Below are 144179 nucleotides of genomic sequence, written 5' to 3'. Positions count from 1 at the left end.
GGCTCATCTGCACAGATATTCTTTATACTGTCATTCTTAAGTACCTTAGGGTAGCTCTGAAAGACAGGGGGCCAAGAGGGAGCAGCCGCTTCTGCCTTCACTACCCCTCAAACATGCTGGTGGCATGAGGATGATGGGATTATAAAGTAAACATAATAAAACACAAGACCAGGGCATCCAGTGGACACAATCTATTTGCTGACCCTTCCTTCCCTGGGAAGAGCTCAAGATGAAATTCTTATTACAATTACACAGAATCCCTGCACTAAATTGGCAGTTATTAAACTATTAGACAAATGCACAAATGAGTATTATATTTGGTTCCTAGTCCAATTAACTTCCTTTCTTTTTTTTTCTTTCTTTCTCTCTGCTCTCTGTCATTATGCTCTTAAATTCCACATTTCATCTTCAAATATTTAAGTTGTCAAGGAAAAAATAAACTAGCCATCACACATTCATTATATTGTGTCAAATAAGACATGAAGGAGACAGCTTTCTCTTTTTCCTGTCCTCTGCTCTTGTCAATCAAAAGCACAGTAATTAAATGGGGATGAGGATGCTTTCGAATTAAGAACAAAGGGGGAGGCATTTAATAGGAGGAAGAGAAAAGTAATTGAAATAAATAAATAAAGGCTCCAGCTGTGTCTATTGTCCTAAGCTGAGTTGTGGTTCTACCAGCTCCCCCCACACCTCACTCCCTAATCAAGTTTCCACTGAGAAAACAAGGCAGACAATATGCATTATATACAGTGTTTGGTAGATGCTGGGAGTTCAGTATAATATTAAATACTTGAATATGTTAATGATGTGCACTACATTTTTCTCATTTTCCAGATTGGATATGATCAGGATAAGCTGAAAGACATATACATATAGCACCCATACACTTGTCAACAGAAAGACATTCCATCATCATCACGCAGGTTTTCTTGGATTAGGAATATCTCCCACACCTACATAAGGTAAAACACAATTCCTCATCCCACCAGCTGCATTCGAATTATGCTTCTTTCACTGTCAATCAGGTTATAATGGCAAATAGACAAAGGGATTCATCAATTTTCTGCCAAATTTTGAATTATCTTCACCATGTCCCTAGGACAATGAAACTTTTGTTTGTTTGTTTGTTTTGCTGTACGCGGGCCTCTCACTGTTGTGGTCTCTCCTGTTGCAGAGCACAGGCTCCGGACGCACAGGCTCAGTGGCCATGGCTCACGGGCCTAGCCGCTCCGCGGCATGTGGGATCTTCCTGGACCGGCGCACGAACCCGTGTACCCTGCATCGGCAGGCAGACTCTCAACTACTGTGCCACCAGGGAAGCCCCGACAATGAAACTTTTACTGGCAGGTTTGTTCTGTGTACTTCTTGTGGAACATTCTTTCCATGTTTGGGTATTCCTGGAAAAGAGGGGATATATAATTCTGTTTTAAAGAAAGTAGTTGTGAGGGTTATTCACTGATGGAACCCTGGTTTAGAGGATTATGTTAGAGTCTCCACTATTTAATTGTGTTCACTGGTGTGTGTATATATGCACAGCAATATATATAAAAATTTCTCTTTGTTCTAACTTCAAAATTACATTTCAGTTTTTTTCATATATTTGTATATAATCTCATATACACATGAAGATGTTTATTAAAATACATATTTTTTAATAAAAATAATTTGTATCCTAAGGGTTTGAAGTAATTACTTACATACACTCACACACTTTTCAGACTCTGAGAATCTGTAAATGCTGTTACTGTCTTTTTAGAAAAGAATTATAAACAAAGTGTTATATCTTATTTCCATTTATTTGAGAATATAGTATCACATGATAAGAAGCCCTGACAAAGGGAAAACTTACATTTAAAAATACTGTAAAACATGACACTTAATTAATAAAAAAAACTTTCTTCCATGAAATAAGTGCTAGAAAGACTTATGAGAATTAAATAACAGAAATCTTGCCTAAATATTTGCCTAAGTACATCAAATTTACATACGAATCAATGCAAAAATGTTTTCTACTACAGCAAAATACAGCACAATCTCTAAGCAATAATGCATATAGGATACTAACTTACAGAACAGTCAGCCAAACCTAAAACTATAGCTAACAGAACTTTTCATTCCTATGACACTATAATAATGCCAATTAGGAGATTGGGGATGGGGTCCAATTTTGAATTGGCTTTCTATGCTGTAGTTATGGTACTTTCATGCCTATTTATCTGGGTAGTTATTTCCCCTGACAACCATAAAATGAGTTTTTTACATAATTTTATGAGAATCATGTTATTACAATGAATTAGTTACTCCAAGATTCCAAGTGGATATTTTGCAGCTTTATTACAAGGCTTTGTGTCAGAATTCTGGCTAGCCCAGGCCTCTAGAAGAAATGGTATTTATATAGATAGATTTGCAAACCTGTCTTTATCGAGCTCACTACTAACTCCAAATTTCTCTCACTCCTAAAAGCAGACCAAGTTTGAAGTCAGCAAAAATTATGGTGAAATTTTGGTTCTTTTCACATGAAGCCCTATAATTTCCAGGAAAAAAAAGGAAATGATCACGTAAAGACATCTGTGACTAGAGTGGTTATCCCCCTAGCTTAGGGTATATTTAGAAACAACAAGAACCTGATCATCTTGAGAGTTTCTTGACTCTGCCTTAAAGGACAAAAAAAAAAAAAAAAGGATCATCTTGAGTTTTGAGCTGGACTTCACCCCTGCAGTATTAAGTATATCTCTAGAACTGGAAGGGCAGATTTGTCCACCACTGAAGTAAATGTGTCAGGTACCTGCTACAAATTTTCATCAGTTCAAAATCCAGAATCATTTTTCACAAAGGAGAAGGGTATGATGGGATACAAGTCACAATCAAGGGGGTTGAATGAAGCATTTAAGAGCATGACCAGAACCCTGATATTCTGCCTAAAGGAAAATTCTTACTGGCTTAATGTACCACAGAGATATTCATTTCTAAGCTGAGCACAAAAATGCTGAACACAGAAGTTAAACAAAAACTTACAGTTGATTTTCATTATTCATGGTACTTTTGTCCCATAAAGGTACTGCAAACAATGAATTAGCAAATACTAAACCATATGTGGTTAGGCTCCTGTGAGCCTCTGGTCACAACATTTTCATCAATAAATCAAAACATAAGTTTGTTTTGTGTGTGTAGAGATACTTTATTTAATAAATATTGTTAATTCATTAACATTGAATTCACAGACAACTGCACTAAAACTCATGTCTAAATGAAGCTTATCTGACACATATATTTTCTCTGTAAGGCAGGCACATCACAACCTTCTCACACTTCAGAACTCTAGACAACACTTCAGTTCTACACTTAGGTGCTGTTTTAAACAGAGAAATCACAAACAAAAGATACAAAAATGTAAAAAATCAAAATGTGGCACTAAATACACCGTGAAAAAGACTCTTGTTTAAAACATGACAGCTGAAAAAGAAAGCAAAGCGTTGCTTTGTTCACCCTCACCTGGGGATGTACTGATGAATGACCCACATTTTTTGTCACTCTGTGCATGCCCACAAATGACCACAAACATTCAGTAAGTACTGGTTCGGGGGTTAGAAACAAATTTTAGTGAGTAGGTGAATTCATGAACACAGAATCTTCAAATACAGAATCCATAAATAATTAGGATTGACTGTATGTTCACCAACCTTGCCCTCAATCCAGCCTCTATCTAGATCCCCATTTAACCTTGGACTTTGCACAAGTGGATCATCTCATAATTAACAAACATAATAAACAATAATTCTCTCACACAGTCTCTGTCTCAGTCATGCAGCTCCCAACAGCCTCAAATCTCATTTTCATTTATTTGTGTCTACACCTCCCAAAACAAACAATGCTTTCCTGGCCTCTCACCAGGCAACACCACAGCATAGCTTTTGAAATAACAGCTTTATTGTGGTCCCATTGTCAATGAGGGAAGATAAATAAGCTGGAGTCTGGCACCTCCAGTGAATCATCTTCTCTTTTAGAACTAGATCTGGTAAAAATATTAGTGAATTGAAGTAGAGGAAATGTAGGAGTGCTGGTTTTTGTGGCTACACGGGCTTGGGGTGTAGTTCTGGTGCAATGAAAGCTAGGCCAGGTTGCCAGCCATGGTCTTTGGGAGCACAAGGAACTCAGTGACTGGTTAGACCATAGTTTCATGCTCTGTATTCTAACATGATTTCATTCAAATATGGAGAATGTAAATAGACCCAATTTGGGGGAGCTGAGGAAGAATAAGGTAGGAGAAAGGAGGAAGATTCTAACTTTCAGGACCTCATTATTGTATGTGAAACAAAATTAAATGAATATGATTAACGAGGGATTTCTTATAGTCTCTTATTTCCTATGGTTACTTCTTAAATCTTAACTCACCCATGAAATCAAATGCATATTGGAGAACTTTTATGATCTTATCCCATTAGACAATTTGGGGAAATTTCCAGATTCACAAAAGGCCCCAAAGAAAGAATTATATTTTCTATTTTCTACTCCAGGTCTTTTACAGGAGTGCTTTGTGGATGATCACTCATTATATATAGTGTGAGAAGCCCAGTTCCTCTAAAGTTAAATGTCCTCTTCAAAGGAAATTGTGTACTTTATGATCAGTCTTCCTCCCCACCCTTCAGCTATAGCCTGCTCAGGTGACTCGCAGGTATTGACGAAGAACTAACTTTCCAGAGGGCTTCTACCATCTACTGTAGTTTAGCAACTCTCATATATACCAAAGCAAGGAGGATCTATCTCAATTATCTGGTATGATAAAGTACGTAGGTTCTATTTAATAACATAGGAACAAACAAAGAATTATCAGGGTTCCTAATGTAGGTTAACCTTGAGGACATTGTTACTGATTGAAGATAATGTATTATGCCAGAAGCTCTCATAAGGAGTTACAGGGTGAACGTAAACCACACATTTAGACAGGGAAAAATTCAAATACTCTAAGGATCACTAATTTATGGGAACAGTCTTCAGGCTAATAGGCATTATTTGAACATTTCTTGTGAGACTCTTTACTCCCAGAACATAGTATCCACAACTTTAGAATAAAGATCAAATCTCTTAGTTTTGAGAACAAAACTGTTATACCCCCATGACTTCATGACAAAACAAAACAGTGGCTACTGTGTTTCCTTCTCTCTTCTTTTCTAATCACTTGCTTTCAAAAGTGGAGCAAGTGTCAGGAAGAAAATATTCAGTCATTATTTAAAAAAAAAATAGTTTGGCCTCTTCTGACCTCTTCCAAAATAATGATAAAATTGACTGGCTTTAACCTGTCCTAAAAGAACTTTGCAATCAATTGTTCTCCATAGAATGTCCTGTTTGTTTTTAGATGATAGTAATGTCCTTGGGATGTAGGATGAGATCACAGGAACTTAGAGAGTCTTTCCCTTTGTTTAGAGGCTAATGTTTAGAGGAGGTAGTGACAGAAGTGGGAAAAAGGAAATAGAAATAAAATGTTTGTGGGTCCATTAGATATGAAATATGGTTGAAGCAACAGACATGAAGGAATAGATGCAACAACAGACAGACCTTGGGATTTAGTGCTGGTATATTTCAGGGCATTCCATTACATGCATAGAAGTACCACAAACCGAAAGATTTCACTGAAAACAATTCTTCCCCATATGAATCTTTATATAAATTAGATACAAGCAATATGCAGTTAAACTAGGTATTAAATAGAGTATGTCAAATAGCAGACCAAAGCCTGAGTTTTCTTGTAACAAAGCAGTTTAATTTGAGTGTGCTTTATTTGATATTCTCTATTTGTTATCCTCTCCATTATTACTGTATTCCTGTATGATTGTACCACCATTCTCTTTTCCATTGACTGGCTACTTTGTCCGTCTGTACACTTGAAGCATTTGTACTTAAAAACCATGGATTAACACTATAAGGCAGGTAGATAGGAGTCGGAATTAATCTTTACAAAAGCATATAATAAAGTAAGAATACATTTTCCTCTCTGGTGTCCATCTTCTGCCATTATGTTAAAAATTCTAGAAAAGCTTTTTGGATAATTCTTAACCAAATGATTTACAAAGGTCAAAGTAATGATACTATTCAAGTAATATTATCCAGAGTCATGATTTCTGATGAGTAGGATACATTGGTGCAAAGGAAAAGCAGAATAACAAAACTTCACAGTACTCAGTTTTTAAGACCAAAGTTCAATGAAGAAAGAGAAAGCACATCATCTGGAGAAACTTAAGAACAAAAGAGTTCCTAAGCTCCAAAATGAGTTTTTCTGGGTTTGTTTTTCAGTTACTTTACAATTCTTGCTGTTTTATTTTCAGTAGTGGTTGGGGTTGGGGGCACATTATAGCATTTTGGATGGATGAGTTTTGCAAAGTGCTAAGCAATAAAACATCTGTTATGAAACATGTGCTATGGCTTTGGGGTATGTACTGAAACCAGTCAGTATTATTTTGAAGTGAGAGAATGAATGGCCAAAAAATGAGCACAACCTCTTTTATTAATATTATTTTTATTTGAAAGGACCATTTTAATCCAAATAAGTTATTTTTCTCCTGTAAATTGAACCTTTCACAAATACATTACCATTGTTGTTCAACATACGTTTTTAATATTCTATGGAATAGAAAAAAAATATATGCATTATACTCTAATGTTTCTAGCATTTCACTGGTTGAACTCATTCTTGGAGATGGTATAAAGAAGTGACAACATTTATCCTTTCATTATAAAGCATTTTTTTGTTTTGTTTTGTTTGTTTGTTTTTTTGCAGTACGCGGGCCTCTCACTGTTGTGGCACACAGGCTCCGGACACGCAGGCTCAGCGGCCATGGCTCATGGACCTAGCCGCTCTGCGGCATGTGGGATCTTCCCGGACTGGGGCACAAACTTGTGTCCCCTGCATCAGCAGGCGGACTCTCAACCACTGCACCACCAGGGAAGCCCTAAAGCATGTTTTTATTTACTAATAATTATTGAAAATAGACTTCATATACCAAATTGGGCTGGGTGACTTAGTGAAATAAAAGTATTTGAATACATTATCAATATTCCCAAGAATTTATAAATTATATAGTAAGAAAAGTCAAGTCTTCCTTTTTCATATAAAGTAAATACAATTTTTAAAAAGTGTTCAAAAAACCCTTGGATCCAAGGATACATTATTTAATTAGAGAGGAATAAGTAGAGTATACAAATCAGTAGAATAATGCAGCAAATATTTAAAAAATGTAGAAACTAACTTATCATGAGCATAAATCATAGCAAAAAAAAAAAAAGAAAAAATGCCTGTATCAGTCAGGTTAGGCTATATTATGCAGATATCTATATATCTATACCTTTCTATTTATCTTTCTATCTCTATCTCTCTCAGTAACTTTCAATTATAAAAGTTTATTTCTTACTCTTCCAGTATTCACTGAGGGACTAAGCAATTCTCAAAGACAGATGTCTTTCTTGTGATAGGTCTACATTCTAGGTTGTTTCAATCTTGTGGAATCTTCATGTTAACATATGTTTCCAGATTTAGGGAAGAAAACATAGATAATGGCACACTGCCTCTGACATACTTTTATCCAGAAATGACACATGTCATTAATGTTCATATTCATTGATGAAAGGAATTATGAAGCCATTACTAAAGCCAAGTAAAGATACACTGGGAAGAAGAGGAGACCTAGAATTTTGTTAATCACAAGTTGTGTCCACCACACCATTTTACTATGGTTTGGCAAATTTTATTCTCACATTATTATTGGATTATGATATTATCCAATATACTAATTTAAAATCAATGCTAGTAGTAGTAACTATCAATTACATAATGTTGATCTAAGCAATTTACACATGCCATTTAAATGAACAATTGTTAACAATGTGGCAAAATAGGTGTAGAATAAAACTTGCTCAAACAAACTCCCAAAATTTGGGGAAAAAGTTTTTAAAGCTATGTGTTTAACTGTATTCCTGAACCTGCTGGAAAATAAAATAAATTATTTGAAACCATGTTGACTGAAAATAATGCACAACATAAAATTGAGAATTGTGTTTTGTTTGGACTTACTGAGGACTTAAACCCAGGAGACAGCCTCTCAAATAGTTCTGAGGGACTGTTCTGAAGAGCTAGGAGAGGAGCCAGTATATATAGGAGATTTTTGGGAGGAAAATAAGGTATTCAAACATCAGAAGTTTACCACTAATTAAAGAAAAAAACAGACATCTCAAGTTAATGAATTTGCTATGTATGGAAGATGCAAGAGTCTGGGATTAAAAAATTATTCCTTTGATATGCACCTTAACTATCTAAGACCAGTATCCTGTTTTTCTCCATTCTGAATCCCCTCCAGAGTGCACCTTTGTGGATGGCTGAAGTGGTTGATGGCTTTACCATCCTTTGTTTACTGATATGACAGGTGACATTTTTGTCCACAATTAAAACAGAGAATAGTTATCATTGGAGTGATAACAAGTGCTGGTTAATTCACTGGGGGTCATTTACAAATTTCTATGGCCGAGAAATAAGTTTTACCAAGATATGGGGAATAACTGAGAAATCATATATATTCAAAACTCTGAAAAATTAGAACTGCAAACTAAAATGACAGCCATTGAAATTATCAAATAAAAATATAATATACATATGTGAAATATGAGGGAATCAAAAATGGCTAAAGAACAGGAGATCATCAAAAATGGTAATGTGGGAGGAGGCAGTTCAAGGTGGTGGTGTAGGAAGAACCTGCACACATCTCCCCCCACTAACACAACAAATCTACAGCTACATATTGATTGCTTCCTTCTGAAAAATAACTGGTAACTAGCTGAACAGTCCCTGCATAACAAAGGATAAAACAGCCACATCAAGATGAACAGGAGAGGCAGAGACTTGGTCTCACCCAAAACCTCACAGCTGATTCAGCGACCCACAATCAGAAGCAATATCACAAGTACAAATATTCTCCCTGAGGAATGAGGGTTCCATGTCATACAGCAGGCAACCCAACCCTTGAGACCTGCACCAAAGAGATGAGTCTGTAAAAGTCTGGCTTTGAAAACCAATGGGGTTTATGTCCAGAAGAACCACATCAGTGTAGAGAATGGAGATTCCACTCTTAAAGAGCTTGCATGTAGACTCCCTCACCCCAGGAGCCAGAGAAAAAGCAACAGTTTGAAAAGTGTCCAGACCAATGTGAAGGAGACTCATTTGTAAATCTTAAAACATCTGCCAAAGGAGCAGGAGACTGTAGGCACTCTCTTCAGAAACAGGGATAGAGGCACTCTCTCCAGAGGTCACGGCATCAATTTCTCACTCTCTCCCTAATCTGTTAGTGCCAGTGGGTGTGCCCCATCCCCTTACCAATCCTGTGGCCCCACAAAAGCTGGGCAGACTTGTGCAGCACACACAGGGAATGGTCCTTGAGAACCTGGTTTTGGTGACCAGGAGTAGTTTGTTTCTGAATCCCAGGGTTCTGAAACAATTGAAAGGACAGTCCTTGGCAGGCTGCCAATCTCAGGACTCCACACGGATAGTATACTGAAACAAACTCCAGTCTCCCTGTGAAAAAGGCCTAATTACTCATCCTGGAGCGTCAACCTGAGGGGCGTGCTTCAGTTTTACCACACATCTAAACCCTACAGAAGCACTCTCAGGGTAGGCTGGGGGATGCCATCTCTACACTCTCCCTTGGCCTCACTACAGCTTGCTGGTACCTCCCAAAAAGGAACTCACTCACTCAGCTGGAGTCCTGATTTTTCCAACATCAACAAGAGGACACCTGGATTGCCTGGTCTGGAGGCTAACAGGTTTTACAATTGCAATCCCACAGGATGGTATATAGGTACATATTTGCATATTTTAAAAGCTGCTGCCTGAGGGTCTAGCTTCTAATCAGACTGAAGCTAGGTGCTGACTGAGACCTCTCCTTTTGGAAAACTCCCAGGCCTTGACATACTCTCAACAACTGGGACATATCAAGAATCAATCAGCCTGCTTAGACAATCACAAAGGTTCAAGTGACAATGAAGAGGTAGAAGGTTAAACAGTAAAGTTCATTTCCTACACAAGGGCACTCATTCATGACTGAGAGAGATAACAGTTCTGCCTGACACATAGAAACAAACAGAGTGAAGCAAAATGAGGAGACAGAAGAAGATGTTCCACCCAAAAGAACAAGGTAAAACCCTAGGAAAAAATCCTTAATAAAATGTAGATAAGTAATTTACCTGATAAAAAGATCAAAGTAATTACCCATAAAGATCCCACCAAACCCTGGAGATGAATGAACACTGTGAGAACTTCAACAAAGAGATAAACAGTATAAGAAAGTATCAAACAGAACTCACAGTGTGGAAGAATACAATAACTGAAAAAATAATAATAATAGAGGGGTTTAAAAGCAGACTAGATGAAGCAGCAGAAAGAATCAGTGATCTGGAAGACAGGACAGTGAAACCTAAACAGAGCACCAAAAAAAAAAAAAAAAAATTACAAAGTGAAGATAGCTTAAGGGATCTATGGGGTAACATCAAGAAATGTAATATTCACATTATAGGAGTCCCAGAAGGAGAAGAGAGAGAGAAAAAACAGAAAATTTGTTTGAAGAAATAATGACTGAACACTTCTCTAACTTGAAGAAGGAAACAGAAATCCAGATTCAGGAAGCCCAGAGAGTTCCAAAGAAGATGAATGTAAAGAGACCCACACTAAAACATATTATAATTTCAATGACATTTAAAGAAAAAAATCTTAAAAACAGAAAAGAAAAACAACTTTCTATGTACAAGGGGACCCCCATATTCTCAGCAGAAATTCTGCAGGCCAGAAGGATTGGCATGATGTATTCAAAGTAATGAAAGGAAAAAACAAAACAAAACAAAAATACTTCCAACTAAGAATACTGTACTCAGAAAAGCTATTATTCAGAATTGAAAGAGAGAGAAAGCTTTCCAGACAAACAAAAATGGAAAGAATTCATCACCACTACCCTGGCCTTACATTAAATGTTAAAGGAAATTTTAAGCTGAAAATAAAGGGTACTAATTAGTATCAAAAAAACATATGAATGTAAAAATCTCACCACAACAAAATATTGGAACAATGAGTAGGGAGAGTGAAGTAGCAATTGAAAACTTCTCAACATAGAAAAGTCTAGGACCAGAGGGTTTCACTAGCTTATTCTATCAAATATTCAAAGAAACTTTAATATCTATCTTTCTCAAACTCTTCCATAAAACTGAAGAGGAGGAAATGCTCCTAAACTCTTATTACAAGGACAGCAAAACCAGACAAGAAAGAAAAAAAAAAAAAAAAATTAAAGGCCCATATCTCTGATGAACATGTGAAAATATTCTAAAGAAAATATTAGCAAACTGAATTCAACAATACATTAAAAACATCATACACAATGATCAAGTGGGATTTATTCCAGGGATCATTCAACATTCACACATCAATCAACATGATATACCAAAGTAAGAAAATGAAGGATAAAAATAATATAATCATCTCAATATATGTAGAAAAAACATTTGACAACATTCAACACCTATTTTTGATAAAAATTCTTAACAAAGTGGGTATAGACAGAATGTACCTCAACATAATAAAAACCATATGTGACTAGCCTATAGTTAACATTATACTTAATGGTGAAAAGCTGAAACTTTTCTTCTAAAATCAGGAACAAGACAAGAGGGCCCACCCTCATCACTTTTATTCAACACAGCATTAGAAAACCTAACCAGAGCAAATAGAAGAAAAAGAAATAAAAGACATCCAAATTGGAAACAAAGAAGTAAGATTGTCACTATTTGTATATGACATAATTTTTAGAGAAAACCTTAAAGATTCTTCCCCCAAACTAACAAACTAACTGAAAGGACAACTAATAAACAAATTCAGTAAATTTGTAGGGTACATAATCAATATACAAAAATCTGCTGTTTAATACACTAACATTGAAATATTAGAAAAGAAATTAATAAAACAGTCCAATATTCAATTACATGAAAAATAATAAAATAGTTAGGAATAAATTTAACCAAGGAAGTGAAAGACTTATATACAGAAAACTAGAAGATATCAATGAAAGAAACTGAAGAAGACAAACAAACGAAAAAACATTCCATAATAATGAATTGGAAGAATGAACATTATTAGAAGGCCCATATTACTCAAAACAATCTACAGATTCAATGCAATTCCCATAAATATTCCAATGACATTTTTCTTAGAAATAAGACACAGAATCCTAAAATTGGTATGGAAGCACAAAACATCCTGAAACTCCAAAGCAATCTTGAGAAATAAGAACAAACCTGGAAGCATCATGTTCTAAGATTTCAAACTATATTATGAAGCTACAGTAATCAAAACAGTATGGTATTGACCAAAAACTGAAACATAGATCAATGGAATAGAGAGCCCAGAAATAACTCACACTTATATGTCCAATTAATATATGACAAAAGAGGCTAGGCTATACACTGGGAAAAGGACTGTCTCTTCAGTAAGTGATGTTGGGAAAACTGGACAGTCACAGCAGAAGAAAAGAACACTGTCTTACACCATACACAAAAATTAACTCAAACTGAGTTTAAGAATTGAAGGTAAGACCAGAAACAGTAAATCTCCTGGAAAACACGTGGGCATAAATATCCTTGACTTGGTCTTTGCAACATTTTCAGGATCTGACTCCAAAGGCAATGGGAACAAAAAACAAAAATGAACAAATAAGTCCACATCAAATTTAAATGTTCTGAACAGCAAAGGAAACCATCAACAAAATAAAAAAAAATCAATCTATTGAATGAGAGAAAATATTTGCAAATCATTAAAAAAATGGCATAGTATTTGAATAAACATTTTTCTAAATATGACATACAGATGGCCAACAGGAATATGAAAAGATGCACAACATTACTAATCATCAAGGAAATACAATCAAAACCACTATGACAGAGATTTGAGAAGATGACGGAACAGTAAGACATGGAGATCAACTTCCACCCCACAGATACATCAGAAATACATCTATATGTGGAACTGCTCCTGTAGAACACCCACTGAACGCTGGCAGAAGACTCAGACCTCCCAAAAGGCAAGAAACTCCCCCACATACCTGGGTAGGGCAAAAGGAAAAAGAAAAAACAGAGACAAAAGAAGAGGGACAGGACCTGCACCAGTGGGAGGGAACTGTGAAGGAGGAAAGGTTTCCACACACTAGAAGCCCCTTTGCTGGCAGAGACTGCGGGTGGAGGAGGGGGAAGCTTCAGAGCCACAGAGGAGAGCACAGCAACAGGGCTGTGGTGGGCAAAACGGAGAGATTCCTGCACAGAGGATCCGTGCCCACCAACACTCACCAGCCCGAGAGGCTTGTCTGCTCACCCCACCGGGATGGGCGGAGGATGGGAGCTGAGGCTCAGGTTTCGGTTGGATGCAGGAAGAGGACTGGGGTTGGCGGCGAGAACACAGCCTGAAGGGGTTAGTGCTCCTCGGCTAGCCGGGAGGGAGTCCAGGAAAAGCCTGGAGCTGCCGAAGAGACAAGAGACTTTTTCTTGCCTCTTTGTTTCCTGGGACTCGAGGAGAAGGGATTAAGAGTGCTGCTTAAAGGAGCTACAGAGATGGGCGCAAGCCACAGCTATCAGCACGGACCCCAGAGACGGGTATGAGATGCTAAGGCTGCTGCTGCAGCCACCAAGAAGCCTGTGTGCAAGTACAGGTCACTATCCACACTGCCCCTCCTAGGAGCCTGTGCAGACCGCCACTGCCAGGGTCCCATGACCCAGGCACAAATTTCCCGGGAGAACGCATGGCGTGCCTCAGGTTGGTGCAACGTCACGCTGGCCTCTGCCGCTGCAGGCTTGCCCCGCATCCATATACATCCCCCGAAGGCCGGAGTGAACCAGAGCTGCCAAATCAGCTGCTCCTTTAACCCTGTCTTTTCTGAGTGAAGAACAGACGCCCTCAGGCTACCTACACGCAGAGGTGGGGCCAAATCCAAAGCTGAACCCCGGGAGCTGTGCGAACAAAGAAGAGAAAGGGAAATTTCTTCCAGCAGCCTCAGGAGCAGCAGATTAAAGCTCTACAATCAACTTGATGTACCCTTCATCTGTGGAATACCTGAATAGATAATGAATCATCCCAAATTAAGGAGGTGGACTTTGGGAGCAAGATATATTATTTTTTCCCCTTTTCCTCTTTTTGTGAGTATGTTTATGCTTCTGTGTGAGATTTTATCCGTATAGCTTTGCTTTCACCATTTGTCCTAGGGTTCTATCCATCCATTGTTTTCTTTGTTTTGTTTTTTTTAACATTAAAAAATTTTTTGTCTTAATAACTATTTCTTATTTTAATAACTTTATTTTATCTTACTTTATTTTATTCTCTTTCTCTCTTTCTTTCTATTTTTTCTCCCTTTTATTCTGAGCTGTGTGGAAGACAGTCTCTTGGTGCTCCAGCCAGGCGTCAGGGGTGTGCCACTGAGGTTGGAGAGCGAACTTCGGGACACTGGTTCACAAGAGACCTCCCAGCTCCACGTAATATCGAACGGCAAAGATCTCCCAAAGATCTCCATCTCAACACAAAGACCCAGCTTCACTCAACGACCAGCAAGCTAAAGGGTTGGACACCCTATTCCAAACAACTAGCAAGATAGGAACACAACCCCATCAATTAGCAGAGAGGCTGCCTAAAATCATAATAGGGCAACAGACACCCCAAAACACACCACCAGACATGGAGCTGCCCAACAGAAAGACAAGATCCAGCCTCATCCACCAGAACCCAGGCACTAGTCCCCTCAATCAGGAAACCTACACACCCCACTGAACCAACCTTAGCCACTGGGGACTGACACCAAAAACAACAGGTACTATGAACCTACAGCCTGTGAAAAGGAGACCCCAAACACAGTAAGATAAGCAAAATGAGAAGACAAAAAAACACACAGCAGATGAAGGAGCAAGATTAAAAACCCACCAGACCTAACAAGCGAAGAGGAAATAGGCAGTCTACCTGAAAAAGAATTCAGAATAATAAGAGAAAAGATGACCCAAATTTTGGAAATAGAGTAGAGAAAATGCAAGAAACATTTTACAAGGACCCAGAAGAACTAAAGAGGAAACAAGCAATGATGAACAACACAATAAATGAAATGAAAAATACTCTAGAAGGGATCAATAGCAGAATAACTGAGGCAGAAGAACGGATAAGTGACCTGGAAGATAAAATAGTGGAAATAACTACTGCAGAGTAGAATAAAAAAAAAAAAAAGAATGAAAAGAACTGAGGACAGTCTCAGAGACCTCTGGGTCAACATTAAATGCTCCAACATTTGATTAGTGGTCCCAGAAGAAGAAGAGAAAAAGAAAGGGACTGAGAAAATATTTGAAGAGATTATAGTTGAAAACTTTGTAATATGGGAAAGGAAATAGTTAATCAAGTCCAGGAAGCACAGAGAGTCCCATATAGGATAAATCCAAGGAGAAATACGCCAAGACACATAATAATCAAACTGTCAAAAATTAAATATAAAGAAAATATATTAAAAGCAGCAAGGGAGAAACAACAAATAACACACAAGGGAATCCCCGTAAGGTTAACAGCTGATCTTTCAGCAGAAACTCTGCAAACTCACCAAAAAAGGGAGTGACAGGACATATTTAAAGTGATGAAGGAGAAAAATCTGCAATGAAGATTACTCTACCCATCAAGGATCTCATTCAGATTTGATGGAGAAATTAAAACCTTTACAGACAAGCAAAAGCTGAGAGAGTTCAGCACCACCAAACCAGCTTTACAACAAATGCTAAAGGAACTTCTCTAGGCATGAAACACAAGAGAAGGAAAAGACCTAAAATAACAAACCCAAAACAATTAAGAAAATGGGAATAGGAACATACATATTGATAATTACATTTAATGTAAATGAATTAAATAGTCCCACCAAAAGAAACAGACTGGCTGAATGGATACAAAAACAAGACCCATATATATGCTGTCTACAAGAGACCCACTTCAGACCTAGGGACACATACAGACTGAAAGTGAGGGGATGGAAAAAGATATTCCATGTAAATGGAAATCAGAAGAAAGCTGGAGTAGCAATTCTCATATCAGACAAAATAGACTTTAAAATAAACACTATTACAACAGACAAAGAAGGACGCTACACAACGATCAAGGCATTGATCTAAGAAGAATATATAACAGTTGTAAATATTTATGCACCCAGCATAGGAGCACCTCAATACATAAGGCAAATACTAGCAGCCATAAAAGGGGAAATCGACAGTAACACATTCATAGGAGGGGACTTTAACACCCCACTTTCACCAATGGACAGATCATCCAAAATGAAAATAAATAAGGAAACACAAGCTTTAAATGATACATTAAAAAACATGGATTTGATAGATATTTATAGGCCATTCCATCCGAAAACAACAGAATACACATTTTTCTCAAGTGCTCATGGAACATTCTCCAGGATAGATCATATCTTGGGTCACAAATCAAGCCTTGGTAAATTTAAGAAAATTGAAACCGTATCAAGTGTCTTTTCTGACCACAACACTATAAGACTAGATATCAATTACAGGAAAAGATCTGTAAAAAACACAAACACATGGAGGCTAAACAATGCACTACTTTATAACACAGAGATCACTGAAGAAATCAAAGAGGAAAGCAAAATATACCTGGAAACAAATGACGATAAAAACACGATGACCTAAAACCTATGGGATGCAGCAAAAGCAGTTCTAAGAGGGAACTTTATAGCAATACAATCCTACCTTAAGAAACAGGAAACATTTCAAATAAACAACCTAACCTTGCACCTAAAGCAATTAGAGAAAGAAGAACAAAAAAGGCACCACAGTTGGCAGAAGGAAATAAATAATAAAGATCAATCAGAAATAAATGAAAAAGAAATGAAGGAAAAGATAGCAAAGATCAATAAAACTAAAAGCTGTTTCTTTGAGAAGATAAACAAAATGGAAAAACCATTAGCCAGACTCATCAAGAAAAAAAGAGAGAAGACTCAAATCAATAGAATTAGGAAATAAAAAGAAGTAACAAATGACACTGCAGAAATACAAAGGATCAGGAGAGATTACTACAAGCAACACTATACCAATAAAATGGACAACCTGGAAGAAATAGACAAACACTTAGAAATGCACAACGTGCCGAGATTGAACCAGGAAGAAATAGAAAATATGAACAGACCAATCACAAACAATGAAATTGAAACTGTGATTAAAAATCTTCAAACAGGTCTTCCCAGGTGGCACAGTGGTTGAGAATCTGCCTGCCGATGCAGGGGACAAGGGTTCATGCCCCGGTCTAGGAAGATCCCACATGCTGCGGGGTGGCTGTGCCTTGAGCCATGGCCACTGAGCCTGCACGTCTGGAGCCTGTGCTTCGCAACGGGAGAGGCCACAACGGTGAGAGGCCTGCATACGGCAAAAAAAAAAAAAAAATCTTCAAACAAACAAAGCCCAGGACCAGATGGCTTCACAGGCGTATTCTATGAAACATATAGAGAAGAGCTAACACCTATCCTTCTCAAACTCTTCCAAAATGTAGCAGAAGGAGTAAAACTCCCAAACACATTCTACGAGGCCACCAACAACCTGATACCAAAACCAGACAAAGATGTCACAAACAAAGAAAACTACAGGCCAATATCACTGATGAACATAGATGCAAAAATCCTCAACAAAATACTAGCAAACAGAATCCAACAGCACATTAAAAGGATCATACACCGTGATCAAGTGGAGTTTATTCCAGGAATGCAAGGATTTTTCAATATAAGCAAATCAATCAATGTGATACACCATATTAAAAAATTGAAGGAGGAAAAAACATATGATCATCTCAATAGATGCAGAGAACGCTTTTGAGAAAATTCAACACCGATTTATGATAAAAACCCTGCAGAAAGTAGGCATAGAGGGAACTTTCCTCAACATAATAAAAACCATATATGACAAAGCAACAGCCAACATCATCCTCAATGGTGAAAAACTGAAACCATTGCCACTAAGCTCAGGAACAAGACAAGGTTGCCCACTCTCACCACTCTTATTCAACATAGTTTTGGGAGTTTTAGCTACAGCAATCAGAGAAGAAAAAGAAATAAAAGGCATCCAAATCGGAAAAGAAGAATTAAAGCTGTCACTGTTTGCAGATGACATACTATACATAAAGAATCCTAAAGATGCTACCAGAAAATGAGTAGAGCTAATCAATGAATTTGGTAAAGTAGCAGAATACAAAATTAATGCACAGAAATCTCTGGCATTCTTATACAATAATGATGAAAAATCTGAAAGTGAAATTAAGAAAATACTCCCATTTACCACTGCAACAAAAAGAATAAAATGTCTAGGAATAAACCTACCTAAGGAGACAAAAGACCTGTATGCAGAAAGCTAGAAGACACTGATGAAAGAAATTAAAGATGATACAAATAGATGGTAAGATATACCATGTTCTTGGATTGGAAGAATCAACATTGCAATAATGACTCTCCTAACCAAAGCAATCTACAGATTCAATGCAATCTCTACCAAACTACCACTGGTATTTTTCACAGAAGTAGAACAAAAAATTTCAGACTTTGTATGGAAACACAAAAGACCCCAAAGAGCCAAAGCAATCTTGAGAGCAAAAAAATGGAGCTGCAGGAATCAGGCTCCCTGACTTCAGACTATACTACAAAGCTACAGTAATCAAGACAGTATGGTACTGGCACAAAAACAGAAAGATAGATCAATGGAACAGGATAGAAAGCCCAGAGATAAACCCACACACATATGGTCATCTTATCTTTGATAAAGGAGACAGGAATGTACAGTGGAGAAAAGACAGCCTCTTCAATAAGTGGTGCTGGGAGAACTGGACAGGTAAATGTAAAAGTATGAAGTTAGAACAATCCCTAACGCCATGCACAAAAATAAACTCAAAATGGATTAAAGACCTAAATGTAAGGTCAGACACCATAAAATTCTTAGAGGAAAACATAGGCAGAACACTCTATGACGTAAATCACAGCAATATCCTTTTTGACCTGCCTCCTAGAGAAATGGAAATAAAAACAAAAATAAACAAATGGGACATAATGAAACTTAAAAGCTTTTGCACAGCAAAGGAAACCATAAACAAGACCAGAAGACAACCCTCAGAATGGGAGAAAATATTTCCAATGAAGCAACTGACAAAGGATTAATCTCCAAAATTTACAAACAGCTCATGCAGCATAACAAAAAACAAACAATCCAATCCAAAAATGGGCAGAAGACCTAAACAGACATTTCTCCAAAGAAGATATAGAGATTGCCAACAAACACATGAAAGAATTCTCAGCATCATTAATCATTAGAGAAATGCAACTCAAAACTACAATGAGATATCATCTCACACCAGTCAGTATGGCCGTCATCAAAAAATCTAGAAACAATAAATGTTGGAGAGGGTGTGGAGAAAAGGGAACACTCTTGCACTGTTGATGGGATTGTAAATTGATACAGCCACTACGGAGAACAGCATGGAGGTTCCTTCAAAAACTACAAATAGAACTACTGTATGACCCAGCACTCCCACTACTGGGAATATACCCTGAGAAAACCATAATTCAAAAGTGTCATACCAAAATGTTCATTGCAGCTCTATTTACAATAGCCAGGACATGGAAGCAACCTAAGTGTCCATCAACAGATGAATGGATAAAGAAGATGTGGCACATATATACAATGGAATATTACTCAGCCATAAATGGAAATGAAATTGAGTTATTTTTAGTGAGGTGGATGGCCCTAGAGTCTGTCATACAGAGGGAAATAAGTCAGAAAGAGAAAAACAAATACCGTATGCTAACACATATATATGGAATCTAAGGGAAAAAAAAAACGTTCATTAAGAACCGTTTATGGGTAAGACGAGAATTAAGAGACAGACCTACTAGAGCATAGTCTTGAGGATACGGGGAGGGGGAAGTGTAAGCTGTGACAAAGTGAGAGAGTGGCATGGACATGTATACACTACCAAACGTAAAATAGATAGCTAGTGGGAAGCAGCTGCATAGCACAGGGAGATCAGCTAGGTGGTTTGTGACCACCTAGAGGGGTGGGATAGAGAGTGTGGGAGGGAGGGAGAGGCAAGAGGGAAGAGATTTGGGAACATATGTATATGTATATCTGATTCACTTTGTTATAAGGCAGAAACTAACACACCATTGTAAAGCAATTATACTACAATAAAGATTTTAAAACAAAAAACACAAAACACAATGAGATATCACCTCACACCTGTCAGAATGTTTATTATCAAAAGGACAAGTATTGGCAAAAATGTGAAGAGAAGTGAACCCTTGTGCATTGTTGATGGGATGGCTACACTGTTGTTGGGGCAGCTGCCACAAACAATGTGGAGTTTCTTCAAAAAATTAAAAATATAACTACCATATGATCCAACAATTCCACTTCATAGTATTTATCTGAAGAAAATGATAACCCTAGTTCAAAAATATATATGCAGCCCAATGTTCATAGCAGCTTATTTACAATAGCCAAGATATGGAAGCAAACTTACTATCCATTCATGGATGAAAAGATAAAAAAGATGTGATAGATATAGATATAGATATATAGACATAGATTATACACAATGGATTATTATTCAGCCATAACAAATAATGAAATCTTGCCATTTGTGACAACATGGATGGACTTTGATATTATTATTTTAAATAAGATAAGTCAGATGGAAAAAAAACAAATACCATATGATTTCACTTATATTTGGAATCTAAAAATCAAAACAAACTAAGAACTAAGAAACCAAACAAAATTCATAGATACAGAGAACAGTTTGGTGGCTGCCAGAGGGGACAGGAGTTGGAGGTAGGCAAAATAGGTGGAAAGTTTAAGAGTTACAAACTTCCAGCTATAAAATAAATGTCACAGAGATGTAATGTACAACATGGTGGCTATAGTAAATAATGCTATATTGCAAATTTGAAGGTTGTCAAGAAATTAAATATTAAAATTTCTCATCAAAAGAAAAAAATGTAATTCTATATGATGACAGATGGTAACTAGACATTGTGGTGATCATTTTACACTGTATACAAATGTCAAATCATTATGTCATATACAAGAAACTAACATAGTGTTGTGTGTCAACTATATGTCAATAAAAAATATAGTGTGTTTATTTAAGAAAGATATGGTGGATTTGACACAAAATCAATTTCACCTTCTTGTTGAATTTTATCACTGAAATTAGATGATAATGGATTATTAAATATATGACTAGACAGAGGTACAGAAATAATTGGGAAGTTGGGTGATACATTTGAAGAAATCATCTAAAATCAGCAAGTGCTGGTAATATCACACTTACAAAATAACCCCTCATTTGTAGCATTTGTCAATTCTAAATATTCTCATTATAACCATTTTCAAGCCAATGATGGTTTAAAAACTGGTTCAAAAATTTTCTGAATATTCAGCAATTGGCTCTTAGAAGCTGCTATAAGCCAGTTCCAGTATATCACAAAATACAATACAGAGAACCAACAAAAGGGAAAATATGAAGTAGAATAGAAATCAAGGACAAAGTGAGAAAGAATGGAATATATCTAATAGAAATTACAAAAGGAAAGACTAGAGAGAAAGTTGAAGAGGTTATTTTCAAAGAGAAGATGGGCAAAGATTCTTCATAATTAATAAATGATACATGGCATTTAAATTTAGAAAAATAAATAATTTCAAGTAGAATAGATTTTTTAAAAAAATCATAGTGAACCTGAAGATCAAAAAGACAATAACATATCCTAGAATTAGTCAGAGAGAAAACGTAGTTCACCTACAAAAGAATGTTAATTATACTGACAGCTGACTTCTCAAAAACACCACAAGAAGTCAGATAATAGCTGACTAATATATACAAAGTGCTTGTAAAATAATGACAATATGGCACTATCCTTTACCTTCAAACAATGCAGAGATTGTGTTGTGGAGCCCTGTTGCATGTCCCTGTCCCCTTTAGTTAAATAAATGATAGAGAGGGTGTCCTCTTCCTCCAATCTAAAGAATGAAAATAAATCATGGGTAGGAAGGATCTAGAGAAAGTGATTCTTAACATCTGTGCATTAAGTCCTAGGCAAACTCCACAGTAACGTATGTGTGAAACTGACTGTAATCAATACCATGAATGCTTTGAGGACTGAACTACAAAGTCGGCTATGACCAAGCATTCAAATTACTCTCCGTGAAGCACACAAGCAAAGCAGATCAGAATAACAGTGCAAAAACTTGGAAGACTATATTAACATCTAAACCACAGCTCACAATGGGCAAAGATGAGCATTCTGGACCTAAAAGTGTAGACGGAATACTAAAAGAGATGTTAATGGATAATAAATTATCATAACATAAGATTCAAAATGTCTAGAAAATAAATTAAAAATTGCTCATCATATCAAGAACCAGGTAAATCTCAACTACACATGAAAAGACAATTGACAGACAGAAATGCCAAGATAACACATATGTTGAAATTATCTTACAAGGACTTTAGAACACATATCATTAAAATATTACAACAGGCAAGTATGGATACTCTGGAAAAAATGCAAAAGTTTCAGCAAAGAAATAGAAGAAAAATAGATAAATAGAATAAATAGAAGATCAAAATAAGAGGCAAGTTATATTTTGGAACTAAAAAAATAGAGTAGCAATTTTTTTAAAAAACTTGCTTCATATGCTCAATTGGATAACTGATGTGACAGAAGAGTCATTATAATTAAATATAGAACCAAAAAATCATCCAATCTGAACAAAAGAGAGAAATATATTTTTTATGAGATGGAGTTGAAGAACCTGTAGGGCAGTAACAAAAGGCCTAATAATTGTATCATAGGAAACCCAGAGTAGAGAAGAGAGAGTAAGAATTGAAAAAATCATGCTGAAATTGCCTAAATTTGATGAAAGGCATAAATTTACAGGTTCAAGAAATTGAGCAAATCTCAATCAGGATAGATGTAAAGAAACCCATGACTATTATACTCAAATTTATGAAAACTAAAGGAAACAAACAAACAATTTTTTTTAAAAAAAGAACCTTGAATGCAAGCAGAGAGAAACACATTACATCGTTACTCATAAGTTAAGAAAAATTAAATAACAGTGCGTTGCTCATCAGAAATTGTGAAATCCAAAAGGACTCGGCACTGCAGTTTGTAAGTAATGAAGGAAAATAAAAACTGTCAAGTCAAAATTCTATGTCTAGCAAAATTACCTTTCAGAAAAATAAGAGTAAAAAGGCATTCTCAGATGTAGGTAAAATGAGAACTTTTATCATGGATAAACCTGCTCTAAAAGTTTTACTAGAATCTGTTTTTCAGAAAAAAATGAAAATGATAAAAGAAGGAAATTAGGAACATTTAGAATAAATAAAATCAACATAAATCATAAATATCTGGATAAATATAGTGGAGAAGAACTGTGACCAAAAAAATGATAAAATACAAGATAAATATAACAAACATAGATTGTATACAAGAGCAATTATGTCTAACTTACAGATTTAAAAAGATAGAACTAAAATACAAATAATAATAGCAAATAAATTGAGAAGGGATAGTCACACATAAGGTTCTATCTAGAAGTTGACCTCCATTAAACTTTGTAAGTTAATAAGAACATTACAATTTTTAGGGAAATAATTAAAATAATGAAAACAGACTGCATAATGCCCATATTAATGGAAGGGAGCAATGAATAGGAAAATGTCAAACAATCTAAAACCAAAACAGTGTTTTTTCAAATAAGGGCAGTTTTGCCTCCTAGGTAACATTTGGTAATGGCTGAAGACATTCTCAGTAATTTTAACTGGGGTGTATGGGTGGGGAGCTGCTACTGACAAAAGTAGGTATACACCAGGGATGCTACTAAACATCCTGCAATGCACAGGACTGCTCCCTATTCAGAAAGAATTATCTAGCCCAAAATACCAATAGTGCTGATATTGAGAAACCATAATCTAAAAGAGAGAGAAAAAGAAATGAAGAAAATAGGAACCACTAGGAAGCATGAAGTTCAATAATAGTAAAGGATCCAAACATAATATTATAAGGTGAAAATAAAATAAACAATTAAAAAAACTTCAGCTGTATAATGAATGTAAGACATAAGAACTTAGGAGGAGCAAAAAATATGAAAGATACTATAAATTTTATAGTACTGATAAATGACAAAATAGAATTTAAAGCAAAAAGTGTTAATAGAAATAGAGGGCTAATTACATTATGATTAAAGATTTAATTTTCTAAGATTACATGTAATCCTAAATTATAAGAATCTAAGAAGAGCACTTCAAAGTACATGTATATAAAGTAGATATTATCAGACTACAAGGAGAAAATAATCAGGGGAAAATCTCTTTGAGATACTTTATAGCACCTTTTTTTTTTTTTTTTAACTAGGGTATCAAGCTAAAAAGAAGAGAAAATCATAAGAACAAAGAATGTTTAAACAACACAATTCAAAATCTAGACTACATATCCATAATATATCTGGAACAGTTCACCAACAATTGGAAAATAATCTTTTAAACATATCCCTGACTAAGGTCATAGAAGTTTCAAGAAATTCCAAAAACTTGATCTCTGATTACAATAGGATGAGAAAATGATGATAGTTAAAAGCAATGTGTTGTATACTTAAAATTTCCTGAGAAAGTAGATCTTAAGTGTTTATAATCTCTCCCCCCCCACCACTACCAAGACAAAAGGTAATTGAGGTGAAAGATAAGTTAATCAACTTGATTGTGATAGTCATTTCTCAACATACAGATCTTCCTGGACTTACGATGGGGTTATGTTCTGATAAACCCATTAGAAGTTGAAAATATCATAAGTGGAAAACGTATTTAAAACACCTAACCTACTGAACATCATAGCTTAGCCTACCCTACCTTAAAGGTGCTGAGAACAATTACATTTGCCTCCATTTGCCTACACAGAGTCCATTTTATAATAGTGTTGAATATCTCATGTAATTTATTGGTTACTGTACTGAAAGTAAAAAGCAGAGTGGTTGTATGGCTACAAAATAGTTATATCTGTTATATAGTCTCCTGATTGTGTGACTGACTAGGAACTATGGCTCACATCCACTGTCCAGCATGAAGAGAGAGTATCATACCACATATCATTACACTAGGAAAAGATCAAAATTCAAAGTACAGTTTTCTACTGAACATGTATCACTTTCACACCATCCTAAAGTTGAAAAAGTGTAAACCAAACCATTGTAAGTTGGAGATAATCTGTATCTATATTAAACCATCACACTGTAAACCTTAAAATTGTGTTGTCTTACACTACTTGAAGCCAGTGCTAAAACTTAGCATGACGGATAACTGGACCACCTGGTATTATATTGAATGCAATAGGAATTACATATCATATATTGTCACATATATAGTGTTCTTGACCAAAATGTTTGACCTGAATTTAACCATGAGAATACAATGTGGCAAATCTAGAAAGTGGGACATACTATAAAACAATAGGTCAGGACTCAAAAACAAACAAACAAACAAAACAAAAAACAAAACACAGTTAATCTCTGAAAGAGTGAAAAATATGACAAGGCACTTTTCTAGACCAAAACAAAGTTGACAGATTTGGCAAACAAAAGCAATGTGTGAACATTAGTTGAATACTAGATTGTAAAAAACAGTTTTAAAGGATATGAGGATTATTGGGAAATTTGCCTATGTACTGTATGTTAGATACTGTTTTGTACCAGTGTTAAATGTGTATGATAATGGTATTTTTGTTATGTAGAATGCTCATGGTGGAATATTTAGGTTAAAAGTGTCATGAGGGCTTCCCTGGTGAGAGTCCGCCTGCCGATGTGGGGGACGCGGGTTCGTGCCCCGGTCCTGGAGGGTCCTGCGTGCCGCGGTGCGGCCGGGCGCATGAGCCGTGGCCACTGGGCCTGCACGTCCGGAGCCTGTGCTCCGCAGCGGGAGAGGCCACAGCGGTGAGGGGCCCACGTATCACACACACAAAAAAAAACCTCTAAAAAAGTGTCATGATGCCTGCAACTGTCAAATGGTTTAACAAAAATAAATTTTGTGGGTATGTGTGTGTTGAGAGAAAGAGAGAGGAAAAGCATATGAGGCAAAATATTGACAACTGATGAATCTAGATGAAGGGGATAAAGGATCTCTCTCTGTGTGTATATATATATATATATATATATAAAGAATAATATATTATTCTTTTTATATATATATAAATACATTTTTTATGTCATATAAAGCTGGTTATTTATTTAGTCCAGGGCCTAATCAAGGTTTACACATTACATATTTTTTAACATCTTTATTGGAGTATAATTGCTTTACAATGTTGTGTTAGTTGCTGCTGTATAACAACGTGAATCAGTTATATGTATACATATATCCCCATATCCACTTCCTCTTGCGTCTCCCTTCCACCCTCCCTACACCACCCCTCTAGGTGGTCACAAAGCACTAAGTTGATCTCCCTATGCTATGCGGCTGCTTCCTACTAGCTATCTATTTTACATTTAGTAGTGTACATATGTCAAGGCCACTCTCTCACTTCGTCCCAGCTTACCCTTCCCCATTCCCATGTCCTCAAGTCCATTCTCTCTGTCTGCATCTTTACTCCTGTACTGTCCCTAGGTTCTTCAGAACCTTTTTTTTTTTTTTTAAGATTCCATATACATGTGTTAGCATACAATATTTGTTTTTCTCTTTCTGAATTACTTCACCCTGTATGACAGACTCTAGGTCCATCCACCTCACTACAAATAACTCAATTTCATTTTTTTTATGTGTATATTTTTTGCCTCTGAGTCCTTGTGGGATTTTTTTTTATTCAAACAGAAAGTCACAAAAATTATAATCACCCTCATTAGTTCACTCAGTCCCATGTAATTAATTTTTTTTCATCTTGATCTTTTGTTAGCACTTTTATGAATTCATCAGTTTTCCATTAGAGTTCTGAAAATGCTTATTCATTCAGTTCAGCAGTATAGTCAGTTACCAGAAACCTGTACTTGTCAGAGTCTTTTGCATGAATTCCTTGAAGATGAAACCCTTTTATAGGAACATTTTTGCAAAAGCATCAGAGTACACCCAGAACTGTCTGTAAATGACAAAAGACTTAAAAATGACCACAGTTAAAGATTTGATGAAAGTACATAATAATGCAATTGAAATTTAGTTATTTCTGAGATATACATTTTAAAGTAATAACTAGAATTAAGACTTGTAACATTATACCAGACTATATAAGATTTTTAGAAATTTCATGTAAAGTCCGAAACATTTATATTAACATATTTCCATACAAATAACCCAAAGAAAGTTTAGTATTAGTTGTTTTTTGTTTGTTTGTTTTTTTATACTGCAGGTTCTTATTAGTCATCAATTTTATACACATCAGTGTATACATGTCAATCCCAATCGCCTAATTCAGCACACCACCATCCCCACCCCACCGCGGTTTCACCCCCTTGGTGTCCATATGTTTGTTCTCTACATCTGTGTCTCAACTTCTGACTTGCAAACCGGTTCATCTGTATCTTTTTCTAGGTTCCACATACATGCATTAATATACAATGTTTGTTTTTCTCTTTCTGACTTACTTCATTCTGTAAAACAGTCTTTAGATCCATCCACGTCTCAACAAATGATTCAATTTTGTTCATTTTTATGGCTGAGTAATATTCCATTGTATATATGTACCACAACTTCTTTATCCATTCATCTGTCCATGGGCATTTAGGTTGCTTCCATGACCTGGCTATTGTAAATAGTGCTGCAATGAACATTGGGGTGCATGTGTCTTTTGGAATTATAGTTTTCTCTGGGTATATGCCCAGTAGTGGGATTGCTGGATCATATGGTAATTCTATTTTTAGGTTTTTAAGGAACTTCCACACTGTTCTCCATAGAGGTTGCATCAATTTACATTCCCACCAAAATGCAAGAGGTTTCCCTTTCCTCTACACCCTCACAAGCATTTGTTGTTTGTAGATTTTCTGATGATACCCATTCTAACTGGTGGGAGGTGATACCTCACTGTAGTTTTGATTTGCATTTCTCTAATAATTAGTGATGTTGAGCAGGTTTTCATGTGCTTCTTGGCCATCTGTATATCTTCTTTGGAGAAATGTCTATTTAGCTCTTCTGCCCATTTTTGGATTGGGTTGTTTGTTTCTTGAATGTTGAGCTGCATGAGCTGTTTATATATTTTGGAGATTAATCCTTTGTCCATTGATTCGTTTGCAAATATTTTCTCCCATTCTGAGGGTTGTCCTTTCGCTTTGTTTATGGTTTCCTTTGCTGTGTAAAACTTTGAAGTTTTATTATGTCCCATTTGTTTATTTTTGTTTTTATTTCCATTACTCTAGGAGGTGGATCAAATAAGATCGTGCTGTGATTTATATCAAAGAGTGTTCTTCCAATGTTTTGCTCTAAGAGTTTTATAGTGTTCAGTTTTACATTTAGGTCTCAAATCTATTTTGAGTTTATTTTTGTGTATGGTGTTAAGGAGTGTTCTAATTTCATTCTTTTACATGTAGCTGTCCAGTTTTCCCAGCACCACTTACTGAAGAGACTGTCTTTTCTCCATTGTATATCTTTGCATCCTTTGTCATAGATTAATTGACCATAGGTGCATGGGTTTATCTCTGGGCTTTCTATACTGTTCCATTGATCTATATTTCTGTTTTTGTGCCGGTACCATACTGCCTTGATTACTGTAGCTTTGTACTATAGTCTGAAGTCAGGGAGTCTGATTCGGAAGGCTCCATTTTTTTCTTTCAAGACTACTTTGGCTATTCGAGGTCTTTTGTGTCTCCATACAAATTTTAAGATGATTTGTTCTAGTTCTGTAAAAAATGCCATTGGTAATTTGATAGGGATTGCATTGAATCTGTAGATTGCTTTGGGTAGTAGAGTCATTTTCCCAATATTGATTCTTCCAATACGAGAACATGTTATGTCTCTCTATCTGTTGTTATCATCTTTAATTTCTTTCATCAATGTTTTATAATTTTCTGCATACAGGTCTTCTGTCTCCCTAGGTAGGTTTATTCCTAGATATTTTATTCTTTTTATTGCAATGGTAAATGGGAGTGTTTTCTTAATTTCACATTCAGATTTTTCATCATTAGTGTACAGGAATGCAAGAGATTTCTGTGCATTAATTTTGTATCCTGCAACTTTACCAAATTCATTTATAAGCTCTAGTAGTTATCTGGTGGCATTTTTAGGTTTCTCTATGTATAGTTCCATGTAATCTGCAAACAGTGACAGCTTTACTTCTTTTCCAATATGTATTCTTTTCATTTATTTTTCTTTTCTGATTCCCGTGTCTAGGACTTCCAAAACTATGTTGAATAATAGTGGTGAGAGTGGACATCCTTGTCTTGTTCCTGATCTTAGAGGAAATGCTTTCATTTTTTCACCATTGAGAATGATGTTTGCTATGGGTTTGTCATTTATAGCCTTTATTATGTTGAGGTAGGTTCCCTCTATGCCCACTTTCTGGAGAGTTTTTATCGTAAATCGGTGTTGAATTTTGTCAAAAGCTTTTTCTGCATCTATTGAGATGATTGTATGTTTTTTATTCTTCAATTTGTTAATATGGTGTATCACATTGATTGATTTGCATATATTGAAGAATCCTTGCATCTCTGGGATAAATCCCACTTGGTCATGGTGTATGATCCTTTTAATGTGTTGTTTGATTCTGTTTGCTAGTATTTTGTTGAGGATTTTTGCATCTATATTCATTAGTGATATTGGTCTGTAATTTTCTTTTTTTTTAGTACCTTTGTCTGGTTTTGGATCAGGGTGATGGTGGCCTCATAGAATCAGTTTGGGAATGTTCCTTCCTCTGCAATTTTTTAGAAGAGTTTGAGAAGGATGGGTGTTAGCTCTTCTCTAAATGTTTGATAGAATTCACCTGTGAAGCCATCTGGTCCTTGACTTTTTGTTTGTTGGAAGATTTTTAATCACAGTTTCAATGTCATTACTTGTGATTGGTCTGTTCATATTTTCTGTTTCTTCCTGGTTCAGTCTTGGAAGATTATACCTTTCTACGAATTTGTCCATTTCTTCCAGGTTGTCCATTTATTGGCATAGAGTTGCTCGTAGTATTCTCTTTTGATGCTTTGCATTTCTGCAGTGTCTGTTGTAACTTCTCCTTTTTCATTTCTAAGTTTATTGATTTGAGTCCTCTCCCTCTTTTTCTTGATGAGTCTGACTAATGGGTTATCAATTTTGTTTATCCCCTCAAAGAACCAGCTTTTAGTTTTATTGATCTTCGCTATTGTTTTCTTTGTTTCTATTTCATTTATTTCTGTTCTGGTCTTTATGATTTCTTTCCTTCTGCTACCTTTTGGTTTTGTTTGTTCTTCTTTCTCTAGTTCCTTTAGGTGTAAGGTTAGATTGTTTATTTGAGATTTTTCTTGTTTCTTGAGGTAGGCTTGTTAGTTTTAATCTTCCCTGTTAGAACAGCTTTTGCTGCATCCCATAAGTTTTGGATCATCAGGTTTTCATTGTCATTTGTCTCTAGGTTTTTTTTTTATTTCCTCTTTGATTTCTTCAGTGATCTCTTCGTTATTTAGTAACATATTGTTTAGCCTCCATGTGTTTGTGTTTATAATGTTTTTTTTCCTTGTAATTCATTTCTAATCTCATAATGCTGTGGTCAGAAAAGATGTTTGAGATGATTTCAATTTTCTTAAATTTACTGAGACTTGATTTGTGACCCAAGATGTGATCTATCCTGGAGAATGTTCCGTGTGCACTTGAGAAGAAAGTGTAATCTGCTGTTTTTGGATGTAATGTCCTATAAATATCAATTAAATCTATCTGGTCTATTGCGTCATTTAAAGCTTCTGTTCCCTTATTTATTTTCATTTTGGATGATCTGTCCATTGATGTAAGTGAGGTGTTAATGTTCCCCACTATGGCTGTGTTACTGTTGATTTCCTCTTTGATAGTTGTTAGCAGTTGCTTATGTATTGAGGTGCTACTATGTTGGGTTCATATATATTTATAATTGTTGTATCGTCTTCTTGGATTGATCCCTTGATCATTATGTAGTGTCCTTCCTTGTCTCTTGTAACATTCTTTATTTTAAAGTCTATTTAATCTGATATGAGTATAGTTATCCGGCTTTTTTTGATTTCCAGTTGCATGGAATATCTTTTTCCATCCCCTCACTTTCAGTCTGTATGTGTCCTTAGGTCTGAAGTGGGTCTCTTGTAGAAAGCCTATATATGGGTCTTGTTTTTGTATCCATTCAGCAAGCCTGTGTCTTGGTTGGAGCATTTAATGCATTCACATAAGGTAATTATCAATATGTATGTTCCTCTGACCATTTTCTTAATTGTCTTGGGTTTATTTCTGTAGGTCCTTTTCTACTCTGTGTTTCTCATTTAGAGATGTTCCTTTAGCATTTGTTGTAGAGCTGGTTTGGTGGTGCTGAATTCCCTTAGCTTTTGCTTGTCTGTTAAGCTTTTGATTTCTCCATCGAATCTGAATGAGATCCTTGCTGGGTAGAGTAATCTTGGTTGTAGGTTCTTCCCTTTCATCACTTTCATATTATTTATTTATTTATTTATTTATTTATTTATTTATTTTTAAATTTATTTTTGCAGTATGTGGGGCTCTCACTGTTGTGGCCTCTCCTGTTGCAGAGCACAGGCTCCGGATGTGCAGGTTCAGTGGCCATGGCTCATGGGCCTTGCTGGCATGTAGGATCTTCCTGAACAGGGGCATGAATCCATGTCCCCTGCATCAGCAGGTGGACTCTCAACCACTGCACCACCAGGGAAGCCCCCTTTCATCACTTTAATTATATCATGCCACTCCCTTCTGGCTTGGAGAGTTTCTGCTGAGAAATCAGCTGTTAACTTTATGGGAGTTCCCTTTATGTTATTTGTTGTTTTTCTCTTGTTGCTTTCAAGAACTTTTCTTTAATTTTTGTCAATTTGATTACTATGTATCTCGGCATGTTTCTCGTTGGGTTTATCCTCTATGGGACACTCTGCACTTCCTGGACTTGGGTGGCTATTTCCTTTCCCATGTTAGGGAAGTTTTTGACTATAATCTCTTCAAATATTTTCTCAGGTCCTTTCTCTCTTCTCTTTCTGGAACCCCTATAATGAAAATGTTGTTGCATTTAATGTTGTTCCAGAGGTCTCTGAGACTCTCTTCATTTCTTTTCATTCTTTTTACTTTATTCTGTTCCATGGCAGTGAATTCCACCATTCTGTCTTCTGTCTTCTGTCACTTATCCATTCTTCTGCCTCAGTTATTCTGCTATTGATTCCTTCTAGTGCACTTTTCATTTCACTTAATGTATTGTTCATCTGTGTTTGTTTGTTCTTTAATTCTTCTAGGTCTTTGTTAATCATTTCTTGCATCTTCTTGATCTTTGCCTCCATTCTTTTTCCGAGGTCCTGGATCATCTTCACTATCATTATTCTGAATTCTTTTTCTGGTAGGTTGCCTATCTCCACTTCATTTCGTTGTTTTTCTGGGGTTTTATCTTGTTCCTTCTTCTGCTATATAGCGCTCTGCCTTTTCATCTTGTCTATCTTTCTGTGAATGTGGGTTTTTGCAACAGGCTGCAGGATTGTAGTTCTTCTTGCTTCTGCTCTCTGCCCTCTGTTGGATGAGGTTATCTAAGAGGCTTGATGGGAGGGACTGGTGGTGGGTAGAGCTGACTGCTGCTCAGGTGGGCAGAGCTCAGTAAAACTTTAATCCACTTAAGTGCTGATGGGTCGGGCTGGGTTCCCTCCCTGTTTGTTGTTTGGCCTGAGACAACCCAACACTGGAGCCTACCTGGGCTCTTTCCTGGGGCTAATGGTAGACTGTGGGAGGGCTCACACCAAGAAGTACTTCCCAAAATTTCTGCTGCCAGTGTCCTTGTACCCACGGTGAGCCACAGCCACCTCCCACCTCTGCAGAACACTCTCCAACACTAGCAGATAGGTCTGGTTCAGTCTCCCCTCGTGTTACTGCTCCTTCCCCTGGGTCCCAATGTGCACATTACTTTGTGTGTGCCCTCCAAGAGTGGGGTCTCTCTTTCCCCCAGTCCTGTCAAGGTCCTGCAGTCAATTCCCACTGGGCTTTAAAGTCTGATTCTCTAGGAATTCCTCCTCCCGTTGCTGGACCCGCAGTTTGGGAAGCCTGATGTTGGGATCAGAACCTTCACTCCAGTGGGTGGACTTCTGTGGTATAAGTGTTCTCCAGTGTGTGAGTCACCCACACACCAGTTATGGGATTTGATTTTACTGTGATTGCACCCCTCCTACCATCTCATTGTGGCTTCTCCTTTGTCTTTGGATGTAAGGTATCTTTTTTGGTGAGTTCCAGTGTCTTCCTGTCAATGACTATCCAGGAGCTAGTTGTGATTCTGGTGTTCTTGCAAGAGGGAGTGAGAGCACATCTTTCTACTCTGTCATCTTTGTTCTTTATTCTCAATTTCATTTTTTTTTCCCTAAGACTGAGTAATATTCCATTGCATACATGTGCCACAACTTCTTTATCCATTCATCTGTCGATGGACACTTAGGTTACTTCCATGTCCTGGCTATTGTAAATGTTGCTGCAATGAACACTGTGGTACATGACTGTTTTTGAATTACCTTTTTCTCAGGGTATATGCCCAGTAATGGGATTGCTGGGTCATATGGTAATTCTATTTGTAATTTTTTAAAGAACCTCCATACTGTTCTCCATAGTGGCTGTATTAATTTACTTTCCCACCAACAGTGCATGAGGGTTACCTTTTCTTCACACCCTCTCCAGCATTTATTGTTTGTAGATTTTTTGTTGTAGGCCATTCTGACCAGTGTGAGGTGATACCTCATTGTATTTTTGATTTGCATTTCTCCAGTGACTAGTGGTGTTGAGCACCCCTTCATGTGTTTGTTGGCAATCTGTATACCTTCTTTGGAGCAAAGTCTATTTAGGACTTTTGCTCATTTTTGGATTGGGATTTTTATTTATTTATTATTTTTATTTATTTATTTATTTTTATTGAGCTGCTGGCATATTTTGGAGATTAATTGTTTGTCAGTTGCTTCATTTGCAAATATTTTCTCCCATTCTGAGGGTTGTATTTTTGTCTTGATTATGGTTCCCTTTGCTGTGCAAAAGCTTTTAAGTTTCATTAGGTCCCATTTGTTTATTTTTATTTCCATTTCTCTAGAAGGTAGGTCAAAAAGGATCTTGCTGTGATTTATGTCATAGAGTGTTCTGCCTATGTTTTCCTCTAAGAGTTTTATAGTATCTGGCCTTACATTTAGGTCTTTAATCCATTTTGTGTTTATGTTTGTGTACTGTGTTTTGAAGTGTTCTAATTTCATTCTTTTACATGTAGCTGTCCAGTTTTCCCAGCACTACTTATTGAAGAAACTATCTTTTCTCCATTGTATATCCTTGCCTACTTTCTCATGGATTAGTTGACCATAGGTGTGTGGTTTTATCTCTGGGCTTTCTATCCTGATAGACCTATATTCCACTGACCTATATTTCTGTTTTTGTGCCAGTACCATACTGTCTTGATTACTCTAGCTTTGTAGTATAATCTGAAGTCATATAGTCTGATTCCTCCAGCTCCATTTTTTTTTCCCTCAAGACTGCTTTGGCTATTTGGGGTCTTTTGTGTCTCTATACATCTTTTAAGATTTTTTGTTCTGTAAAAAATGCCATTGGTAACTTGATAGGGATTGCATTGAATCTGTAGATTGCTTTGGGTAGTAGTCATTTTCACAATATTGATTCTTCCAATCCAAGAACATGGAATATTTCTCCATCTGTTTGTATCATCTTTAATTTAGTTCAACAGTGTCTTATAGTTTTCTGCATACAGGTCTTTTGTCTCCCTAGGTAGGTTTATAGCTAGGTATTTTATTCTTTTTGTTGCAATGGTAAATGGAAGTATTTCCATAATTTTTCTCTCAGATTTTTCATCATTAGTGTATAGGAAGGCAAGAGATTTCTGTGCATTCATTTTGTATCCTGCTACCTAACCAAATTCATTGATTAGTAGTTTTCTGGTAGGATCTTTAGGATTCTCTATGTATAGTATCATGTCATCTGCAAGCAGTGACAGTTTTACTTCTTTTATGACTTGGATTCCTTTTATTTCTTTTTCTTCTCTGATTGTTGTGGCTAAAACTTCCAAGGCTATGTTGATTTATAGCACTGAGAGTAGGCAACCTTGTCTTGTTCCTGATTTTAGTGAAAGTGGTTTGAATTTTTCATCATTGAGAATGATGTTGGCTGTGTGTTTATCATATATGGCCTTTATTATGTTGAATTAAGTTCCCTCTATGCCTACTTTCTGGAGGGTTTTTATCATAAATAAGTGTTGAATTTTGTCAAAAGCTTTGTCTGCATCGATTGAGATTATCGTATGGTTTTTATCCTTCAATTTTTTAATATGGTCTATAACATTGCTTGATTTGTGTATATTGAAGAATACTTGCAGTCCTGAGATAAACCCCACCTGATCATGGGGTATGATCCTTTTAATGTGTTGTTAGATTCTGTTTGCTAGTATTTTGTTGAGGATTTTTTCATCTATGTTCATCAGTGATATTGGCTTGTAGTTTTCTTTTTTGTGACATCTTTGGTTTTGATATCAGGGTGATGTTGGCCTCATAGAATGAGTTTAGAAGTGTTCTTCCCTCTGATATATTTTGGAAGAGTTTGAGAAGGGTAGGTGTTAGCTCTTCTCTAAATGTTTGATAGAATTTGCCTGTGAAGCCATCTGGTCCTGGGCTTTTGTTTGTTGTAAGATTTTTAATCAAAGTTTCAATTTCAGTCATTGTGATTTGTCTGTTTATAGGTTCTATTTCTGCCTGGTTCAGTCTCAGAATGTTGTCCTTTTTTAAGAATGTGTCCATTTCTTCCAGGTTGTCCATTTTATCGGCATATAGTTGCTTGTAGTAATCTCTCATGATCCTTTTTATTTCTGCAGTGTCAGTTGTTTCATTTTCTTTTCTTTTCTTTTTTTTTTTTTTAACCACCCATCACAGCCCTTTATTGGTTTGCAGTAACTATGCAGGACCCACCTGCGCAGTCCTGGAGCCATGCTCCATGGGGGCACCCAGCTCCCTGCCAGGGGCAGCCTGGCTCTTGCCAGCTCCCTAGCCTGCCACAGAACATGGCCTCCTTCAGGGCCCACATCAGGCCTGAAGCTGGAGGGGCAGCTAGGGGCACCAGGGTGTGTCCCTGCCCTCCCCCACTGACTGAGGCAAGTTTCAGAGAAGGCCATTCATTGCCCAGTGGTGCTGGCCCGAGGAAAATGATTTGGGAATAAGGGACAGGGCCGTTAGTGGGGCAGCGTCTCGGGGTCAGAGCCCATGGCAACGACTCCAGAGAAAAGTTGACTGCCTCTCCTCAGTGTGGGAGGGTCCCTCCTTGTGCAGGCACCACACCAGAGCCTGTCCCACCCCTGTCATGCTTAGCACATGGAAACCCCTGTGCTCCAGCTTGTCCAGGACTATTCGAGGAGGGTCATTGATGTAGTACTCACAAAAGTTTTTTTTTTTTATTTTTTTCCCAGGATTCTTCTTTTTGAGGCCTCCAGATGCCACATCAGCTCTGGATCAGAGTGTTCATCACCCACCATGGTGGGGCCCACTTCCTGCAATGTAAGTCACAGTGGCTGCTTGGCTGGCTGTCAGGTAGAGGTGAGCGGTCTTTCTTCTCTTTCCTCCCCTGTTTGCTGGCTCTGAGTTAAAATCTAGAGTGAGAGGAAAGGAATCTTGGGGGCTAAACACATGTTGGGAAGGGGTGGAGTCCATCAGTGATCAGGCTGAGCAATGTGGGACCTCCTTGGATGTTTTAGGTTGGACTGGGCAATGCCCAACTACTGGCACCTTCACACCAGGCACCATATATTACTATGGAGCTCAAAGGCTCAATATATTATTCTATATTAATCTTTTTAAGCTTCTCCGTAAATTTAAATTTTTCAAAATAAAAAGTTGAGAAAAATAGCATAGAGAAATAAAAATTGTTCAAGGAAAACCAATGTCATTATGTCTATTAAAAATATCCCCTCTCAAAAATCATGCTGCACAACCTAGAACTATCTTAATATGTCATGATTATTACCTCTTTCGTGCATGCTCTTATTTATATATTTACTCATATACTGGATCTGGAGCTAAGTTATAATATTGTCAACAAAACTCTCTGTGACAACTCTCCTGCACACTTTGTCTGCTATGATCTCCTGTAGCTACTGGTTATGCAAATTAAACTTTTTATTTTCCCATTCTTCAATTCTACAAATCTTTCCTTCATCCTATGGCTCCATCTTAATCCCAGTAATTATGTCGTGTAAGGGCAGGGACAACTTATGATACATCTCTCGAATCTAGTACAACACCTATCCCATCATAAGAGCTGTGTTAATAGAAAAGATAAGGGAAGGTGAGGAGGAAGGAAGAAGAAGAGTGAAGAAGATAAGAGAAAAAAAATGGAAGAGCAGAGAGGAATTTGAATTCCAGTTATTTTAACTGAATCAAGATATTCTTTATAGATTTAAAAGTCTAACTTTGTAGCTTTTCTTTGTGAACCACACACTTTGTTGTTAAGTGACCTCTCTCCTCAATCTTGCTTGTGGAAGATCTCTCCTTATTTCGAGAATCATTTGCAACCCATTGTTACTTATCATATAGAGAGACATCACAAAGGCATAATGCAGAGAAAATGAGTTTGGACTGGATCTCTCTCTTCTCTCTGGCTGGCAGCAGTGGAGAAGGAAAACAACAATATTATAAATGTGATTTTATTGTCCTGTTATTATTAGGCGGGTAGCACATTTGGTCCCAACACTTTCCCGGATTGTCAGTAAATGAGAAAGAGAACCATTTAATGTTGGGAGCAAATCCAATCAGCCCTGCCATTATAAGAACACATTACTTTTATGCTATGATTCCATCAAGGCTCAAACACTGATTTAGCTAGAACGTAGAAAAACAACCTGGGGCTGGGTTTTCATAGATATGGGATATAGACATACTGAAAATATATAGACACTTTATACCTGTATATTTTATGTGCATTCTTCCATAGTACTTCTGTGGTTCCACAGAGCATCCTCTATGTTTCCATAGAATTAGAGGAAGCACTCAGTAAAGCAGATAGAGCCACACTGAGTTGAACAAGGATATAGAAGAACAAAAGTTTTCTTTACAAATCTCCAAGTCTGTATGATGTCATTTTTTGCATTATATGTGTTTTGTTACCATCACTTCCAAATCCATATTTCTTACTTCCAATAAACTTAAATAAAAATCACCAGTTCCAAGAAGCTTTGGAAAGAACATTCTATATAGTTATGTTTACTGAAGTTTATTCTAGATATTTTCTAGAAGGAATTTTACAGTTCCTCCTTAGTTTATATGCTTGTTCAGGAAGGATGTCGGTTTTCTATATCTACCTTTCCCAGAATAGTGTTAAGCATGTAGCAGATGCTCAAATAATCTTAGGAATTAGTCCTGGGAGCAAAATTTACAATTCACAAAGAGGGGAATCATATAGTGATCAGAGGTTGCAGATCCAGAAAATTATGGCCCCAGGTTGGATAACATAGCTCAAAGACACCTTCAGAACTTTATCTCATTTTGTATATCTCAGTTGCCTTATCTGTTAATTAAGTTTAATGGGAGGTGCCTCAAGCACTTCATAGGGTTTTAGTTACTGAGGATCAAAAGCAACCATTATTATAAACACTTTTGTAAAGTATAAGATGCTATAATGAAGTAACTGAGTAAGAATAGTGGTACTCATGGCAGCAGTCACAAGGAGAAAAAAAATACTAAAGGGAAGTAAGGAAAGAAAGAAACCTGAAAAGACAAATTTAAAATGATCAGTGAGAAAAGCTAGAAACTATCCAAAGTGACTATTTTATTTATTGCCAAATTGCTTTTAAAATATTTGAAACTAAACACCATAAAAATTTAAAGAATTGAATATAAAATGTCATTTCTATACAAGAAGCCACATTTTACTGTTTCTTTCAAATCATCATACACAGTGGAATGTGTAGCAGAAAGCAGGATCAGTTCTTCAGTGACTGATCAGAGATCCTTCAGCATAAGCTCATTTAAAATCGACTTATATCAGCTCCAATGTCTTAAAGGATCCTGAACTTAAAAGATAAATCCATCTACACAGGTAAATCTACTTCTATATCCTCCATGAAAATGAGCCTATAAATCTCCTATCAAAAAAATCAACCAATATTTTCATAAGAAAGAAGTTTCTAAACTTGAAAATTCTAGTTATTTTGTGAATTTTCCTATATTCTGAAAAATAATAATTAGTAGAATGAGAACGTCATTACAGTTTCATTAAAGATAACCATTGTTTAATTTCTGTGAGTGATTATCTAATCCAAAGTAGGGAATATAAATTCAAGCACTAGTGTGTATGTAGTTTGCATATAATGCCTAAGAGAAAGTCATATAGTAAACATTCAAAATAGTTTTAATAAGATGTAAATGTTTGATAGAGTGACACAGAAAGTCGTCTGCACAGAGCTTACTTTTTCCTCTTCTTAACAATAGCATATTATTGTTAGAAAACAATATCCAGAGCTTACGCTTTTCACCATTGAATTCCCTATGGATCATTTCAATATCCAATGATAACTAACATCACATATTTATAGAGAATTAACTCCTTCAAATTATAAGAGTGGGTAAGATCTTATAGCTGTATAATGTAGCTTTCTCATAAGTTACAGTAGTGTTTATGAGAAAACTAACGGAAATCCAAAATATGAATTTTCAATATTCATAACGAGAGAACTGAAAACTTGTATAAGCATCTCATAAAACCATTTAGAAAGGTACATTAACCCATGAAGGAGAGTAAAGAGGATCAGAATCAGGGGCAACAAAAAGATGTTAAGACCAAGACACAAACATTTCTGTTAGTTGCATTTATCTAAGGATTTCATGAAATCTTGAGCAAAAGGTTTTACATTTATTGGTCAAAATCTCTTTATGCATTTAAGTGTAAACTTTAAAATGATGAATTTTATATTATGTAAGTGATATATCTCAATTAAAAGTCTTAATGTATTATGTAGCTATATAAAAATATATGTGTATAAACATATATAAAAATATTTAATTTCTATATAGAGATTTTAAAAGTTGAGATATATATTTCATGTAATATACTGTTATGTATAGTATATAAAACATATTTTTCTCTTTTTGTTATTGTGAATATGGATGAACCTGCATTATTTTTACTGTAATATTAAAATAACTACAATTTTTCATTATTATAATAAAAAAATATTGATATAAAATAACATTATTTTCATTATCAAAAGAAAGTTTTAAGAATCCTTGCAGATATAATTAGGTAATGTATATGTGGTAAACCTCACTGCTATCAAAATTATGTATCAAGGGATTCCCTGGTGGCACAGTGGTTGCCACCGATGCAGGGGACACGGGTTCATGCCCTGGTCCGGGAGGATCCCACATCCTGTGGAGCGGCTGGGCCCATGGACCATGGCCGCTGAGCCTGTGCATCTGGAGTTTGTGCTCCACAACGGGAGAGGCCACAACAGTGAGAGACCCGTGTACCACAAAAGAAAAAAAAATATGTATCAAGACTACACATTTCAGATTAACACATTCCTCTAAGAGAAAATAGTGTTGGTACAAGCACAGTCAGTGTCTGGTTAAACCACACACATTTCACTAATATTAACACATCATAAGAATACATTTTACCTTACTATGAATTTCTTATTAAAACAAAGCCTTGATCCCTAAAACTCTAAGAATTATCTATTTTATAGGAGAATTACCAATGCAATTCACACTACTGATTAATCTGATCCTTATTCTTTTCATAATATTTAGAGGAAAATAATTGTAGAGGAAAGGAAGATAAAAGGCAGAATTGAGGCTCCTGGGTCCAGCTGTACTGCTCCTACCCACCTGAACTCTGTGCTTAAACTTACAGATTCTATTTGTATAAAGAAAGATTTTCCTTATAGCCAGACAGTACTCTAATTTTAATCTACAAGAGAAAAAAAATTCCCATAGTCAATAATGAAAGCGAGCAGTTTTTATGTCTCCTTTATTTCAGGGTCAAACAAATGAAAAGAGGCTGATTGGAATGAAGTACACTTCCCACAAGTAGGTGTTTTAACTTCTTGGCAGCATATGACTGATAGAGAATATTGGGTTTCTTGTCTTCCAGGCAATCAGATTATCCTATTTTTTCCCGTACATCTCTGCCAATATACTCTTTGCTGTTCATCTTCTAACCAAACTTTAAATATCGCAGTTTTAATAGACTAGAACCGAAGTCTTTTATTCTTTTTCCATACTCCTTAGGTGATTCCAGCTATGGCCTCAATGGCCACATGTCAATATTTCTCACCAGGCTAGATTACGTCAGTTTAAAATTCATGTGTTGCCAAATGTCTGCTTAATATTTCTGCTAATTCTGAACCTGGTTACCTCCACTGATACATGTCAAAGACACGGGAATCAGTATTGGCATCTTCCACTCCCTATTCCATTCATCCTGATACATGTCACGTTGCCATGTAAAACACTGGAAAATATCCACACCTTCTCATCTCTCCTTCCACTCTGGGATAAGTTAGCATCAGCCTTCTAATATCCATTCTTGTCCTTAAATATTGACTCTCTACATTGCTGATTGAATTATTTTGAAAGAACAAACCATGATACTCCCTAGCCTGAAACCCTAAAGTATATTTTCATTTTTCTTAAAATACAGATCAAAATATTTGACCTAACCTACAAATTCCTCCACAGTCTAAACCTGCTTACCAAACTCACCTTGAACAAGTTGTTCCTTACTCTTGTGTTTTAACTACACTGTCTTTCTTTCTGGTTTTTGAATATTTTGCATTCTTTTCTATTTCAGGACCTTTGCTTACTCTGTCCACTCAGCCTGGACTGATCTTACACACTTTTGTCTCCTCATTTACATAGTTAATTCTGAATCATCTTTCATGGTTCATCAAATTCCTTAAGGAAGTTTCTAGAGGCAAGATCATGTTCCCTTACGTTTTAGTCTATTCTGGATGCTATAACAAAACACCACTGGCTGGGTAGCTTATAACCAATGCAAATTTATTTCTCACGGTTCTGGAGGCTGGATATAAGAGATGAGGGTGCCAGCATGGCTGGGTCCTGGTGAAGGACTGAAGCCTGCTGACTTCTCACCATGTCCTCACTTAATGGAAAAGGCAAGGTTGCTCACAGGATTCTTTTACAATGGCACTAAATCCATCTGTGAGGGCTCCACCTTTACGACCTAATCATCTACCAAGCGCCCATCACATTGGGCACTAGGATTTCAACGTATGAATTTTGAGGGGGACACAAATATTCAGATCACATCACCTTATTTTATGTCCTCATAGCACTTCTATCTACTTGACTCCTTTGTACAATTATTATAATTGTACTTAAGAAATTGTGCTATTAATACTCTTCTATGCTGGAATGTAAGCTATAAGAGAGTGTTTCTGTATTGGTCACTGTTTTAACCTCATAGCTTTTCCTACCACTGTATTTCCACGGCATGGAAAACATGATCAATAAATATTTGTTGCATTAATGATCAAAGAAATAAAGAAAAATCTTCTTTTAGAACATTTATAGAAAGTGGTGGTCCACTTGGTGTCTAGTATGCTTTAAATAAATTATCATCAACAGGAAGAATAACGTGGGTGACAATTTACAATCTTTCCTTGATCTAATCTCCTAAGAATTCTCTCAAAAATAAATCCAAAGCTGGTTGCTCATTTTTACATTTGCTCCTAAACATGTAACTCTCAGCAATCACCCTATTTTTTAGATTGAATCAAGGAACTTACATTAGAAAATCTTGCTCCAGTTACTTAGAAAATTGAGATAAGCATCCAAGTTTCTAATTCATATATTAAAAATAGCAATGCCAATGAAATTTGTCTCTGGAGCGCCTAGGGCAGCAGCACAGCGTCATCGATATGCCATAGCATCCAGTACAGTAGTAACCAAAGTCATCAAATATCACCCTAAAACTTTATTAACTTGGGTATATTTTTCAGAAAGCCTCCAGGAGCAGGCAGATGGCATTCTCCTATTTGTACTACTCCACTGCAGAGAACTAAAGTTTAAACTATCAGCTACCTGCCATTTCTGGAATTGTTACAAATAAAAACTCTTTGATGATTTCAGTTTTCTGCTGCTTGCTTGCAGGCTTACAGAGAATAATAGCTACCATAAGAAACACTACTGAAATTGACAATAAACTGAATTTGGCTGGAAGTACATTGTAATTCTGTTCTATATTGGTGAGCTACACTGCTGGGACAAGTGTTTGTTTAAAACCAAAACACCAAACAAAACCCTGGCTCTAATGAAAATGCAGAGAGAATCATCTTTGAGATATTTATGGCTACTATGATTAAAATTCTTTATTAGAAATATAACATTGACTGCTTCTTCAAGTGGATTATTTGAGGAGTGTAAAATGCTCCCAATACACTTGGACATGTTTGAAATAGTACAGAAAAGACAAAGAGAAACAAGTGTGAGTGAGGCTTTTGGGGGAAAAGAGAGACATGGGTGCAGTAGAAAAGAATGGTAGGAGAAATAGATATGAGAAATAAGATAAAATATGTTGAGAAAAGTTATAAAAAGAGGAGGGATACAGAAAATGGAATGAAGAATTGATTAAGATATCTATACATGATAAAAAATAGCCAAGTACAATTGTCATTATTTATTTATTAGATTTTCTTCCTACATTCTACATATTTGTTTATCATTTTTCTGCTGGAATACTTTTAAATTATCCCTATTTCTATCTATATCTATATGAAATCAATGTAATACCACCACCAGGATAACTTCTTCCCCACTAGAAGCCATGACTATGGGTACTGAATTGTACTAATGAGTGATTTAAGTCAAGAACACAGTCTATTTTAGAGAATTCCAGAATATTGTGTTGATCCCACATGAGTTAGTTAAAATTATGGAATCTTGCTAGATAGGGCTGAATCCTAGTTCAGTTAATATAAAAGTTTCATGTAAGGGTTTAGTTTCTTCCTTGTCAGTTAATTCTCTGTAAGTTTACCATTATTCCAACACACATACCATAACAAAACATATTCCACAGCACAAAACCAAATCGTAAGGGAAAGGAGACAAAAACAATCTTGAAGACAGCAAATTTGATGTTATCTGGACTTATTAGGATTTTTTGCCTGCTTGTTGATATTAGATATTTGTGATATACAAAACCTACCCATAAACAATAACATTTTTTATTAAATGGATCCGTGCTATCACAGTAAGTTTGTACCTAGGGTATTGCTACTGGCCTTTTCAAAGGATCTCAATAAATAAGATTTAGGGTTGACCCTTGAACAATGCCGCTGGTAGGCTAGCCAACACTCAACAAAGTCGAAAATCCACATATAACTTATAGTCTGCCCTCCATTTACACAATTACTCCTTAGCCTTGATTCTGAACCTATGGATTCAACCAACAACAGATCCTGTAGTACTGTAGGATTTACAATTGAAAAAATATGCATATAGGTTGACTCACACAGTTCAAACCCCTGTTTTTCAAGGGTCAATCGTATATCAAAATTAGTCTTACACTTATTAACTAAGAGGCAGCTGAAAGTAAAATTTTCTAAGATTCTCAAGAAGAAAAACACATTGTCACAAGATAGCCCTGATTTAATAAGCAAATAGAAGATAAAAGGATATAAAAGTATCTATACAAGAGAAGAAAGATGCATTAAGAAATATTGATTTGAGTCTTTACTCTTTTAGTTTAAGTAGGGAATCAAAAGAGCTCCCCAAGTTACACTGAAGTCCCACAAATACTTTTCAGTCACTTCTTAATGACCATGCTCTATTAACATACACCTGATATTCAAAATGCAATGAATATTTATTGACTATGCTATGTATGAGGTGGTTACTGCACCATCATTTTCTAATATATTACATATCTAACCTTCCCAACAATGCAATGGAGTGTTAGTAATCCTTTTTACAGAAGAGGAAAATTTAAGTCTGAAATTAAATAATTGGATCAAGAGTAATAGCTATGTGGTGGTAGGGGGTGACTTCTGAAATGGCTGGATGATAAACAGCAAATTGTCTCTCTCAAAAGCAACAATAAAACTAGAAAAAAATGTCAAAACAGAAAATTCTGTACTCTGGATACTGACAAAGGGCAAACAGTGACCTGTGAAGCATTTATTCAAAAAAACACTATTGAACCTTAGTGAAAAGAGGGAAGATCAGCTGTTTTAGGCTGGAGATGTTCCCATACTTAACCCAGGTTTATGACATTGAAATAAAATAAAGGACAAGAGCCACATGATTACCTTAATTGATGTGGGAAAAGCATTTGACAAATTCAACACCCCTTTAAAAATAAAAATTCTCAACAAACTAGGAATAGAAGGAAATTTCTTCAAGCTGATGAAAAGACATTCACAAAAACCATGGAGCTAAAATTACATTTAATGGTTAAAGGCTGACTATTTCCCCCTGAAATCAGTGACATGGCAAGATTTCGGTTCTTACTACTTCTATTTAATATTGTATTAGACATTCCAGCCAGTACAATCAAACAACAAACTGCAATAAGATCAGAAAACAAGAAGTAAAACTGTCTTCACAGATGATATAATCTTGTATTGAAAAAATCCTAAAAAACACTTCCCTTTCAAAAAAAAAGTAATAATAAATGAGGTCAGTAAGAATTCAGAATACAAGATTAATATAAAAAATCAATTGTATTTCTATATACTAGCAATGAACAATTCAAAAATGAAAATAAATGTATTCAAAATAGCATGAAAAAACTAAATGCTTAGGATTAAATCTAAGAAATTAAAGGCCAAGGCTTATACATTGAAAACTACAAAACAATGTTAAGAGAAATTAAAGAGGATCTATATAAATGGAATGACATTCTATGTTCATAAATTGGAAGACTCAATAGCCTGAAGGTGGCAATTCTTCCCAAACTGATGAATTGTTTCAGTGCAATCTGTATCAAAATCTCAGCAAGGTTTTTTTGCAGAAATTGGTTACATGATCTAAATTTATATGGAAATGCAAAGAACCTAAAATGCCAAAACAAGTTTGAAAAAAGAACAAATTTGGAGGGTTACTTTTTTCCAACTTTAAACCATGTTATAAAGCTATGGTAACCAAGACAATGTGTTATTAGCATAAGAGGGACAGATCAATGGAACAGAATTGAGAGCCTAAAAATAACTCATATTTACGGTCAATTGACTTTTGATGAAATTGTTAAGGTGTTAAAATAATTCCGTGAAGAAAGTATAAACTTTTCAACTTATTGTGCTGAGACAATTAGACATCCACACATAAAAAGATGAACTTAGATCCTTATATCATATTATATACAAATATTAACTCAAAATAGATTACAGACCTAAATAGATTAAAGACTTAGTTAAAGTTATAAACAGACCTAAATAGATTAAAGACTTAGTTAAAGTTATAAAAGTTTCAGAAGTCATAGGAGAAAACCTTTATACCTTGGGTAGGTAAAGATTTTTTATATATGGCAACAAAAGCAGGATTCATAAAGAAAAAAATAACAAATTGGACTATCTCAAAATTAAGCACTTTGCATTTAAAAAGTCACCACAAGGAAAATGAAAACCAAGCTATACCACATATTGATAGAAAATGTTTGCAAATCACATATCTGACAAAGAATTTGCAGCGAAAATTTGAAAGGTAAGGAACACTTGTAGCTCAGTATTAAGAATACAAATAGGGCTTCCCTGGTGGTGCAGTGGTTGGAGAGTCCGCCTGCTGATGCAGGGGACGTGGGTTCGTGCCCCGGTCCGGGAAGATCCCACATGGCCATGGAGCAGCTGGGCCGTGAGGACATGGCCGCTGAGCCTGCACGTCAGGAGCCTGTGCTCTGCAATGGGAGAGGCCACAACAGTGAGAGGGCCTGCATACCGCAAAAAAAAAAAAAAAAAAAAGAATATAAATAGCTAATTTTTGTAAATGGCAAAATATTTAAATAGAAATTTTCCTAAAGGACAGTAAATAATTATCAAAATCATTAAAAGACATTCAACATCGTTACTCATGATGGAAATTAAAATTCAAACCACAATGAGGTACAAGTTTACATCTGCTAGAATGGAGTGGCTACAACACAGATAATAACAAGTATTGGGGAGGAGGTAAAGAAAACTGGAACACTCATATAATACTGGTGGGAATGTAAAAACGTGCAGTCACATGGGAGAAAATTTGAAAGCTTTTTAAAATGTTAAGCAACATTTTATCATACAACTCTGTCATTTCTATTCTAGGAAACTGCCAAGAAAAATGAAAACATGTCCACACAAAAAACTTGTACATGAACATTCACAATAGCCAAAAAGTGGAAACAACTCAAATATCCATCAGCTAGTGAATGATTAAACAAAATGTCATATAAACCATACAATGGGATTTTATTCAGAAATAAAAAGGACAAACTACTAATACCTGACAACATGGATGAACCTCAAATATGTTAGGCTAAGTGAAAAAGCTGGATGAAAAAGAACAAATATTGTATGTGTCCATTTATATGAAGTTCCCTGAACAGCCAAATCTGTAGAGACTTGAGAATGGGAACAAGAAAAGACTTCATAAAAGTGTACAAAATCTCTTTAGGCTGATGAAAATTTTATAAAACTGGATCGTGGTGATGGTTGAATAACTTTTAAATTTATTTAAAAAATCACTGAATTCTACTAAGAGTGAATTTTATGGTACATCAATTAGACCTCAACAAAACTTTTTTTTTTTTTTTAATAATAGCTACAATTTATTTTCCACTGTCTGTGCAACAATCAAAATCCTTTAAACGGATTTTGTTTAATCATCAAATCTTCAGAAATATTTATTATTCTGATAATGAAGCTGAAACTCAGTGAAGTTAAATAACATGTATATTTTTCAACTTGTAGGTTAGTGAGTTAGAATTTGAACCTACTCCTAAATTAAAACTCCATGACTTAAGTCACTGTTATACTGCCTAGAGTCTCAGAATAATTCCTCAGTCACACCACATATGCAGTTCTCTTTGTAATATGCATGATACTCTTCTGTTACGGGCTAATTTGTGATTCCCCAAAATTCACATGTTGAAGCCCTAACCTCAGTATATCAGAATATGACCGTAGTTGGAAATAGAAAATTTAAAGAAGTGATTAAATTAAAATGACATCTTTAGAGTAGGCTATAACCCAATCCTTATAAAAAGAAGAGATTAAGACACACAGGGTGACACCAGGGATGCAAGACAAAGGGGAAAATACCATGAGGAAAGAGAGCAAGAGGGTAGTCATCCACAAGGCAAGGAGAGAGGCCTCAGAGGAAACCAAAGCTATGGGCACCTTGATCTTGGACTTCCAGCCTCCAAGGTTGTGAGAATTAGAATTCTTGATATTTAAACCATCCAATCTGTGGTATTTGGTTATGGCAGTCCTAGAAAACTAATACAACTTCTAAGGCCATAATATAGTGGGGTCCACAAGACAGAATAAATATTGAAAACTATTTAGCAAAAGAAAATTTAGGGAATAATAATTTCTTTATTCTGTCTTTCTTTTAAATATCCAATTTTTCTACTACATTGATATGGTTTGATTATCATTTATACTATTAATGCATAATAAATTCTGGGCAATTGAATATTTTCTGAAGGCCTAAATTAATGAATTGGTGCACATATATTCAGGTCACTACATTTTTTTCACTCAGATGTAAGCCTTCCTAAATTTCTATGTATTTGTTTGTTTCCCTCCTATCCCCTATTCATTCATTTTTTTAAATGACTGAGGTACCTCTAAGGAAAATTTTGGTTATTGGTCTCAGCAGCAACCCAGAGGGCTACCTGAGCATTCAGTGTACCTCTATTTAGTCACAGTAGAACTTAGAACTTGAAAAAGATATAGAAAACCTGTAGATATTCATACAAACACACACTCTTATAGCTTAGTCCTTCTCTGTGTCTGTATCGATTTCTCCTATAGACCTCATAATGTGCCCTGAAAATTAAATCATCTATTTAGTTCCAATATGACCTAAGAATTTAATTGGATTTGTAGGCAGTAATTTATGTAATATTAATGGGTACTTTTCAAAAGTAGCTAATTAACAGCTGATCTTTAATTTTCCTTTCAAAGAAAAGGAAATGAGAATTAAAAACAAACAAACAAGAAAGGAAAACAAAATAAATTTCAAAACTTTTTCTCCCCTCCTAACAGTGGTGTAGATTTAATTAGCAGAAAGACAGCATCCATCAGGGACGTTTGAGGAGCTGTGTGATACAATATGTATCTGATTACCTTATGCCTATAAAAATGGCTAAATAATTTAAATGAAATTTAATAAAAATGTACTTTCAATGGGAAACTTAGGAGTGGGTGATAGATTAAAATCTTCCCATAACACAAAGATTTTACAAGATACTGCCATGAAAATTTCAAGTAAAAGATTACATTTTGTTTCCTCTTTTATGTAGCTAGATTTCTTCATTTTGTGTTGTTTTCATAACAGCTCTGAATAAATATATACTACATTATTTTGGTGCTTTGTTATATTGTACAAATTCACTGTTATCATTACAGTTGAAATACACACACAGGGTTGCATTCTTTGTGAGATCACCCTCCAAAAGTTTGATTCTACCTTGCCTGAGACCCTATCCACATGGGTTAACCTTTCATTTATCCATAAAAGATTAATGGATTTGTTTTCCTCCCGCCCAGAATCAGAGTCTTTGGCCCCTCCTAGAACTGATTTCTCATGTTATTCAAAGTATGTTGGTGGCTTTATACAATTACCTAGTGGGAAGGGATTTGTCTCTGAAAAAAGTATTGAAACCATCTTCCCTAATAGGCCCCTTTGTTGACAGGAAAACAGAGAACCCAAGGACTAAATGGGCTGTAAAAATTAAGCTACAACCTTTATCTAAAAGCTGCCCCTTTAGGTCAGCAGTGAGGTTAGCTGGTCTGGCCATGTGGGGGCGCCACTCTGCTCTAACAATCTATTTTGTGAATAAATGAAACTGTTATTTATCTTACACGATGCCTAATAATGTACCTACCTCATTTGTTATATTATTTCATCTAAATAATTGCCTAAATTAATTCAAAGTCTATTTAGAGGTCCTTGGATCACCTGGATCACTTTCACTTTGAGTGTCTGTTTAACATACAAATTTCTGGATTCTGCCCCGGAATCAGATTCTGCTTTCTTAACCATGCTGATGTTTGGGAACCACTGCTTTTATGATGAGATTTAAGCTGCATAGGGTCTTCAATAGCAGTTCTCCTCAGAGAGTAGATGCATCTTATACACTTTAAGCACCTAAATCTTATAACCAAATGTCACTGAGGAAAAGGTTGTGGATTGAAAATCATATCACAAGGAGTTGTCCCTGGAGCATCTTACTGGTCAATCCATTTGATTTCAGCCTCGGACCACCACTTAGATTCTTGAAGGAAATTCTGATTGTTTTCAGTTTGCTAATTGGCCATTAAAGCCAGCTTATTGATTTGAGGAAGCTTCTCCTTGAAAAAAAATCACTAGGAGCCAAAAGACATGGATTCTAGTCTTAGCTTTGTTGCTTACAGTCCCTGAGGCCATTGGCAAGAAAGTTACTATGTGCCTCAGTTTCCTCACATGTAAATTTAAACTTTGATAATGCTTGCCTAAATTATGTCTAGTGAACTGGATTACTTAATATAGATTACTTAATATATTTTAGTCTCATGTTAATGATATTTAACAATATTAAAGTTTCCTAAAAAAAATGTGAGAATGCTATAAAATAATTTTGTAATATTCTTTACAAAAATCAGATAGAATTAATATTTTTCTCTTCTCTGTTCTATTAGATATAGATTGATAAACCTAGTTCTATCAGTTTTAAAAGAAACCTCTGGATTCTTTTTTCCCATTGGTGTTGCTTAATTGTTATTTTAAAGTCTTTTATGGTGTTTGTCCTTAGAAGCAGAGGGACTGCTATTCTTGGGTGTTACTTTCCTTAAACTTGACAAAACAATGTCATTTTACTGAGATATTCAGTGTTGAGGAGAAAAAAAATTGAACTACCACAATATAACCACATTTACCTTCAAACTAATCCTATAATATTTCTCCAGGAAACCAGATAGAAAAATCTTCTTTGTCTTAAAAATTTGCTGTTTACCTAAAAAGTACTATTATTTAGATAAAATGCAAAAATAGGCATAATATGCAAATATTAGACCACAGGAAAATTTGGCAAGGAGAAAAATGATAGTAGGCCAAGGCATTTTGGTTAGCAGAAAACAAACCCTTTTTATGTGTCTCAAATGATTACTTTATATAATTGGATTAAATTTCTGGTGATATTTAAAATGTAAATTCTCCCAGGACAGGCAATTACTATATTTTGTATTCTATGGACTGTCTTGTAACACAACAGCTTGTTCAATGAATGCCTGTGATATTGGTTGTAAATTTATGCTGAAAATAATTATCTCACTTTAATTTAATCACTTTTGTTTGATTCATCTTTTTTAAGAGACTACCCAGATATGTTGACGAAAAAAGAAAAAAAATTGATTTTTACAATATTTATTTCTCCTTTTTACTTTAAGTCCAACAGAAGAGAAATTCATAAAATTAGATAGTTATTCAGCCAAGCTGAATGACTAATATTCTTCAACAAAGTGAGTCCCTGCTTAAGCCAAATTGGGAAATCCCTTAAGTACACAGGGATGTTCAGCTGATTCCCTGAGAATGCTTTATGACATGACAGATCTACCAATCCACTTCTGGATGCCTTTTGGAGTGCAATTCATGATCCTTAAATCTATCTCTGAAAATGGAAAACAAACAGCTCAATCATTAGACCTGGATTTTCTTCGTCATATATAAATAATATCTTACAATTTAATCGATGAAAATGAATTTAATGTATTTAATTCAGATCTGAAAACACAGTGTCGTTCACATTTTTCAGGGGTGTTTGACCTTGGGTTTATGGAATAAAATTAGACGAACTCCTTACTTCCTAAAAAGAATCAAAGAGACTTTCTTTTTTTATGTGCTAATGAAAATGAAGAGTTTAGTAGTATTACTAAGCACTCACTACTAGCCTTTTAATTAGCAACCCACTCAACTGCTCAAAACGATATTGACTGAAAGGCGTATTTACTGCTTTGTAAAATCCACCATATTTGAGCTCACTTCTATATTTCTAAGTTTGTGTTACAGTTTTAGAATTAATTAAATAACAAGAGCATATAAATCAAAATAATATACATATTAATGGAGACATTAGATTTAGAAAAGTACAATAGGATCTCTAGAGTAAATGTTACTCTTCTCCTTTTCATATCCTTTTCAAAGAATCCATATTTGTTTCCTTAATATTCTTTTACCACTACATTAGCACAGCCTTAAAAATCGGAAACACAGAACCCAACGTGTACATTTAACACATTAAGCCCAAGTAAGTATACCATCATTTCAGAAGATCAAAACCAGCAGCAAACGTGTCAGTAATGTGGTTCAGGCAGGTTGATTTTTTTATGAGGCAATGAGCTAGGCTTCAACTGCCCAAATTTGCAATAGGTTTCTTAGCACAAATGTGGCTATCAGGAGCAGGCAGCCTAAGCAATTTGTTCCCAAGCCAAAAGGAGACTTTGGCAACCTAGTACTGTCATCATTGCTATGCAGTTGACCTTACAACTGCTTGCCAAAATTGCCAACATGACCACCCTCTCTGGATACTGTTTTTTTGTTTGTTTGTTTTTGACTATAACTCAACAACAGGGATAACAAGAATCTTGCTAAATCTCATTCTATGCATTGTGCCATATCTCTGGCAGCCTAAAAAAAAAGCAGCAGTGTTATTTTGGGAATGGATGAAACATGAGGCAGTGTATATAGCCATAAATGTAGTAACCTTATAATTATAAAGCTCTGGAGGGAAGAACAAACTTAGATTAACTATGATCTACTGTGGAGAGTTTTTAATTACCAACCCCAGTGGGAAATAAGTGGTGATATTAAAAAAACACCTCAATCTGAAATGGACATAAGTTTGGGAATTAATAAGAAAATTCCTGCCTAGGAAGAGATGAGATGTGTGATGGTGTTGCCATCTGCAGTCATTAGAATACGGATTAGCTCTCCTGTTCTTTTCTCTCTGTCAGCCTGAGTGATCACTGAGATATTTGCTTCTCAGTTAAGTAAACTAGCTAATTATCATACTAAAAGTCTGATTCTCTAAAAGGACAATTGAGAAATCCATTCCAGAATTAGAGAGATAGGTTTGTAAGGCAGTATTGTTTTCAATCCTTTCAGGATTGGAGGGGGAAGTTATAATCTTTCCTGACAAATGTATACTCATATTCTAAACTTCCATCCACACCTACAAATACTCCAAGTGTTTCCAATATGCAATCACAAAGAAATGAATACACAATGACAGATTTTTTTCTTTTCCCTTTTCCTTCCCTAAACTTCTTGCTTTATACAATTCTCTTTCAGCAAAGTCTACTCCAATAGTCAATATCTTGCAAGTTATTCATTGGTTTCTCTGCACACATTTAGAGCACTAATTGAATTAATATAATGTTCAAATCCTATTCAGTAAAGGCAAACTTCACTAATTGTGCATGGGAAAAGGAAATTCCAGTTCTACTCTTGCAAAAATTTCCACCAACGATGTTAAAGTATATACAAATTGTTCTATTGATCTTAACTGATTGTTGGCAAAAATAAACATGAAGCAGACACACCGTAATCCATTAAGAAGAGTACGGATGCACAGTGAGGGTGCAGTGCTCTCAATGTTCAATCAGTCTCAACAAAGGGAAGGTCCTTACAAGATTTGCAACCTTGCAAGATTAGGCAACCATCTTGTACAAGCCAACAAATGAAACACTTCAGGCTAATTCTCCTGGGTGTCTTACCTCTGGATGAACGAAAGTGAGTCCCATTTAGCTGCTTGTTATGCTGCTGTTCATAAATTGCTGTACTTTCTCCACCTCCTCCTTAATTTCCTCCTGTGTGTTTGGTTTATTGCTTGGGAAGGCCATTATTAAAACCCAAATTAGAACTTTCCCACTAACCCAACACCCTCTCAATTCTTGAAACACCTGGGCTAAATATTGCTTTCCCTACATTTTACATCTGAAATTCATTCTCTGCTTAGCTGTAAAGCAACTGTGACACTGAATGATTGGGGGTTGAGAAGGTGTCAGAGATCAAACAAGTATCATTTGGCCCAGAATAACTTTGGGTTTTCTTCATGGAACAAATATTTAATTGACTGAATTAGATTGACCAACTGTGTTATTTACATGCTTCCTGAGGTTTGCACTGTGTTTGTCTTAGGCTTGAAACATGCCAAAGAAGTTTTGTCTAAAGGAATAAAATCTTATAGGACAGGTAATATCACAAATTCAAAATGTAAACCATTAAAGAAGACACCAAGCACTTTTCATAGATTGGGCTGTATCAATCAATACTTAGCTGATGGAAAATAATATAGGTAGATTATGAGAAGAGCCTGGGGAGTTAAAAATCTCTGATAAGCAATCAGCCAAGACTGGGACCTTGGCTATAACATTTACTCATCACCAAATTCTAGGAAATAAAATAAATTAACTCTAACATTCTATTTACATCTATTTTCCATTACCTTATTATTTGAATCATATAAGTTCAGAAGAGGAGAGATAAGTATAAGACAGTATAGGTTTTCAGGATAATACTTAAATTGGCATATCCACTTAGAGCTCTGTAAGTCCAGTTTGAAGTACTAGACTTCATGGGCTTACCAGAAATAGCTGGGGTAAAAAAAACACTACCCTTTGGGCGATACAGAATCCATCACTTACCAATGAATACAACAGTGTCATTTCAGATCTATTCAGATAACCAGATCAGTTACAGATACTGTTTAACTATCTGTCATGAATATCCCAAAATTATTCCCTTGCTACTCCATACTAAGTTACATAAAATATGGTATGATAAATGTGTCTTAATGTCTCCCAAGTTCTGTTTGAAATATTGTGATCATATCATATTGTGTAGACCTTCCATTGTTTGGGAGCTCAGAAAGGAGCTTCTAGGGGAGATTTCTTGTACTTGGGAGACAGTGATGGTCCTAAAACATTACTGAGTTTTAGGATTACCACTACCCCTAAGTATTCATGTGGCTTTCTCCAAATGAAAACAACATAAAACACTGAAAAGAATAGAGGACTGAACTCTAGTCCCCTTGCTGTAACTAACTAGCTAAGTGACATTTAGTAAAATTCTATATCTAATGGCCTTAAGATAGTCCCAATGGCCAAGGATATGGACTAAGATTACTAGCTCTTACATTCTAAAATACAAATTTAACTTCATTATTTCATTACTTTCCCATCTTGATTTTTACTTACCCAATGGTAAATCACTTTCCCTTCTTAAAAAAATGTGATGGTCTCTTGAAAGTGCTTTGAAAAGTATCAAACTTGGAACAAATAAATTAAATGTTAATAAAACATGTCACCAAGAGGGTCTTCAAACAGAAATTAATTAACTGAAAATGAATTTTATAAAATGCTCACCTTCCTGTAACTTTAATAGCACATTCATTTCTCACTTTATTTTTCTGATTTTTCTGTGGATAATTCTGGTTTTATAATAATAATCCTCACCGTTGCATGGAGATAAAATTGTTTTCGACATCTAGTTCTCTTTTTTTCCTCACTGAACTTATTAGATAATTAATCATTTATCTGAAGGACATGACTACCTTTTATTATCTGAAAGACACTTTGTGCTTTGCTGGGCCTGTGTAGTTCCTACACAGATATATTTGGGCTGAGGTCATTCAGAAGCATCATCTGAGATAATAGGTGCTTACTTCCAGGTGTGTTCTTCTCAGTGTAAAGGCCTGTACGATACCTCACACACAAACTACACTATAGTCCACAGTATCTTTGAACTTCACAATTCCCTGGGCCCAAATAGGCCCCCAAATTAAAGGACAAAATGGGTAATTTTTGCAAGATCTGTACTTTGGTTTAAAAGAAAACAGGAGGCACTCCAAATCAAAGGGTAACCAAAGTTTACCTTTGAATCACAAAACTTTGAACCTAGAAGGCACTTTCACGATATTCTTATCTATTAACATTATTTCTAAGATGAGGAGACTGAGACTTAAAGAAATAAATGTGACCTGATTTATCTTTGGTCCTATGTCCTTCCCAAGGTACACAGCCTGACTTTTCTTAGAAGACTTATGGGAAACTTTCTGTCAGAATGACAAAATCTCAAACATGAAATTGATAAAAACTGATTTGGATACTGAGGTCTTTCTTTATACTTTTCACTTTTCTGGCTCCCCCTTTCTGGAATTCCATTAAGGTAATAGGGCAATGTTATTTTATAAGCATGTTGGATAGTAAATCTGTCCAGAACTTCTACCCTTGGTAACACATATTATTTTTTAAGTATCTTTTATTAACCCAAAGAGGGAATTGCCCATAACAAGAGTTGTATATTAGAATCATCTGAGGAGCTTTAAAAGGGTGGGAGGGAAATGCAAGAGGGAGGAGATATGGGGATATACATATATGTATAGCTGATTCACTATTATAAAGCAGAAACTAACACACCATTGTAAAGCAATTATACTCCAATAAAGATGTTAAAAAAAAAAGTCCTGGTGCTTATCCCACACCTCAGACCAATTAAGTGCAGGATGGGTGGTAGGACTCAGGCATCAGAACTTTATAAAGCTCCCCAGATAAAAGCAAAGTACAAACAAGATTGAAAGTCACTGCATTGGAGCCCAATCTACTAGGAAGGATTCTTCTACCTTTTGAGGAACAGCACAGGGTTTCTGTCTACCATGTATCCTACCTACACTGACAAATCTTCACCCATGAAACAATTTAAGCTAATAGGCTGAGAACAGGCTGGATATTCTTCTTCTTATACAATCACTGCAGATTTTATTGGAAGTTATTTTCAAACTGACAAAACAGTTTTGGCCCAAGTTATTTTGACCCAAGTCTGGATACTAATGCTGATCAGATCTGGGGTATTTGATTCCAGTGAATAAAGATAACTCTCAAGTCTGCCTCCATATCACACATTTTCATGCTAATTTACTGCCTATCAGTGTAACTTTGGGCCATTTTGATTCCTAAAGACACCCCTCAGAATTTTAATTGGTCTACTCGTAACCTGAATATCATATGTGAGCATAGTTTGTTCTTATTTATCAATATGCCCAAGCCAAATGGTACATTTTTGTTTGCATTTAGTTCAAGCACTGCTGTTTCAGCATATGTTTCATAATCAAATGGTGCCCCACACAATCCCATGGGTAAACGGAGATCCTTAGGTGTTAGCTGCACATGAAATTTTTCACTTTAAGGTATTCATTTCCTGATCCATGAATCCCTAACAATGAACAGGTTTGAGTTGATCAGCAGGCAGCCTTGTCAAAGGGTCTGCAAGAATTACCAAATGGACCAGCAGATGATTCAGGAACACCTGCCCAATACTTCTGTTTTTTGTTGCTTACCCAAGTCAACCATTTCAGAAGAGAGAGTGTGAGCTACAGTTAGATCTCAAGATTTGACTTGGTTGCTGAATTGTAATGGAAAGCCATATGCTTACTCAATTTGAGGAGAAAACCATGTTGTGCTGAATTACATACTGCTGGCTTTGCCCTGATTTCCAAAATAGAAACTATATTCACTTTAACATGTCCATCAGTTTCTTTGAGGACAATCTGATGTATTTCATGAGCTACTCCTTAAGTGTGATAACTGCCTCTCTGTTAAAGCAAAATCTAACATATATTTTTGAAATTAGCTATTTAAACTAAATTATACTTAGAATCTTAAATTTGAGGAATAACTCATGGGGCAGTTGGGCTAGACTTGGACTAGAGATCAGAAATTCCAAACACGCACTGTATGAAAGTGGTATACAGCAATGTTCTTTTGTACCTACGTCTTTTGCTTCACTCCTATCCTTGTATCCAATGAAAGGATTGCCTCCATGAAATAGTTTAATTCTAAAACTGCTTTTTCATTCCTGAAAAGATAGATTTCCTAGCACACCTTCAACCACTAACTCCCTCAAACAAATGTAGTTGTGAACACATCCTTAGTGAGCTCTCTGTGGAAGGCACAGTATTCAAACTTCAAACGTTTGCTTCCCTGTATTTCCCAAGCTGCTTTGCTTTTAGGTAGAGGTGATATGACTACTTCTGGCCAATGAAGTGAGAGAAATGGATGCGTATCACTTCTGACCAAGACAGTTGAGAACAAGTTTGTAACCTTCATCTCTCCCTTATTCTGTCAGAGTAATCTAGGAAGACACATGCTCTGGATGGCAGAGTCACAGATGGAAGAGAACTCTCCTACACACATCAGAGTGTGACATGTGGGGAAAGTAAAGCTTATTGTGTTATTGCCATTCTAAGTTTTTATATTATGTTAAATAATGTTAATTATCAGGATTAGTGCAAACTTCCTGTCTCAAGAAGTAGTATCAGCTACATAATTTATTATTTTCAATTTTTACTAAAAAATTGGCAGTTTTAATCTTCTATCCAATGAAATTGTAGCCTCATGACAGGACTCACCTTTTCACTTCCTTTCAGTATATAAAGCAGTGAGAAGATTCAATATTTGCAAAGGACCTAATTGAAATCCAAAGAATATCATTGCATTCTATGAATTCCAAAGACAGTATCAGACATAGTAGATGCTCAATAAATGTCCAAGGAGAAGATGGATGGATGGAGAAATAGAACAGCATTCACATCTCAATAGAAAATTTCTAGTGAAACCAGAAAATTAATCTATTTTTTTAAGACTAAAAACCGCTAGACTTTGAGTTCTGAGAGGATTTTTTCTTTTCAAATACCCACTTATTTGTTAATTTTAAAATAAATTTCAACAGGCAGGATTAACCCTAACAGCAATTTTAGGTACAAGGACATCTTAAGGAATTTGAAATCCAATGTGACTCGCTCAGAATTCCTCTGGACCCCCTACCATAAATTTTCAGACCAAATATAAAAAATAAAGGATAATTTTTAAAGAACAGCATTCAAGGTACAAGGATGGGAGGTGGAGAAAGAACAAGAGGGAAGTCAGAGAATTTGGGGTTCAGATGCTGTTGCTTAATATAGTTCTATAAATTCAACAAGTTAAACTCACTATATTCCAGGTTTTTCTTTTGTAAAGAGCAATAATGAAAATGTATTTGGAGGTTTGTGTAGAAATTAAATAATAAGAAAAACAATCCCTAGTCCTTAATAGGAAAACTATACAGTAAAAATTACCATTTCCCTCTCAGGTTAGTTATAATGAGTAGTAGAACTTTAAGTCTGACTGTATTCAATTTTGTTGTTGTTGTTATTTTTTTCCCATGCTATTGGTCTGAACTACTTTCTTTTAGTTTTCCCCCAAATTGCCTACCTAGTACATTGAGAGAAAGTTCATCTTCTCCTAACTCCTCCAACTCCATCTCTAAGTTGTGATAAAGAGCAGTTGTTCCTGTTACCTTTATCCCAGAGATGGCACACTTAGTGATAAAGAAATTAGCTCTTTTCAAGGGTCATATCTTGAAATGCAATCATTTGTCATTTTTAGGTGGAATTATATCTACCACTAGACAACTGTAACTCAGTACCTCCTGGACTAGATCATCCTTGACTGCTTAGTGAGGTTATGTTACAATTATGCCCAAATTTGAATGAATTTGAGTACTCTCTCCACTATAGCAGAATTTAGTATATACAAGGGACTGCACAAAAGATCTGACTTGTGCTCAACAATCAATCTATCAGATGTATCTGCCACATTATTTCCCAGGTGTAAATGGTTGATGTCTCCCAAACCCTTGGTAAGAGCATTTATGCTGACAATGCTGATAGTGATGGCTGAGAAAACATGCATTTATATACACAGCTTGTGGTCTGTAGCTGTATGCAAAATCACATATCTTCAGGATGCTAGAATGCTTGATTTCATGAAAGGTTGAAGAGAAGAACCTCATGTCTGGCTCTATAGCAAACTTTGCCCTCTGTTCTAGGACACTGTTGTTTGTAGCAGAGTCTCAGAGTGCAACATTAACATAACTAACAGTTTTTAACCTCTCCTGCTACTCATAGGGGATCAAGGTGCTTAGACAGAGAACAGAAGTGATATCATACTCCCAATACAAGGTACCAAAATCTGAATCCCTACACAACCATATCAAATTTCCTTTTGGATTTCTCAATTCAAAATAAACATTTATTCTTATACATAGAGGAAAGGGAAGTTGGCAAAGTCACATGCCTGGGAAAGGTTGGAAATAAATGTTGCTCTTCCATATATCATGAGAGATTTGATTTTCTCATATACTCTCTCATCAAGTCTCCCATTTGTGACCAGGAAGAACAAAGACCAAAGTGGAAAAGACCTGTGCTGACATTTCAAGATGGTCTCTCTACTCCGTTCCAGTGGGAGTGGAGAAGGAATGAACATTAGATTAACTTCAGTTCTTGAATAAGAATTCAAGATATAACAGGAAATGTCTTAAAATAGGAACAACAGAGAATAAGTTATTTTAGATAGGCAAATAGACATTGATTTGTCTCAAGGCCCTATCTGACACAGGCTGATCTGGTACACAGCTTTGAATAAATAGCTTTACTATGCTTAATATTTTCTGTTTGCCTATCCAGATGTATTTTCTACACTCTCAACCCTATTCTTTGCCTCTGGAGGCTGACCCTTTGGATTGTGTCAACCAGAATCTTTTGCCCTTTGGCTTCTGCTTAGGTTTCATCAATGGGAGGAAGGCAGAAGATAGATTGGAGAGAGGGGACTAAAGTCTATATATTTATTTACCTATTCTCTTCCCATAGGGCATGAGTCAGCAGTGGCTGTGTTCTTCTACAAGGTCATAGCTTCTGTAGAGTTGTGCTTACCTTAAGGGTCAGCTGCAACTATAGTGACAGCTATTGCTACAACTCTCTCTGGGTTCTGATAATGGTTCCCTCCCTGAGTGCTTTGCCATCTTCTTGTAGTTTCCATTAGTCCTACCCATGCCTTTGTGAATTATTCATTAATCTCTCCTCAATTACTTGTTTCCTGCCATGACTGATACATTTACCATGCTCCTCCTTTGGGGCTTACTGTGCCACTCTGGATCCCATACTTGGTTTTACAATCATGTTTTTGCACAAGGGTGCTCAGTTGAGGGACAAATGGGAGTTGAAATCCAGCCCCTGCCCTCTTAACCAATGGTGGACCTGTGAGCACAGCTTCTCCATCTGGAGGGGTGAATTTCAATCACTTGCAAATAGCCCCATGCAGCCTAGCAATGGCTGGTAATCTTGCTCAGCAAATAGAAATGCTCTCTTTTAGGTGCCTTGTATCAGGCCTGGTAATGTTTACTAGATAATTTTCCTGGGAGAAAAGAAGGAAGTTACAGTATATATGAAGCATGACTTAGTTAGAATTTTCACAAATAATTAAAGGAGACCAGATTCTGCAGGAAGCAGAAGTATAATTTAAAGGACAAGGCATTCTCTTCTACATACTTCATTCTCTTGAAATCAAATGATACATGGTCCAGTTTTAAGTAATTAACAAAGCTTGTAGCAAATTGTCTACTAGGTCTTCAAATCTTTTCCTCAAATAGTCAATGATTATATGGCCCATGTCTAGGTAATTTTCAAGGTTTGTATCAGAAAATGTCTACTAAATCCTCCAGGCTTTTCCTTATAAAATTAATTTGTTATACTCTTTTTCTTTCCCCAGAGATATATTACAAAGAGCCAAATGCTTTACTTCTTATTGGAAACATTTCTAAATAGTATTTAGATAGAAAATACAGATTTTTGTGCATTCCTTTTCTTCCCTAAAAGTTACATAGATATCATGTGATTTTTGAGAAAATTACTTGGTTAAGGCTGGGATTATGTATATTTATTTCTAAGTACCCATGCTACCATTTTGATATACTAAAGCCTAAAATATAAAGCATTGTATATTCTTGTGATCTTTTCCTAATATATATATATATATATATATATATATTTTTTTTTTTTTTTCGGTACACGGGCCTCTCACTGCTGTGGCCTCTCTGGCCACGGAGCACAGGCTCCGGACACGCAGGCTCAGCGGCCATGGCTCACGGGCCCAGCCGCTCCATGGCATGTGGGATCTTCCCAGACCGGGGCACGAACCCGTGTCCCCTGCATCAGCAGGCGGACTCTCAACCACTGTGCCACCAGGGAAACCCCCTAATCTATATTTATCTTAAAAGAACACACTCTACACTTGCCATTCTATTTGCCAAAGTAGATCACTTGCTTTTACCCCCCAAAATTTTGAGACATATTCTTACCTTTAAAACAGAATTTTGAAATATAGATTTAAGAGTTTTGATGTAAGCACCTGTTATTTTTAAATCACCAGATGCGATCTTGCTTTATATGAAAATTTATAAAAACTGTACTTCTCTAAGACAGAGTGTGTTTTCTTTCCAATGATTTGTCAGATATCTAATAGTCCCTAAAGATTCAAAAATGATTTTTTACAAACAAGATCAGAAGAATTGATAGCAAAATCTATAATCTTTATGTTTTATTGAACAAACTTCTTGTATATTCTTGTCTTCATTTTATTAAAAAAGTTTTACATTTTTTAAGAAATAGGAATCTAAGAGTTGTTTCAGATTCATTTTCCCTTCTAAAGTATTTGTCTACAGTTTGCTACCTAGGGGTTAGACAGGAATAAAGACACAGACCTACTAGAGAATGGACTTGAGAATATGGGGAGGGGGAAGGGTAAGCTGTGACAAAGCGAGAGAGAGGCATGGACATATATACACTACCAAACTTAAGGTAGATAGCTAGTGGGAAGCAGCCGCATAGCACAGGGAGATCAGCTCGGTGCTTTGTGACCACCTGGAGGGGTGGGATAGGGAGGGTGGGAGGGAGGGAGACGCAAGAGGGAAGAGATATGGGAACATGTGTATATATATATATAACTGATTCATTTTGTTGTAAAGCAGAAACTAACACACCATTGTAAAGCAATTATACTCCAGTAAGGATGTTAAATATATATATATAAAATACAATGCACATTACAGCAAAAACAACTCATTTGCTAATCTTTTTCTTACTAAATCGCTATCACCTTCCCTACAGTTCTTCTTTTTCTTCTATCTCCTAGAACATGGTATTTAATTAATAAGCATGTATTTGGGTCTTATTTTATATTCAGACTTAGTTTTCCTCCTGCCTGCTTCTCTGAACAGCTATCCATCTAGGTATAACACCATGGATCGTATTCCTAAACATCCAACATAGTAATACTTGGTTTAAATTGTTTAGCATGACCTCCAAGGAACCTAGTGAGTGGAGAAGGAGGATAGAGAGTAATGCTTTTCTACTCTTTAGACTTGAAGAAGAGAGTCTAGGAGTAGACAAGTTTCAAAATAAAGAATATCCTGAGGATATCTTTAGATTCAATTTACAGTTGCAACATATTCAGAAAAGTTAAAGGTTATTCTAGCATGTGGATACTTCACTGAACTGAACCTCAAAAACTTAAGAGCTTTGCCCATCAATAAGGTGGCCTTTGAAGCTACATACTTGATTTTTTTAATGTTGTAGAAACATCATAAAATTGAGCTGTTCAAGACACCTTTCCCCAGTGAAAAGTCAATTACTAATGTTGTAACTCTTGAAGGATGCTTTTGATGTTTAAAAAAATTCAAGGAAAAGAGAAAAAGAGATTCAAAGTTTCCAGTTACATTGAGATGGATATCCCCATAATTAACAGAACAAATCTTAGTTTCTTTCTAACAATGGTTTGAATTGAATCTATGTAAGTTTTAGTGGAATGTATTCAAGTATGTTTACTATTGGAGGTGCCTCTACCATAACAGAACACCTTGCACTTTTGTACATACAGTATCTATTAGTCTCTGGCAACATATTGTGTCTTTATAATCTAACTGCAGATTACATCAAATTCCCATGTTTTCATGAAAAACTGACCATATATTGTTTTAATCACCATCATAAACAAAAACTGTGGATACTGAAATGGAATTTTCATTAGTTTTCAGAATCTCTCAAGATTGTCTTCACTTTTCAAAACTTGAAAACTCAGAAAGAGTGAGAGCCAAAAACAAACAAGCAACAACAAAAAATAATAGCACTGAAGGTCCTGACTTGGCAGTATACCAAGTTTTCAACATATTAAAAGTTCTAGCATATCTACTTAAGGGAATTATAAATCTCCCTTGTTCTGAATTAAATAATGCTACATCCAGGATGGCCCAGGTTTCATTTGCCATCTGAGTTGTTGAATATATAGTAACACCCTAAGTCTTAGGATACTGAGGCTCTACTTGCCTCTAGAAAAGGTAGTATCAGTCTCAAATAGCATCAAGTTAGCATCTAAGCAAAGAAGCAGAAATTCCTTAGTATTTAGAAAACAGAGAATTTAATTCAGGGAATTTATTACACAAGTAAGAGCAAATCTGAGAAGCCAAGTGGAAATGGTAAAGCAATCCAGAGATTAGTTATGCCAGAAAAAGGCTATTGCCCATAGGCTGGAGCAAGGAAGAGAGAAAGTGCCATTACTGAAACATAAAAGAGAACAAAACGCCTGAGAATTAGCAGGCCCAGGATTGGTACAAATGTGTGACTCAGTGGACTCTAGGCCTCAGTTAATTGTGTGGGTTTTAGGCTGCCTCAGTTCCATCCTAAGACTGCATCCTTCTTTTTCTAGCGATACCAAAACCAGGGTTAAGAAGAGAGAGGAGGAATATCCTAGACATAATCTCAATCTCTGTTCTGACAAAGCACACCTGATAAAAAACATTTATTCTGAGTAAAAGCAGTGCCCTTGATAAGTAAACTCAGTTGCTCAAAAGTCACAACCTAGCCTCTCCTCCCAAAAGGATTGTCACCTGTCCCTGCCTCCTGTAAGGATTTCTAGGACTTCCCCTCCAGTTCTCCCTGGGCAGACTGCTGCCACTAAGTCTCAGCCAATTTCTCCTTTACTCATACTTTTACACAGAATCAGCATTGTCTTTTACTCCAATCCAGTTTCCTTTAGTGTTCTCCAATTCATTAGACAAGCCTGGGTATATCTGAACTCCAATTATTGTTAGAGGTCAAATTCTTTCCCACCAAAAAGCTGTGCCACTTATAACTCAAGAAATGCAGAACATTCCTATGACAGTTACAAAGTTCTTGGTGTATTATAGGTCCTTGAGGAAGGTGGTCTTTAGATAACATAGAGACAGATGGTGTTACCTCCTTCACGCTCCAGTCAGACATTCAACAGTGACCCTTTTAAAAGGACTGTCCTAGTTCAGATGACTATAATGAAAACATCATAGATTGGGTGGCTTATAAACAAAAGAAATTTATTTCTCACAGTTCTGGAAGCTGGGAAGTTCAAGAGCAAGGCAGTAGCACATTCCGTTTCTGATGAGAGTTCACTTCCTAATTTATATATGACCATCTTTTCACTATGTCCTCACGTGGTGGGAGGGGTAAGAGAGCTCTCTGGGATCTCCTTAATTAGGGTACTAATCCTATTCATGAATGTTCTACCACCATGTCCTAGTTACCTCCCAAAGGTTCCATCTTCTAAGACCATCATGTTGAGGATTAAGATATCAACACATGAATTTTGGGAGGATACATTCAGTTCATTAAACTAACCTATCATGGAGGTTTTAAATTTTTTTATTGAAATATAGTTGATTTACGATTTTGTGTTAGTTTCAGGTGTATAGCAAAGTGATCCAGCTTTTATATAATATGTATATATACATATATAGGCATACATATTATTTTTTAGATGAATTTTCTACTATAGGTTATTACAAGGTATTGGATATAGTTCCCTGTGCTATACAGGAGGTCTTTGTTCGTTATCTATTTTATATTTAGTAGGCATCCTGGAGGTTTGAGAGCTACAATCTCTTGGACAGAAATCAGGCCTCCCAGTCATTTGTCAAAGTCCAGAGCTTTCAGCAGAGCATACGTACCGGCTACCACAAAGGGCCATGAAGCTTTCACACTGTACAACTCTAAGGTGCTCTTCTGAGGTGCTGATGGTGCCCCAGGAATTGTAAATCAGGGTGACCCTACCCAAGCTCATAGCAAGTGTTAAATAAATAATTGTTAAATGATGACATATAAGGTTAGCAAAGCCTCATACTATAGAGCAGGACAAATATCATTACATGGAAATAGGTTTTATAGAGAAATGGACATTGGTAAATTATCTAAGAATTTTGCTGGTTAAAAATTGCATTTTGCTTGAATAATAGTAGGATATGAAATTGCCATAGGAATGCTATTAATGAATTAGGATCCACATATTCTACTCAATTAAATTATACAAAAAGACATGTTGAACATAATGAAGCATCATCTAATTAGAAGGTTCAAAAAGGTCTTTGAAAATCAGGGCATTCATGGAAATTTTTGCCTTAAGACACTCTCATCACAAGTGTCCTTTCTGCCCAAAATGATCATTAATATTTGCCCTAAATTGCAGCGATGTGGGTATGTTAGACGTTTCCTTCCTTGCCTCTCAAACAGAAGCACAATTTCTTTTCATTTTCTTTATTCTCTGCTTGTGCAGTATGAGTGGGCATTAATCCTATATGTCCTTGTTGCATGTGTGTAATCTTGCTTATCTTTCTAAGCTTTGGTTCATTTCTCTTTTTTTTTTTTTGGCCATGCTCTGTGGCTTATGGGATCTTCGTTCCCCAACAAGGGATCAAACCTGCATCCTTGGCAATGAAAGCACAGAATCCTAACCATTGAACCGTTAGGGAATTCCCTTTGGTTCATTCTTTACACATGACTGCTATCCTTTGAGATTCCAGCCTCAGCTGAATCCACTTTTATCACCCTTCCTATTCTTTTATCACCCCAATCACTGAACCCAGGGTAAGCTGAGCACAGTGGTATGGAAATCTATCTGTATGGACTTGCAGATGGAGGGCTGCAGGAAGGTTATGCTGTTGCCACAGAGATGTCAACTCCTGAGCGGCCAAGAGAAGTCATGGATCACACATCATGTATTTTTAGACAAGATGTATATAACTAATAAAATCAGCCTTGTGTAAGGTATGGCCCTTGGCATTGAAAAGAACAGATACAAGTGTGCACATTCATACTCTCTAATCTGTCAATATAAAAATTGACAATAAAATAATTGCCAAACAGCCTGGATGAACATGTATTCTGAGTACCTCAAGCTCTGATTATAGCAGTACTGCTTGGGAAGTCAAATTATAATAAGAAATTATATTAGTGAACAGGGGAATGGAAAACGTCAATATTCCTAACATGAGGAAGAGTAGGTCACACTGCTGAAACAGGGTACCCTCCACCTCAGCGGTGAATTTAGACAAAGATTTCTAGTTTACCCCTACTTTACCTAAGGCTGTATTTCTGACCAGTTCTTACCCTTTTTGTTTTCTGGATAAATTAATCTGCATCAGTCTATGATTCTGGCATACTACCTCTGGACTTATTCTAATTCTTTAATATGTCTGTACATTGATTGTGCATTATGTATTTATTTCATAGTTTAGGACCTAGAGGCCAATTTTACTTCCTTTCTTTTAAATTTCTTGGGGCAAACAACTATTGTCACAAGTAACATTCTGATTTTTGTTTGGGAACTAAAAGGAGCATAAAAGACATATTAATAAATTGAGCATTTTCTTAAAAAATGGAAACTACTACGTTTGAAATGACATATCTAAATTACCAAGGAGATACTGATTTACATATATAAGTCCAATCACACAATAGAGGAAACTCCTATGTGAAACTTAACTAATTTAAACATTACTGCATTAGGGTCTTCCCTGGTGGTCCAGTGGTTGAGAATCAGCCTGCCAATGCAGGGGACATGGGTTCGAGCCCTGGTCTTGGAAGATCCCACATGCTGTGGAGCAACTAAGCCCATGCACCACAACTACTGAATCTGTGCTCTAGAGCCCATGAGCCACAACTACTGAGCCCGTGTGCTGCAACTACTGAAGCCCATGCACCTAGAGCCCATGCTACACAACAAGAGAGGCCACCACAATGATAAGCCTTCACACTGCAACAAAGAGTAGTCCTCACTTGCCACAATTAGAGAAAGCCCACGTGCAGCAACAAACACACACAGACAAAAATAAATAAATAAAATAAAAGTAAAATAAATATTATTGTATTATGATTCTATTGATAACCAAATATATACAGTTGGGTTGTTTATTGTTAGTTTTTCTCTCACATGTGGGTTCTTTCTCTCTCTGATAATTTGAACATTCTTTAACTTTAATCAGAGCTCCTTGGTACATAGAAAATTTTGATTCTTCTAGCAAATGATTTCCTGGCTGGCCAAGTTCAGAGCTCCTAACTCCCTTTCTTAAATGTTCTGTCTTTGAGGGGAGTTGATGAAGATGGTGGAAGAGTAAGACATGGAGATAAACTTTCCCCCCACAGATACATCAGAAATACATCTACACGTGGAACTGCTTCTATAGAACACCCACTGAACGCTGGCAGAAGACCTCAGACCTCCCAAAAGGCAAGAAACTCCCCACGTACCTGGGTAGGACAAAAGAAAAAAGAAAAAACAGAGACAAAAGAATAGGGATGGGACCTGCACCAGTAGGAGGGAGCTGTGAAGGAGGAAAGGTTTCCACACACTAGGAAGCCCCTTCGCGGGTGGAGACTGCGGGGGGCGGAGGGGGGAAGCTTCATAGCTGCAGAGGAGAGTGCAGCAACAGGGGTGCGGAGGGCAAAGTGGAGAGATTCCCTCACAGAGGATCGGTGCCGACCGGAACACAGCAGCCCGAGAGGCTTGTCTGCTCACCCGCCAGGACGGGAGGGGCTGGGAGCTGAGGCTCGGGCTTCGGGGTCCGATCACAGGCGTGAACATAGCCTGAAGCGGTTAGTGAACCACGGCTAGCCTGGAGGGAGTCAGAGAAAAAGTCTGGACCTGATGAAGAGGCAAGAGACTTTTTCTTACCTCTTTGTTTCCTGGTGTGAGAGGAATGGGGATTAAGACAGCTGCTTAAAGGAGTTCCAAAGACGGGTGCGAGCCATGGCTATCAGCGCGGACCACAGAGATGGGCTTGAGATGCTAAGGCTACTGCTGCAGCCACCAAGAAACCTGTGTGCAAGCACGGGTCACTGTCCACACCTCTCCTCCCGGGAGCCTGTGCAGCCCACCACAGCCAGGGTCCCGGGATCCAGGGACAACTTCCCCGGAAGAACGCACAGCACGCCTCAGGTTGGTGCAATGTCACGTCGGCCTCCGCTGCAGCAGGCTCACCCTGCATCCGTACCACTCCCTCCCCAAGGCGTGAGTGAGCCAGAGCTCCCAAATCAGCTACTCCTTTAACCCCGTCCTGTCTGAGCAAAGAAGAGATGCCCTCAGGTGACCTACACGCAGAGGCGGGGCCAAATCCAAAGCTGAACCCCGGGAGCTGTAGGAACAAAGAAGAGAAAGGGAAATTTCTCCCAGCAGCCTCAGGAGCAGTGGATTAAATCTCCACAATCAACTTGATGTACCCTGCATCTGTGGGATACCTGAAAAGACAACGAATCATCCCAAATTGAGGAGGTGGACTTTGAGAGCAAGATATATTATTTTTACCTCTTTTCCACTTTCTGTGAGTGTGTAAGTGTATGCTTCTGTGTGAGATTTTGTCTGTATAGCTTTGCTTTCACCATTTGTCATAGGGTTCTGTCTGTCCATTTTTGGTTTTTTTTACTTAAAAAGAATTTTTTTTTCTTAATAATTATTTTTTATTTTAATTATTTTATTTTATCTTTATTTTATTTTATCCTCTTTCCTTCCTTCCTTCCTTCCTACTTTCTTTCTTTCTTTCTTTCTTTCTTTCAGTCTTTCTACTTTTTCTCCCTTTTATTCTGAGCTGTGTGGATGAAAGATTCTTGGTGCTCCAGCCAGAAGTCAGTGCTGTGCCTCTGACGTGGGAGAGCCAACTTCAGGACACTGGTCCACAAGAGACCTCCCAGCTCCACATAATATAAAACAGCAAAAATCTCCCAGAAATCTCCATCTCAACACCAAGACCCAGTTTCACTCAATGACCAGCAAGCTACAGGGCTGGACACCCTATGCCAAACAACCAGCAAGGCAGGAACACAACCCACCCATTATCAGAGAGGCTACCTAAAATCATAATAAGTCCACAGACACCCCAAAATACACCACCAGACGTGGACCTGCTCACCAGAAAGACAAGATCCAGCCTCATCCACAAGAACACAGGCACTAGTTCCCTCAACCAGGAAGCCTACACAACCCACTGAACCAACTTTAGCCACTGGGGACAGACACGACAAACAACAGGAACTACGAACCTGCAGCCTGCAAAAAGGAGACCCGAAACACAGTAGATAAGCAAAATGAAAACACAGAAAACACACAGCAGATGAAGAAGCAACGTAAAAACCCACCAGACCTAACAAATGAAGAGGAAATAGGCAGTCTACCTGAAAAAGAATTCAGAATAATGATAGTAAAGATGATACAACATCTTGGAAATAGAATAGCCAAAATGCAAGAAACATTTAACAAGGACCCAGAAGAACTAAAGAGGAAACAAGCAATGATGAACAACACAATAAATGAAATGAAAAATACTCTAGAAGGGATCAATAGCAGAATAACTGAGGCAGAAGAACGGATAAGTGACCTGGAAGATAAAATAGTGGAAACAACTACTGCAGAGCAGAATAAAGAAAAAAGAATGAAAAGAACTGAAGACAGTCTCAGAGACCTCTGGGACAACATTAAACACACCAATATTCGAATTATAGGGGACCCAGAAGAAGAAGAGAAAAAGAAAGGGACTGAGAAAATATTTCAAGAGATTATAGTTGAAAACTTCCCTAATACGTGAAAGGAAATAGTTAATCAAGTTCAGGAAGCACAGAGAGTACCATACAGGATTAATCTAAGGAGAAACATGCCAAGACACGTATTAATCAAACTATCAAAAATTAAATACAAAGAAAACATATGAAAAACACCAAGAGAAAAACAACAAATAACACACAAGGGAAGCCCCATAAGGTTAACAGCTGATCTTTCAGCAGAAATTCTGCAAGCCAGAAGGGAGTGGCAGGACATATTTAAAGTGATGAGGGAGAAAAACCTACAAACAAGATTACTCTACCAAGCATGGATCTCATTCAGATTTCATGGAGAAATTAAAACCTTTACAGACAAGCAAAAGCTGAGAGAGTTCAGCACCACCAAACCAGCTTTACAACAAATGCTGAAGGATCTTCTCTAGGCAAGAAACACAAGAGAAGGAAAGGCCTACAATAACAAACCCAAAACAATTAAGAAAAAGGGATGAAGAACATACATATCTATAATTACATTAAATGGAAATGGATTAAATGTTCCCACCAAAAGACACAGACTGGCTGAATGCATACAAAAACAAGACCCATATATATGCTGTCTACAAGAGACCCACTTCAGACCTAGGGACACATACAAAGTGAAAGTGAGGGGATGGAAGAAGACATTCCATGCAAATGGAATTCAGAAGAGAGCTGGAGTAGCAATTCTCATATCAGACAAAATAGACTTTAAAATAAAGACTATTACAAGAGACAAAAAGGACACTACATAATGATAAAGGGATCAATCCAAGAGAAGATATAAAAATTGTAAACATTCATGCACCCAACATAGGAGCACCTCAATACATGAGGCAAATACTAACAGCCATAAAAGGGGAAATCAACAGTAACATATTCATAGTAGGGACTTCAATACCCCACTTTCACAAACGGATATATCATCCAAAATGAAAATAAATAAGGAAACACAAGCTTCAAATGATACATTAAACAAGATGGACTTGATTGATATTTATAGGACATTCCATCCAAAAACAACAGAATACATTTTCTTCTCAAGGGCTCATGGAACATTCTTCAGAATATATCATATCTTGGGTCACAAATCAAGCCTTGGTAAATTTAAAAAACTTGAAATCATACCAAGTATCTTCTCCAAGCACAACACTATGAGACTAGATATCAATTACAGGAAAAATCTGTAAAAAACACAAACCCATGAAGACTAAACTATATGCTACTTAATAACGAAGTGATCACTGAAGAAATCAAAGAGGAAATCAAAATACACCTAGAAACAAACGGTAATGGGGACACGACGACCCAAAACCTATGGGATGCAGCAAAAGCAGTCCTAAGAGGGAAGCTTATAGCAATACAATCCTACCTTAAGAAACAGGAATCATCTCAAATAAACAACCTAAACTTGCACGTAAAGAAATTAGAGAAAGAAGAACAAAAAAAGCACCCAGAGTTAGCAGAAGGAAAGAAATCAGAAAGATCAGATCAGAAATAAATGAAAAAGAAATGAAGGAATTGATAGCAAAGATCAATAAAACTAAAAGCTAGTTCTTTCGAAGATAAACAAAATTAATATACCATTAGCCAGACTCATCAAGAAAAAAAGGGAGAAGACTCAAGTCAATAGAATTAGAAATGAAAAAGGAGAAGTAACAATTGACACCGCAGAAATACAAAAGATCATGAGAGATTACTACAAGCAACTCTATGCCAATAAAATGAGCAACTTGGAAGAAATGGACAAATTCTGAGAAATGCCCAACCTGCCAAGACTGAACCAGGAAGAAATGAAAAATATGAACAGACCAATCACAAACACTGAAATTGAAACTGTGATTAAAAATCTTCCAACAAACAAAAGCTCAGGACCAGATGGCTTCACAGGTGAATTCTATCAAACATTTAGAGAAGAGCTAACACCCAGCCTTCTCAAACTCTTTCAAAATATAGCAGAGGGAGGAACATTCCCAATCTCATTCTATGAGGCCACCATCACCCTGATACCAAAACAAGACAAAGATGTCACACAGAAAGAAAACTACAGGCCAATATCACTGATGAACATAGATGCAAAAAATCCTCAACAAAATATTAGCAAACAGAATCCAACAGCACATTAAAAATATCATACACCACGATCAAGTGGGGTTAATTCCACGAATGCAAGGATTCTTCAATATACACAAATCAATCAATGTGATACACGATATTAACAAATTGAAGGAGAAAAACCATATGATCATCTTAGTAGATGCAGAGAAAGCTTTTGACAAAATTCAACACCGATTTATGATAAAAACCATACATAAAGTAGGCATAGAGGGAACTTTCCTCAACATAATAAAGACCATATATGACAAACCCACAGCCAACATCATCCTCAATGGTGAAAAACTAAAAATATTTCCACTAAGATCAAGAACAAGACAAGGTGGCCCACTCTCACCACTCTTATTCAACATAGTTTTGGAAGTTTTAGCTACAGCAATCAGAGAAGAAAAGGAAATAAAAGGAATCCAAATCAGAAAAGAAGAAGTAAAGCTGTCACTGTTTGCGGATGACATGATACTCTACATAGAGAATCCTAAAGACGCTACCAGCAAACTACTAGAGCTAATCAATGAATTTGGTAAAGTAGCAGGATACAAAATTAATGCACAGAAATCTCTGGCATTCCTATACACTAATGATGAAAAATCTGAACGTGAAATCAGAAAACACTCCCATTTACCATTACAACAAAAAGAATAAAATATCTAGGAATAAACCTACCTAAGGAAACAGAAGACCTGTATGAAGAAAATTATAAGACACTGATGAAAGAAGTTAAAGATGATACAAATAGATGGAGAGATATACCATGTTCTTGGATTGGAAGAATCAACATTGTGAAAATGACTCTACTATCCAAAGCAATCTACAGATTCAATGCAATCCTTATCAAACTACCACTGGCAATTTTCACAGAACTAGAACAAAAAATTTCACAATCTGTATGGGAAAAAAAAGACCCCAAATAACAAAGCAATCTTGAGAAATAAATATGGAGCTGGAGGAATCAGGCTCCCTGACTTCAGACTATACTACAAAACTACAGTAATCAAGACAGTATGGTACTGGCACAAAAACAGAAATATAGATCAATGGAACAAGATAGAATCCCCAGAGATAAACCCATGCACATATGGTGACCTTATCTTTGATAAAGGAAGAAGAATATACAGTGGAGAAAAGACAGCCTCTTCAATAAATGATGCTGGGAAAACTGGACAGGTGCATGTAAAAGTATGAGATTAGAACACTCCCTAACACCATACAAAAAAAATAAGCTCAAAATTGATTAAAGACCTAAATGTAAGGCCAGAAACTGTGAAATTCTTAGAGGAAAACATAAGCAGAACACTCTATGACATAAATCACAGCAAGATCCTTTTTGACCTACCTCCTAGTGAAATGGAAATAAAAACAAAAATAAACAAATGGGATCTAATGAAACTTAAAAGCTTATGCACAGCAAAGGAAACCATAAACAAGACAAAGAGACAACTCTCAGAATGGGAAAAAAAAATTTGCAAATGAAGCAACAAAGGATTAATCTCCAAAATTTACAAGCAATTCATGCAGCTCAATAACAAGAAAACAAGAAAGCGTATCCAAAAATGGGCAGAAGACCTAAATAGACATTTCTCCAAGAAGATATACAGATTGCCAACAAACACTTGAAAGAATGCTCAGCATCATTAATCATTAGAGAAATGCAAATCAAAACTACAATGAGATATCATCTCACACCAGTCAGAAAGACCATCCTCAGAAAATCTAGAAACAATAAATGCTGGAGAGGGTGTGGAGAAAAGGGAACACTCTTGCACTGTTGGTGAGAATGTAAATTGATACAGCCACTATGGATAACAACATGGAGGTTCCTTAAAAAACTACAAATAGAACTACCATATGAACCAGCAATCCCACTACTGGGCATATACCCTGAGAAAACCAAAATTCAAAAAGAGTCATGTACCAAAATGTTCATTGCAGCTCTATTTACAATAGCAAGCACATGGAAGCAACCTAAGTGTCCATCATCGGAAGAATGGATAAAGAAGCTGTGGCACATATATACAGTGGAATATTACTCAGCCATAAAAGGAAACGAGATTGAGTTATTTGTAGTGAGGTGGATGGACCTAGAGTCTGTCATACAGAGTGAAGTAAGTCAGAAGGAGAAAAACAAATACCGTATGCTAACACACACACACACACACACACACACACACACATATATATATATATATATATGGAATCTAACAAAAAAACAAAACAAAATAAACAAAAAAACGGTCATGAAGAACTTGGGGTAAGACAGGAATAAATACACAAACCTACTAGAGAATGGACTTGAGGATATGGGGAGGGGGAAAGGTAAGGTGTGAAAAAGTGATAGAGTGGCATGGACATATATACACTACCAAAAGTAAAATAGATTGCTAGTGGGAAGCAGCCACATAGCACAGGGAGATCATCTTGGTGCTTTGTGACCACCTAGGGGTGTGGATAGGGAGAGTTAGAGGGAGGGAGATGCAAGAGGTAAGAGATATGGGAACATATGTATATGTATTACTGATTCACTTTGTTATAAAGCAGAAACTAACACACTATTGTAAAGCAATTATACTCTAATAAAGATGTTTAAAAAAAAATGTTCTGTCTTTGACAGCATCTCTTCTGTGAAACACTGGAATGTTCTATTACTCTTTCCTCCTTGGATCCTTAAATCTTTGTCTGGAAACAATCACATCCTTCCTACAATAAATGAATAAACAAACAAATAAATAAATCCCTTTCTTCATTCTATCATAGGCATTCAAAATTCTATTAAATACATCAGAAAAGGATTTAAAAACATATAATATGATAAAATTATCATGATATAAATATGTAATTATTTCTATTCAAATACATATAGAGATTGAGAGCAAAGATTTATCAATTAATTTCTTTGGCTTTTAGGTTATGGATTATGTTTGATGCTTCTTTCTATTGTTTTGTACATTTTCAGATTGTTTACTGTGAACATACATTGTTTTTATATCAAAACAAAGAAGTGTTCATTTTTTTAACCTTTACCAGTATGTGAATATGTGAATGTGCATCTGTTTGTTTGTTTGTGTACAGAGGGAGAGAGGGAGGGAGACAGGGAGAGAATGACCCTCTCCTTATAAGTTCAGGTCAATCTACATAATCTCTTAAAGGCAGCAGCTTCCATGAAGTGTTGGCCACAGGATTTGAGGAAGGAAGACAGTGACATGTCATCCTGTAGAAGAATGTTGGAACCAAAGATCTTTGAATGCTGGAGAACTTTACACTCTGGTGTGTTCTCTTCTCTCAGGCTTGTCTATCTTTTTTTCCCAGTGGATGTTCAGTATATTTTCCCATACATAAAAAAAGAATACTAACTAATTTTACATTTGCATTTTATGACATATTTCTAGTATATTTTAGCATTTTATTATAACATTGAATTTTTTCAATGCATGATTTTAAAGTATTTGCCACATTCTTAAGGATGATTATATTATATCTTAGAGTTATGTTTTATTTACTTCCCCAGAAATTCATGCTTAGTTTTATGATAGAAATCAGTAGATAGCTAAAATAGTAGACATGTCTATCTTCAATATGCATATGCACATATATATAGATACATTATTTAATATCTATGTGTAAAAACAGCCATATTTAACTTCTTAATTAATGAATAGCAGTACTCTTAAAAATAGAGTGGTTATATGTTGCAAATAAAATGTGGGGATTCAAAAATAAGGGCAAAATGACACACTATAGGGAATTAGACCTGCCTTGGGAAAATTAAGAAATATATAGAATAAACATTTTCTGTGAGTGGTAGGTCTAGGGGATGCCCTTTCTTCACATAGCTGCAATTCTTCAGTGAAATGAATTTTGTTCTCCCATTCCAAGTTAAGAAAGTAATATAATAATTATATATATAATAATTATATATAATAATTATAATTATAATATTATAATTATATATGATATATTATATAATATATATTATATTATATATAATATAATTATAATATATATTTTATAATATAATATAATATATAATTATAATATTATAATAATTATATATATATAATATATATATTATTATATATATATAATACTGAAAAGCTTTTAAGATCCTGTCTGGCAGGGGGTGAAGATCTACTTGTGACCAACAGGACAAAACTTCTGTGTGGCTGACAGGGGCTTGGTGTTCCAGCCAGGTGTCAGCCTTGGGCCTCTGTGGTGGGAGAGCCAAGTTCAGGACATTGGACCACCAGAGAACTTCCAGCCCCACATAATATCAGTCAATGAGAGCTCTCCCAGAGATATCTGTCTCAAAGCTAAGACCCAGCTCCACTCAAAGACCAGCAAGCTCCAGTGCTAGACACCCCATGCCAAACAACTAGAAAGACAGGAACACATTCCCACCCATTAGCAGAGAGGCTGCCTAAAATCATACTACGTTCACAGACACCCCAAAACACAATCCTTAACGTGGTCCTGCCCACCAGAAAGACAAGATTCAGCCTCATCCACCAGAAGACAGGCACCAGTCACCTCCACAAGGAAGCTTACAAAACCCACAGAACCAACTTTCCCCACTGGGGGCAGACACTAAAAACAATGGGAACTATGAACCAGCAGCCTGTGAAAAGGAGAAGCCAAACACAGTAAGTTAAGCAAAATGAGAAGCCAGAGAAACATGCAACAGATGAAGGAGCAAAGTAAAAACCCACCAGACCAAAGAAATGAAGAGGAAATAGGCAGTCTACCTGAAAAAGAATTCAGAGTAATGATAGTAAAGATGATACAAACTTTTGGAAATAGAATGGAGAAAATACAAGAAACGTTTAACAAGGACCTGGAAAAACTAAAGAACAACAAATAGTGATGAACAACACAATAAATGAAATTAAAAATTCTGTAGAAAGAATCAATAGCAGAATAACTGAGGTAGAAGAACAGATAAGTTACCTAGAAGAAAAAATATTGGAAATAACTAAAACAGAGCAGAATAAAGAAAAAAGAATGAAAATGATTGAGGACAGTCTCAGAGACTTTTGGGACAACATTAAACACACCAACATTCTAATTATAGGGGTTCCAGAAAAGAGAGAAAAAGAAAGGGGCTGAAAAAATATTTGAAGAGATTATAGTTGAAAAATTCCCTAATATGGGAAAGGAAATACCTAATCAAGTCTAGCAAGCACAGAGAGTCTCATATAGGATAAATCCAAGGAGAAATACACCAAGAAACATATTAATCAAACTGTCAAAAATTAAATACAAAGAAAAAATATTAAAAGCAGCAAGGGAAAAACAAATACCATAAAAAGGAATCCCCATAATGTTAACAGCTGATCTCTCAGCAGAAACTCTGCAAGTCAAAAGGGAGTGGCAGGACATATTTAAAGTGATGAAAGGGAAACATCTACAACCAAGATTACTCTACGCAGCAAGGATCTCATTCAGATTTGAGGGAGAAATTAAAACCCATACAGACAAGCAAAAGCAAAGAGAAGTCAGCACCACCAAACCAGCTTTACAACAAATGCTAAAGGGATTTCTCTAGGCAGGAAAAATAAGAGAAGGAAGATATTTACAATAACAAATGAAAAACAATTAAGAAAATGATAATAGGAACATACATATCGATAATTACCTTAAATGTAAATGGATTAAATGCTCCAACCAAAAGACATAGACTGGCTGAATGGATACAAAAACAAGACACGTATATATGCTGTCTACAAGAGACCCACTTCAGGCCAAGGGCCACATACAGACAGAAAGTGAGGGTATGGAAAAGATATTCCATGCAAATGGAAACAAAAGAAAGCTGGAGTAGCAATTCTCATATCAGAAAAAAATAGACTTTAAAATAAAGACAATTACAAGAGACAAAGAAGGACACTACATACTTATCAAGGGATCAATCCAACAAGAAGATATTACAATTGTAAATATGTATGCAGCCAACATAGGAGCACCCCAATACATAAGGCAAATGTTAATAGCCATGAAAGGGGAAACTGACAGTAACACAATCATAGTAGGGGACTTTTACACTCCACTTTCACCAACGGACAGATCATCCAAAAGGAACATAAATATGGAAACAAAAGCTTTAAAAGACACGTTAAACAATATGGACTTAATTGATATTTATAGTACATTGAATCCAGAAACAACAGAATCCAATTTCTGCTCAAGTGCTCACTGAATATTCTCGAGGATAGATCAAATCTTGGATCACAAATCAAGTCTTGGGAAATCTAAGAAAATTGTATCAAGTATCATTTCCAACCACAATGCTATGAGACTAGATATCAATTACAGGAAAAAAAAACTGTAAAAAATAAAACTCATGGACGCTAAACAATATTCTACTAAATAACGAAGAGATCACTAAAGAAATCAAAGAGGAAATCAAAAAATACCTAGAAGCAAATGACAATGAAAACACAATGACCCCAAACCCATGGGATGCAGCAAAAACAGTTCCAAGAGAGAAGTTTATAGCAATGCAATCCTACCTCAAGAAACAAGAAACATCTCAATAAACGACCTAACCTTGCACCTAAAGCAATTAGAGAAAGAATAACAAAAAAATACAAAAATTAGCAGAAAGAAAGAAATCATAAAGATCAGATCAGAAATAAATGAAAAATAAATGAAGGAAACAATAGCAAAGATCAGTAAAACTAAAAGCTTGTTCTTTGAGAAGATAAACAAAATTGATAAACCATTAACCAGACTCATCAAAAACAAACAAACAAACAAACAAAACAACAAAAATAGGAAGACTCAAATCAACAGAATTAGAAATGAAAAAGGAGAGGTAACAACTGGCAATGCAGAAACACAAAAGATCATGAGAGATTACTATAAGCAACTATATGCCAATAAAATGGACAACCTGGTAGAAATGGACAAATTCTTGGAAAAGCACAACCTTCCATGACTGAACCAGGAAGAAGTAGAAAATATAAACAGACCAATCACAAGCACTGAAATTGAAACTGTGACTAAAAATCTTCCAACAAACAAAAGCCCAGGACCAGATGGATTCACAGGCAAATTCTGTCAAACATTTAGAGAAGAGCTAACACCTATCTTTCTCATACTCTTCCAAAATATAGCAGAGGGAGGAACACTCCCAAACTAATTCTATGAGGTGAATATCACCCTGATACCAAAACCTGACAAGGATGTCACAAAAAAAGAAAACTACAGGCCGATATCACTGATGAACATAGATGCAAAAATCCTCAACAAAACAATAACACACAGAATCTAACAGAACATTAAAAGGATATACATAAAGATTAAGTGGGGATTATCACAGGAATGCAAGGATTCTTCAATATACACAAATCAATCAATGTGATACACTATATTAACAAACTGAAAGATAAAAACCACATAATCGGGCTTCCCTGGTGGCACAGTGGTTGAGAGTCTGCCTGCCGATGAAGGGGACATGAGTTCATGCCCCAGTCCGGGAAGATCCCACATGCCATGGAGTGTCTAGGTCCATGAGCCATGGTCGCTGAGCCTGCGCGTCTGGAGCCTGTGCTCCGCAACAGGAGAGGCCACAACAGTGAGAGGCCCGTGTACCACAAAACAAACAAACAAACAAAAACCATATGATCGTCTCAATAGATGCAGAAAAATCTTTCAAGAAAAATCAAATATTTATGATAAAAACCCTCCAGAAAGTAGGCATAGAGGGAACTTACTTCAACATAATAAGGGTCATATATGATAAACCCACAGCCAACATCTTTCTTAATGATGAAAAGCTGAAACCATTTCCACTAAGATTAGGAACAAGACAAGGTTGCCCACTCTCACTCTTTATTTCAAAATAGTTTTGGAAGTTTTAGCCACAGCAATCATAGAAGAAAAAGAAATAAAATGATTCCAACTCAGAAAAGAAGAAGTAAAACTGTCACTGTTTGCGGATGACATGATACTCTACATAGAGAATCCTAAAGATGCTACCAGAAAACTACTAGAGCTAATCAATGAATTTGGTAAAGTAGCAGGATAAAAAATTAATGCACAGAAATCTCTGGCATTCCTATACACTAATGATGAAAAATCTGAAAGAGAAATTAAGGAAACACTCCCATTTATCACTGCAACAAAAAGAATAAAATACCTAGGAATAAACCTACCTAAGGAGTCAAAAGACCTGTATGCAGAAAACTATAAGACACTGAGGAAAGAAATTAAAGATGATACAAACAGATGGAGAGATATACCATGTTCTTAGATTGGAAGAATAAACATTGTGAAAATGACTGTACTACCAAAAGCAATCTACATATTCAATGCAATCCCTATCAAACTACTAATGGCATTTTTCAGAGCTAGAACAATTTGTATGGAAACACAGAAGACCCCGAATAGCCAAAGCAATCTTGAGAAAGAAAAACGGAGCTGGAGTAAACAGGCTCCCAGACTTCCGACTATACTACAAAGCTACAGTAATCAACACAATATGGTACTGGCCAAAAAACAGAAATATAGATCAATTGTACAGGATAGAAAGCCCAGAGATAAACCCACACACATATGGTCACATAATCTTTGATGAAGGAGGCAAGAATATACAATGGAGAAAAGACAGCCCCTTCAATAAGTGGTTCTTGGAAAACTGGACAGCTACAGGTAAAAGAATGAAATTAGAACACTCCCTAACACCATACACAAAAATAAACTCCAGATGGATTAAAGACCTAAATGTAAGGCCAGACACTATAAAAGTCTTAGAAGAAAGCATAGACAGAACACTCTATGACATAAATCACAGCAAGATCCTTTTTTGACCCACCTCTTCAACAAATGCAAATAAAAACAAAAATAAACAAATGGGACCTAATGAACTTAAAAGCTTTCACACAGCAAAGGAAACCATAAACAAAATGAAAAGACAACCCTCAGAATTGGAGAAAATATTTGCGAATGAAGCAACTGACAAAGGGTTAATCTCCAGCATATGCAAGCAGCTCATGCATCTCAATAACAAAAAAACAAACAACCCAATCCCAAAATGGGCAGAAGACCTAAATAGACATTTCTCCAAAAAGATACACATATTGTCAACAAACACATCAAAGGATGCTCAACATCACTAATCATTTGAGAAATGCAAATCAAAACTACAATGAGGTATCACCTCACACCAGTCAGAATGGCCATCATCAGAAAATCTACAAACAATACATGCTGGAGAGGATGTGGAGAAAAGGGAACCCTCTTGAACTGTTGGTGGGAATGTAAATTGATATAGCCACTATGGAGAACAGTATGGAGGTTCCTTAGAAACTAAAAATAGAGCTACCATAAGACCCAGCAATCCCACTACTGGGCGTAAACCATAATTCAAAGAGAGACATATACCACAATGTTCATTGCAGCACTATTTACAATAGCCAGGAAATGGAAGCAACCTAAGTGTCCATAGACAGATGAAGGGATAAAGAAGATGTGGCACATATATACAATGGAATATTACTCAGCCATAAAAGGAAACAAAACTGAGTTATTTGTTATGAGATGGATGGACCTAGAGACTGTCATACAGAGTGAAATAAGTCAGAAAGAATAAAACAAATACAGTATGCTAACACATATATATGGAATCTAAAAAAAAAGAGAATGGTTCTGATGAACTTAGGGGCAAGACAGGAATAAAGACGCAGATGTAGAGAATGGCCTTGAGGACACAGGGTGGGGGAAGGGTAAACTGGGACAAAGTGAGAGAGTGGCCTTGACATATATACACTACCAAATGTAAAATAGATAGCTAGTGGGAAGCAGCTGTATAGCACAGGGAGATCAGCTTGGTGCTTTGTGACAACGTAGAGGAGTGGGATAGGGAGTGTGGAAGGGACACGCAAGAATGAGGCAATATGGGAATATATGTATACATATAGCTGATTCACTTTGTTATACAGTGGCAACTAACACACCATTGTAAAGCAATTATACTCCAATAAAGATGTTAAAAAAAGAAAAATATATATATAATACTATAGCTCAAAATTTTTACCATGGTTGGTTTTATAAGTAGGCTCTCCAGGTTGTTTCTGCTAAAGTGTGTGCTTTTGAACCTGTTTGAGCAACAATTTTGATGGATTATGGCTTGTCTGATGAAATGTATGATGTACACTATAATATTGCATGGCCAATTGATGTGTGTCCTATAGTAATGTAAGAACTCAACAAAAAGTCTGACCACATTTGATCACAAGCAGTTAAATAAAAGGGACATGATATACATCTTCAAAGTGGAAACTTTGGTTTTAGACTCTTTGAGTTCAAATTCTTGCTCTATCCATTACTATTTATATGATCCTGGTTGTATTATTTAGATATTCTAAGCCTCAGTTCACTTATTTATAAAGTGGAAGTAATAACACCAACTTTACATAGTTAATTTAAGGATCAGATGGCATAATTTGTTTAAAATGCAGGACATAGGGCCTAGAGTAGAAAAACACCCCAAACATTTTTATTTTGGTGGTTGTGATGGCATAATTTTCTGTATATGCAGCCATTCTGGCATTGCATAGATACTGTTTTGAAGTGAAATTTTAAGAATTAAAAATTAAGAATTAAAAATCTCAAAAAGATCCCATCAGAGTCATGTGATAAATTAAAATCCAATTAACTTGCAAACATTTCCTTAAAATTTTAATTTGTAAAATTTGAACCAACCAAACCACTGAATATTAGAAAAAAACTTTCAAGAAATGGCTCTAGGTAGAATTCTTGCCTTATTGATAAGCAAAAAGTATTGCCCCATGACAGTACTTTCACGGTCTGACCTTATTTATCCTGAATATTAAACATTATGTTGGGATATGCATTTAGCTTAAATTTGAATGTTTTTCCCTTCTTGGTAAGCGTATGCGTCTCAGGGGTATTATTATTTGTCAGTGTACTGCACTAACTTGTGGCCAGAATTCATAACTGACTGTTGGGAAGCTTCTTTCCTCTTGCTGTTAACGTTTATTGAGAGTCTATCATGTGTAGAATTCAGCACCTATTTTTTCCATTTGCCCTTTATAAAAATTCAATACCACCCTGAGGTGCATGTATTGTTTATTTCCTTTCCTTTGGATCCTTCCCAATCAACTGATCTTGGCAATGAAATTCCTATCCAGGCATTGAGATGTTCATCTGAATTGAAGTTTGATGTTCACCCATCACTTCCCTGTAGGCAGTGACAGCCTCAGACTTTTATCTGCCAGTTCATCCTTCCTTCTCGTAGACACAAGCAGATTAGCATATCTCCAAGAGGCTGATGTCTTTAGTTGCTGAAGCCACTCAATATTATTACCTGACAGTGTTCTAAAGTGAGACTTATTTATTTATTTTCAAATGCTACCTGATAGGATATCTTCATGAGATACATGTGTCATTTTTGAGGGAGACCCCGGGGGACTACAGCTCTTGGCTTCTCGGGTTGCCTGAGGCTGTCAAGACTTACCAAGTGTAATTTGGTGGTGTCCCTTCTCCCCCTTTAGACTCCAAGTTCAGATCCAGTTTACTCTGTAAAAAGTAATATGAGCTATAGGGAGTAATATGACAGTAGTTGGGGGCAGTCATTGAGGAGCTCTAACAGTGTGAAATTTTGGTCCTAAATGATGTAAAGTGGCTGTCTACATAGACTTAAATCTCAGGATAATTGTCCTTCTTCATTTCTTTGTGACAGTCTTGGCATCAGCAGCAGAGAGTGTCACTCTAGCAACTTCTGCCACTTTGTTGTGGTGATTGTGAATTGATGCTTGACACTGATAAGGTCTAATTTCCCAGTGGACATTGGGAAGGGTCGAACTGTGGTGTGGATCCCTGTTCTTGCACACACACACGGGCTATTTATACCATTGTCCTCTCTGTTCAAGGAGGACACTACAGGAAGCAATTGTTTTCTCTCTGTGTGTGTATGTGTGTGTGTGCATGTCTGAAAATTCAAATATGTGTTTTTGTTACTGTCTTTTATTTCAGGCCAGAAATAATATCATGTTAATATTGAACAACAATGGGGCAGGATGGGCTAAGAACTCCAGACTGGAGAAAGTAAATAGGCTGGCAAGTGAAAATCAGATCTGTAGTTCTAGAGCACCTGTACTTTACAAATCGTTCTCATTTGATTTGCATAACACCACTTTGAGGTATATAAGAAATAGGATGTTGTAATCAGTGCCATATTTCAGTGAGGAAAGTGAAGATTAGAGAGATTTGGTCACACACTGTAGAGATGTGATGGAACCTGGATACAGAACGAGCTTTTCCTGATTGTTACATTCATGAGCCAAATCATACTGCTCTCAGAGATCTCATAGTTCAGTGGGAAGATTAAAGATGTGTAGAAATAAAAACCTAAGGTACAGAAGTAGAAATATGTAGAAGGTGTAGTGAAGGAAGAAAAGAGGGAGAAAATTTCAATTGGAGGTGAGGCAGGTGGGATCAAGGAAGATTCAAATAACCAAACACTAATTTGGATGTTTCCTTGATCTAAAAGAGAACATTGGCACTTGACAAGCTTCATAAAACTATACTCCAAAATAAAAATTGCTTTGGTTAAAGACCAATGGAGAAGCTTTATTTAACATTATTGTAATAAACTTTGTGAGAGCTTTCCTATAATGATTGAATGTAATTGTTGCAATAGATTGTGAGACATTATGATGGATTCTAACAAAAATGAGAATCTGCACATCTTATTATGACTTTCAAGTATGATGAATTTTTAAACTACATAGAACCGGGGGCAGTCAATTGAAAGAAGATTGTCAGGCAACATTATAGACATCCATGGCTTAGGAGTTTGAAATAAGCAATGAAGAAGCAAGTTATATAGCAGAGGAGTGCATAGGCTAGGCTGGTGAATGTAGGCCCTATTTCTATGTTTGAAACATCTACCTCCCTAGGGAAAAGCACTGAAGGTCTGTATATTTTTAAATCAGAGGGGTAGAAAAACAATATTCCAACAGTCTCTTGGGTCTGAGGTATCTGTAGCAAGTGGGTAAGAAATACATTCTGTAGCACAGTTGACACATGGATCTTCAGGAGTCCCTGAAGATCTCTAAGGGTGATGGAGAATTCTAGTCCTGAGGCATATTATGTGGTTGCATCTGCTTACATAATAGAGATGCTACTAATTTCCAAAATGTCTATTTATATCAGGAGGCTCTCATCTCTGTGTACAGAGCAACCACTGAACTGAAATTGAAGGTGTGAACAGGTAGCAGGGTAGGAGAACTTAGGAATGATTGATGGAGTATTTAGGAATCAAAGTGAGACCCTGGGATTTTTAATGTGATATATGTATTGTTACAATCAATGAAAATTAGAATAGCAACTTCAGCGTGAAGGCCTAATAGGAGTTTGCAAAATATCTAAAAGCCAGTCACAAACCAGACACTTCTTCATGGGGTTAAATACTTGAGATGAATATAATTCCTTCAGTATCAGTGGTGTTTTCCCAAACTGAATTCACTATCCTCTGCTCTCAAACTGGTCTTTTCCTCTGTCCTTTCCCTCTACTCAAGTTCCTCTGTTTCCCTGTTATCCAGTCTCAAATGCTCAAAGCCATCCATGCTTGTTTCTCTCACCATTCAAGGGACTTGCAAATCAATTCTATCTCCCTACTATGGCTTGCATCTAAATCCCTCTGTTCCACTCCAGTGACCACTTCCCTTTCTTCAGATTCCCAGTGTTCTTCAGTTGTGAGACTACAGTGTTCTTCTCACTGAAGGACATGCCTTATCGACTACTGTCATCACCCTTGACATGAGATAAGATACATTAACCTGTCCAACATGAAAACTCTCATTGCTTTATTTCTGTGAAAACCACAACAGCAACAACACAGAAAACAAATAAACAAAAACCAATCACAACTTAAAAACTAATATTTCTAATGATGGCTGGATAGACTTAAACCTCCTATGCTAGAGTTGAGAAACTTCTGAAAACCAACCACAAATACCCTAGTTTCATTTTTCAGCACAGTTTTCATGTGTCTTAGACCACAGCAAAGCACTTCTCTGACTTTCACTTGGCTTTTATTCTTATACTGTTTCCTCACTCTAGAATATCTTTAGCTTCAACCTCCACATGGGCCAATAAAACACATTAATGAACACTCAAATCAAAGGCTGTCTATTAAAAGTGGCACTGGGAAGTGGGAGGGTTGTTTTTAGATTGAATACATTGTTTAATATATATGGAGATAATGAAAGTACCTTCCTCATAGAATTGTTGTGAAGACCAAGCTAGCTGATATATGTAAATTGCTTGCACATAGTAAGAACAAACTAAACACTATGTTAACATAGCTATTTTTGCAGAACTGGGGCACTTCCAAAAATCCTTTGGGACGCTTCATGGACAACTGCTTATTCCTTTTCCAATACCATGCTCTTCCTCACAGATGTAAGTGAAGGCATGAAACTGGGACTAAAATTATGTATATGGGCATTGCAATTGCCATGTATAATTTTGAATTTTTGTTTTTTGAAACTAGTCCATGAACTCTAGTTCTCCCAACTCATTTTCAAATTTTGGATGTGAGTAAGTGACAGGAATTGACTTATTCTAGTTGGTTCATCCATCATTCAGTTATTTACTAAACATGTATTTCATACTATATTAGTTTCTTATTGCTGCTGTAGCATATTGCCACAAACTTAGTTGCTTAAAATAACACAAATTCATAGTTTTACAGTTCTGGAGATCAGAAGTCTGAAGTGGGTTTCACAGGGCTAAAATTAAGGTGCCAGCAGGACCATGTTACTTTCTGGAGGCTCTAGGGAGAAATCGGTTTTATTGCCTTTTCCAGCTTCTAGAGGCTGCCTACATTCCTTGGTTCATGGAAAGCCAAAGCCAGCAATAGCCAGTTGAGTCTTTTTAACATTCTATTACTCTGACACTGAGCCTTCCGCCTCCCTCTTCTATATTTATAGAATTTTTTCATTATACTGGACCCATCCAAATAATCCAAGATATTCTCCATATTTTATGGTTAGCTGATTAGCAACTCTTATTTCGTCTGCAAACTTAATTCCCTTTTTCCACAAACATGACACTTTCAGAGGTTTTGGGGGTTAGGATGTGGACATCTTGGGGTAAACCTTACTCTGACTGCCATACAAAATTACCACAATTCCCCCCCACGGCTTTTTTTTTTTTTTTTTTTTGCGGTACGCGGGCCTCTCACTATTGTGGCCTCTCCCATTGCAGAGCACAGGCTCCGGACGCGCAGGCTCAGCGGCCACGGCCCACGGGTCGAGCCGCTCCGCGGCATGTGGGACCCTCCCGGACCAGGGGCATGAACCTGCGTCCTCTGCATCGGCAGGCGGACTCTCAACCACTGCGCCACCAGGGAAGTCCCCCCTTTTTAATGAGTGAAAAGCTGGAAGAAAGACAATACCATTGTGCAATTATATTCTAAATTAGAAGAAAGCGTAAGAATTGGGGCAATCCTCACCATTTACAGGCTATCTCTCTTAATGGATATGTTCCTTTGTTGTGCTGAATGATTTTATAGACCTTTATTCCACGCCTGAGTTTATATACCCTCACCAAGTAAGTATAAATTTACAGAGCATCTAATTCATGCTCACCCCTTCCTAGATATTGGCATAGATAAAAGAGAAGATAACAAGTATTATGATATGAGGGAGGAAAGAACAATGTTTGAATCAGAGAAGTATATAAAGACTAAATGTTAATGACTACAATTGATATTAATAAAAAGCCACAATATCATAAATACAGATAATATTATTTTATCCTTCGATTTTCTCCTTTTCAAAAGATGGGTTATGGGAAGAAAATAAGAACTAGTATGGGGTTTTGTATCCAAATATTATACTTCTATCTTTCTTTTTCTTCTTAGATATGACCGAATGGTTCAGTTTCTACAGCATACCTTATTAAAAATTTCTTTGGAAAAAATGCAGTGTATTCAGAAACGTTCAGACAGATTTGCTGCCTATGAAATGAGGATGGAAATATTTGCATCTCTCCTTTTTGAGACATAAGGATGGATGGCAAAAATCACTTGTAAAGTACTTTAGATGTCTTGGAAAAGGAGCCTATCGAAATGGAAATTATTATCATTGGAAGAGTCATAACAGTCTTCCAACTGTCATGAAAGAGGAAGTGAAAGAGGAAGCGTCCTAATCTGGAGATTTACAGTACTTATGTTCCCTGAGAACAGCCATTTATATAAGGGTTAGACAAAGAGGAGAAGGGTCTTTCTAGCTGAGTTATGTTCATGAACTCTGGAAGGCCACTCTGTCTGGCCAGCCCAAGCAATTAACACCCTCACCAGCAGTCTTCAACCAAGGACTCTTTGTAGTTGGTCTATAAATAACCTAGCTCCCTTGCCTTTTGGATGGGATAATCCTGAAGCAAGTTTCACTAATTTCCTGTCACCTCCTAGGTGACTAGTTCTAGTAGCCTCTTAGGCTTACTAGTTTGTCTTCCCTGCATTGTTTCCCACTCTGGCACCTCCCATGTAAACTTTGTGCATTTGAATCCTTGTCTCAGGGTTTACTTCTGGGAGAATACAGCTTAAGACAAAGGCCAACTTCCTAAATCTGATCACCCAAGTCTGGCATAGCATTTAGAGTTCAAATCAAAACTTTTTCTTTTTTATTTTTTTTCTTCAAGGCTTTCTACCCTCATCTAAATCATTTTGGTGTCTCCTTTCTGATTCCCTAAAGTACAGCTTGCTTTTACTGCATAATTTATTATGTCATGATAATAACATTGATTTGAATTGTATAATACTATTTGCTTTGCCAGAGTGCTTTGAGCTACAGAATCTATTAATCCATATATTTTGCTTTATTTTTTCACATATATAGGCTATATTTACTCAGTGATATTTTAAGGTACTTGATGAAAACCACATGCAGAAAGAAATGTGATATATACACCTCGTGACTGACATTGAACATGTGAGACATTGAACCAATTGAATTGAACTGTATAAAATACACACCAATAATTAAAGAACAGAAATTGAGTATAAAACTTTCATAAGAAAGTCTCATACCCTAACTCTTTTAAACTGCAAGGACTATTTTGTCCCGCATATCACCATGTTTCCATTTGCCATAATTTATTTTATTTATAATTTTTGCTCATTTTTTTATAGACAGAGAACATTAAGAACAAAATGAGGTCCTTATATGTAGCTTTGTTTTGGAAGATGAAATAGTTATTTACCTCTTTGATTCATTTGACATTTAGCTCTGTAAGTGTTTGTTTTCTGTGCAAAAATTCTACCTACCTCATACCAAAATAAAACTCTATATTTTCAACCTTCTGAAGAGCCAACACCAGGGTGTGGTGAGTGGCAGATAGAGAATTTGACAATTCAGGGCATAAATGTCAACAAAATGGGGTGAGAGGTAAGTAACAAAAGCAATGAACTTTGTACTATGGCAAAGAACTGAGTTGTAGTTGATCAAAATGGGATATAACACGATATATTTTATATATTACTGCCTTTCTTGTCAACAGATAAGAAACCAGAAATGAGCATCTGTGTCTCAGTAGGAGATTTGCATTTGGAGTGAATTGTGGGCAGAAATAGTAGAGAGAAGTAGGAACCTAAAAGAATACACCACATGAGATTGTCTTAGCAAGTACAGATTAAACATTTTAACTCAAAATGTCTCTTTTACAAAGAAAGAAGAAAAATAGGATACGATTAGTGAAATAAATTATCTTTACAGGTAGAAAAGTTAAAAAATAATTAAGTCTGGATAAGAATTGTATCTCTCTGCAAATTGATATTTTCCCATCATGTGGACCCAATGCATAATGTTACAGGATTGTGAATCATGCGTGAGGGCAGTATTGATGCTACTAAAATACCATTCAACATGGGGTAATAGGGCAACACTTGGATATTAAAGACCTAGAGGCAAGAGACTCTGAATCCAATTTCCAATAACCAGTCCCCTGAGACATCCAATTCTGCCATTGAGCCAGTTTAAAAAAAAAAAAAAAAAAAGTGAAGGACATCAACAGCAGTAATATTGAGATGCATTAACTGTAAAATTGTGCTGGTGCACATAATGACAGTCATAGGACTAATAACAGTTTGCAATTAAATAGCACTTATCTTCCTAGGAGTTCAAAGTGCTTCCCAATACAATATTGAACAACCTTGTGATATAAAGAGTGAAAAAGCTTCCGCAAATCCCATGGATAAGAGCCAGTGTTTTAAACGTACACCACTAGATATGGCTTCTTGTCAAAAATGACAAGAAGTGCCATAATGCATGGACTTAACGGCCCATCTAGAAAAGAGTTTGCCTCTCACAGAGACAGTAGGGGACACATGAAAAGAAGTGTGGTTGTCCCTTCTTAGCTTCAAATCTTCAAGCAATCTTTGGCTGGTTCTGCACTAACTGCTTTTCTAACTGCCTTTGTCTCCTCATCTTTAAATTGAAGATGGCTCACCCCGTGTATGTGTACAAGTAACGTGATTCAATTGAAGAGTTCATTTGTTGTTTTGGGCTGGATATTATCATTAATCTTTTAGGACATTTATGTACATAATATGGTATATATTATTCACAAGGCTTTCAATTTTGCAAAATAATAGTGTCATTTAATGAGTCTTATTGCCAAACACTATGAATCTCTGCCTTGTCAACCTCACTGGGATGTTTCATCAAATACTTTTTATAATTGAAAGCACTTTGAAAAGTATGGAGCGTTAGATAAATGAGTTATTGTTATTAACCTAATTTCCCTTTATCACCAATTATGGATCCATCATCCATGAATTTATTGCATAGATAGGATAATAAACTGGAGATTGGTTACACTAGAAAAGGAAACATATTTCAAAAATGAGAGCCTTCTATGAAATGCCCCCTCCTTGAAATATTTTTATTTCTGGTATAAGTCATTTGTGGAAAAGTATCTCCTACTCCACTGTGTTTGTACTTTCCTGTATAAATTCACAATTTTATATGATCATAGACAGAGATGAAGACGGATCAACTCTGGTAGAAGGTAATTTGCCTTACTGGTGTTAGAATGGGTACTCCTATTTTAAATCTTGAATTATTGATTTTAAATCTTGAATTATTGATGACTGATCCTGATAATTTCACTTTTTTGCTATCTACCTGTGGGATCCTGGAAAGTGAATAAACCTTTGTGCTAACTTGGTGACCTCTTCTAGAAAGTAGAAATTATAATACTATAAAAGATGCATGATAAATAAATAGTTTGAACATAGTTTATTGAACATAAATTATTATAGACAAGTAGGGGATTGTTCCTTTGATTTTCAGATGGTTTACTAAGCAATGCTTGTGAAGAATTGTGTGTTGAAATCAAACACTAGCCAGTTTAATTAAATATAAGTCTAATACAAACACAGCTAGAGGGAAGTGGGAAAATTCAAAAGCGATCTTGGAAATATTTTAGAATGGCATATAGAATTTAAACTACCATTATCCTCGTTATCTGTCTGGATCTATGCAAAGCAAATATTTCCATATATAGACAATCTATATGGGAAGATTTGTGAAAGTGTTTTGTAATTCATAAAAGGCTGGTCCTTATAAGTTATTTTCATAATGTTTATAAACCAACATAGACCTTTGACTAACAGTACATATTCAAGTTCACACTTGAAAATAGCCATCCACAGGAAAATGTATCCACTAAGTTTGTTTATTGATGCTGTTTGACTAACTACTGAGCTCTATGAGTTTCAGCACTTCAGACTCATTGTTTATTTGTGTGTGTACAAACAGAACCCTGCCAAGCTCATTGACAAGCTATTTGATGTTCTCTTCCCGTCACTGTGCTCTTCAGAAACATAGTTCCTGGATAGAATGCTCTATAAGGAAAGAATATCTCTGTCATTTCTTTTTCTCTCGGTGCCTTGAATGTCAGAGGGTTAAAATAATTAATTATGATGCTAACTTGAAACAACCCAACAAGGTAACTTTGGGCTGCTTTAGCTTAGTGAAGACTTTAAAAGCTTTGAAAATGCTCTTAAAGTTGTATGGATTTTTTTTCCATTTTGTAGTCAGTGAAAAATTATATTTTAAAACTCTACAGTTCAAGGGGAAAAGCAATTATCAAAATGCAATAAACTTCTAAGTAAAGTACAAATTGCTTCCATGGCCTTAACTGTTAAAATAGAGAGCTGCTGGTAATGTGTTTCATGAGTCAATCAGCAGGATTCTTCTTCTACATTCTGACACCCAGGGGAGGGGGAAAGGTCAAAATAGAACTTTAACAAGATGCTCATGGAAAAGCCAGACTTGAGTAAATGGTGAGAAGTCAACATTTGACTTTTTTCTGGTCTTTTTTCTGAGAGCTTTTCCCTCTTGGTTTCATCCTTCCTGTCACACAGTCTGATTCATCCTCTCAAAGTTGAGGGAATAAGCAGGAAAAGCAGCTGTCTCCATGGTATGAGAAGAGCAGCCTGGCACTCAGCATATTGTAGAATGGTAATAAATATCTGTTGTTGATCACTTCTTTCAACTTATTTCATTTATATTTTGCACCACACTACAAAACAGTTAGGACAATAGAGGCATAGAACTGGGGATTTAGAAGGGATTTTAGCTGACATCTAATCCAACATCAGAGAAGAAAAGGAGTCCGTTCTGCAATATCCCCCCTGATTATCATCCTTCTTCCCTCGGAGCCCTTTCTGTGTGGCAGAAGAAACTACTTCTGAGGCAACTTATTCGATTTTTAGATAGCCGTATGTTTTAAAACAAATTAATAAAATCTCCATCTTTTAAATTCCACCCGGGCTTCTAGATGCAAAACAGACTAAAGATTTCCATGAGTTGAGGTAGAATGAAAATTGACTTATCTTCAAAATCTTACTATCAAGAGTTGGGTTTGGGTTCCACCAATCCTCTATGGGCATGTTGTGTAGACAAAGTTATTATGTCTCACTTCAATTTGTTGTTGATTTATTGGTAGTCATATATAACTTGGTAATAAAATACCTAGCTCACAGGTTCACAGGTTGTTGAGAATTTTATATGTGAAAAGCTCTGCAAAACATCTTAAAGATAGCATTCTCTTCCTCTTCCAGGTATTTTAGTGTTGGTCCTTAAAATACTTCATTAATTATAGTAATTTTATTAGGTATCCTTGTATTGCACTTTCCCAGGCTAAAATATCAATGTGTCTTACCTACACAGTCACTATGATGTCAACCCTAAATGCTCATATGCTATAAATATTTGTTTGTTTATGAATTTCCCAATATGAAAATGCCCTTGGAGAAGTAGCATAAAACACCATCAAGAGCCAAAAAAGATGAGTTGAAATCAATAGGAAATCAAGTAAAAAACAAAAGAAACAGAATATCGTATAGATGTTTGTACTGATAATTCAGGAAAAGGAAGATGTAGGTCTATAGGCAATAATGAACAGGAGTTTATAGGGGGAATGAGTAGGCATCAAAGATAATTTTCATTTCCTTCAATTTTGCAAAGATCATATACTACGTTATAAATCCTTATAAATATTTTCAAGTTCTTAGAGTTCATTTCTTTAGGCTCAAGTCTCCAATACATACCTATTAAATGCAAGCACACACACAGACACACACATAAGTAGTTAAGACACCTCTACTAAAAATTATATGACAGATATATAAATTACTAAAACTAAATACCTACAATCCTCTTCTTAAAAGTCCTTTACCCTGAGAGTTGTGTTACTATTCTTATCCCTGTGTAGTTCAGCTTTTCATAAATTTTCTTATTTATTTTCTAGATGTTTCTTTCCCAATACCTACCTCCATTCTTCCAACCCTGGACTCTTCTCTCATCTCATGTCCTTGGTCCTCAGTTTTGTGGAGTCCCTCTTCTTTGGCTCATGACTGCTATTTCTAAAATCAGTTCTTCACCCTTGATCATGTGGAACACTTCGGCACTCTACTTTCAAATAAATTGCCTTACCTACTTTTTTTATACCCAAAGGTTTAGTAACATGCTAGATGAAATAAAGGGGTCAATCTACTCTAAATCTCACCCTTCAGGCACATAAACGTGCTAGAGAAAGGCCTTGACATTTCACTTTCAACTTTTTCCTTCCCCTACAATATGAACTTGTCATTTGGCCCAACTCAACAACACAGGGCAAGGAAATGCAGTTCTATTCTGTGCCTGGGAGGAGAATAGTAACAATGACTACCATGATTAGCAGAGATTATAAAATTGAGTGATGATTCAGATTCACACTTCATTCTGTGGGCTCCAATCACTAATATCCTATTTCTCTATATGAGAAAAAGATATTAGCTCAACCTCTAACTTGCTGTATGTAGTAAATGTGAGCAAATCTTAGAGCACAGGTGCCTAACTTGATTATGCATAATAATCCTCTGAGCAGCTTTTCAAAAGTGCAGTTCCCAGGCCACCTCCCAAGAGAGTGCTATTCAGTAAAGTAAGAGTTTTTTGAAAAGCCACCTTGATCCATAGCTAGCTTTGGGAAACACTGATTTAGTCAGACTGTGCAATTTTTTTCTCATCTGTGAAAATAAGATCAGAGTTACAGAATATAGCATGATCAAAGATGGGGTCCTCATAAAAAATACAGTTTATCCGTTCCTTTCCCATAAAATTAGATTCAGTACATCCTTGGGCCTTGGTACTCAGAGTGAGGGGGTGAACCAGCATTTTCACCTGAACATTAAATGTGAGAATCAACCTCCAGCTCAGAAGGGTTCAGGAAACTATTTTGAAAAAGCACATCAGGAAATTCTTATGATCAGAAATTTGAGAGCCCCATCTAAAGTATTGATTATTTATTTGTTTGTTTACTGCTCCTAAATTGTATAACCAGCTGTTTTTCTCTTCTATTAGAATGCAAATTACTTAAACACAGGGACTGTACCTAGTATTTCTTTTCCTCCTTACTTGCCAAAAATAGTGAATTGTGAATGGTCACTGCTAAATAAATATTTATTGATGGCAGTGGAGACAGAGATGATGAAGAGAGGGATTTTTTCACCATAGGATATTTTAATAATAATTAATATTATTAAATAATATTAATAAGGCAGACATGGAAAGACAAGGGTGGATTTTTTTGTTCCTCCCTATGATGCCACAAAATGGGTTTATTTATAGTGACTATTGCATAAATATTTGCTCCGTTAATAATGATGGAAAGAATGAGTAAGAGAGATAAGAAAAAGGAAGTATTTACCACGCTATGAGCATTTTGCTTATTGGGGGTATTTTCATTACTGTGGATAGTTGCTTTTCAAAGATAAATTAACATTCAATTTTCAATTTTTTGTCAGATAGTGCAGGAGATGTAAAAAACTAAATTTTGTGTACATCAGAAGATTAAATAGGCATGGTGTTAGAATATTCAATAGGGGAACCATGATAGATAAGTTGTCAAAGAGAACTTCAGAAAGCACTCAATGATTTTTTTTTTTTTAAAGATAAATATACAGTTTTATCTTCTGATGTGAAGACTCTTGCAACTGCACTTTTAAATGTGTGTGACTAAAACCTTACTGCTTTATCCTAGTCAAACCACAGGAATGGAAGTTCCTTTGCAGAGACTTGTAAACAAGAAGACTGAGAATAAAAATGCAGTCAGAACTCATCGGAGTATTGGGGGAGGAGGTGGTTGATGAAGGATAATGAGCTAAAAGAAACCTCTTTCAAGGAAAGATTTCCATGGTCCTCTGTAGTCCTAATGTGCAGAATTCAATGTAAAATGTCTTACTCATCTTTGAGTAGTTAAATAAAGAAAAAAAAAAAGCCCTAAAATCTGAGTATTTCTTAATATTTAAATACTTGGAATTGTTTGAGGCAGGGTGGGAAAGCTAAAGTTTGAAAGGCTTTACTTCATTCTGGTTTGGAAGTTTGACCTGAGGTAGACACTCAAAGGAAAGCAGAGTTAATTAACTAAAGATGAAAGGGTTAAAAATACCCAACACATATTGGTCCAGTGTCATTATATTCAGGGACAATTTTAACTGTCTAAAGTGAGCAATTTGAGGAGCAGTTTAAGTGCAAAAATGATATTTTTTCCCTTCACAAAGTCTCTAAGCTGCAAAATTGAACATTTCTATGAAAATCACATTTTTCAGCACAGTGATGTAGTTGTGAAGGACAGGGCAATTGAGTGCACTGTGAAAAGTTAATGCGTTCTACTGACACGGCACTCAGAGGCCAAGTAGATCAACCTCTTTTACCCTGAAATTTAGTACCTTCTTTCTGTAGGCCTAGGGAATTTTTTACCAATTTTAGGAATTTTTAGGATGCACAGGTGATCACATATCTCTGAATGTGAAGTAGTGTGCATTTGGGTAAGGAAGACTTTCACCTTGTCTCCACCTCTTAATCTCCATCTCACAGAGAAGTTAGCATCTCTGAATACCTAGGCAGGTAGTAGAATCTAACTACATAATAAATGTGAAAAACCATTTCTTCTAATCAGCTAGTTTGACCTCGTGTAGTCCTCTTCCATTTAATGTTGATCTTTTTCTTTTTTATACATTCCTTCCTGAATCAGATCCCCTTTATTTTTTTCATCTCCATTCAACCTAGGGCCAAACATTTTAATGTCCTGATTCAGGATAGAAAATACTGACGCATTCATTCAGCACAGGCAAAATATAGAAAAGGAGGGAAAAAGAGTTGCTATTTAGGAGTTCCTCTTACATAAATACCTGAAAACATTTATTGTCTATAACATAACATTTGCCTCTTAATCATGTACTATATTTTCATGTTAATAGTTCAATGAAAGTGGATTCTGTTTTTCTAAGTAAAGAACACATTTCATAAAGGCAAGTGTATTATGGGGTACTTTTTGTTTTAATTCCTCATCAGGTCTAGCTCATAAGGTGGGATTTTTGAAAAGTTTTTGTTGAATTCCACTCAATTACCAAACCATATTTTAAAATACCACTTAAAAAATCTGTGTATTAAACATTTGGATAAAGAAAACTAAAGTGAAGTATTTTTTAAAATAATAGTAGAATAAGTTTCAGTATATAACTAATGCCAATTAAAGCTAGCTGATTTATTCTTTGTTATAGGAGAAATTGTCAGGTAAAACAGTGTTTTACAAAAATATGTGCAGGTTATTGCAGGTTAAGTCTCCAGCATGGAGAGAAGCATACACGTAAAATACCACCTCAGGGATTTTAAAGTAAGAGGAGACATTAAATTTTAATGAAAAATTAAGTTTAGAATAAATGGGTAAAATTTTTTTAAATGAAAATGAGGTAAAACAAGGCTTTTTTTTTTTAAAAAAAAAAGAAATTTCTAATAAGTATTGTTCAGATGTGGCATATTGGAAAAAAAAATAGTTTAGAGCTTGATTTTGATGGAACATTTTTTTCAGTTGGAAAGAATATACCATTATAAAGAGTTGGTCTATGAGCTATACCTTAAAGCAACTTGCATTTAAAGCAGCTTGCATTCCTGCAGAAACCTCTGACTTCTGCTTAGAGAGGAGGTAAATCAAGAAGAATTTACTCTGATAAATTGACTATTTTTGTATCTGCAGTTAAAGGATGCTAATGGCCTTGGTAAAATCCCAGCTCTTACAAATTTCCAGCACAAAAAGAATGCATGGAAGGTAGTTATCTGTAGACTAATATCCATTTCTACTTAATTTATAGTAATAGCATTTTAGCCAAGCACATGGCCATCCAACTAAAAACTACATTCCCCACCATCCTTTGCTGCCACTTATAGTCATGTGACCACGTTCTGGCAACAGAGATTAGGAGAACTAATGTGTGTCAGTCCCACGTATTGCCCTGAAAAAAACCTTAGCCATGTGCTTTCCTGGCTCTTTATTCCTACCAGCTGCTCAAAAATGATGAGATCTTGGGAACTTCCACTTGCAGAAAACACTTGTGAAGAACTGCAGTACCACTGTCAACCCTGGACTTCTAGAATATAACTTGACTGGGAAACGATTAGAGAAATAAACTTCTGTTTCAGACACTGTATCCAAGACACTGTATCTTTTTCTTTCTTTTCTTTTCTTCTTCACAAACCCTAGCTAGTATCCCAACTAATGTCAACAGTTTGTTTGCTTTAGCATTTTATATAATACAACACAGATTTTCAAGTGTGTTAATTGAGTACACTGTTATTCACGGAAGACTGAATGATAAATACATCTGTATATGGTGCACATGTATTGTACTATATCACATACGGAGTAAAGTTATATAATCTTATTTGAAAGTAAGAAAGTAGCAGAGACAAAACAGATCAAAGGAAAAAAAAATCAAGAGGTTATGAGGAAAAGACTAAGATTATGCTAATAAAATACACAACATTGTCAAAACTGTGAGCTGCTTTGAGACAAAATTTAGGCCTTGAAAATAGTTGAGATAAAGCATATGAATTGTGGTTAGATGTTAATGCTAACCATTTCTTATCAGTAGCTAGCAACAGTGTCTCCTTACCTTCTGTTGAGTTAGGAACCAGGTGGTATACTCCTACACACTGTGGTCATTTTTTAAATTTGTGAGAACTTGAAAACATTATGCTTCTGAAATACCAGTTGGGGGTAGAGAATTGGTTTGGAAGGACAGCAGATGGGCAAGAAGGTTGGACGAAACCCAGCTGAAAAGGGTAATATCTCAGACCCCTGAAAGCTTAGGCCAGTTTAGATAATAAGAAGTAGAAGTCAATCTATGTGTTACATCTATTGTCAAAATTTCTGTGGGAAGTCAAAAGGATGACCCTCAAATATTCTGTAGGAGAATAAATATTTACTTCATAGAAGCAGTAAAACAAAAGAAAAGCCAGCCTTTTACTTTTCTTGGGATAGACAACATAATGGTCCCTCTTAGTTTCTCTTTTCAACATCTGTTAACTCATCATATATTTGCACATGAGACTGTGAATACCCACTATTATGAGCATTGTACTTAAGCCTGAAAAATGCATGACAAAATAAACATTTTCATGTCACCTTGGAAGCAATGTGAAGTAATGGCATCATCTCTGACCCTAATGAACAACAGGTTTCTCTTGCAGCTTTCTGACCTTGTTCTGATTTTTGACTAATACCTTTGGGCTGCTCATGAGCAGCTTTTGACTCAACTCACATGCCAACTTATTCAGAACCATTGATTCAATAATTCCATATGGATGGAGTCAGATCCCCCAAATGAGCCTATGTATTCCCATTACATTGATAAAAATATTTTAGAGTTCTAAAAGGGGTGATTTTCAATTAATTCAATTTCATGAAAAAATATTTTCCCACAAAACTTAAAATACAGGATACTGAGCAGCTATTATGAATAAACAATAATTTCTTAAAATATGATGTTCCTGTTTATGTGGCTTTAAATTTTAGAGTAGGTAAAATTTATGTTCAGGAAAGGAAATAATTGAGCAACAGAGAGCTTAAGGAAAAATATAAATTTCTAACAATTACTTTAACCTGCTGAAGCCTCATTTATTAAGACTCAGCTCACCTCTCATCAACATCCTGAAACTTTTCAGCCACATTACATGCAACTTTTCTCTTTTCTGTGAATTTCTATTATTAAATTTTCTTTACCTTTCACATCTCCTTTCTCAAAGTAGATATGGTGGAGACTGAAAATTGACTATCTAAATCTGCTCTTCCATAGTAACAGAAATGAAAACAGAACATGGTAACACTACCTGAAGCTATGATTTCCAGCCTCTCTTTCTGCTAGATCTCTTCATGTGAATAAGCTCTCATCAATGGAATGACTTGATAAAACATGTGAACTTCCACATAATTTTTTTTTTAAGATGATTTTTCTGGTTCTGAACTTTCTATCTTTTCCCCTCTGGGTTAGTGGGTATGTCAATAAGGACAGTGACTTTGGAAATTTCATGTTGGAGACAGTAAAATTCCCATCATATTTGGTCCCTGGAGTTGATCTACTGACATTCTGAAATCCTCACTTTTGACTGCTGTGTGAAAGAGAAATACACTTCTGATTTTGTTTTATTTTTTAATCACATATTTTACAGCATTTCAATTATAGTAGCTTCACCTATAGTACTACAAATAATGTGTAATAAATATATGCTCTTTGAATAAAAGGATAGATGTTTTCATAGATGGACCATGAATTAAAGTATTTTGAGCCTAAATACCTGGTTTATGCTTAAAGAAACAAAAGAGGAATGACATTATAATATTGATTTTCCAGAGGTGCTTGAAAAGGAGAATAGAAAGACTAAGAATAAGTTGCAATGACAAAGTAGACTTCTTAAATAGAGAAACAGGGGACAGTCTGTGTTCTAAATGGCTATTTTAATAAAAATGGAAGAAATTAATTAACAGTTATTAAATTTTCCAAAATACTGTTATCCCATATATAAACCAATAACCATGATAATATGTATATCTAGAAATTTCTCACACATTAAGGTAAAGTCCCCAAACTGGATAATTAAAGTCTGATGTTAATAATAGTTTCACAATAATTATATAATGCTGTTTAATAGATAATGGACAAGGACAAAAATTCTATGTTAGGAAAACATAACACACACTTAAATGTTTGGAAAATATACAAAAAAAGAGAACTAATCTCACCTTAGGGATGAGGAAATTTCCCTGAAGAAGTTTTGTTTAAGCTATGGATTATAGGATACTTTAGGACGGAAGATAGAGAGAAGAAGAGCTTTTCAGGGATGATGTATTGTACAAAGTCCTTGAAATAGAAAAGATGGAATGGCTAAGTAAAGGAAGATAGGTGTGGCTATCAGGAGAGAAAGAATAACAAGAATCGAAAATGGCAATATCAACAGAATCCAGAGTTTGCAAAATCATTAAACTATAATTTACAGTAAAAATTACATTTTACATTGGAAGCCCATAACCGTGTACATGTGAAACACACACACACACACACACACACACACACGCACACACACACACACTTTTCCTAAAATAATAATTACCTAAATTTGAATTATATTCTTTGGTATTTTTGTTTTTTAAAATAGTATATTATGGTTCATTAACAGGGTGTTCTCCAAATATTTAAGATACTATTTTAAGGGGAAAGTGCCCAAGATGGTGGAGTAGGAAGACCTTGAATTCACTTACTCCCATGGGAAAGCCAAAATCACAACTAGTTACTACTGATGAGAAAGACCAGAAGAATAGCAGAACAGACCTTACACAATAAAATATATAAGGAAGGAACAACACTGAGATGGGTAGGAAGGGTGGAGATACAGTACAGTCAAGAGCTATACCCCATTTGGGCAATACACAAACAGAAGAATAATTAGGCTCTCCTCAAGGAGCAAGGGGTCCAAGTCCCACATTGGGCTTCACAACCAAGGGGTCCTGTACTGGAAGATGAGCCCTCAGAATGTTTGGAGGCCAGATACATTATTTTTGGGAGAACCAGAAGGCTGTGAGAAATATAAACTCCACTCTTAAAGAGCACACATGAAATCTTACACACTCTAGGACCCATTGAAAAGGCAGTAATTTGAAAGTATCCAAGGTCAAACCCACCTACTCATCTTGGAGAACCTCTTGGAGAGGCAAGAGGCAACTGGAACCCACCCTGGGGACATAGACACTGGCAACAGCCATTATTGGGAGCTCTTTCTACCACAAGGACACAGGTAATAGCAAGAGCTATTTTTAAATCCTCCATCTAGCTTATTAATGTTGGTACCCATCCCTGTCCACTAGCTTATGAGCATCAGTACTAGAATGCTTCAGGCCAAGCAGCAAGCTGGGCAGGGACACAGCCCCACTCACCAGCAGACCTGCTGCCTTAAGATCCTTTGAGCCAACAACCACCCTGGGACCTGGCCCTGTTCACCAGAACGCCCAGGAACCAAGCCCACACAACATGTACTGGCACTAGCTCCAGGACCCCAAGGCGCTACAGCCAGAGAGGCTAGGACCCAGTGGGCTGGCACTAGGCTTAAGACTAGCCTCACCCACCATTGGGCATATACCAACCCAAGGACACTCTGGGTCCTGGCTCCACTCACCAGTGGGCCAACACACCAACTCCAGGACCCTCAGGGCCCCACAACCAGAGACCCTGGGACTTGGATCCTCCTACCAGTAAGCTGACATTAACCCTCTGTCCCACCTACCAACAAGGTGACACCAGCTCTGCAAAAGCAAGAGTTCAGCATTACCAAACCAGATTTACAAGAAATGTTAGAGACTCCTCTAAGCAAAAAAGAAAAGGTCACAATTAAAAATACAAAAATTACAAAAGAAAAAAAATCTCATCAGTAAAAGCAAATATACAGTAAAGGTAGAAAATCAATCACATATAAAGCTAGTAGGCAGGTTAAAAGACAAACATAATAAAACCAACTATATCCACAATAAGTATTTAAGGGAGAAACAAAACAAAAAGATAGAAAATATGGTGTCAAAACAGTAAACATGGGAGAGGGAGTAAGAATGCACGGTTTTAAAATTATGTTTGAACTTAAGAGATCAGCAAATTAAAACAGTCATGTATAGGTAGATAGATAGATAGATGATAGATAGATAGATAGATAGATAGATAGAGCATTCCATCCAAAAGCAACAGAATACATATTCTTTTCAAGTGCACATGAAACATTCTCCAGGATAGATCACATGCTAGGGCATAAACATGTCACAGTAAATTGAAGAAAATTGAAATCATACCAAGCATCTTTTTGGACTAGATATGAGACTAGGAATCAACTACAAGAAAAAAAAAAAAAAGCCCACATATACACAGAGGCTAAGTGATACACTACTAAACAACCAATGTGTAACTGAAGAAATCAAAAAACACCTTGGAGACAAAAGAAAATGAAAACACAATGATCATAAACCTATGAGATGCAGTAAAAGCAGTTCTAAGAAGGAAGTTTATAATGATACAAGGCTACCTAAGGAAACAAGAAAAATCTCAAATAAAGAATCTACACTTAGACCTAAAGGAAACAGAAAAAGAAGAACAAATTAAACCCAAAGTTAGTAGAAAGACATAAAGTATAAAGATCAGAGCAGAAATAAATGAAATAGAGACTAAAAAGCAATAGAAAACATCAATGAAAATAAGAGATGGTTCTTGAAAAGATGAAACTGATAAACTTTTAGCCAGAATCATTGAGGAAGAGAGAGGGCTCAAATCAATAAAATCAGAAATGAAAAAGGAGTTACAGGGCTTCCCTAGTGGCGCAGTGGTTGAGAGTCTGCCTGCCGATGCAGGGGACATGGGTTCATTCCCAGGTCCTGGAATATCCCACTTGCCAGGCTAGGCCCGTGAGCCATGGCTGCTGATCCTGCGCATCCAGAGCCTGTGCTCCACAACAGGAGAGGCCAAAACAGTGAGAGGCCCGCGTACTGCAAAAAAAAAAAAAAAAAAAAAAAAAAAAGGAGTTACAACTGACACCACAGAAATGCAAAGAATCATAAGATATAACTATGCACAATTATATGCTGATATAATGGACAATCTAGAAGAAATGGACAATTTCCTAGAAATGTATAATCTCCCAAGACTAAACCAGGAAGAAATAGAAAACATTAACAAACTACCAGTAATAAAATTGAATCAGTAATTAAAAAAAAAAAAAAGAAAAACAACTCCCAACAAACAAATTCCAGGACCAGATGGCTTCAGAGGTGAATTCTACCAAACATCGGAGAAGAGTTAACAATTATTCTTAAACTATTCCAAAAACTTGCAGAGAAAAGAACATTTCCAAAGTCATTCTTTGAAGCCATCATCACCCTGATACCAAAATCAGACAAAGATATCACAAAAAAAGAAAATTACAGACCAATATCACTGATGAACATAGATGCAAAAATCCTCAACAAAACATTAGCAAACCAAAGTCAATGATACATTACAAGGATCATTCACCATGACCAAGTGAGATTTATCCCAAGGATGCAATTATGGTTTGATATCCACAAATCAATGTGATGCACCACATTAAAAAACTGAAGAATAAAAACAATATGATCATCTTAATAGATGCAGACAAAGCCTTTGACAAAGAACTTATACATCTCAAAAAAAAAAAAAAATCAAACAATCCAATTATAAAATGGACAGTGGACCTGAACAGATATTTTTCCAAAGAAGACATACAGCCATCCAAGAGGCACAGGAAAAATGCCCAACATTACTAATCATCAGGGAAATGAAAATCAAGACTGCAATGAGATATCACCTCACCCCTGTCAGAATGACTAATATCAAAAATATCAAGTGTTAGTGAGGATCTGGAGAAAAAGGAACCCTTGTGCACTGTTCGTGGAAATGTAAATTGGTACAGTCACTATGAAAAAATATGGAGATTCCTAAAAAAAATTATAAATAGAACTATCACATGACACAGCAATTCCACTCCTGGATATTTATCCAAATAAAATGGAAATGTTAACTCAAAAAGAAACATTTAGCCCTTTATTCATTGTAGCATTGTTTACAATTTCCAAGATATGGAAGCAACTTAAGTGCCCAGAGATAGATGAATGGATAAATAAAGAGTGGTATATATATATACGTATATATTGATAAGATGGATTATTACTCAGCTGCCAGAAAGAATTAAATCTTGCCATTTGCAACAACATGAATAGACCTAGAGGGTATTATACTCAGTGAAATAAGTCAGGGACAAAAAGGTAGCTGCTATTTGATTTCACTTATATGTGGAATCTCTAAAACAAAATAAATGAACAAGCATAAAACAGAACCAGAGTTATAGATACAGGGAACAAACAGGTAACCACTAGAGGGGAAGGAAAGAAATAGCTGAGGGAGAGAAAGAGTTACAAATTTCCAGTTACAAAATGAATGAGTCATGGGTATGAAATATACAGTATGGGAACTTAGTCAATAAATTTATAATATCATTATGTGGTGACATACTGTGACTAAAATTATTATGGTGGTCATTTTGAAATATACAGAATTATAGAATCATTATATTGTGTAACAGGAACTAACAAGTGTTGTAGATCAATTATACTTCCAAAACAATCAAACAAACTCACAGAAAAAGAGATCAGATTTATGGTTACCAGCAGTGGGGGAGGGGGCATGGGAATTGGATGAAGGTAGTCAAAAGGTACAAACTAGCAGTTGTAAGATAAATAAGTGTACAACATGTTAAATATAATTAATATTGCCATATGTTATCCATGAAAGTTATTAAAAGAGTAAATCCTAAGTGCTCTAATCACAAGGAAAACGCTTTCTTTTTTTCTTTAATTTTGTACCCGTATGAGATGATGGATGTTCACTAAACATATTGTGATGATTATTTTATGATGTATGCAAGTCAAATCATTATTCTGTACACCTTAAACTTAAGCAGTTCTGTATACCAATTATATCTCAAGAAAACTTCAAGAAAACATGAAGTAAAATACTATTTAAATCACGGTAAGAAATTTTAATTTATTCTAATAACAATAGGGATTTTTGAAGGTTTTAATGTGGGGATGGGATGGGGATTGGCAGAATCAGATTTGTTTTTAAAACAATCTCTCTATCCCCATTATTAGAATGTACTGGATCCATCAAGAATAGATTCAGAGAGAAAATTTTCAGATGTTTTGACAAGAGATGATGGTGGCCTTTTATAGGGTAAAGGCATAGATGATTCGTGTGAATAGATAAATGAGAGAAAAAGGCAATTCTGAAGAGTATTAAGCTACTGAGCTATGTTCAAATGTATCTTTGAAAGACCTCTCCGTACCATTTGGGTAGAGAAAATCAAATATTTATGTATGCGTTCATTAAATCCATTGGTGTATTCATTATTTCTGCAACAATGCCTTCAAGGAGCTCAGAGTTGAGGAATGTAGATATACACTGAAACTGCTTGCAAATAGAGTGTGATATGTCACAGACAAGAGCCTTGCATTTGATGAAATGAGAGCACAAAAGATAAAGAATGCTACCTTTTTAAAACACAGGAAAGAGTGAGGTGGCTTCTTTCTTTGTAATCTCTTCATTTCAGCTTTATGGAATACCAGAATTTAAGAAGAATACAAAGAAGAAGGTCCAGCAAGGAAACATACACTATTGATTAGGGAGGTTAAGAAAGATAAAGAAGAATATATTCTCAATGTTCCAAAGAGAAAAGTTCAAGAAAATGAGAATACTACATAAATACTCTTTGGAAATTAAGTATATACACCACATGCCATGGAATCTGATTCCCAGGAAAAGACTGAAGTGATTCCATTCTTCCCTTGAACAAATGTCTGGTTCCAAAATAGCAAGTTTTTAACCTAATCTGTGGCACAAGTCTTGGATGCTTTCTTTTGCCTTTCCATTTCTTTAACCTGTCTGTGTGTTCCTGGGACCAGTCTGAATCCAAACTTTTTAATTTTGGTTCCATCTTCGGCTTTATCTGCACTCTGTGGGCCATATGATAGATTTTCTTTATCAGATTTGAAACATAAATAATTCCCAGGCACACATTTCACTCATTTTTCAGCGCTTCCTCTTCCTAATCACCCAGGTAACCCACCACCCTTCTGTGCCTTGCAACAATACCTGCAACTATACCTTGACATAACCTGCTTTGAGGGAAGAAGAAAGTAACAGGTCTTCTGTGTGTAACACTCATCCTGTCACCACAACAGAGCACCCACAGGTGTATCCACAGATCTATGGGATTACCAGAGAGTGGGGGGAGGTAATGGTTGAAGTGTGTGAGGGTAAGGCAGAGTCCATAGGTAAAGACCATTAAAAAATTCAAGAATCAGGTCACTCCAACATCATAAGGACATGGGGAATGAGCATTCAGAACATGCTTGATGTCTCTTTCATTTCTGTAATTCTGCCTTCTTCATGCAGTCATATTTCTCACTGTTTTCATCTTTCATACTCAGCACAATTCCTCTTCAATCCAGGTCTGTCTGGTAATCCTTCTAATACCACTGATTGGTGTTTCACTGTTTTGAACTTGGGGAAGATGCTCTCTGCAATCCTCTATAGCTAATAAGATCTTCTAGGCTCAAGTCAATCTTCACTCTCAGGAAACCTCCTTCAGTCTTTTCATCCATCATCGAGCTCTCTTTTCTTAGAATAACTGCACTGCCTACATCACAACACAATCTTTAATCCACAAATTGTACACAGGTCTATTGTTTTTGTTAATAATGTAATATTTATACATATTTTAACACTCAGAAAGAAAAGAATGGGTATGGAAGTTTAATAACTTTATTTTTACAAATGATCAAAATGGTGTTAAAGTTCAAATGCCTTGAAAATTTCACAAAACTATTTAAAAACTGAGTCTAAAGCCCTAAACTCCTGTTTTCCTCTAGAGTGCCCAGGACATTGCTGAACACATGATTAAATTCTTAGTGTTTAACTGTTGGTTTGAATTTAATAGCTCCAAAATAAAACTGAGTTTGCTTGTTTTACTTTCCTTGTGGCTTGGACACAGCTTGGCCATCTTGGCCTAAAGATGGAATGAAAGCTGATTGATTTGGGATGTGGACAACAACTTTTGAGACAGGAATTGCCCCTGAACCTCTACTTGCCTATGTCCCTTACCATATAGGTGTCATGCATGAGGTTTTAGCCCCCTTTCTTTTTTTTTTTCTCTTCTTTCTGTGTCTCTTCTCTGGCTCCCAGCATGTAGCCTCACTTCCTATACTCCCATTGCTTTGTGGATGGTTGATTCATTTCTTTGAAAAACACTAACACCGATCCTTTCATTGTTTATTAATATTATTGTTACAAATAATGTTATTATTTGACCTGCTCTCAGGGAGGTTTCAAGTTCTGGAGTCATTGCACACAAGTTTCTGTCTGTATATCCACTTGCCAGAATAATCCATATGCTTCCTTTTCTGAAAATTCCCACTAGGAATGTTGGAAACCTTACAAATTTTGATTGAGCTGCCCCAGGTCAAACTGAACATCTGGGAAAGAACTTCTGCATCAGCTGCAGTTGTGCATCCTTAAATACCCTAGTGACCAAGTTCTAGGAGGAGGATTAGTTTGGGGCTTCATTTTGTACAAAATGTATGGATATATTTAAACATTTCATTATATGGTCCAATTAGAGTGTGTCTACATGGGCACATAATAAAGTAAAAATTTGGAAATTATCTGGTTCATTTCATCAAGCCAACAGCCAAAGGCATATATCTAGTCTGGAAAAAAGGTTTAGGAAGGGAGAAAGAGAGAGAGTCAAAATTTTATGAATTTGATAATTATATTCCTTATATAGGTAAAAATAGACACTGAAATTATTTTGCATTTTCAAAATAGAATATTATATCTTGCATAGTACAATGAGTCTTAGTGACCTCTACCACAATGTTGTATATTTCAAATAAATAAAATGCATATTTTAAATTCTGCTCTTATTATTTCAAGTTCTCTTCCATTATCCAGTGCATATATATCAAGTCTGAGGCAAAAACAGCCACTGGAGATCTAAACTCAACCGTGTCTAAATCTTATACAAATGGATATTTAGATCCCCACCCAAATGTTCAAATTCTCGAATCATAACAGTTATTAGCACAAAAGGAAGGAAGGAAGGAAGGTAATACATTATATTAGAGTTAGGGGTCCATGTTATCCTTATGGGTACTGTTTAAAGATATCTGCAAAAGCCACCCACTCAGCATTCTTCTTTTTCATGCATTTATCTATACTTCTCACTTCCTTTACCTGCCTGTTAAGCCCTATTAAGCTTTCCTTCCTTTCAAGAAAAATTATGTCTTTAGGTTCAAAATTCCAATGGGAATGAGTCTCAAAATCATAAAATAAAGAATACTGGATACCAAGAGGGTTGAACCAATTACACATCCTATGTTAAGTGTTTTCCTATTGTGCCTCTGAGGTGAAAAATAGAGATGGATGAGCAATATAGATATCCAGAATCGCTGAGTTCACATTTAAATATGGCACAGTTGTTCTTCCTGCCTATCCATTTAGAATTTTTTTTTTAAATTAATGTGTACGTGGAAATATACTGATCATGTCCTAAATTAACAATAGAATTGTAAATCTCTCTGCTGCAAAGGCATCACCTATGTGTCAAGAAGGATTGATTTCTGAAGAACCAAGTAAAATGCAACCTTCACAGCTCAAGGGAAGAGGGATATGATTATCATTTTCAAACATTTGAAAGGATTAAAGACTGGTGATGGGTGAATCTCAGAAGGCTAGAGTTGGATGCTTACTCAGAAAACTTTGGAATCACATCTCAGAGTCTGCAGAAATTGGTGGAAATCTATTGAGGATGTGCTTATGACATTTTCTCTACTGTTTGCTTCCAGCCAGCCTGGAAGCTCCTGCCTTAAGGTCTTGGCACTGAAGCATTAATACAGCTCCTCACAGGGATTAGTAAGGGGATTTGATAATTACAAGTGGAGGTAGCCTGCAGCAAAATTGTAGAATGGGTGAAGTTTCCTTTGGCAAGTTTCCACCTACACTTCTCAGTTATTCTAAACTCCACCAAGTTCTTTGTTTACAAAGGAGCTTTGATTAACACACCTTCCAACTACATTTGCATTTTAATGGGAGGCTCTGGGAGATAACACATAACAAAAGACTCAATGAAATAAAGTACTAGAGAATGGACTTGAGGATATGCGGAGGGGGAAGGGTAAATTGTGACAAAGTGAGACAGTGGCATAGACATATATACACTACCAAACATAAAATAGATAGCTAGTGGGAAGCAGCTGCATAGCCCAGGGAGGTCAGCTCAGTGGTTTGTGACCACCTAGAGGAGTGGGATAGGGAGAGTGGGAGGGAGGGAGACACAAGAGGGAAGAGATATGGGAACATATGTATATGTATAACTGATTCACTTTGTTATAAAGCAGAAACTAACACAACATTGTAAAGCAATTATACTCCAATAAAGATGTAAAAAAAAAAGAAATTATAGGGACGAATACGAAAAATAAATAAAGTTCAAATGATATATAATACAATAATAGCAAGTGGTAAGTATTGGGGTTGTTTTTGTTATTGTTGTTTTGCTTTTAGGAGACACTTTTCTAATGCTGTCCTTCACTCCCCTGATCCCTGCTTTGTTTTACACATTAGTCTGAACCACAATTTCCCTCCAGTCACATCTCAGCCATACTAAGTTTCCTGAAACTAACATGATTTCTTGCCATTAACATTTTCTTATGTGCATCTCTCCTCCTATAATGCTCTTCCTTGTGCTTCTCTGTGGAGGTGCTCAGGTTGAGTTGGCACTTAGTCTGGGAAGGCTTCCTGGACCATCCAAGCCTAGTTAAGGACATGCCTCATTCACAGAGTAGCTGTAAACCAGTACTTTAATTACCTGTTAAGCTCTCTTTTTGTCCTATATGCTCACTGAGAGAAGAAATAATGTCCCTTCCTCTTTTTTACTTTTATTTTCTAAGTGCCTTACATTGTATTGGATATAAAGTAGGTTACTCACTATTTTTGGAATATATGAAAAAATATCTGCCTCTTCTCCCCTATTCAATGCTTCTCAAGCTTACCTGTCCTTTTATATTCTGAAGAAGCATACATGATTTCAGGTAAAGATAAGTTCTAACTGAAATATCATCCTTGTCCCTCCTAAATAGTAAATTTTGCGGCAATTAAGACAGAGAGAACAAATTTGAATGAGGTTGGATGAAAGTATATAGAGAAAGAAATGACAATTTTGGATAATCCTCAAAAACAGAAGCTTAGTCATGAAAATCTCTGACTGTGAAATAATGTTTTCCTTGAAGCTAGTATATCAACACCTTAGGACAATTATAAACTTGATTGGCCAATATATTGAAGAGCATCATGCAGAGTATGATGCTACAGTAGGAGACCTAGGGTCTAGCATTTAACACTGGAAATTGGTAATTAGGTGACCTCAATTCTCTTCACATCTTTTGAAAATGGTGGATCTGCCTTATCTTTACTTTCTTTGACTAAAGTTTAGTCAGATGCTAATATCTGCAACTCCCTGCCAGTTTACCATACTATTTGTATTGTAGCACTTGAAACTCCCAAAGTTTCTTAAAATTTTAAATTTATAAAAGGTAAAAAGCATTATAAAATTATATAAAGCAAACCCAACAATTATTTTTAAAAAATAGTTATGATTTGTGATAGAAAAGACCCTCTTCTAGGAGGCCATATCCTAACATAAATTCTTAATAGTTCATCTTTTCGTACTTTAATAGTTCTGAGACTAATTTCCTTGTCTACAAAATCAGGATTTAATACCTACTTCTCAAAGTTATTGTGAAGTTTAGTGATAATGATTGTAATATATTTGGCATTTATAAATATATTTTAGTGTTCTTGTGCTAGTGATTATTATTTTATAATGCTTTCTCATGATTTCATAAATTTTATTATACTAATAAATGGACTCTTCCTTGTTTTTCTGAGGGCAGAATTTATTTGATAGATATTTTTGGAGAAATTTGAGGGACACAAAATATCATTCATTTAATAAAAATGTATAACATACTGTCGACTGAAAGAAAAAGCACAATGTGTGAGTTGTGAGTTAAGTTTTTTTGGGGGCAAAATGAGGACTATATCTCAGGAGACAGCATCTCAGATAGCTCTGAGGAACTGCTCTGAAGAGGCAGGGGGGAAGGTCAGTATTGTATATGATTTTAGTGAAGGGGGGTTACATGCAGTCAAGCACACATTTTGGCAGAGGCTTGCTGCTAGTCACAGGAGCATATATCACCATTAATAATTTTAGTGTTTTTCTAGATATGCAAGAATTTGGACTCATAAAATCTTCTGAAAATATCTAACTATCTGAAGGCCTGTTCTGCCAGTTTTTCCCAGAACATAGAGTGCCTCATTCCTGATCTCCACCCTGAACTTTCAGTGTGTCTTGAAGCTCAGTGGCTGCAGTGGCTAGTGACTTAATACTTGTAGAGGCAGATGGCAAGTCACAATTTTTAGCTGGCAATACCTACCTACTTTGTTCCATCTGCCATACCAGGAAAGAAATGCCTGTTTTTAAGGAACATTGGTATTCATGAGAAACAGATAAATATGTGCCCTGCGTTACAAAGGTTATAATAAACATTCAAAGGCACTAATACTATAGAGGTCCAAGGGGTCAGGTCACTGGACAGGGTACATCCATGACTTTAACTAGACTGGAGGCAGGAATAAGGGCATTTAGCCCACAGACTATTTTTGCAAAGGCCAAAGAATAATTAATCATTTGAAGTTTGGTGTGGTGTGTGCGGTAGGTTGAGGGAAGAGCAGAGAAGAAACTTCCTATATTCCACAATATCAGAGGAAAAAGTATTGTTGAAAACCATACTTGCCCTCTAAGGGGAGAAGCATAATGACTCTTTGTTTAGATAAAACCCTTGACTGACTGATTTAATTACAAAAGTGGAAAATCCCAGGGAAGTATCTGGTGTTTTGGAATATGGATTTCTACCATACGATACACATTATTTTCTGTGCCATACTGTGATAGAATCTTTTCATTGCAACCTCCCAAAATTTAAAAAAAAATTGTGACACAAAATCATATATATCAGTGGTATTTTGGGAAATAGTTGCACCTAGTGTGGTATGGGAGTGTCAGAAGAGGAAAACACAGATGAAGATGGTAAAACAAAATGCTGAGACCAAGAAACAAGTAGAAAACACTGCAGTCATAAAACAAATAAGGAAGTGGCAAGATCAGATATGAATCTGAGAAAAAGTTATTTAAGTGATTTCTATGGATAGGAGGCAGGCATACCAAGTTGCAATTGTCCTGGTGAATCAGTGGTGACAAAAACAGTGAGTAGGCAGAAAAATTAATGAGCAGAGAGATGCAAGGAAAGGAAGCATCAATAAGACATGTTTTCAAATGTGACTCTGAAGTTTGCAGGTTGAGAAACCAAGTGAATGGATTTCAGTACCAAGAAGATGAGTTTGAGCAATATCCAGGATAATTAATTAATCTAGAAGATAAAAATTAAGGAATTCATAATGAATGCTGATCATACTTTTACATCTTATTGCTTCTTTTATTTTATTTATTTTTTTGTGGTTCGCGGGCCTCTGACTGTTGTGGCCTCTCCCATTGTGGAGCACAGGCTCCGGATGCGCAGGCTCAGCGGCCATGGCTCATGGGCCCAGCCGCTCCACGGCATGTGGGATCTTCCTGGACCAGGGCATGAACCCATGTCCCCTGCATTGGCAGGCGGACTCTCAACCACTGCGCCACCAGGGAAGCCTTTATTGCTTCTTTTAATGGTGATTTTCTTTCAGAGGAGTATTAATTTTGACTCTCTGCTCACAGGTAATCCTTTATCAACAAAACTTCCCATGGTACTTAATCCCCATGATCTATTCGCAGTTGCAGGGTTGATTTGATTTATAAAACATACAAGATGCCCCTCCTTTCTTCTGTTAAAAATTTCCTAAGGCCACTATCAAAAGATGATCTTTACCTCTTCCTTAATTAAATTATCAATATTTCGACTATAAGCTACTCCAATATGCTCTCATTTGGTCAACAAGGCTGCACTGGTTTACTTGTCTAGATTAGTCTCTATCTTTACTCAAAATCACTGAAAGTGCCAGCATAACACACTACTACCAATACTTACTTTACTTCTGTTACCACTGCTACTACTCCATCCCTAACAGAAAATGGCAGAAAAGTTATAATTAAAGAAACAATGGCTGAGAAAATTCTAGAGTCAAAGAAAAATGTATGTCTTTAGGTTGAACTGTAATATAGTTAACCAAGTAAGATGAGGGATCCTCCCAATCTTGAAAAATTAGATCTTGGATAAGACAACTTTAAAACTGGGACAATATTATCACTGGGATTGTAAGGGGTAGAGAATGTCTCTAAGCTCCCTGACATTCAGAAGAAAGAAAGGAAAGAAAGATAAAAAAGAAAAAGAAAAAGAAAGGAGAAGAAGGAAAAAAGGAGCTGTATCCAGTGGCAGAACGAAGAGTGATTAGTGCTAAGAAAAGGTGGGCAGACAAGAGAGCATGGTTGCCCTGAAAGTAGATGCCAATAGCATCACTGAGATCTTGATAATGAGCCATTGTCAACTGAGCCAGCATTATATGGGAATTGAGCTCAGAACATCTATATTGAGCTATAACCCTCAGCTGGGGACTGAATTGGTGTCATTAGCATTCTCTGGTGCCCAGAAGAATTGTATGCAAATTCAATCCTGAGGAAAGCATCCTTAATGTATGCATCCAGAGATTCCATGGCTTACTATCATCCAATCAGTCCACAATAAAAGATCAACAAGAATAGAGAAGTAGCAATGTATGAGTGTCAGAAGAAGCAAAAACAACTGTGCTCAGAATGAAATTAACAGGATGAAAATATAGAAATATGGAGGAAAATTACAAGATATAGAGGATGGGATGAAGAGACTCAAAATGTTTCTGATTGGATCCTCAGGAGAAGACAATAGAGAAAATGGACAAAGGGAAATATTTATAGAGATCATTATTCAGAATATTCTAGAGTTGACTAAAAGTGTGAATACATAGATGCAGAAAGCATAATATATTCAAAGCAGAATAATTATAAAGAAATATATACAAAGATACATTAAAATATCATGGAAGGACATGAAAAGTAAGGAACTATTAAAAATAGTCACAGAAGAAAATGCAGCTCAACCACAAAGGAGTTTTCAATATTAAAATTGGTAGTTCAAAGGCAAAGAAAAAGTACATTCAATATTTTGAGAGAAAATAACTGTCAACTTAGAAATGTGTTCACATCAAAATTATTTTTAAAGAATGATGATAAAATAAAAATATATAGTTAACAAAAAGTGTGTCAGAAAATGTCTTCTACCAAATGCATTTCTAATAGATAGGCATAATGTGAGAAGCACAGCTGGAGATTTAGGTAGAAATGGTGTGCAAATAAAAAATATATATATATATATATAATATATATATACACATTTATATATATTATATATATACATACATACATATACATATATGCATATGTATGTAGATATATAAACAATTTGTCACTTGTGGAATTAAAATATAGATAGAAAATACTAAAATGGTACAAAAGTAGTAGATTGTATAGTCAGCAGAGAGTAATCAGAAATAAATTTCTACAGGGTCCTTATTTTTTGGAAGTGTGATAAAATATTTTGTGTACTTTGGACTTTAAATATTTATGATAAAAGATAAAGGATAATCTCTACAAAATATGATGTGTAAAATACAAAAGTAAACAATAAGAGCAAAGCTAAAACAGTTAACTGAAGAAAAATAAGAAAGGAGAAGAAAGAAGCATAGAAAAGAAGAGTAAGCTAATATTCAAGAGTAGAATAGTCAGAAACATGTCAATCTCAACATTTATGAAAAACACAGTACATCTTATTTGTTACGTAAATGATATTCTAAAATTATATAATAGGAAAGTACAGCTATATGCAATTATAAGAGGTACAATTAAAACACAAGGCTTCGTAAACATTGAAAAGAAAAAGATACACAAAGATACAACAAGCAAATACTAATCAAGGGAAAGGGGATACTACAGTTATGCCAGATAGACTTTTTAAAATTACTTTGTTACTAGTGATAGATAGGGGCCGTTATATAATAATAAAGTATTCAACTAAATAGAAATGTATAACAATGCATACACCTAATAAAATATTCTCAAAATACATGAGAAATTTTAAGAGAAAGACAGGAAGAAATTGGCAAATTCTCCATTATACTGGAATATTTCAAGATCATTCTGAAAAATTGAGAAGTCAATCAGCTTCCTACACCCCCAAAATAAAGCTGCAGATATTTTGAGCAATACAATTAACAATCTTCACCTATTACATATGTACAGAAGTCTTTACCCACAAATAGTGAATGCACATTTTTTCTTGAGTACACACTGAACAGTTATAAAAATCAACATGAAATAAGAGAGAAAATTGTCACACCAAATGTCAAAAATGTCTTAGTACATAGACTTACTTTTTTTTGTACCACTATACAAAGTAAAGAGACAATACCAAAACTATAGTTTAAGATACCCATTTAAGAAAAAAATAATAAGTAATTCTTGGGTTACAAAATAAATAATAAAACTTTAAAATTATTAAAAAAAAAAAAACCTAAAGGCTAAATACACTACATAATTTGTGGGATGGAGTTAAAAACTTTACTATGTTTGACATTCAGCCTTAAATTCTGATATTAGTGCTAAAGAAAACTAAACATAAATTAACTAAGGGACAATTGAAAAGGAACAAAAAACAAGGAAAGTAGTAGGAAAGAAAAAAATAAAATACAGAAAACATTTGATAACAAAAACCAAAATTTATTAACATAAACAATAGAAAACAGAAGTTCAAGAAGGCCAAAACTTGATCATTACAAAACTAATGTAAGATATACAAATTTAGAATTAGATTAATGAAGTAAAACAGAAAAGACAAAAAGCATTTAAAAAGTAAAATAGTACAGAATAATAGATAGAACAAAGATTTTAAAGATAATAGGAAACTACTTAGCCACAAAATTTGAAGACTTAGGCAAATAGACACATTTGTAAAAAAATAAATTTACCTGAATAGAATCAAGAAGAAGTAGAAACCCTCAATAATCCTATATTTCTTAAATAATTTGAGTGAGTAGTTTTAAAAATTCCCAGAAATAGGGCTTCCCTGGTGGCGCAGTGGTTGAGAGTCCGCCTGCCAATGCAGGGGACATGGGTTCATGCCCTGGTCCAGGAAGATCCCACATGCCGCAGAGCGGCTGGGCCCGGGAGCCATGGCTGCTGAGCCTGCACGTCCAAAGCCTGTGCTCCACAACGGGAGAGGCCACAACAGTGAGAGGCCCGTGTACCACAAAAAAAAAAAAAAAAAAATTCCCAGCAATAAAACATTAGTTACAATAGTTTTATAGAAGAGATCAAATAAATTTTCAAGAAAAATGTATCAATGCAACAGGTAGATAAAATTTTCATAAAATTCAAAATTATTTTATGAATATAATTTTTAACGCACTCAATAGGAAAGACTCTTGATCTGGTAAAATTATATCTATTTTTGTTTTAATGGGAGAAATATTAGAAGTTTGCACATTGACACTGCTTCTATTTAATCAATGTTTAACTGGTGGGCTTAACGAGAATTCCAGCCTCTGTTATTTTTATTGTATTTTTTCCTCACCATTTTGTGATTTTCATTATTTTCATCTCCTTATAATCTGGCAGTGTCCACATTTCTTTGAAGACATAATCTCCATAATGTTACTAAAGTCTCTTCAGCAAGTTGGTCATTTATTTTTATATTGTTAAATTAGCAGGTGAAGCTAGAAAGTGGTTCCATTCTTGGGAAAATCAACGACTTTTGCCCTTATTAATTTCTAATCTAGCCTTGAATCTTACCTTACATGTCATTTCCTTCTCAGGCTTATCACAAATCTTCTTTGAATCTAAAAGTATGAGTCTGATAAATACAGTTAGATTCTCAAAACCTTATATATAATCAACTTTTCATCACCTCATTTAAATCTACTAAATAGTTAACCAAAAAAACCCGTCTTTTCCTTGATATTTTTATTAGCTTTTAATATTTATGAATTGGACGTCTTCTCTTTATAAATTTTTGTATGCATTTAACACACACACACAGGCACACAGACACATACACACACACCCCTGATGGTAGCATAATGAATTTTATCAATTCAATATAGCTCACCTGGACTATACGTTTTCCAGATATCACTTTCCATATGTAGTTCTGAAATTGCATGGGCTTTGAGCAACATTTTGAGATTTGAAAATAAAAAGTCAAGCTGTAGTTTTGAGTTTGGAAGGTCAGTGCAGAAGTACCAGGGACTGCTTTAACTCATGTTCACTGTCACTTGTGGATGGGTGAGCTCATCCTGTTGGTGTGGGTGGGGTAATCACTGGGCCAGCAGTTCTTTCGGCTTCCACTTGTTCCTCTTTAGTTTTTTTTTTTTTTTTTTTTGTGCTATGTGGGCCTCACACTGTTGTGGCCTCTCCCTGTTTTGACCTCTCCTGTTGCAGAGCACAGGCTCTGGACGTGCAGGCTCAGCGGCCATGGCTCACGGGCCCAGCCGATCCGCAGCATGTGGGATCCTCCTGGACCAGGGCACGAACCTGCGTCGCCTGCATTGGCAGGCGGACTCTCAGCCACTGCGCCACCAGGGAAGCGCCTCTTTAGTTTTTTCAATTTCTGAACCACATGTGTTTTGTTCCATAAAAAATGGGACCAGGTTTTCCATAAGGTCACTTACATCATTGAAGTTTGTGGTTTAGACGTAGTGAGAGATAAACATGTGTTCCAATCCATCCTGTGGGTTTTAGTTCATCCTCATGGTTTCTAGTTTGTCTCTGCCTTCCCCTAGTTCCCTGATTATTTCAGGCTCAGTTGCAAAGAAAAGAGCTTTGCCTCAGTTCTCAAAATTGAATATGGTCAAGTCCCTATTGAATCAATCTCTCTCTCTCTCTCTCTCTCTCTCTCATAGACACATACATAGTTCCTAGCAGTTCTGTTTTACTGATCAAACCTTGACTGATGTAGTTGGGGAATATTTTACATGCTGCTGCAAATCCAGGAATATTTTGCATGCTGCCTAAAACCTCATCCCACAACACCAGTAAATACCCTGTCTCAAGGCTCCTCTGATCTGTGCCCCCAACCGTAACTACTATCCTCATATTTTATTATTTCTCTTGACCTAAGAGATAAACACCCACTCATTCACTGGTTCTTAGGTGGTTTCTCCTACTATGGGTGGCTGATACATATATCTATAAGATTAATTTTGTTTAGGTAGAAATTTAGGATGATAATGCATGTCTTACTTCAGAAGACTGTTGTGAGGACAATCAGAACAGCTTATTTGTAAAGAAATGTTTTAATGAAAAATAGTATATAAATACACAGTTTTATACATTTTCTTTTCTGTAAGCTAAAAGTTTTCTGACTCTCTAATTACTAAGCTAAGTCTCAGAGACTTGGGGAACATTTTTCCAAATCTTAAATTTGTTGAATTTAGGAAGAAAAGAAAAAGCTTCAATTGCCTACTTACTGTTATTGATTTACTTAATCACATTTAGAAATAAGATCTAGTTGATTTGAAATTGACTTCAAATTGCTGGAGTGTGGCATGAGTCTTAGAGGAGAAGCTAAAATGAATCTCAGAAAAATATGTCCCACCAATCAGATAAATAGAACCAAATTAGATGTATTTGGGGTTTGACCAATACTACTGCCTGCTTCCAGGTGGTCTGAATACTACTTTGACTCAGTTGATTATAATTGCAACTAAAAGCCCCTTAATGCAAGGAGAAGAAAACCTGAAAGACTGTTGGGAGAGTTTTGATCAAATCACATCCTTTGATCTACTTTGTTTTATAGCTTTCCTCTCCCAATTGTTTTCACCTTGGCTTTGGCTTATAAAGCTAGCTTATTAATAATGTAATATGTGCATCTCATTCATTTTATACTGAGATAACTTAACCTCTCTAAAATGCAGCTACAACTGGACTGTAATAGTTCATCTTCTTTATTGGTTTCAAACACATTCCAGAGTGATTAGGATAAGAGATGAATGCTCTTACCTACACTTTGATTTAGGAATTATGTATCATTGACAAGGATTTCTTTTGCAATCTCAAGTATATGACTGATTATTTTTCTTATACCAAGAATGAGAATGCATGTGAATTTCCTTAATAAACATAATATTATTCTGATTTAGACGACCATGAAATTGTGGTAATTAAATACATAGACCATCCTAATATTATTCTATTCCACTACATTTATTCAATCATTTGGAAAATATTTACTGTAAAATTACAATGTACCCAGCATGGTGCTCAGGATAAAGGTAAAGAGGATAGAATGCTTTTCTTAAAGCTCTCACATTCAATGAGAAGACAATTACAAGAAAAGCATTCTATTATAATAGAATGTACACATTCTGCTGCAATAGAGATAAGTCTAGGAAGCTACCAAAGACAGAGGAAGGTAAGTCAACTCATGCTGTGTGTACCTGAGAGATTCCCAAGAGGAGGTAACTCTAGTGGAAAGTTGAAGGATAAATAAACCTTGCTATTGAGTTCCTAATATTAACCTTTCCAAAGTCCCTTTCCTAACCTTGGACCAGAAGGATTATGTAGAAAGATATAGCAGATACACAATAATAGTATCAGGCAATTTCTACAGGCTATCCACATGATCTCCTCCTTTGTCTCTGTCAAGAAAGATGAAGCAATAAAAGCCTTTCTCCTAGAGGGAGGCAACAGCTGGGCTTGGAGAAGTAAAGTGGTAGATAAGAAGGTCTTAGAATAAGGTCTTATAATTCATTCTTCAGTAAATTTGCTTTGGGGTCTTGGAATTTTAGATACAATGTAATAGTGTGAAAGTGGTCAGAGTGGGAACACCATGAATTCTGATCCTTAGCTTCAACCTTACAACCTTAATCTAGAGTTTCAGTCTCCTTATTTCTAAAAGGACAATATCAATTGTTGAAAATATCACAGAATTTATATAGGAATTAAGTGAATATATGGATATATGTAAGTTTCTTTAACTATAATGAATAATAAAATTTTAAAATGTTGCTATTATATTGTTATTTTTCATTATTAAAGTCTACTAAAATTCTTGAAATGAGTAGACTTCTGACTTAACCTGCAAAAATTACTCAATCTTCCCAGTCACTTTCCAGATCAGGCACTTTCATTCAACACTGACTCTTTGCTCAAGGGTAAGAATAAAGCTTCTTTAATTAACAACAATTAATGACTCCTATAGAAGCAGCTCTGTGGATTTAAGAGGTACTTTGGAATATCATACTAAGACCAAAAGAAGAAGAAAAGAGAGAGATATCAGCCAAGAGGAAAATAATTGAAGTTGTAAAAATATTCAAGTCCCAGCTTTAATAATGTCAGTATTTCTTGCTGTTAATATTATTTTAGTTCTTAGTAAATATTGTCTTATATTTTTGTGTACTGGTATGTTTTTCTTATTCTAGATTTTAAGCCCTTTAAGAGTAAAACTTTTGTCTGCATCTTTTTATACTACTTAATTTTCACTGTAGATGCTTGCACACGGTAGATGCCCAATAAAATTTTGTAGCTGCTACTGATGATAGTCAGGAGCACATGAAAATTAGCAACCACTGGCAAAGGCTATAATGTCCAAGGAAGTATATATATTGAATGTGTATTTTTAGAGGAAGTACTATTTTGCTTGAGTCTAAAGCCATGAAAGAAATTATAAAATCTTCCTGCCATTCTGCTGATAGACTTACGAAAACAAGTTGAAAGCAGCTGATCAGTGGCATCTGTTAACTGGCATTGACACTTTGATGTGTAGGGCAGCTGTCAAGCAGTTCTACTTTCCTCCACTTTTCTTTTTAGAATTAATTAACACTGTGAGACACTCAAATACTCACTCACTCGCCAAGAAGAACTTGGAAGCCAGCTCCTCAGAGAATAACATGGAGAAGATCTATCCTTTTACAACTCATCTTTCTCTAACCCACTTCTTCTGTCCCCACTGGCTCCACTGGCATTAGGTCTCTTTGGGTTTGGGATGAATATAAAGTGTTGAGATCAAATTTAAAAAATGAGATAGATAAAACTAAACAGAGACTGAGCTCCTTAGTGATAACAATTGCAGCATGGCTGTGCAAACATGAGACATGAACCAACCCATGTGACCTCGTATAAAATGGTATCTGTCTCCAGTTGTAAAATAGGCACAAGCCTGCTTTGTTTAGATTTGTAGCAAAGAAAAAAATCAAAGTAAATGATATAAATTATTTGAAAAAAATAAGAATGTTTCCTAAATGTAAAGTGTAATTATGTATACAAAGAAAAAGTTTAACCAAATAAAAAAGTTTAAACAAAAGTTGAATCAAATGTTTCTGCTGTGTGTGTATTTTATATAGTGTGTGGATATTACATAATGTCCAGAATAAAGGGGAAGAGGGAAAAGTCTGAGGCAATTAGCTGAGGTCAAATTGTAGAAGAAAAGAATAATAAATTAATTATTTGGAGTTCTCTTTTGACAAAGTTGTCCTTAATGTTTTCCTCAGCTTGACTAAACTTTATTTTTTTTACTGAAATATAGTTGATTTATAATATTATATTAGTTTCAAGTGTACATCATAATGATTCAGTATTTTTATAGATTGTACTCCTTTTAAAGTTATTACAAAGTAATTGCTATATGTTCTCTGTGCTGTACAACATATCCTTGTAGCATATTTACTTTATATATAGTAGTTTGTATCTCTTATCCCACACCCTTATCTTGTTGGTTTCTTTTTCCTTCTCCCTACTGGTAACCACCAATTTGTTCTCTATATCTGTGAGTCTGTTTCTTTCTTTATATTCTGCATATAAGTAATAACATAGAGTATTTTCCTTTCTCTGACTTATTTCACTAAGCATAATACCTTCTAGTTCCATCTGTGTTGTTGCAAATGGCAGAATTTATTATTTTTATGACTAATATTCTATTGTATAAATATATATCACAACTTATTTATCCATTCATCTGTTGATTGACACTTAGGTTGCTTTCATATCTTGGCTATTGTAAATAATGCTGCTATGAACATTGGGGTGCATGTATCTTCTTGAATTAGTGTTTTCATTTTCTTTGGATATATACCTAGAAGTGGACTTGCTGGATCACAAGGTTGTTCTATTTTTAATTTTTTAAAGGAAACTCCATACTGTTTTCCATATGGATGCATCAATTTTCATTTCCAACAACTGTGTACAAGGGTTCCATTTTCTTCACATCCTCTCCAACATTTGTTATTTGTAGACTTTTTGATGTTAGCCATTCTGCCAAGTGCAAAGTGATATCTCATTGTGGCTTTGATTTACATTTATCTGATGATTAGCAATGTTGAGCACCTCTTCATGTGCCTCTGGCTGTCTGTATGTCTTCTTTGGAAAATGTCTATTCATATTTTCTGCCCATGTTTTAATCGGGTTGTTTGTGTTTTTGATTTTGAATTAGATAAGCTGTTTATACATTTTGGATATTAACCTCCTATCAGTCATATCATTTGCAGGTAGATTTTAAAACAAGTAGATTTGTAATGAAAGACAAAGAAGGGCATTATATAATGATAAATGGATCAATAAAAAAGAAGATATTATACTCATTAACACATATGCACCTGGTACACAAGCACCTAAATATATAAAGCAAACATTAATAGACATAAAGGGAGAAGCTGACAATAATACAATGATAGCTGGGTAGTTTAATACTCCACTTACATCAACTGACAGATCACCCAGAGAAAAATCACTAAATGCCATACAAAAACAACAGAATACACATTTTATTCAAGTACACATGGAATGTTCTACAGGACAAATCATATGTTAGGCCACAAAGCAAATTTAAGAATATAGAAATGATTTCAAGCATTTTTCCAACCACAGTGGTATGAAACTAGAAATCAATTACACAAAGACACATGGCAGAACCACAAACACATGGAAATTAAACAACATGTTACTAAAATCCAGTGGGCCAATGAAGAAGTCAAAGAGGAAATCAGAAATACTTCAGGACAAATGAAAATGGAAATAACTTTTCAAAATTTATGGGATGTATCAAAAGCATTTCTAAGTGGGAAGTTTATAGTGATATAGGACTACCTTGTGAAATAAGAAAGATATCTAATAAACAACCCAACCTACAATCTAAAGGAATTATAAAAGAACAAACAAAGCTGAAAGTCCGCAGAAGGAAGGAAATAATAGTGATCAGAGAAGAAATTAAATAGAGACCAAAAAAAAAAAAAAAAAGATAGAAAAGATCAATGAAACCAAGAGCTGATTTTTTTGAAAAGATAAAAAAGTTCATATCTTCAGCCAGGCTCCTCAAGAAGAAAAGAGAGAAGATCCAAATAAACAAAATAATACATGAAAGAGGAGAAATAACAACCGATATCACAGAGATACAACAAATTGGACAACCTAGAAGAAATGAACACATTTCTAGAGACATAAACCTTCAAAGACTGAAACAAGGAGGAATAAACAATCTAAACAGACTGATCACTAGTTGTTAAATTTAAGTTAAAAAAAAAAAAAAACTCCCAGCAAATAAAAGTCCAGGACTGGACAGCTTCACAGGAGAATTATATGAAACACAAAAAGAAGAGCTGATACCTATTTTTCTCAAACTATTCCAAAAAATTGAAGAGAATGGAATACTCCCAAATTCAATTCTGTGAAGCTACCATTACCCTGATACCAAAACCAGACAAAGACACTATAAAAAATGAAAACTACAGGACAATATACATGATAAATATAGGTACAAAGATCCTCAAAAAAATATTAGCAAACTGAATTCAACAATACATAAAAAGGATCATACACCTTGACTAAACTTTAGATAGGTTTCTTCCTAAAATGTCCTCCTTTTCCTTAGAACATTTACTTTAGAAAACTTTCAATTATAAATTATTTCTCTGTCCCTTTGAGATGCAAGTCTTCTACAATCCAGAAATGTTTTTCTCAAAGATCTGTGTCATCTTTTTGAAATGCAGTCATTGAAGGATACTGCATTCCTTAACTCCCAGTCACTGTGGGAGGGTGAGAGTCTAACTTCAGTAAGGGACAATTAGCAAACATAGATGACCTAATCATACTCACCAATACCTGTGGACACAAAGTCCTCCAGTATTTTTCCATTAACTCACTTAGGCTTTTAAAAATCCTCTTCCATGAAGTATTACCTCACACTCATGAGAAGGACTACTATCAAAAAGACAAGAAATAACAAATATTGGCAAGAATGTGGAGAAAAGGGAACCCTTGTGCACTGCTTGTGGGAATGTATATTTGTGCAGCCACTATGGAAAACAGTATGGGGTTTCCTTAAAAAATTAAAAATAGAACTGCAATATGATCCAGCAATTCCACTTTTGGATATTTTTCCAAAGAAACTGAAAATATTCACTTTAAAAGATATATGTACCTACATGTTCATTGCTGCATTATTTACAATAGTCAAGATAAGGAAACAACCAAATGTCCATCTATGGATGATTCGATAAAGAATGATATTATAATATTATTCAGCCATAAAAAGAGTAAAATCTTGCCATTTGCAGCAACATGGATGGACCCTGAGGGCATTATATTAAATGAAATTGGTGAGAAAGAGAAAAACAAATGATGTATGATCTCATTTGCATGTGGAAACAAACAAACTAACTAAAAGCTCATAGATACAGATAATAGATTGGTGGTTACCAGACTGGGGATGTAGGGGGTGAGAGGTGGGCAAATGGAAGAAGGGAGTTAAAAGATACAAACTTCTAGTTAAAAAATAATTAAATAATGAGGATGTAATGTACAGAATGTCGACTACACTTAATAACAATGTATTGAATAATGGAAAGTTGCTAAAAGAGTGGATCTTACAAGTTTTCATCATATAAACAAACAAAAAAAATCTTCCTTTTCTTTTAGTGGTATTGAATTAACTCTCTCTCCCCTATTGAAATAGTCTTAAATAAAGTCTGTCCAATGTCATGCTAATTGATTTTTCTTCTACACTCTGCAGGGTAATGAAGAAAATAATAATGATGATATAAAGATAATATTTGAGGGAAAGGTATGCCAATTATTTCCACTAAATAAAAGAAACTCGGGCCCAGTCATCCCTCAGTATCCATGGGGGATTGGTTCCAGGACACTCAGAGCCCCCATACAAGACCCTTATATAAAATGACATCCTAGAGTTGGCCCTTCCTATCTGTGAGTTCCACATATGCAGATTTTACCAACCCCAGACCTCTCAGCAGTTGGTTGAATCTGAAAATGCAGAATCCAATGTATATGGAGGGCAGACTGTATACTCTCAAACATCCAAAGGCAAATTTAAAGTTTGAGATTCCTGGATCCTAAGCTATTTCTAGTCAACAACCAGCCATTCCTAACATGGTCTAAATACTCAAAGTAATCAGTTTTGGTTTAGCTCAGAGTGTCAGGGTCAGATCTTGGTGAATTTGGAAAATTTTGGAAAGACATTCATTGATGCTACTTCACTTCCCTTTTTTACCTACTGATCCTTAAACTGCCCTACCAAGGTATTGTTGTCTCCAATGTGCAACTTTCTCCCATCTTCAAGTTTTCATCGCCTTCTTCAAGTTACTACTTTCCATCTTCTAAATCAATAATTCTATCATATACCCTGTTTTCCTGGATTTACTCTAGCTCTGTGTCAATGTTATAAGCCTAACTAAAATTTAAATGACTATAAATGGCTTAATGTTCCATTACTTCTAGGTAAATTATTTGCATTTTTACACAGACATTTTAGAAATAATACCCAAAGGAATGATTCTCTAATATCAGCATGGCAGTTTAGGAGATATGCATACATTTGGGCAGTGAGATTACCTGTCACTCCTCAATCATACCAGCAGACAGGTGCTTACTCAGCCCTTGCCTGTGGCTAATTCTACAGGGTTTTTAAGTCCCATTCAAAAACTCACTCAATCACAGCATTGGATCTCTCTTTGCAATATGCTTCTCTAGATCTCTACTGGGGTGATTTAATGCTCCCGCGTTTTTCATAGGTCAATACCTATGGGAAAAAAAATGCTTGAACTTAGCTATAATGAACATCAATATATCCAGACATTATATCTGGAATCTAAACAGAAAATAAATTTAAAGTGGAAAAGCTTTGAAATTTATTTGGCTGAAGTAACTTTGGTTTAACCTGAGCAGTCAAGGCAGTGAATGTATATATCAGATCAGACAGTGGTATGCATTAAATGGTAACCTGATTGGAATAGCTGGACTTCAGCAAAGGGTGGGTCTCCCACTAGACCGAGAAGCCAGGAGGCTGATGTCCTGTACACCACATACAAATGATCAGACTTGTAAAAGCTCTGCTTGGAAGTGTTCATGATGCTTTAAGAGAATTCTTGACCAAGTAGAAGGCTATTGTCAAAAGGGTTCATAGGAATATCTGAGACCAAATTGTTTGCAAACCTTGGCAAATATGTGGAAGGAATTTCAGGGAAAGTGTTTCTCCTGAATAGTCAGAAGTGTTTGAGTGGTGGGAGTCTAGCAAGCAAGTCTCACTAAAAGTGTACCTTCTTGGTGAATTCACAAGGACTGAGATCCATAGCTGTGAGAGACATGAGCAACTACTGCATGTCCCTGGTGGTATATTGGAAGTGGGGTGGGTGGTCAAGTTCACTTTCAAGAGAGAGATTTGTGTTTAAACTTGATGGAAGACAAGGGTTAGAGTCAGAGGTGGAAGATTATGGATTACATGGTAGTAAAATGTCACTCACATTTTCTTGTGCCCTTGCTTTCTTCAGGTCATAGTGAGTTCAAAGAAGAAAAGGTAGCAACAAAGGTAAAATCAGGTGGAATTCTATACCACTGGAGCATATTTGTAAAAAATGAAGATACACGTCAGTTTTGCTCTGTAGTATAAGGCATTTTGTTGTGAGAAGAGCATTTCTCATCAATAACCCACAGACAAATATGCTGGTTTAGAAAGGAAAACACTGTGGAATTTTTTAGTGGGAAATCAGGTGAATTGGACAAGAGCCAGTTCTTTAATAGAGAAACCTCCAAGTGTAAGAGGAAATTTTCATCAGTGGTATTTTCTAGGGCACATGACCTCATCATAGGAAAGACAGCTCTGCATTAAGAAAATATTTACTATCCTTTGGGTCCAGCCCCCTTGAACTAGAAGAATAAAGATGAAGGAGTCTCCTGGGCAAAAGGGTGTGTTAGAGAGCACATGAAGCCACCAAGTTGCTACTACATTCTTACTTCAGAGACGTTTTTATTCTCTACATGCTGACTTGGCATAAAATGACTCTTCCATACAGCAGAGTTGAGCAAATTGAGTGTGCAGAAACTGGAAAACAGAAGAATGTTAAAAGACATCATAATTATCTTTGAATAGTTTTGAGGACATTTGATGGAAAAGGTAGATTTATTCTGTTATTCCAGAGGGAGACTTATGACAATGCAGACTTACAGACATATAAAACTGATAGATCTACCCCTCCTAGCATAAAAGTCCAAATGAATGAATAACTACGAACATATTTTGAGGTAGAAGTTGCTCAAGAACACAATCAAAAAGTGAATATCATTTATATCTAATACATTCTTCTCTGCTAGATGCCTTCATCCAAACCACAGCTAACAGATAAATGCCTAATCCAATCTGAAGGAGAACAAAATAAAATAAATTTGGTGATATTTTGGAAATATTATAATCAGAAACTTAAATTTCAAAATTAACAAGACAAACTAAAATATATTTCTCTTCCTCCTCCTCCTCTCCTTTTCTTCTTTTTCTGCTCTCTTTCTTCTTCTTTAATACTAGTGTCAGGAGAGAAATAGCATCCATTTATATGGTAAGATGAGAGGTTATAGTGTGGTTTTACTATTCATAATTTCATAATTATAATACACATTAAATAACACTATATTAGATAACTAGATGAATGTATAATGGAATAAATCAATTATTTTTATGAAGTGTTAAAATAGATCTCAAATATATGTGTAATCAAACTCCATATCCTACAATCTGTTAGTGTATATAACTCCACATTCTAAGAACATTTAATTATTTTCCAAATATGTAATTCAATGTAGACATAGAAAACCCACAGAGAGAAAGTTAATGTTGATAAGCTTTATTTATATAGCTGTATATTTCACCAAGTTTGGTGACCAATTTGCATTTATTTCCTGTACAAAATATTATTTTAACAAAATAACAACTCTACAAAAAGACGAACTTTAACATTTGTCTTAAATACTATGGAATTGAATTTTTTCCCTTCTCTCAGTGACTTTCCAACTTAATCAATTGCCAGTCTGTAAACATACTTTGGCTGAACAATCTACTGTATATATGATGCAAAATAAACATTACTATAAGTTTCAACTGCCTCATAGAAAAATAAGTGTTTCAGCAGTCCAAATGAGAGAATTCTCAAGAAATATAATCTATTCTTATACTATCTTAAGAGATTGAAACCTTTAAAGACTGTATTCAAAAAGAAAGAATGTGAAAGCCTAGGAATAATACTGATTATGTATGCAGAATCAAGAAGTCATAGCCACATGGCAAATTTGTTTATTTTATTAATATTCAGGGAGAAAAAAATATAGCCAATATTTTGACTTAACCAGGAATTTAGTTGACAGAGTTGATCAATTAGTCTCACATGGAGTCATATAAAACATCATTTTTACTCATGGTTAACAGTAAAAGAAGAGATGTTTCCCTAAGTTGTTCTAAACATGAGTCCATATTTAGTTCCAGAAGACAATAATTTCCAAAGAACTAGTTCTAATACTTTATAGTATTTCCATCATCATGCAGCATTGCTAACATATAAAAGCAATTTTCTCTTCTAATTATCTGAATTCTGTGTTAGAGCAATTAAACTCCGGAAAACGTGTTTACTTTAGGGTGCAGCACCATCTTTGAGAAAGCACAGGAAGATGTAGGAGCAACAACAATAAGAAAAAGATTCCCCTGCATTCTTGCAATGCTGTTAGTAAGCATACTGCTTTACAGCAGAAGCAGGCTGTCCCTGTCACTTCTAGAAGTCCCTTTAAAAGATGTGATCATGCATATGGGTTTCAGCATATAGCAACCTCCAAGCATCCATTAATAAAGGGGCTGCACTGCTTCCTAATAAACTTTATCTTGAAGGGCTGGTGATAGATAATGATGTACTTCCTATATTCTTCACTTCAGCCCTACTACTTTAAAATGTTGTCCTCAGTGGAATTATGTCAGAAAAGGGAAAACACACAATCAACTATCCATGACCCTCAGGATTTGAAAATGTCACAATTGCTGAGTTGCTGGTTTTAACTGCCCTTCACTTGTTCACTGTCTCTCCCACACCACCCCCTTCCTCCTAAATGTGTGGGTACTTGGTGTTACTTAGCTTCTGATTTTTTTTTTCTCTCCTCAATTTCTGAGCCTAATGAGGCTGAGCTGAGTTAATAATGGATGTAATAAGTAATGACTCATTGTTTGGGGGCCCATGAGTCTTTGTGTGCTGCGGAACAGGAGCCAGGACTCTGATGCTATTTGTTCTGCTATGTCACTTGCCACCAAGAAATGCCACTCATCAATAAAAGGCAAGATGATGGATGAGTTCATTTAATGGAATTCCTCCGAGTGAGCTACAGCCCAACTCTTCAATCGGTCTGCCACCATGTTCTCTCCCTCCTTTCTTCCTCTTATGGCTCTTTTTCACTTCCTCCTAAATTCAGGACAGTTGGAAAGTATGCTTGGCTAAGAGGGCCGCCATTTGTGCAAGCAGTTCCTTCTGCTCTTAAAAACTGCTACCCTAAATCAAATCAGCAGCTCTGTACCTGGAGATTAAATCTGTGCCACCAGATAGAAGTGGTATCCTATTACATTTGGCCACATGTACTCCCTGCCTGAACTCAATTCTTTATTTTCTTAGAGGATGGTTGCGTTGAAGGAGGAGGTACATCTCCTGGGGAGACAAGGTTTAAGTGTTCCGTTTTGGTCCTTTGCAGGATAGACACCAAAAACCAGGCTTTCTGGGAAAGTCTATAGTGTAGTCTTCCTCTTCATCATGGCGACCCTCAGTTTGTATAGTCCCACTAGTTAAAGCATGCTGCTTCATTCCATGATCTAGATTTCACCCACAGCGAGGTCAACATTGATGACATCTTACCAATGACAAGCCAACATTTTTTTTGTCTGCAAGAATGGAGGTGACATTTAAGAACCTGGATATCCTAAAACAGCAAAGTGTGAAAGTAAATCATATATCCAGAGAAACAACAGGTGTTGATGTCAACACACTCTTTTAAAATGTCAAATATTTTCTGTTTTTTATGAAGCATAAAGATCACAAATATAGAAATCAAATATAGCCACCTTGTAGAATTAAGGAAATAGAAAGTTGAAAAAGAAAAGGATATTGGTTAACATATCTGAAGTTGAGCTGGGATGGTAGACTGTAGCCTCAAGATTTTCCATTATGCAGAAGTGACATGAGGAGGAAATAAAGTGACAAGATGGAAAATAGAATTACAGGATGTTACAGATATGAAGGTTTACAGATGATAAGTTTTTTTAAAAAGGAACATGGCTAGATATTGGGACTAACACATTTTAAATTCCTCTTATTCCTAGAACTGAAATGAAGTTCTGTTTATAAGCTTAATTTGAACATCACTGACAAAGAGCTAACGAAGAGTCATTCAGGTCTAATAGCTCTCTTGACAAATTTACATAAACAGATCTGATAAATTTTGCCTATACACACATATGTATTCATATTTAAATCTGTGTCATGGATATTTAAGGGCATGAGGTATTTCTCTACCCCAGAAATTCAGAAATTCTCTGCATGGCTTTGACAGTGATCTTTTCCCGAGCATCTATTGGAGATGGTTCTAATATGCACTATCTATATCTAACATTGTTGATTTCATATGAAGCAAAAAGCGTTGATTCTCTTGATGCTGACATTATATTTCATATTCAGGCCCATGCAGAGTTGAATCTATTCACAATTAAAGTTAGTGTCAAAATAGGAAAAGTGATGAGAAAGGAGGAAATATAGTTTAAGGAACTAAATGAGGAACAAAAGTGTATTTTAAAAACCTACATAGTAATGACAGCCAAGAAATAGATTAACAGAGCATTACATTTTATTGGAGAGCACAAATGTTCCATTCCTTTCTCTGAGCTCCTCATCAGCATTTTTCATTATTTTCCTTCCATTGTATCTGACTCTTATGCATCAGTGCCCATAGCAACACCTCTAGTAGCACTAAAAACTTCCTCTCATTCCAGCATTCCCCAACACAACCAGCCATGCCAGGGCTGACCTTCTCTCCAGTTAGACTTCCACACCACTTCTGACATGGGTTAGGATAAGAATTCTCCCTTTGGATGCAAATCATTTTAGGAATGATTGGCCCATTCATGTATAGGAAAGAATGATTTCCTTCCTATATATGACAGAGTTGTGTTTCTCCATTGTTATTAGGTAGGGTAGGCTGTCATCTGATCAAGCTTGCATTCTTTAGGAAGGGACTGCTTTCAAAATCTCATATCAAGTGGCCTTGAAGGATACTCTAGTGTGATTACCACCACTTTGCCCCTTCCATTTGGTCCAGGGACTTCACAACTCCCAGGGTTCTGTGTTGAATACAATTCTAAGCTGGTTACAGCATTAATGGTAATAACACCATATCCCTGAAAGACAGCATCCATGACTATTTTTGCTTAAATGTGGTAAATATGAACTCAGTGATTTTGATGTTCTCATACAGTTCTTGCCCTATGAACACTGTATTTGTAGTTTCTGTAATCACAAGGATGAAGGGGAGAATCACATCTTCATAATTCAGGCCAGAGCTGTCCTTAAACACCTTCACATCACCACAGCACTGAACACAGAAACTTTGCAGATTAGACACTCATTATTGTATGTTTCATTAAAATGGAATGAGTAAAATCTGGTCTTTGGCCTCTGTGCTTGTTTTCTCATCTCCTCTTCCAATTATTGTATAAATATGTTTTCCCTTGGTTTTAGAAATTTGGCAGGTGGTACTTTAATCTATTCTTAAATATTCTGGCTCCAACATAAATTAAGGCCATATGTGTACTGTGGCAGGCTGAAACCTGTAGTTGTGAATCCAATTTGATTTTGCAAGTGTTTATTGATCACTTACTATATGTTTAGTATCCTACACAGCACAGATGTGATGATCAAAATACTATCCATAAACAGAAGGCAATAACAAATTATTTCTGACCCTACAGTTCAGGCTGATTAAACATTGATGTTTAGAACTGGACTTAAGGAAGGAAATTTCTAGAATTTGAACTACAAATTGAAATTGATTTCTTTTGTTTTACAAAAATCTCAGAGTTATAAATAATCTAAGGATTGTGTTAGCTCTAATTCAGGTCCCATCCTATACAATAATCTTGAATGATAACCTTTACAAAGGTTATTTTGCCTGTCTGAACACACCAGGATTAGGAACTTGACTAGCCTGCAGGAAACACAGGTCTCCTGGTCAATGTTTCCCCTCCCTAGTCTGGGATGGCTGTTCCATCCAGGTGTTCCACAGCACTCTGTTTCACAAGAAAAGCAATATTAGCCTTTCCTTTGCTTTTTCCCTCCTCTACTAGGAAACCGCAAGCCAGATGATAATGAGAGCATGAGAAAAATTATGATTGTAGAAATGCAGTACACAGGAGAAGAAACTGATATTACTACTTGGCAGAGTAAAAGGGATACTTATTTCACAGTTACCACAACACAGCTCAGATCACTGTGAAGGACTGCCTTCTGTCAAGCATTTAAGATAATTGTATATTATTTATCAGAAACTTTCTGCACTTTACAGATTTAAACTTAGCACAATGAGGGTGGGGACCTAGTGATGAGACACAAAAAGGATGAAAGAAAGGTCTTCAGTGGGTGACCATGGGCTGGTCTATGTCACAGGCATGTTCTATTTGGTCTCCAATGAAACATTATTGTTTCTGGTTTGTGGGATTTATTTGCCAATATATTAAAATAGGGAGCTATTTCAACTACTCTTGACATGCAGAAGATGCAGCAGCACTGGATTAGCATTTCCAGGGGCACAAGTCAACTGCAGTTGAGGGCATGTGCTCCTTGAGATAGAGCACAGACTCTTTTATTCACCACAGTTTCTATTCTTTTTCACTTTTACTGCCTGCCCTCTACACGCACTTGGACTCTGCCCTGACCACATGGGATTCCTACAGGTGATAAACCAACACCAGTAGCAAAAAACAAAAAAAAAACTACCAAAGCAAGATGAAACCAGTAGAAGAAGGTAGACAAAAATCATACACTTTCCTAATGAGTCCAAAGTAAACCACTGTTTTTTGGATGCCTTTTGATTTCTTGAATGTTTGTAACTAGCTAGCAGTAAGTCCCTGACACAGCAGGCTCTAATGCTGGGTTACACTAGAATTTATCACTTCCATTGTCATTTTCTGTTCACTTGTATATTAAATACTGTATATATCAACAACAAAAATTTAAAGCACAGTACTGTTCCAAGTACTGTGCTAACCTCTGGGTGTACACTGTTGAATGGAATAGACGTGGTTACTGCTCATCAGCCATGCTAGCTCCACCCCACACCTTGCCTGTTGGGTCTGGTGGAAATAGTGGTGCCTGGCACATGCAGTGATACTGGCTAGTACAAGGGGAAATTGTACTCAGGAATGGCAGTGGAGAGTAAAGGACCCTTTATTAAGAGAACAGGTAGAGCCACTGAAACATGGGTGATTACTCTGTAGGCAATTTGAACCCAGAAAACTTATGTGACACATCAAAGCATGTGACAGAGGAGTAGTTCTATTTTACCTTTATCATTGCAAATTCTGACCCTGTTCTTTCCATTCAAACAGATGTTTTAAAAGCCCTGTTAGTTGTTCTTTGCACATATTCACAATCCTCAGCCAATTTAGGCCTTAGTATTTTTAGAAGGAATTATACACATATTTGCCACACATTTGCATTCACATCTGCACCCGCATCTTTTAATAGATCATTTTAATTTTCTGATAATCAAACAGTGCTATGACAGTCTGAGTATAACTGGGTACAATAACTTTTGAAATAAAATTTGGATGTATATGCTGTTATAACAACTGGATTCAATTTTTCTAAAAAGTCAGCTATTTCTCCAATTTTGTTCTACCTTGCAGAAATTAATTTTCTTATTCTTTATTAATATTTTCATGTATATAGATATGATACGCATACATATGTGTGTGTATATATGTATATATTTATATACATATATACATATAGACACACAGAGAGAAGGAGAGGGAGATGACTACATTCTAAGAAATTATTTAAACAATTTATCCAGTATTTCCCTGAACAAGTTTACACAAATGTCTACAGAATAGCTGAATTAAAAGTACTTTTTAAATAATAATGAATTCCCAGTTTGAAAATTCATTTTCAGCAGATGGATCTACTATATTGCACTGCAATGTATAATATGCAATAAAAATTCAATTTCAAGAAATGCAGATCAAAACCACAATGAGATATCACCTCACACCTGCCAGAATGGCCATCATTTAAAAAGTCTACAGGGCTTCCCTGGTGGCGCAGTGGTTGAGAGTCCACCTGCCGATGCAGGGGACACGGGTTCATGCCCCGGTCCGGGAAGATCCCACATGCTGCGGAGTGGCTAGGCCCGTGAGCCATGGCCACTGAGCCTGTGCGTCCGGAGCCTGTGCTCCACAATGAGAGAGGCCACAACAGTGAGATGCCCGCGTACTGCAAAAAAATAAAAATAAAAAATAAAAGTCTACAAACAACAAATGTTGGGGAGGTGGTGGAGAATAGGAAACTCTAGTACACTCTTATTGGGAATGGAAATTGGTGCAGCCACTATGGTGAACAGTATGGAGGTTCCTCAATAAACTAAAATTAGAACTACCATATGATTCAGCATTCCACATCTGGATATATATCTGAAGAAAAGGAAAACCCTAATTTGAAAAGATACATGCACCCCAATGTTCATAGCAGCATTTTTTATAATAGTCAAGATATGGAAGCAACCTAAGTGTTCATCAACAGATGAATGGATAAACAAGTTATGATATATATATATATATATATATATACACACACATATGTATATTATTATTACTCAGCCATAAAAACGAATGAAATTCTGCCACTTGCAACAGCACACATGGACATAGAAGGTACTATGCTTAGAAAAATAAGTCAGACAGAGAAAGACAAATACTGTATGTTATCACATATATGTGGAATCAAAAATAAAACAAATTAATAAATATAAAAAAATAGAAACAGACTCCCAGATATTCAGACCAAATTGGTGGTCATCAGTGGGGAGAAGAAAGTGAGAGGAGCAAATTAGGGGTAAAGGATTAAGAGGTACAAACTACTATGTACAAAATAAGTAAGCTGCAAGGATTGTACAACATGGGGAATATAGCCAATATTTTATAACTTTAAATGGATCATAGTCTATAAGAATATGGAATAATTATGTTGTACACATGAAACTAATATATGATTGCAAAACAACTATATTTCATTTTTTTAAAAAAAGCCAGTTTCATTTGCTTCTTTTTCTACTAGCCAAATCCTATGCAATATGAAGCAGTTCATTCTTTTCTTTGACACCTGAATTCTATAGATCAAGTAGTGTAAGAGAATAGAGGATTAAAACCAGTGCCTATTACCAATCCTCTGCATGTGTGTAAAAATATACATATTTTTTTATCTCTAAAAGACCTAACAGTTTCAACAGAAAAAATGAGTATCAAAGGTAATTCTTTCAATTTACATATGCCATGCATAATATTGGAGTTTTGAATAATGAGATACAATTTTCTTTGTAGAATTTTAATGATGACTGTAATTTGAGATGCATTTTTTTCACCTTAAATTTGTATCTAAATTTTTGGAAAAAATGAGAAACTGCTGGTCACAATCTTCAGAAAAGACATTTATTTGACCATGTTTCCTTTTATTAAAACATAATCATGTCAAATTTAGAAAAAGAGTTACTTCCTGAAGTAGCATACCATCTCCAGAGTCAGAACAGGAAGAGCAGCCCATCAGCATCCAAGAGCCTCAGTCCACTTGTGCAAATTTTATCCTGTTCGGGCTGGCTGGTTTCAAGTTTACACCCCTGACCACATTTGCACAAACACACCGACACACACTCACAGTCATGCTGCACCATGACCAAACAAATCTGTTGTTTGAAGAAGAGCTCATGGGCTGATGCTGTTGGAACTGAAAGAGGTCTTCATGTGACTTTGGTACAGTTTGATCTCCCTTTTACAGATGACAAAACAACACCAAGAGATTGTTATTTTTGCAAAATCAAATTTATTAAATATTTATTGAAGACTGACAAAAAAGTAATTATGATTGAGAAAATACAGTACATAAATAATGTGATTAAAATTGAAAGTCAGAACTGTCACATCTCATGATTAAGGATCATAGTTATTTAATCCAATCTCACTTCCTTCATCTTCACCCAATGCCAGTCATCCTGCTTAATATAGTAAACATCTATGTGGATCCAACACCTAGACACTCACTTCTTTGACCTCTTCTACCACGACCTTTCCCTCTATTCCGCTTTATCAACTTACTCTCAGGGCAAATGCCTTAACTTTATCAAGCATCAGAAACCACCCATTAAAATCAGGAACCCAACCACCCACTTTTCTACAATTACTTCTTATCTTTCCAACTCACTTGATCAAGGATCTGATCTGGAATTCTCCTTTAACTTATTAAGAGTTCCATTTCACTCCTTTCTATATATCCGTTGTCTCTCCATCACCTTGTTTTTATCTCTCTGACTATTGTTTCCACATTCCATAGTTAATACATACAATCGACGTCAGTAACCCTCTCCATTCACAGTACTTACTGATAAAAGCACACACGTATATGAAATCAACCACCTGCTTTTTCTTGCTTTTTTTTTTTTTTTTGGTTTCTGCCCATATGTTCTCTGAAGCACTGCTTGAGACTGTGGCTCATTCCAGCAGTTGGGTAACACTCAGTAATAATTCATTATAAACAACTTCAAAAGAGCACATAAACAGCACACAGAAATACTGTACTATTTATTTTCTAAGTTTATTCTCTCATCATCAGTAATACTTTTGTATCTTCCTACACCCTCCAACCTGAACAAGCTAGATAACTTGTACAAAGGGCTTTGCTAACAAAATAGAAGCCATGACCATCCTATCACCATCATCTCTATCATATTTCTCCTTCTTCCTCCTTTTTACAACAGTGAAAATGACCCTGCTCTCATCAGAGGTCAGCTTCTCTGAATGCAGACTTTGTTTTCTCAGCCCATTTGTTCCTTCAGTTACTCCCACTGTAACATCTTTACCTTTCTCTGTCAACTGGATAATTCCACTGATAAACAAATAAGCTGTAGTACCTCACATGTTAAAAAGATTACACATTTCCTGAAATTGCTGTTTACACCAATATCTACAATTATTTACTCCTATTATCATTGTCGACTATTTTCCATTTGCCTACTGCTCTTCCCACTCTATTCATATACCTCTTGCCAAGGATTCAATAGGTATTTTTGGTCCTTACTTTTATAAACCTTGCAGCATCATTCAGCAGTGTTGACTGTTCTTTCCATCCTGAAATATTATGTACCATATTTTTTTATTCTTCTTTCTTACTACTCTCTCTCAAAATCCTTTCTTGGTCACTATTCTTTCACCAGAACTTTAAAAACTGTAGCCCTTTTTTTCCTCTGAATCCTCTTATAAAATCTAAACAATTCAACTACCTTGTACCTCTCTCTCATATGCTCTTAGAAAATCTCACCAATTTCCATATATTTGAGGATTATAAGTGTGCTGATGACTCTGAACACTGTATTTCTTGCCTCAGACTTAAATGTCCAAATGTCTTCCTGATATCATTCTGCAAATATCTCAAGATAATCAGAAATTTGGCATGTTCCAAAGTATTCAAATTTTGATATTCTTGCCAGCACTCTTTCCAGAATCTTTGCCATTCCTTCTTAATCTCAAAAAAAAAAAAAAGTTATCACTCTCTATCAAAGGCAAAGAACTAAAAGTCATTAGTAGAAAATTTGTCTCCGTCACCCCTCATGTCCAATACATAACAAATTCTATAAAATCTATTCCCAGATACATGTGAAATCAGTCATTTTTTTCTACTTCTATGCTTATATACTGCCATATATTTTTTTCAAGTCCCAATCATCTGTTATCTAGACCATTATGATCACAGAGTAAATGGCTTTGGGTTATCCTGTTTTGGTAGCTGCAATCCATTATTGCATTTATTGATTTACATATCTTAACTCATGTTACTCTCTTGATAAAAATGTCTCAATAGTTTTCTTTTATATTAAGAGTAAAACCATCATTTAGCTTAGCCTACAGTAAATGCATGATCTCACTTTGCCCTGGCCCTCTACCTTATTGCTTGCCTTTACCTACAATTCTTAGAGTCACACCTGTTCTCTTAAAATTTATCCAACACACAAGGATCCTATTTCTTCTTTTCATCTCTACCTACCCAAACCTAGCATAAATTTGATGCATATTAATTGATGGATTGAATTAGTTATTCTATTCCAAATTGTAATCAAATGCTTAATTTTCCTCTAAACCATTTCAAATGAGTCAAATCTTAGAATTGTCCTATGACTAAATAACAAATAATTATATGTTATATAATATTAACCTATAAATATTATCCTCTCTGAATCTTGAAAGAAACACTGGGGGAAATATGAGAATGGTAGCTTTAAAAGAGAGCAGAAAATAGACTATGGAAAATATAACATTGAACTTTTAGTCATCTATGTCACATTAAATATATACATTTATTTCTAATCTTTCTCAAGCTACAATATAATAACTGTGAATGAAAAGATGTAATATCATGAGTTCAAAATGAATAAGAATGGATGAGAGATGTCAACTAATTTTTGGAAGATGGAAAATGTTGTGGCATTATTAACAGATTTGGCAGGACACAGAGTGGTAAGATCTTTCTGTGCAGGCAGAAGATGTTTCCAAAATAAGGCAACTCACAGCTCAGTCAGGAATGGGAAGCTCCAATCACCTCAACTGATGAAAGAGAAATATGGGATGAGAAACAGTGGATTAATTAAAATATGTTTCATAAGATACTACACTTCCATGTCCCTTCCATCATTTCAAGCAGTTAAGCAGTTCCCTTTTCAAGAACTCAGGGTAGACAAGAGATTTATTGTCTAGAAAAATCAAATCGGATTGCCTCCAGTCTCTTGGGTACACCAAGCAAAGGAAGGCTGTGGGGAGAGGGTTTTATACTGAAATGGAGATACTATATGAAAATCTGGAATGAACAGTGAGACTCAGCTCATCCTGCTCAGCAGCATTGATTCCTTCTGCCAGGCTGGGTGCTGGGGGGTTCTTCTTCAGAAAAAATGGAATGTCCCTAGGAAAATAGTCTACAGGCACCAATATTTAAAGCTCTTCCATTATATATCTGGGTCTCTTCCTGATCATACAATGGTAAAGTCCTCCAGTCAATAAGACTGATCACACAAAACAGCTTCTAATCAATAAGTTTTTACCACTCTCCAACAGGAATCCACCCAAGGATGCCTTGATATTTTTAAAAAATCCTCAAATATGGCCCTAAACTGAATAATCCCCTCTCTCATATCATAAATTAAAACTTTTCTAAGATTCAGTGATATACTTTGGAAAGCAGGCCATATTATCCATCCTAATCTGATATGAAAACACAATTGGTTTTCACTCATAATCCTAAATGTTGTAGAAAAAGAGCACAGGCTTTGGATTAAGAAAACTCTTAGTTTGAATGTTAATTCTGTAACATAACAGCTGAATACACTTGGGCAAAATTCTTAAATTATTTAGCTGATGTTTTAGCCTGAGTTTCACAGAGAACATGGCCTAAGACAGAAGGTTTGTATTCTATTACTTCACGATGGATTGCTATTCCAGATAGCAAGAGTGATGGATGAGGAGGATGATGCAGGGGGAGCCACAAGGAAGATACGTTATCAAGATGGTTGCCACTAAGTGAAACCAGTTGCTCAGTCATATGGAATCGTCCCCCAGGGAGCAAAGTCAATGGCATCACAAGACTGTTCATCAAAGAGGAGGAAAGGAGAAAATTACCCCTTTCTTATCTCTTATGGATCAAAATTTGACCCACACCTTTCTTGATTGTGAATGCATAGACTTCAGTTAAGTTTTGATAAAAGGTATCAACAGGGAAGCATGAGAAAGAGAAAAAATGTCTGAGACAGGGGCATGAGGGAAGGTATATTCAACTGGCACCTGTGCAGAAGCCCAAACCCAGATGGAACAAAGCTGAGGCAAGAGCTTTAACAAAGATCATAAACTCAAGAGGACCTGAAGTGGCACACAAGCTTTTACAGCTTCTTATCTGTAAAATGGTAATATAATTATCTACGGTTATGGGTTATTATAAACACTAAATAACATGCAAAGTGGCACCCTGGCACAGCAGATTCTTAGTACATATAATTAATATTTTCTTTACTAAACTCTCTTATCAATAAAAGCATCTCTAAAATTTGTGTAAGCATCTATATGACATGAAATTGACCATGTTTGGATTATTGTTGAAGCTGGATAATAGATAAATAAATGTATAATGTATCATGAACTCTACTTTGACATATATGTTAGAAAATTTCCCTAAAAATATTTAAAAACAGTATTTATGAAATTTCAAAAATAAAAACATATGTAACTCTGATTTCCAAGTCATCTAATTGACTCTGAGTCATGTAAAAATATCAATGTCTGTCTCATAACTCCTGGTCAGAAATATAAATAATCCAATACTTTCCCAGTCCTCACTTTCTATAATTCTGGATTGTTTATTTCTCCTTTTCTGAAACTGCCTATTTCCTTCACTAAAGTTACTGAGATAAAATTCACATATTACATTTCAAGTATATTTACATGCATTTCTTCCCCACTAGGTTGTAAACAAATTGCACACAGAGCCTATTTCATCTTTGTTTTACCCAGCTATTAGTGCAGCATTTATCATGTGATAGATCAACAAATAATCACTGAAAGACTAGGACTCACAGTAGTAACTTCTGATTGTGTTTATCCTAACATCAGGGAGCAGAGATAGCCAACAGGCAATTTTGTCAAATTTGCCAATTTACTAGATTAAATTAAACTATGATTCTAATCCAGCTTCATATGAGTATGACTAAACATCCTTACTACCAAACTTTGACTTTCCTACTGATTATGTGGGAAAATAAATGGTTGACCATTGTTAGCCACACTTTTCTAAATAAGAATAATTTGGAAAAGTTTCATTGTGATTGACAAAGCTGGGAAAGTGAAGTCCCATATTTTTTCATAAAATGGATGACTTTTGAGTCAACCAACTTTCTTCCAGTATAGTATTTTCCAGTTTGCATAAATTATTCTTTCTCCTCTTTATTTTCTTTATTGAAGTTGAACATAATTTTTTATAAAGTCAACATTAGAGTGTTTGATTCTAAATTGACCTGAGTATCTTACATCTACAAGCTAGTCTGATTTCCTGAATCGTTTTTAGAATTTCCAACTGATTTTATATTTGGGAAAAGTAGTGAAGAATTATGCTTCTTGCATAAAATGAAATCTAAAGATGGATCTACTCCATTTCTTCTTAAAAGCTATTTCTTCGGGTGGTACAACGTGTGAACTTATTTACTCATTTATGATTTTCATATTTCCTTATTTTTAAATAATTACTTGTAATACACTTCCTCCTTTTTAAAAAAATATATAGGCCAAAAATATAGTTGCTCAGGAAGAAAATCACAGCACTATTATAATTTGCAAAGAGTATTTGAGAGTAAGTTTATAAGTAGCCACAGAAAAAAATTGAATGTATAACTTAACAAGTAATTCAATAAATACTTTGATGAAGGTACAGATAGATAAATTATTAATATGCCTTTAGCATAATCTCTTTTGAGCCTAAAAACAGGTAATTCAGACAGAAACTCTACTTAAGGCTCTGTTGGCCCACATAAAACAAAGTGAAGAGTAATTAGATAATTTTCATAAATTCACCTTATTCAGGTGTTTAACATTATATTTAATAACTTCAGTCATTCACCATTAATTTTCTGTGTTCATGGTCTTTTGAACAATTTCTTAGATTTGTTAACCAAATAGACTCTAGGATGGCTACAAATCTCAAATGGACATTAAATAC

The sequence above is a fragment of the Globicephala melas genome, chromosome 13 (assembly GCF_963455315.2).
Source record: "Globicephala melas chromosome 13, mGloMel1.2, whole genome shotgun sequence".
NCBI classification, from domain to species: domain Eukaryota; kingdom Metazoa; phylum Chordata; class Mammalia; order Artiodactyla; family Delphinidae; genus Globicephala; species Globicephala melas.
This window is presented reverse-complemented; position numbering follows the sequence as displayed.